Consider the following 144179-nt stretch of genomic DNA (forward strand, 5'->3'; position numbering starts at 1 on the left):
TCGCCCCTGTCCTTCCCTGAAGGACCAGAGCGATTTTCTTTATACATCCCTTTTTGGACCTTTCTCGGACTTGAACTCTTGTTCATAGCTTGTAACAGGATGATATCTTCCCTAGCAAAGAGATTTCGAGATGAAAAGCGAGAAGATTTGGCCTAGAGGGCAAAATTCGCCCCTGTCCCTCACTGAAGGACTGGAGCTTGAGTTTCAAATTTGCATTATCCTTGCAAGATTAAAGTGATTTTACGATTTGAGGAGGCCAAGGGAAGTGTGTTCTGTCCGTTAAATATAATTTGAGTAAGCCACAAAGGAGGGAATCAACCCAAAAGACAAAAGGCGCTCTTGTACCTCACCAAAGATCCAGAGCGATTTTCTAACAAGGCAAATCTCTTGAAAAGGTAAGGCAAGTTTCGTATTTGAAATGAATGAAAGAGGGCGTAATTGGTCCATTGAAGATAATTTCGAAGGCTAGCAAAGCACAGATAAGTTCATAAAGTGAAAAATCGCTCCTGTCCCTCTCTAGGGGACCAGGGTGAAAGATCTAAAGGACTACCTCTTCTCTCCAAATTGGGACGAACCTAGGCCAAGGCACAAGTTTGGAACGATACTTAAAATGTTTTAGGGTGGAATGGACTTGCCAGGACCACAAACTTCGATGACAATTGGCTAAGGCGCTCCTGTCCTTCACCAAGGGACCAGGGCGAAATCCCCACATATGCCTATTTGCCTAACCTTTTGAAATGCTATTTTTTGTTTTCAAGACTCAAGAGCGAGTGGGGAATGATGCTTTATGCTTGGAAGGCAATTGGAGGTTGATGTGATCGAGAGTTTGTGCAATCAACTAAAGGGCGCTCCTGTCCCTCTCCAAGGGACCAGGGCGATTCTTATAAAACCAATAATTTTCCTCCAGAATCATGCCAAGGCAAGGTGGTGCAAGATGAGATATACCTTTTTAAAAATGGTGAACAAGGAATTGCTTCCAAAATTGACAATCCTAGGCTCAAATGCAAAAATCGCTCCTGTCCTTCACTGGAGGACCAGGGCGAAAATCTCTAGAACATCAATTTTGCCTTGCAAAGAACGAGTTGAACATGCACTGAAGGGATGAATGGAGATCATTGCTTACCCCCCAACTTGAATTGGCAATTTAAAAGATAAAGATCAAGGACAAAAGTGAAAAATCGCTCCTGTCCTTCACCAAGGGACCAGGGCGAAACTATCCTAAGGCATGTTCCTTCTAAAAGCCAAGTGAATTAAACTCGAGACTCCTAAAAAAAAAAAAAATACCATTTTGGACACTTAGGATGAAGTTTTGAACGTGGAAACAAAAGATGCAAGGCTTAAAATACAAGAGCGCTCCTGTCCCTCTCCAAGGGACCAGAGCGAAGTTATCAACATTCATTATTTTTTGCCTTATTTTAGCAAATTGCACTAGATGCCAAGTTCGCTAAAAGACTTCGAAATATTTTAAAATTTTTAATTAAATTGGCATTTAATGAAAAGCGCATAGCATTTAATAATTGATTTTGAGCCTTGGAAAATCGTTTTTTTAAATTAATTGAGGCATTCGAAATTAATTATTATTAAATTAAAATTTAAAAGAAGAGCGCTTGAGATATCATTTCTAATTAAGTCGGCCTTCTTCTTTTTGTTTATTTTGGCCTATTTTTCACCAAGTCGGCCTATGGGAAAATGAAGTGGTGAGCGCCTATATAATAGGGGTGTGTTGAGCGATTTTAATCAATCATTCATTCATTGTATCAAGTGCGATTTGGAGAAGCTAGGGAGAAGTGTGAAATCTGGTCTAGCTGGAGCGAACTTTGTTGGAGGCTAGAAGTGGTGGAATTAATGCTCGTGAGGACTAGAAGAAGGCGCATTTTGCTAAAGGAAGGACTTCAATCTACATTTTGCCTAGCGAATTCTCCCTATTTTTGCATCGTTTTTTAGAATTAATTCTCAAGTGGAGGTATGGCGAGATCATCCTTGTCCCAATGTTAAAATTTTGAATTTTGAACTTCAAGTTTTTTTCAAAATTGCATAGTTAATTAGGAAATGATAACTCAAAGATCTATCATGAAGTTTCCTAATTAAAAGCTTAAATCTTCCTTTCCAATCTATATTCCTACGTTGCAAAATATATTGCTCATTATGAAATGTTGTGTAGGTGTTAGGATGGCGACCCCAAAGGCAGGAGCATCCACTAGTCGTCCAACTCTCATGAAGGAAGATTAGAGGAATGAAGAATTGGAGACCAAGATCGTATCAAAGTGGAGCAACATTGGAGATACCAACTTAGGAAACTTCAGTGTGAAGAAGTTTCAAGAGGTCCCTTATATTGGAAAACCTTCACCTGCCGCAAAGAGAATAATTGAAAGTGGCATCATCAAGGCGGCCGGATTCCCTCCAGCAGTCCAGTGCCATGAGCTGATGATCGAGTGTGCCCGCCATTATGATCCACAATCAAGATCAATCGTGTCCAAGGAAGGGAACACTTTGGCTTACCTTTCAGAAGAGGCTATAAGTGAGGCTCTCCATCTTCCAGAACATAAAGATATGATTTACAAAAGCCTAGAAGGAGCTAGGTCCATGTATGAAGATGATCTAGACACTTGCTTGAGCATCATCAATAAGAATTGGTTACTCAAAAGTCGTCCTCGCCTGAGCAAGATTCCCAACACACCACATAGGATCGACTTCCAGGAGGAGTACAGAGATTTGATAACTTTGCTCAATCGAGTTACAGGGGTTCCTCAGGCCTTCTATTTTGAGAAGTGGATGTTCTACTTCATCCAAGTGATAGTTCAAGGAAAAGGAACAGTTCATTGGGCTAGAATTATTAGCCATTGCTTGGACGTGCAGTTAAGGAGACTGAAGGCTACCAAGTCCTTCCACATGAGTTCATACATCATATATGCCTTGATTAGGAGTTTCGAATATGCAGGACTACCTCACAGAGGAGTGATTGGAAGAGGGCCCGGGGAAGTCAGAGTTTGTGAGTTTTATGTTCATTTGCATCACTCACCAGGAAGTGACTACAAGTTAGTCAATGATACTTTTATGATGAATATCACTAGGATATTGCAGGGCGGGATTCACAATTGGTTATCTCAAGATGCACAAGAGTTTGTAAAGAGGTATGGTGCTTGGTTCATCCGATTTCAAAAGTTTACATATATTAGAGTTCATGGGTGTCCTTCACCTCCCTATATGTTGCCAAGATATCCGACAGACAGGATAGTGCTGCTTGAGGTGACTAGGCAGTTGGCGGCTTATGCGAAGGCATTCAGACACAGGCATGGAAATGGAATTCCTGTGCCTATCATACTAGGGAATTCAGTTGAGGTATGTCCTAATGCTCTAGCCTTGGACGATGCAGAAAGGGAGTTGGCCTTATATTCATTTTCATTCTTTGCTTTGAGGGAGAATTTTGATCCTTATGGGTATATAGAAGAAACAGTTGGTAGAAAGTACAAGCACGAATGTCAGGTAGAAGACTTTTGGATGAATCTCTCAAGTGATCTAGAAGTAAAAAGAAAGATGCATTCCAGATTGCCTTTAGATTTCATCAGGAAATGCAAAGTTTATAGAGTGGCCGATCAAGCTCAAGACAGTGGCAGACATCTCCAATCATCTTATGACCGAGAAGACAAAGCAGTGAGGATAGATTGGAACGAGCCTGAGGTTTTGGACTTAAAAGCTTTGATGGCTCCAGTTTTGTCATATACTCGCAAATGGGTAGATATACAACATCAAAAGTTGAGAGATCAGAATGTACCAATAACTTTTACTTTGGAGGAAAAGCCAGGAGAAGGAGGAGCAAGCGTAAGTGAAGGCAATCCTCATCCTAGAAGTGCAAGTGAAGGCAATCCTCATCCCAGAAGCGCAAGTGAAGCAATCCTCATCCTAGAGGCGCAAAGAGGAAAGAAAGACCTGAGAAAAGGGAACCCTCCAAGAGGAAGCAAGAGGCCAATCGAGATCGCTCGTCCGGTACATCTTCTCGACATGAAAAAAGGACAAGTCAGGATGTAGGACAAGAGAAGAGGGTACCTGAAGTTGAGGAATCTATGGAATCGATGGTATAGAATGATAAACACGAAGAAGGACAGGCATCTCAACGTTCATCAAGTCAATCCCCTCAAGTTAATGAGCTACATGAAGACAGGAATAATGATGAAGTGACATCTCCTCTCCGAGAAGAAGAACCATTGCCTAAAGAGATACAAGTTAGAGAGACAAGATCCGCCATTCCAGATTGGTTGAAGGAGAGGCTAACAAGGGTGATTGTGATCGAAGATGAAGATAATGTAATTGACTTAGAGAGCCTTGTGGGAAATTCTCAGGGAGTGACAGAAAAGAGGAAGGCCACCAAGATGTCCAAGATGATCAGAGATGAGACAGGGTCCAGGAAGTTGCAGATAGCTACACCAGCAGTGGACAAATATGAAGGTGAAATCCTTGCAGAAGAGTATGATGTAGAAACATTTGAACTTGGTCCACTCACCGCTGAGCAGACACTGGATGAGGCAACCGATTCATTTGAGGCACTTAAAGACAAGCTTAAAGAAGAAATGGAAAAAAATAGAAAGCTTGAGCGAGAGGTCGGTGCTTGGAGAGGCTACTTTAGCCATCTCAATCAGCCTTTGGGACGTCAGGATCCAGCAGTGTCTCCCGTGCAAGCACTTCCCCTTGAATCGGTTGGCGAGGCAGAAAGAGTTAAGAGCTTGGTTCAGCTTATGAGCTCTTGGATTGACAAATCCCATACCGTAGCCGTTGAATTCGCAACAAGAATGATGCAGACCACCCATCGAGCTATCCAGGTCCTTGAGATCATTCACAACCTAATGATAACAATGGCCGCCTTTGCCCACACTAGAGATGTTATCATTCCTGTTCTACAAGTAATCAGGCAAACACCAAGGAAGATCCTAGCGCAAGAAAAGATAATGGATGGAGGAGCTCATAATTTACTCCAGTGGTCAACTCTACTCCAGATGAAGGAAGTTCTTTTTGAAGACATCAGCACCAAATGCAATCAAGTTGAGGAGGTCATCCATCCAATTCAGGACAAGGTGTTTGAGGTGTTATGTTCTATTCTTGGCAGAAGGATTGAAGATGAGACAGATGTGAATCTTCAAGAGTTGGAAGAAAAGGTCAAGGTCATCTTTTGCAAAGATGAGAATGTTATCACAGATGAGCAAAGGGATCAAATGTTCGCTACTATGCTCCTGATTGAGAAAATCAAGGAACTCGAACCTGGATGGGATGTAGCTCTTCTCAAGGCCTTCGATCAAGTTATCCACTTGGAAGAACGAATGAGGAATCTTCCCGAGATTCCTATTGCTGAGATTGAAGGAATTGTGTCCAGATTCATTGCATATGCTAAGAAAGAGCATTGGAAAGGGAACAAGGTTCTAGAAGAGAGGTTGTTATAGATGATGTGGCACCTTAATTATCATTGGTCTATGTTTCCTAGATTTTTGTGCCAATTAAATATTTGGCTATGCATTTAATATTGTTCAATAAAAGGAGAACTTTTTGTAATAAACCCTAATTAGGGTTTAGGTGTCAGAATCTCAGCCGTTGATCTTCTTTTGATCTGGGCCGTTCATTGTAATTGAGGATGCTATATATACCCTCACTCATTTTCATTTTTGTAATAATAGAATTAGAGATTAAGAGGAGAAATAGATATTAGAGTCAGATAGTTAGAAGTTATTTTGTAGCAAGATTGAGCATTGAAGAGAGAATTTCAAGCAATTGTTGTCTATTTTGGCTTGGAGATCAATAAAATATTGAAGTTATGGTGTTTTATTGCAATTCTTGTGGCTACTTTCATGGTTGCTTACTTTCTTGAATCATTCTTGGTTGAAGTAGTATTTAAATTTGAAGGACTAAGTGTTGAGCTTGATCTTTGGTGAGATTCACGTTCCAAACCACTAGCTTCTTGCTGATTGTAAGGACGCCTTGTGTGGTCAACTGGAGATATTTGGATTGCTTAAACCTTCAATCATTATTGAACTATTGATATGTACCTTCATGGTAGTGTCTATGATTCTTGATGAATTGAAAAATCATTAGTCACCTTAGAAGTTCGCATCAATTTCAGTAGAGTTGTTATTCCTTGGCAATACTGAAATTGGTAGAATCTTACCAAGTCTAGCCTACATTGAATCATTCTTAGGATTAGATTAGAATTCATCTCTTGCAAACCTTACTTTTTGATCTTTTGAGAACTTGTTAGTTTTAGGAAATTCTGTTCCTACAATTCGGAAACGTAAGGCCCCTTGATGAAACAGCATTCACAACGACCACTGGTGCTTATCCACACGTAGAGACCCTACATCAAAGAACCTTGGAGTCATCCTGATTGATCCTTTTTTGCGACATCTTCAGCAATCAGAGGCTTTATTCAAGAGAGGATAAGGTACCCTTGGGTATTTTATTCTGTGTTTGATTGTGTACAAAATACACGTCAACAAACTGTTGTAGGTTGTGGCGGGAATCTAGGACTATGGCATCTGGTAAAATGATGTCAAGAGTTGCTGCACAGCAGCATTTAATGTTGGTACAGCTCCCTCAAGTCTGATTGAACTCTCCTTGATGCTGGTACTTAATATAGAAAGATGACAAATGACTGGTATGGTGTTTGAAGGCTGCATGGTTGATGCAATTCGATCCACAAGTGCTGGTATTCCACTGATCTGGAATAAAGGCTAGACAAATAACAACCAATGTGCATGCAAACCCATGAAAAATGATTTTTGAATTTTTGTGTAGCTGGGGTACTACAAAAAATAGTGCCAAAACCCTCTATTGATGTTAACCACCAGTTGATAGGACTGTAACAATTCAGATCCAGCCATTTAGGATGCCTCAAAATTCATCAAAAATCTGAAACTTAATAGATAGACCCTCAAATATGTGTTGGTGATGAAAAGATGCTTTTGTTTGCTGAAAATACTGTAGCGGATTGAAAAATATCTTCAAATCCTCAACAAATCAGCACAATGTGATTCCTAGATGGAATAACTCAAAATGGGAAACAAGGATTTTTGTCCTTGATCCAATATGATGAATTCCAAGATGGTTTTCATCCTCTAGAATTTGAACATGCCAAAAGTTTTTCGTCTTTGGATACCCTAGATTAAACAATTGCTCAAATCTGAAAGTAGTATGCCAATGATAGTGATAGCTTCAATGATCCTCAAGTGAAGATAGGTGCCTCCTTGATATACCTTTTTGAATTGGGCTCATGAGTCCTAAATTTCTCTTCAAGTATTTAAAAATAATTTTAATTTTATTTTAAGTATTTAAAAATGCTTTTATTTTAATAGTATTTTTCAAAAAGACCTTTTATTTTAGTTATAATAAAAAATAAGTTGCCCTTAAAATTATATTTTTATTTGTAAAGCTGAACATTCATCATTTGATATCCTAGAACCTACTCGAGACACTTATAGTTAGAAAATTGGCTCAATGACTAACCGTGATTACATCAAAAAAAGTGTACATATTTTGCACAAGAGGCTTACCTTAGAAGTTAGAACATATAAGATGTTGACACTTGTGAGTGATATGAGGCATATTGAAGCAAATCGCTCCCAACTCATAGCACTAACTTTTCTCGCAACACAAAGCTATAGTCAAATTCAATTTCACACAATAGATGATATCCGTAGGATCAATGTATGCAAGAACAAGGGAAGAAAAACATTGCTTGAACAAAGAGACATCTTGATGCAGAGGGTCAGGGGTTTTAGGTGATTTCAAGAAAATATGTTTTCAAATGCTTCACACTCCTTGTAGTTACCTAGTGTTTCCAAGGCACCTTAATGGTTTTAAAAGGGAAAATCTCAATCCACTCTCCACAATGACTCCTAAGGTTGTTAAACACCTATTCCAACCCAATCCAACAAGATTCAACTATTTTCAAAGGTTCAAGTCTTCACCATGCTCTTAAACCCCACTATGTCTGCTACTAGCCCTAGAGCCTCAATTAGGCCACCTGAGGCTGAAATAAATTGTTTTCTCCAACTTTTCCCAAATAACTCCAAAAACAAAATATATTTTCAGACACCCTTTTCGGCTTAATACAACATATCAAAGATTGAGGGTAGGTTGTTTTGGACCGTGCCTTTGCTTTCCTAAGATTGGGACAAATTTGCTTGCCAAAAACCCAAGTTTTACAAAGCAAGTGTAAGAAATAATTCTTCCCCAATATCGAAACTCTCAACAGTGTTTAGTTATGCCTCAAAACTAAGTAATATCCAATAAAATTGGTTCTATGTTCTCTTTTAATGTGCAAACCCCAAAACCCTCACCATTAGGCTCCAAAATTGAGGATTTTCTAATTAAGACCTTTCCATTCACTTCCAGGGCTCATTCAAAGTCCCTACACCATCTCCTTGGTCATATTAACCAACTTCAATCATCAAACTACCCTCTCCAAGAGGTAGATCTTCTGCTGCTATAAGTTTGCTATGCTTCCTACTCACTTCTCCCTCATCAAACTCATGGTGTACATCTGTTAAAACACACTTCCTGCAAATGTTTTGGTTAGGATCATAATGTACATGTTAGATAGAGCCTCCTCTATGAGAAACAGGACCTTACATCCATAGAAGGGCTCCAAATTGCATTTTGGGCCTTCAATGCCAATGACACAACTCAGAAAATTTTAGGACAGTCAACACAAATGACAAAATCTGAGAAAAACCTGCTACAAAATCATTCCAAATCACTTATTACAATGTTTAATGACTGCCCAAGACTTATACCATGAAAGATCAATCACTTTCAAGCAACAAAACACAAGAAATTGCAAGAAAATGAAGGTTTTATTCACTTTTTCTGTTAAATCCGTACAAAATCCGTACTGTAGCATCCAACCACACCAAAATGGAATTCCAAGGTTTTATAATACCTTCCCCTAACTTCCCAAACCGAAATCCATCAGTTATTCATGATTAAAATGCTTAACAAACAAGTTTTTTAGCTTTTCCCCCCAAAATGACACTAGCCACTATTTTCAAATTTTTGAATTTAAAACTCTTATGAAATGGACTTCTACCCCAACCTAATGACTTCTAAAGGATCAAAATGATTTATCAAATAGGTCTAAACACCTTTGAGACCCTTCCCAATTCTATATCCATGAAACCCTATATTTGGTCCTATGGCCTTATTAGGTCCATTAGGACAATTAATCATTACATTAGGATCATTACAATAAAATGCCATAATTGGCTTCAAGACATCATAATTGAGTCTATTAGACCCATACACCTCCTTGTCATGCTTCCATGGTGTCCTCCAAGTTGTCTTCATGCCTAGTGCCCCTGCACCACATCTACAACCGTTTTTCTTCAACAAACTCTCTCACTTGCAACCAATGCAGTATTGATGCCTAAGCATGGAAGATTTGACCACTGACCAACCACTATATAACGACACTAACATCAACACAAACTTGCCAATCATTCAACAACCACCAAATGGGCAAATTGAGTGTTGCCATAAAGACAACCAATTGCACGTGACTTGCCTTAGGTTTTACTTTTTGAAATCACATAGGACTTTGAAAATGAACAAATTGTTGACAAATATGCCATGTAGGCACAAAACATAACTAACCTTGCCACATCTTGTCACCAAGAATACATGGACAAGGATAACAATGTCGAAGATTGGTTTGAAGGACTAATAGATATCGTTGAGCACCACCTTGTACCACAACTATATATCCCACATCAATGAGATAATCGATGGCTTAGATACATGTGTGGGGAGATATAGGGGTTGGTGGGCCACTAACATACTACACACCACCAGATCAAAGCAAAGTGCCATAGAATATACCAAACAAAGCAAATACCATAACACTTTTGCGAGAAACTATGTAGTACCCCTACCGTAATCGATCTCTAACCTTGGTTTAATCTTGATTAGTTATCTTAATATAATGATTATTGTCAGATGTTTGATTTAACGCATAGCTATTGATGTGGTTCTCACACTAGTTGTATGCAGATTTTCAGTGTTCCTATTTCGTGATGTTAGTATCGGACTAATGATTTCATTAAATTGTATATATGTATGCATGTATGATCTTTGGTTGCAGGAAATTTCAGGTGCAACACCGCATGAGTGCGAGGTTCGTCTTCACCTGGGTGTGCAGGTTTGAGTGTGCCTTTTTAATCCTTAGAGTTGGATTAGGTGGTCGTAAGACCCTAGTCGACCTTAGTCGTGCTCCAGTGAGCATCGCCAGTCGTCGTCGGTAATCCCCTTCTTGTTTGGGTTTGCGAGTCGTCTGTTGGTTGGCTTTCTCGATTTGCGTGCCTGGTGTGTTTGGTTAATCGATTATTTATTCCTTAGTAATTATTTTGATTATATATGCGTTTGTGCAGTGAAGATTAATGGGTTAAATTAATCGGGAATTCGTTATGCGATTTTCGTTGATATGAATTGCTTATTTTATATTGAGAGTAAATTCAATTAAATGACTGTTTTCGAATATTTAATGCATTTTATATATGCTGTTGAAAAGAAAGTTTTGTTTTTATTATCGCAATAGATTGACTGTATTCTGTTGGATTATTAAATTAGAACGGCTAAATTTGATTATTTGAGAAAATCGATTTTGGAATTGAAAAACAAGTTAAATTGTTGTTATAGTTGAAAAGTATTAAATTTGGAGAATTATTTGTAAATAAAGATTTTTATTCCAAAAATAGGAATTTTTGGGTCAACTCTTCCATATAACCCAAATTTGGGGAAAATTGGAGAGGATGGACATTTTTGGGAAATTTTTGGTTGGAGAGAAAATTGGGAATGAAATTGGAGGTGTTGGGAAGGAATGATGCTGGATCAGGCAGGTGGGCTCTCCTTCAGCCATTCCAGGATTGCGTATTAAGGTAGGATCCTGAATTTGTTATTGAAAAATCATTTGATTGTCCATTTGAATTTGGCTGGAGATTTTAAATTGAGATGTGTTTTCATCATTGCTATTTGGGGGTTTGAATCCCTTTGTTATTGGGAAGGAAGAAAATCACCCAAGAACTTGAACCGAACCAGTCCCTTTTAAACCGAATTTTTATTGAATCGAAATTGCTTATCAAATTGGGTGATGGGCGTTTGTTTTAGTTTTCGGACTGAGTGTTTTAAAGGAAATATATTTATATTAAAAAAAACCCGGGCTGTGCGTTTTGTTTTACTCCACCTGGGCGTTTTAATCAAATTTGTTTTTATTAAATTTCATACTGGGTGTGTGAGTTGGTTTTCCGAACTGTGTGTTCGAATTAAACTTAAAACGTTTTTTTTGTTGGCTTTGCGTGTTTTTTTTTATGCTTGACGAGCCGAGGGTTTGGAGTGGAGGGCGGGGAGCGGAGCTCCACCCGCTCCTCCCCTCTCCCCCGCTCGTCCCCTTGTTTCCCCTCCCTTCGCTGGCGTTGAAGGCTCGGCCGCGGCACACTGCGGTGGCCGCAGGGCCGCGGTGGCCGCAGGGCGCCGCGGACCTGCGGGCACCGCAGGGCGCCGCCGCCTAGCCGTGTTGAGCGGCGCTGCGGCTAGGGTACCGCCCTCGCCCCCTTGTTAAATGTTTTTTTTGGTTCAAAACCTAGTTTTAATTAAATGCGTTCTTCGTTTTAAACGAAGTTTTTAAAAACGTTTTTTTTATGTATTCTTTTAGTATTTAAAAAAAAAGGGGATGCATATGATTTTTATATCATTTTAAAGAGAGTTGTGTTTAATGTTAAGTTTAATTAGATGCTTAATTATGATTAAAGGGCATATCATGATAAAGGATAACTTGATTTTGATTAAGTATATAATAGAATTTACAGGGGAATTAATCATTCAATTTCATTTCATGATTTGTGCACCTTGTCTAATTAAGTTCTAATATTGATAATTTCATCATCAAATGTTAATTGGCTATACTTGGGCCCAATCTTGGATTAATAAGTTTACATCATGTGCGTTTGGAAATGAGTATCTACAACTGAATTTCCTTTATTTTTATATTCCGTGATCCGTATTATGCATCTGGGATTGAAAATTATGAATCTGTAGAGATTGAATTTAGACCAGTATGTTAATGACGTCTTGTTGGAGATTTAATATCTTATTTAATTGCTTAATGGTTGTTTAAGTTTTATTAATATGAATTGGTTTAAAAACTCGTTATGGCTTGATTTGCCTGTTCAATGCCTTGAACCTTAGGAGTTAGAAAACCAAGAACAACTTATCCCTTGATGAGGTAGATAACTGTAACCTGTTTTTAGATCATGTAGAAAACTTGATCGCCTTGTAATGATTAAATCAATTTGAGGAATAATGTCTTTTCTGATTACTGCCTTGCGAGTTTAATTTCTGTATTCGCCTTTAATTATGAAATGGCATGTTATGCTTTGTTTAGTAGGACCCTGTCGTATGGATGTTTTGGTGTTCCTGTTTCAGTCCTCGATTCCGAGTTGACTGTTGTATTGTGGTAGTGTCGTTTTGATCATATCCTCCTTGTGTGTGAGTCGAATGATGAGTGCGGTTGACCGTTGTTGGTCGGGTCTCTAATTAGAGTACCGTTAGTAAGTGTTCATCTTTTGAGTCGTGTTTGACCTGATGATTGTTTCACTCTTATTGAACTCCGTTCGTCTGACCATGTGTATTCCTTGAGTCTGAGTTCGTTGAGTATAGTCTAGTGTCGTATGGGAAAGTGGCTTTCGATTGGGGGCCGCGCCCAAAGTGGCTGCTGGATAACCCGTCGAAAGTGAGTCTAATAAGTGATAACCTATGTAGATTAGAATGTAATTTATAAGTAAGATAATTGTGCCTCACACATGGGATGAGTGCTATCATAGACTCGACATGCTGTGAGAAGGCCTGAAATGGCAAACCATCTTCCTTGTCTTCACGAGAGGATGTGTGGGTCCACATGAGGCTTGGATGGGCCGGAAGCTCGGATTAGGTTGCCAGGGTAACCAGTGTATGGGACCGGGACCTATGAAGACTTGCCATGGTATCCATACCAGGTTGTGTGATGACACTTGTCCCTACGTTTGCTAGTGTGTTGTCGTTTTGTCCTGTTAGGAGTACCTTTGTGGGTCGTCCTTCTTGTCTCTGCCCTTGTGAGTGTCAGTATCATGATAGACCTTGGGTGGTGATGGCTCAGTCTTGAGGATGCTCTTCTGGACCTTTGTTTTGGCTGTGATTATGTTCAGCTGGATCCTGTTCTTCTCAAGGATCGTTTATGTATTTTGACCGATGTGGTCGTTTGTATATTGTTTATGTATCGCCTTGATGGCTGGATTGTAATGGTGTAACCTCTTGTATTCTTAACCTTTATTATTTATCAGAGGGGGTCTTGCAGTTGAGCAGACCCGGAGATGTAGCCCTTTAGGGGTGAACTCCGAGATCATTATGGTGTTATGTGATGTATTCTCTTATGCTTCCTTTATTCAGCTTTATCATGTATGATTAACTTATGTTAGAATGGTTAAGTGGGTAATTGGAATTAACTATAAATGCTTATATTCAGTGCTTTCTTGAATGCCATGTTGATCAAATGCATAAGTGGTTTAGATGAGATTATCGTAGATGCATGTATGTAATCGTCTTTTGAAATGCAATAAATTGGAGTATGAAAGATTGTAACTTAGAGTAATGAATTATACTCAGTTGTTGTTAAGGAATTTAAATATGCTTGGAAAGATCTCTTATGTTATGATGAAATCCTAGTGTATTAGAATGTTAGATGTATGGTTTGTAATTTTAAATGAAAAGCTTGAATGAAGATTATGAATAGATCTGAATGGATGAATCCTTGTTGTGATTTATATTTCCCTCTTTTGAAAGAAATTATTCTGAATAAGAATTGTCTCGTTACTAAGATAATTAGCTTATTGGATTAATTGTGTGAGTTAAGGAAATTGTGGTATTTAAGTAATCTCGTTGGGAAACTCTTTAGGTGTTAGTTGAAGTCTTCCGCTATGTAATCTGAATCTTTGTTATCTTGTTGCATCTTATGTATTGTAACTTTAAAAAAAATAAAATTTTGCACTCTATTCTTATTTTTGTGGCTTATCCCTTCGGGGTTTCCTGGCGGGGCATTACAAACTAATGCATACAATGGCCACCCATTGTAAGTGGTTATGTTGCAAACATTGTAAACCCACTGCAAATCACTAAGAGATGACAACACCCCAATGCCTAAGAGAAAACCAATGATTAGGGGTGAACTGTAGAAGATATACAAACATTACCATGAACAAAACATACTGGCACAAGTATAGATAGGCCTTCACAAATGTGAATTGAAGTCATCACTGCAACCACACTGCACAAGATGACAACTCTGTTGCATAAGTGGCAAATACATTGCAACCTTTCAAACAAATTACTTGACACCACATAAGCCTCTATCATTGCAACCCTAAAAACAAGTTCATTGGTAAGGAGCCGATTTAAACCCTTGAACTGTTTGTATCACTTGCACTTATGCATTCCTCTTATATGTTTCTATGCTGCTATAATAGTTAAGTCACATTATTCTCACATTTTTATCAGTTGAATATCAACATCTACTGAAAGAGATTAAGCTGTGAAAAAATTGAAGATATTAGGTTAGGAGTAGAAGCATTGATTACCAGAAGTAGCACTATTATTTCATTAAAAATTGTCTCCTACTTTAAGATATTAGCAATATATTGTGTTTTTTTAATCTGTATATTTTGTTTTTAATTTGTTGTTTTTGCAAGAAGGCTGCATCTGAATAGTTTATTCTGTCAGACAGCTAAGTTTTTGGCTTTGTAGTATATACTAAGCTTGTCTGGTTGTGTTGGCAACATTGATTGTTCAGCTGCTGAATTAATCATGTACATATTTCAGTTTTTGGGGGTATTTGTTGCCTACTGTTTTATTTATTTATTATATGATAAGGCCTTAATATTTATAATTTGTAATTTGTGTGTATAGAAGCTACATTGAATCATGCAATCAATCCATTATGCTGTCTGACAGTGTTTAGTAGGGCTTAGCACTTATGTCTTCTGGAGATGAGAATGACATCTTTATTGTGTTTTTAATTTAAATTGTCTGTTCTGCTGAGTTTAAATAACCATGTTTTACGGCTTAAAATTTCTGCAGCTTGTCAGGTTAAAACCACTTCTGAATTTCTGTTATAATTCTACCACCAAGTTATAATTCAATTGGAGCTTTTTTTTACTTGAATAATTAGATTTTCTAGTTTAAATTTATAAAGGTAATGGCAACCAGATTAGGATGTCAGCAATACTTTGGAGTTTTTGATTGGGTTATTATTAATTTTTTGTCTTTGCTTATATTTGCATTGGACAGCTGTATGGCTGATTGCGGACAGAGAGATCCGGCTGATTCCAAACCTTGTTTTACTCTTCTAAGTCACCATAAATTGACAGGTAACTCTGAGCCTTATTCTAAACAGCTTTGCACTAATACACAAGCATTCCTTAGTTTATTTTCAGAATGCTCCAAAGATTCACCTGATTTGGGCTTCTTATTCAATTCAGATAGATATAGTTGCTGTAGCAAATTTCTGATTAATTTAAGATGTTAAGGCAAGCGTTTCGCTATTCTTTTCATGCATCTGAACATGGTTTTCGACCCTCTAATAAGACCCACACCATCAAAACCATTGTGACCAGAATTTCCCAGTTCTATCATGTTCGAACCCAAACTCATGCATTTAAAGTATATATGATGTAAAGTATTTCCCCAAACTTACTCTTAGCATACTAGTTCTACCCACACATACAATATCCCCAATTCCAATTTTTCATAGTGCAAAGTCAAGAAATATTTCACTCTTAAAGACAAAAACAGGATTAAACATCTGATCCATATAATTTTAAGAATTGCAGGACTTCCACAGACTGGATAGATAGAATCAGGGAAAATGAAAACAATTTTTTAGGATTGGAAATCTATACATAATTCCCCAATCTCAGAAAATCATAGAATCAGGGAAAATGAAAACAATTTTTTAGGATTGGAAATCTATACATAATTCCCCAATTTCAGAAAATCAAAGTGCATGCTAATAGAAATTTTTTATGCATGAAGTTTCATATCCGAAATATGAAAACTCAAACAATCACATTTTTCCATAACAATTCATTAAGTGCATGTTGTTTGGTTTGTTTTTTTGGTTTGGGGTCTCTACCCACAAATTGTCATGCCCAAAATTTAGGGCAAAAACGGAAAGATTTTTTTTTTAAAATACTAAATAATTAACAAATTCGCTCACACGACAAGCGTTAAAGTATTTGCCATATCTATGTTGGAGCTAATTCTGAAACAATCCAAGCATCGATTATTGTTTAATTTTATCCGCGGAAATCCAACTGGTCTAATTTTATCTCCACGAGATACCTAGTCTTTAAATTTTATTAAATCAATCACGTTAAAGAAATAGGAGAGGAAGATTAATTCGATCTCCAATAAGACCATATAGTCTAAACATTCATTTTAAAATTTTAATGCTCTAATAAAATTAACTAGGGCATAATTAAGTATTTATCACATTAAATCCATTTAAAATTATAAGACTAGGCTTCATTCTTAAAATTATATATTTCTCTTTCTTTTACTTCCTATTAGTAATCATACGGAGGTATTTAAATATTTAAATCTCTATTAAATACTTACTCCAATTTATAACCAGAATATATATTAATCCATTTAAAAATATCTTTCCAAGATAATAGTCAATATGCCTTCCAACCCTAAATAGGGATTTATTTTTTTTATATGTATATTAAATAACTCTAAACTATCATATTATTTTTATTTCATTTACCCTAGCCCTACTCGGGCTAGGGTTTAATCTCTATTTATATTTTATTTACCACTTAATTTCCACAGGGCCGAACCCCCATGGCGGCGGCCACGATTTTTTTTTGATGCAGGTTTTGTTGAAGGGCGACGGGGCCGAAGGCGCCATTGTGTGAACGCACAGTGGCGGCGCGGCACCACTGTGTGTCCACACAGTGGGAGCCGCTGGCGGCTCTCACCACTGTGTGTCCACACAGTGGGAGCCGAAGCGGCCCACACTGTGTGTTCGCACAGTGGAAGCCGCGTGGCCCACACTGTGTGGACACACAGTGGGAGCCGAAGCGGCCCACACTGTGTGTTCGCACAGTGGAAGCCGCGCGGCCCACACTGTGTGCACACACAGTGGGTCCACGTGCAAACCAAAAGCCCTTTTTTTTTAAATTTTTTTTTTTTTAAAAAAATATATTTAATATAAATATATATATATATATTTATATTTATATAAATTTATAAATGTAAAAATTAAAAGTGTGAAAATATATAAATATATTTTTTTTTTCAAAAGTTTTTACATGCAAATTTTTAAACAAAATAACAAAGGAAAAACATTATGTAAAATCAAATTACATGCGCACATATAAATGTATATATATATATAAATATATATTTATATATATATATATATATATATATATATATATATATATATATATATATATATATATATATATATATATATATATATATATATATATATATATATATATATATATATATAAGCTTAGGCTCTATTTTTTTATTTATTTTAATTGCTGATAAAAAGAATGAAGTAAATCTATTGCTAAGCTATTTATCAACACTATTTTGAAATACAATGTAGAAATACAATTTACGAAATCTTATTTAGAAATACAATATACTTTTCTATACATTCATTGATTTCTCAATTAATAAAACAACTAATTTATTTACATGTTAACAGCAAATACAAATCCTGATTTTCTGCAATTAAAATGGAGATAGATTCTCAGCTAAAAAGAAGAACTCAGATTTAAATAAAACTGATTTTTTTTTTTTTATATTACAAAAGAAGCTTTTGCATGCAAATCAAAGCAATCCCTTTACTTTTCAAAATAGAAATAGAAACATATCTGGCTTTTTACAACTCTTTCAATATCCTGCAAATATTACAAGACGTTTCTTTATTTAACTACAATATTAAATCACATGTCCTATCTCAAAATTACAACTTGCCTCTCATTCAACGAATGAGGTAAATTTCTACTAACAAATTTAAACAAAGAACTGCAAATGGACCTAAGTATCTTCAACAATAATCTTCTGCATCTTCTCACTGTTCCTATTCTCTTCTCCTGACATTTCCTGCATAATAAAACACAATATGACCACGGAGTGCTCGCCTCCCAGCCTAGGCTAACTGGTAGCCACCCCCGAGCTCGGAGAACCAATTCCTAGACGGGTAACAAACAGCCAAACACATAGAAGACAAAATACATACAGATTTTCAGACACACTCCCAACTTGGCTTCACAGCACCACACTTTGGTGATGACTTTTTTTTAAGGGTGGTAGTGGACCAATACCCTGAGGAGAACTGCAAGTATGAAATAAACAAGTAGCCACCTCATGGCACAATAAATATATCAAAAATCTCAACCCCTTATTCCTTATGCCCCCCAAAGGCATTCTAGCCTTATATCCCTCCTTATGACCCCCATTGCACAAACAGGCCATGCAGCAAGGGTCACACAAAGATCCCTTGTGATCACTCTCAAACGAGAGTCTTTCACTCAAGGGTTGTCACTGCTACCACCCACAAGATCCTCTTCTCTCCCAAGAGTAAGAGGTCTTGAGAAAACTCCCAAAACACAACAAAGCATAATGCAAGATTTTCAAAAGAAATTCTAAAACAAGACATACAAAAACACAGATTTCTTTCACCAAATCATACACTCAAACACATGCAAGAAAATAACCATTTTAAAGAATGATCAAACCAACCTTAATCTGCCCAATGGTAGTTTTGAAATTTGAGGAAGAGCTGCCCAATCCATGAATCTTCTTTCTTCTACCTTTAGTCAATTTTTCTCTTCCAAACTATTATTTTCTTTTCAAAATTTCTCGTCTCCAAAAATGGAGAGTGGGTGATTACCCTCCAATTCTCAAAAATCTTGCTTAAGAAGCTCATTCTCTGAGTTCTCACAAGTTTCTAAAAACCAAAAAGGAAAGAAAAGCAGAATGCAAAAAGACTCTCCTTCCAAAAGGAAAAAATCTCAACTAGATTAAAACTTCCAATTTTCAATTTTCTCACAACTCAAAAAAACCAATTTTTAAAGCGTTAAAAAGATCATCAAAAAGTAGAAACTTGCCTAAAATTACCTAACCCCTAGGTATACCTTATGGGCTTTAGGAAACCCTATTAAACTACCCCTAGGTGTTCATTTAACCCATTTTAAACCCCTCTGAAGTTTATTTTCGGGTCAAACATATGTTGACCACTCCAAAGATTATATTCCCAAAGTATTTATGACAACACATTATATTATTTAAGAAAAACTAGAGTTAAACACTTTCCCACCAAGAGACAAAAATAAAATATTTAAATTTAAATCCACACATGTGTCAAGTGACACAATTAAAACACTTTTACAAAATAAAACATGAAATTGTCTCTTGTGGTTTTTACACATTAAATTTAAATAACACTTAACACTCATGCAGCATATACTGTTACGAATAAAATACAACACAAACGGGGTGTTGTCTCTCCAAATAGACAAACCCTGACTTACGAACATACATAAGTCTAGGTTTGGTTCTCCGTAATTTCCATGGTCACATGGTAAATTCCCTGCGCATCTCAATTTACACATTAGTACTTTCAAATATCCACATATAATATAATTCAAAGGAATACAATACACATCATCACTTGCATACAATTTTCATCTGCACAAATTAAATACATCTTTTATCAAGCAAAATTCTCATAAACAATTTCATCCCAATTCACATAAACTTAACCATACATCATAGTACTATATTCATAGTAAAGTCCTGCAAATTCAATAACGACATCTATCATTGCAATATCATCTTATCTAACAATCATGTAGTGTTCTATCTCATAAAGCATATAAGTAAAATCATCAAATCATAGCAATGTTATCCAAATCTTGAAATCATGTAAGTTCTAAGTCTCAAAATGCATCAAAATAAAGTATCCATAATAGTCTAAATATAAAATCCACTGAATGACAGACTGAGTCGAGGTGAGGCCTCACACAAATACTAAGCTATAAGTTTCATTCATCACCCAAAACAAAAAAAACCTGTTGTCTTTTCGCTGTTCCAAAAGCTTCTGGAAGTCTCATAAGATTGTCAGGCATAAATTTATATCAATAATATACTTGCTCTCTGTAAATTTGATCTCATTTTGTAGGAGTTCATGGTCTTCTGTTATGCATGTGCAATTTTCTCTTGAAAGTAGGAATATCTTTGTGGCTTTGTACAGACCCAGATTTAGTAGTTCTTTTTGTACCTGTTTCTCCTGCATGTCATATACACAGTGAGAATGGAAATGCTCTATTAGATTTTTGACTCACTTCCATTTTTATGACGTAATTGTGGATGTATTTTCATTGTCCAGATCTATTAGGTTGGCACATGCCCTGATAACACTTGGTAAGGTGAATTCATTACATTATATGCCTTTAAACTGCATTTGGTAAAATAATTTTAGAGGTTCCTTGCAATTACCACCATAGATGCACCCATTTATCACTACATCTTGTGATTTAACATATCTGACAAATGTGTCACTGAAAAAGTGTAATACGTCAAGTACACTACCTCATTTACTGTATACATTGATAAGGGAATTCTGTACAGTAAGGTTAGAGTAAAACCATATTCTGATTATACAGGCATAGACCATATTGTAGTGTTTTTGAGGCTGCAAGAGTGGAATGGACTAGAACAACACTAGTAAAGGCTTATTGTCTGTGTTTATGCCTGACTCCTGTTGGTGGTTCTTTTATTATTCAACCCTGATTCTAAGGTCTCACCAAGCTGTGAATTATGTGATTGAACACTGCACATGGAGGACACAGAGCTTTGACCCAGGGATTGGAAAAGGCCAATAGTGAAGGGGATTTTAGCCCCTTATACACTTTGATCCCTGCCAAGCTGGGGAGGTGATCCCAGAGATCTGTCAAAGGATAAAATAGTCAATGGTCAATGAGAAATTCATATGACTCTGTTTTAGTTATACTCGCTGATTTTCCTGGGAGATCAATCCGTAGATCTCTTTTAGGCAGTTAGGTTAAATGATGTAGATGTAGATAAGCCTTGGTCACAGGTCACTTGAGATATATTTATTAATAAAATAACTTACACATCACTTAACCTAGTTTAATACACAGTGCAACCAGTCCTGTAAGGTTTTACTAGTCATAGGATTACAATGAATGCAGTAAAATTTCACAAAAGTATACTGTGCACAATGGCTGAGAAAATAAAATAAAAAGAAATGAAACTTTACTTGTGATTTTCTTGATTTTCATAGGTGTGGTGTTGATGAATGATAGCATCGGTCAGACGTTGGAATGACGAATTAATATGAATTCTACATAAACATGTATGTATGTATGTATGTCAGTCCACCATGTGAACTGACATACATACACACATACTTCATTCTTGTGTGAATAAAACATAATCATATTTCATGTCGTCTTTCTATGCCTGAACGAATCTCCATTCTGATCTGCATGTGATCAGATCCTTGTCTTTTCTCCTGCCTTGAATCGTGGAAGGATATCCAAGGCTTAATACATCCAAAGAGTTCAAGGTTGCATGATCATATTGATTGATCAAACATTCATATTTGCATTTATTAATATCAAACTTATAAATAAATCGGCGGTTGTGTTTGTGAATTAGTTAAATGATAGTTAACAAATCTTTAGGCAAACACATCCCTTGGGACACGTGTGTGGACATGCCTCCACGTTGTGGAGACATGTCCCCACATAACATGCCCCTCTTGAAGATATAAATACAAACCGATTTCAAAGGAGAAAATAATAGAAATCGAAAATTATGCTCTCTCCATTGAATCAGCAAATACAGTGTTGGAAATTAAACTCCAGCACCATTAACATATTGTTGACTTTCATCTTGAAGGATTAGAATTGTCGATATTAAATCTGCACATTGAACAAATAATATTAGTCTGATATAAATTTAATCCTATTTTAACATGGTATCAGAGCCTTGGTAAAGGAAGATCCAAGATTAAGTTTGAGATATCAGACCATTATTTATTCAATATTACAGTCACACTTCATTCTTCAAAATGTCAAGCATGATCAGATTTGACGATCGACTTGAAAGAGCCAACAATTTCATCTCTTGGAAGCTAAGAATCATGATGCTTCTAAAGGAGAATAAATTAGACTCCTTCGTGAAAGAAAAGAAAACTGAGCCTGAAAATGAACCTGAGAAAACTCAATGGATTGAAAGCAATGAGAAAGCCATGAAACTTATAGTGGATGCAGTCAGAGATCATATTGTACCTATATTGGCAAAACATGAAACTGCATGCCTTATGTTCAAATCTCTTGAAAGTGCATTTGAAATAAACAATACAGGCAAAACCCTTGCCCTAAAAATACAAATCAACAATATAAGTATGAACAAGGGAGAATCTGTCAATGCATACTTCATAAGAATCACTGAACTAAGGGATCAACTATCAACAGTTGGTTATGACATTGATAGCAAGGAATTGACTCTAATAACCTTAGGTGGTGTTCCAAACTCACGGGAATCTTTTGTTCAAGGAATAAGCGCAAGATCCAAGCTCCCCAAGTTTGATCAATTAAAATCTGACTGCCTACAAGAAGAGTCAAGGCAAATAACAAAGGGAAAGCAGAAATCCATAGATGAGGATATCCATGTACTCAACACAAATTCTCATAAGGGAAGAGGACGAACTTTAAAAGGAAGAGAAATTATCATGGAAAAGGTTCATCCAAGCAGAAGGACCTATCACAAATTCAGTGTTTTGGGTGTGACCAATATGGACACTATGCAGTCAAGTGCCCTGACAGGACAAAACAACAAGCCTCATTTGCTAAAACAGGGAAGACAAATATAGACCATGATTCTGAGAAATTTGCCTTCTACTCAGCATTATCCAATCAAGTTTCAAACAAATTAAATACATGGGTAATTGACAGCGGATCATCTAGGCACATTACAGGATATCGAGATCACCTAGAGACCATGATGGAAGAATCTGACGAAGAAGTTACAATTGGGGACGATTCCACATCCAGTAAAAGGAATTGGAACCTGTACCATCAAATTGAAATCCAGGGTCACTATTCAACTCACTGGAGTACTATATGTGCCAGGTATTAAGAGAAATTTAATATCTATATCAGCCCTTGAAGATGACGGATACAAAATTACATTCATGGAAGGAAAAGTCCTAGCATGGGCAAAGAACTCAACCATAAAAAAGGCTCAAACTATAGGCATAAGGAAAGGACACCTTTACAAACTTTGCATTGAGTCGAATCAAGCTCTCATACATGAGACTTCTGACTCTAATGAGATCTGGCATCGAAGATTAGGCCATATTCACTTTCGTGCCCTAACTTCCATGGATAAATTTGTAACCGGACTACCTAAAATGAATCAAACTCACAATGGGGCATGTAAAGGATGTGCCTTGGGTAAAATACTAAAAGTACTTTTCCTAATAGTTTGAGTAAAACTAAAGCTGTGTTAGAATTAGTTCATTCTGACTTATGTGGACCCATGTCCGTACCCTCCATAGGGGGATTTTTGTATTATGTAATTTTCATTGATGATTTCTCTAGGAAGACTTGGATATACTTTCTAAAGTGCAAAGAATTAGAAGAGATCCTTAATAGGTTTAAAGAATTCAAAGCTATCACTGAGAATTCTTTCGGAAAGAAAGTTAAAATACTTAGAACTGACAATGGAAAAGAATACACTTCTGAAATTTTTAAAGAGTTTTGTGTACATGCAGGGATTAAGAGGGAGTTTACTGTACCCTATAATCCCCAACAAAATGGAGTTGCTGAGAGGAAAAACAGGACCATAGTAGAAGCAGTCGGAGCTATGCTTTATGATCAAAACCTAGGAACTTCATTCTGGGCCGAAGCTTCAAATGCAACCGTATACATTCAAAACAGATGTCCTCACTCACATTTGGAAAATAAAACTCCTAAAGAAGCCTTTACTGGTGTAAAATCAGATATTAGTCACTTAATATTTGGGTGCCCAGTCTACATTCATGTGCCCAAAGAGAAGAGACTGAAACTAGAACCTTCTGGGAGAAAAGGAATTTTTGTAGGCTACAGTGAAACCTCAAAAGCTTATAGAATATATATACTTGGACAAAGACAAATTGAGCTAAGGAGAGATGTCATCTTTGAAGAAGACATTGCCGTTAAGAAGGCCAGGAGATCAGATGAGGTAGAAACACCTGATTCACATAAAGGGATGGAAGAAGATATTTCCCCTGAGTTTCAGAGGGAGTATATAGATGAAACTACAAATGAAAGTCAGATTCCACCTGAGACTCAAGAAGAGGAACCAAAAAATAATCACAAGAGACCACTTTGGGCCAGAAAGATGATACAAGAAGCAGAAATCCTTGCAGCACCCAAAGGAACATTTAGAGAGAGCAAGAGGCCTCAGAAATTGACATATGATGCATTAATGAGTGAAATCATAAATTTTGAATCTACTAGTGTTACAGAGGCCCTCAAGCATCAAGTTTGGAAGGATGCTATGATAGAAGAGTACCAATCCATCCTAAAGAATAATGTTTGGGATATAGTTCCTAGACCAAAAGAGAAATCTGTTGTCTCCTCCAAATGGCTTTTCAAGATCAAACATGTTGCAGATGGCAGTATAGAGAAACATAAAGCACGTTTTGTTGCCAGAGGATTTTCACAGAAAGAAGGTATTGATTATGAAGAGACATTTGCACCTGTTGCCCGGTATACTTCTATTAGAGCAATCATAGCTATTGCAGCTGCTAAAGGATGGAAGATCCATCAGATGGACGTGAAAACTACATTCTTAAATGGGACTATCGATGAGGAAGTCTATCTAGAACAATCCGAGGGCTTTGTGATTCATAATGCAGCTTCACATGTGTGCAAATTAAAGAAAGCTTTATACCGACTTAAACAGGCTCCCCGAGCTTGGTATGAGAGGATCGATAGCTATTTGTTGGGTCTAGGGTTCACCAAAAATGATGCAGATCGAAATCTTTATTAAAGTAATTAATGGTGATATGTTGATGATCTGCTAATTACAGGAGAAGATCATCTTATTATTCAATGTAAGAAGTTATTATTCAATGTAAGAAGGACCTGGCATCATAATTTGATATGAAAGACTTGGGTAGTTTACACTACTTCCTTGGATTGGAAGTTTGGCAGAAACCAGATGGTATTTTTCTAAATCAAGGGAAATACACCATAGATATTCTGAAAAGATTTGAAATGTGGGACTGTAGACCTATGTCAACACCCATGGAAACCAACTTACTTAAACTAAGAGAAGCAGTAGCAGAATCCAGACTTGCTAACCACACTCTTTACAGACAAATAATTGGGTCATTGATGTACCTGGTTAACACTCGATCGGACATTTGCTATGCAGTGAATGCCTTGAGCTAGTTTATGTGTGAACCTCGAGAAATAAATCTTGTTGCTGCTAAGCATATATTAAGGTACCTTCAAGGTACTATTGGACTTGGACTCAAATATAAAAATGATAATCTAAATCTACATGGTTACTCTGATTCCGATTGGGCTTGAAGTGTGACAGATCGGAAAAGCACATCAGGATGTTGCTTCAGTTTGGGATCAGCTATGATTTCTTGGATATGCAGAAAACAGTCTTCAGTAGCACAAAGCTCAACAGAAGCCGAATACATTGCAGCATCTTTGGGAGCTAGAGAAGCAGTATGGCTCCAAAAACTACTTGTGGGATTATTTGGAGAGCCTCTAAAGCCTACTATCATCCACTGTGACAATCAAAGTTGCATCAAAGTGTCTGTAAATCCAGTGTTCCATGATAGATCGAAGCATATAGAGATTCATTACCACTATGTGAGAGACATGGTAGAAAGGAATGTGATCCAGATGGAGTATATTAATACAAGTGATCAAACAACTGACATTCTTACCAAACCTCTCCCCAGAGTAAAAGTTGAATACTTCAGGAAGAAACTTGGTATGATTGAAATGTAAGTTATTGAAATAATTTCTAAATTTCTATTGTATTAATATAAATAAAGATGTTTAAAGTGTAAACTCTTTTGTCATATGTGTGACTCTATGACTTATGGGCCTGCCCTGTGTACATTATTGAAAGGTGACGATCTTTCAAATAATGAACTCCTGTATTGATCATTGTAAGCTGACGACTTTACAAGGATCTATCCACTATCATGATGAATATCATGTGACTTGATATTCATGGACATGTCATGATAGTTTATATCTCTGGGGCTTCGTGATAGATATCATGAGACTTGATATCAGTTGAATATCATTACGCTTCTTATGAGATGATCATGTTGGGTATTATGTGACGTAATATCCATGGAAATGCCATGACCTGTTATGATAGACATCATGAGACGTGATGTCAGTGCACATATCATAACTAGGATGTTTGTGTGAAGAATGTCATGTGACTTGATGTTCTTAATTCATCCTTCAATATCACGAGTTAGGTGATATCTCCATACTTAATCATCTTCCTTAGCTAAGAGGGAGTGTTGATGAATGATAGCATCGGTCAGACATTGGAATGACGAATTAACATGAATCCTACATAAACATGTATGTATGTATGTATGTCAGTCCACCATGTGAACTGACATACATACACACATACTTCATTCTTGTGTGAATAAAACATAATCATATTTCATGCCATCTTTCTATGCTTGAACGAATCTCCATTCTGATCTATATGTGATCAGATCCTTGTCTTTTCTCCTGCCTTGAATCGTGGAAGGATATCCAAGGCTTAATACATCCAACAAGTTCAAGGTTGCATGATCGTATTGATTGATCAAACATTCATGTTCGCATTTATTAGTATCGAACTTATAAATAAATCGGCGGTTGTGTTTGTGAATTAGTTAAATGATAGTTAACAAATCTTTAGCCAAACGCATCCCTTGGGACATGTTGTGTGTGGTCATGTCCCCACATAACGTGCCCCTCTTGAAGATATAAATACAAACCGATTTCAAAGGAGAAAATAATAGAAATCGAAAATTATGCTCTCTCCATTGAATCAGCAAATACAGTGTTAGAAATTAAACTCCAGCACCATTAACATATTGTTGACTTTCATCTTGAAGGATTAGAATTCTCGATATTAAATCTGCATATTGAACAAATAATATTAGTCTGATATAAATTTAATCCTATTTTAACATGTGGATGGTTGGATTTCATTGTTGACTATTGCCCAATCTTGCAACAGAGTTGTTTTCAAATGAAACCTTAACAGCAGAAAACACCCTAATTCTTAGAAGAGTTCAATATGCATGTAACCCTGATGGCAAAAAACACCTTAATTCTTAGAAGAGTTCAATATGCTTGGCTTTGTCTGCCAACCTTAAACCCTTAAATGTGTTCTTTTCCCAATAGTATACTTCTACTTAGTTATCATAAATTAATTTAAGAGTTCTTTATATTAACCTAGAAAGGTTTTTTCTTTGGCATGGAACTACACCAACACGAAACAACTTTACAATGCAACTTGAGCACAAACTAACACAGATTAACACAAAAATCAGAAAATGTGAACTCAGGGGTTCTTTGAATCCCCATATACTATTAACACAAGAGACGTATTATATTGATTTTTTCAGAAAATTTTACACTACCATTTCAAAATATCAAATGAAATCAATTTTTTTGTTATATTCATTTATATAGATTACGATACAATTCGGAGCTTGACTTAGATGAGCTTTTTTCCTTCCAACAAAAAATCCAAGTCTTTTTAATGAATCACACACCCTTACATATTTCTAGAATTAGGACATCCAAACGTTGCTTGATGAGTGTGTAGGACTTAAACCCATGCGGCTATTATCATCACTTGCATCCTCTGGCCTCGAAAGAGCTTCCCCACGGTTGAAGATTGAGAATCCACTCATGAAGATTTCCGATTAACTCACTCACCAACCTACATCCAAATTCGTTTGTAATAGGCATGGAAGAATCTACGAAATGCGCTGCAAGATCGTCCTACACGTGAAAAATCAATTTTTGAAAGAATGCACATAATCAGTTTGGCATTGTTATTCTATCTCAAGTTGTCAAATTCATCCATTTTTAGTGTAAAAACTAATTAAGGGCTTCATTAGTTAGGTGTGAGGTAGGTGTGAGGTGAAATTGATCATGAAATATTACCCTAAATACCTACAACAATTTGCTGACAAAAACCACTTTAAGCACTCCCCAAAATAGTGAAAATATCGTACCGCAAGTACTTTTCCTATCATGTTAGGTCCTTTTCGATAACCACATGGCCTTTTGGGCTGTTTTGGTGAGTCATAGAGGAAACTAGTGAAAAAAAGGCATACTTTTTGGAATATAGAGTTCAAGTGGAACTCATGCCAAATACATGTGGTTGCGCCTATTAAACTTCAAAGTTGGGCTTGAGGTCATGCCGAAATTGGATGCTAGGGAAGTCCAAAGAGCAAACTTTGACAATGGAAATGCTTTTGGGATGTTGGGGTTTGGCTATCAAGATGTCCTTGTGAAGGGTATTGGGTTAGGGAAAGGCTGAAAATCTAACTTCAAAAAACTTAGAAACTTTGGGGTGTGAAAATAGTGATGTCAACACCATACAATGATGACATTAGCAAGGGTGGATTGGGTCCCAACTTTGAAAATTGGATGATGTCAGCATTGTATAGTGATGATGTTGACATTATGGGGGAGGTTTGGAGTTGGATGGAAGGATATGCTACCAAGGCCAAGTTTGGACCACCAAAATACTTAAGCAATTCTTTTGGACTAGTGGGGATTGAGGAAATGGAGCATGAGTGAAAATTGTAATCAGGGATGGAGAAATGTTAAGGTTTGACAGTAAGAAGGATTAAAGGCAAATTATTAGATCTTGGAGTTGTGTGAGAATGATGGAGATGGTATGATGGTCAAGGGATGCTTGATACTTTGGTGGTGACAGAAAAATTCAATTGCGAAAGAGCAAGTTTTTGAGGTTGGAATTGGATAGCGTGATGACCAAACTTGAAAGTCTAGTTAAAGAGACTAAACTTTGATACACTATCAGGTGTTGGAGATTAGGGGTGTAATGGGAGCATTACAAAGGAACCAAGTTTGACACTTCGGCAATAGAAAAGACTTTAAGTCATTGACAAACTTTGGGACCTAGACAAATGACATGACAACCACATCAAGTTCGACAAATTGATAGGTTCTACACTTCGACAAATTTTCAAGGGTTTACATTGGATTGTTAGGATCAAGTGGATAAAAATGTAGTGGGTATGGAACTCGATTGCCTAAAAAGTTGACAAGAGCAACACTTTGGTGAATTTTAGCAAGGGCAGCAGATGGGGTCAGGATTGGTAGGGAAAGCATGATGGTACAAGAAAATTTGATAGGTTAAAACCCTGACAATGCATACGAGGAAAAGATCCCTGCAGATTCAATACCTAGAATTTTTTAGACTTTTTCAGGATATTGAAGCATGATGAATAGGCAGGGACATCATAGCAAAATTTTGAAAAGGCAAAAAATCACTTGAAGTTTTTCAGATTGATTATCAAAGGTGAGTCACACAAAGCCAGCAGCATCACGAGGGCAAACAGAGCCAGACCTATAAAATTCTACATACACATGGTTGGGTTCCTACAAGTCCAACATTACCCAAACAAGTTTCAAGGCCTTCTAAGTTCTAACCATGTGCATTTTGAGCATATCCTGAAATCATTGCAGTTCATGCCACTACATTCTTCTTAGGGATTTTGTCAAACAATTGGCATGCATTTTGCGTTGTCTTATTTGCGATTTATGTCATCAAGAGCACTTGTAGGAGACACTTCATCTCAGATCTAAAATAAAAAAAATTCATCTGAAATACCGATTCCTGGTTTTGGTTCAAGGGCTGTAGATGCTTGGAGAAAATTAAGAAAGGTCTAATATCAGGCTGGAGCCATTATAATTCCATCCCTTGAAAGAGTTTTCTTACCCCATCACCCTTTTCATTCCATGCATATCCTTCTAACGTTGCCTTCTACTCTTTCCCTTCTTTGCATTTTTCCAAATAGATTTTAGATTTTAACCTGTATAAGATCTAACGACCAGAGATGACCCAAACATTTTCAACTTTAAAATCATTTCTACTGATTTAATAATAGAATCACAATCACTCTTCTTCTTCTGGTGTCACGTGGAAAAAGGAGTATGTAAGAAAATTGATGCTCTCTTTGGCAATTAAATAAAGCAGGATTCTTTTTACAAGGTTCTCAAACATTGGAAATTAATAAAAATAATTATGTATCTCTTGAAGTTATTTGTCAAATCACACTAAGTCATCCCTTGTGGTAGAAATGGAATAAGAAGATTGCAGCAATTTTAAATAACAGGATCACAACTACAACCCAAGTAAAACAGGTTGTCAAAGAGATATAAAGCGTTGCTCTTATTGTCCTTTCTGGGAAAATGAATAACTCTAGCATGCTTAACTGTTAGACAACACAAAAAATGAAAATTCCTTTCCATTACAAAATGCAATGGATGGTCATAAGGCCTAATGCCAATGGATCCACCCTTGGAAGGGTTGGAACACTTAACTTTTTTGGGGCAGCAAAACACAAATGTGGACAAGTGGGATCGTAAGAGATGCAAGGGTAATTTTATTCAGCTTTTTTGAAAGAAATAGGAAAATAAACAAACAATTAGGCTGAACTAATCTTGTGTTGTTATGAAGTTCATTTGGAAGCAAGTAAGGAAATTAAAAAATTCAAGTAGAATGCATTTTCCAAATTACTAACCAACAAACACAAAGATGTACAAACAACAAAGGAAGGGAAGCAAATCATTTGGAAAATCTCATCTTCATCACTCAAATTGTTCATCAATTATTCAAATTCCAATATTGTTGTTTCATGTATAGAATAAGAAATTAAATATTGTTTCAGATGGTTTATCAAATCTGGTTACATGCACATGCCACAAGAAAAAACAATACCAGTAACAACCACCTTAAAATCATAATATAAATATTTAGATGGAGAGGTGTTATACAATAGAATAAAACATCCTCATGTCGTGAGTGTGTTCAAATTACGAAAAAAAATAAAAAATACATGGCTGACATATTATTAGAAAATTAGTAGAACAAAATTAAATGAATGATATATTTAATAAAATTAAAGTAAAGCTAATAAAGCTAAAATGGTAATAAATGAAATAGAATAAAAGAAAAAATAGGGTAGAATATTGGAAAATCAATTTGAAAAACCCAAATTGTAGTAGCAGCAAAGAATTAGAGTCCATGTAAAAATGCCAAGAGATATCCTTGCCAAGACACCTATTTTATTCCACTTTCTTATGGTAAAATGATTAAAAATAGTCGCCTTGTGAAGGATATCTCTCTACATCTTTAATATATATTTATCTAAGATACATACGCTAGTTTACCCATTTCAATTTTTTTCACATGTATTTTAGTAGCAAGGTTGGCATGTAAATCAAATAACTCATGTTATTGAATACTACCATGGAGGCCCTTGTACTTGTACTAGCATGTTTTTGATATTGAAATTGCTTCAAGCACCTCCTGAGTATGTATTGGTTCTTCTATCGTTTTGAATTTTGTTCAAGTATGTCTTGGATACAACACCATTGTATTGAAAATTTGAAGACATACTTGGGCAAGACTAGGGTCCCAAGGTTGCACCCAAGTGTCCAACAATAGGCATAATAAAAACATAAGAAAAAGAGATACAAAATTAAAATTGAACACAAGTAACTAAAATCCTGCCAGTCCCGTCACATCTGTGTTGTAATGAACTAATTGCTGATTTGAATGTTCTCTACTAAGAGTGATATTATGATGTGTTTGTATAGTTCTCGAATCTGATTATGATCACTAACTATTTTCATATCTCTAATAGGGCTTTTAAACCTATGCCATATATCAGGGTCATCACTCATTTAGTATTTTAAATTATCCAATTATGAAGTGCTACTCTTTTGTTAGTTTTAAAGTTATTTTATGTACACAACATTTATAGTATGTTTAATTTCCTTTATATTTTCTATTATATTTTGTATGTATGTAACCAAGTCATAGTGAACTCAAACTCCCAAAATGACAAACTCCGTTCCCATTTTAGTAACTTAGCACAACATTGCCAAATTGTAAGATTGAGACATGAGATAAATACTTGTTTATGTAAATCCTTTTCAAAATACCAAATCCTATTCTTTGTGAAGGCACTTACTTCTTTATGGAGGTTCATTGCATGGCTAATAGATAGAAATGTAAGGTATAAGAATGCATGAATACAAGGCTTGAAAATGAAACACAATAATTGTGGATGTAGTGTATACAAAAACAACTAAATTGATTCTTTGACGATGCAATTACTTTATATGGGCATGCATCACATAGATGGAGTAGGGAAAGAAAAACATAAGAATGGTAAATAAAATGATACACAATGGTAATATGTGAGTAATATAAGAATGTCATGCAACATGATATACAATAGTAATGAATGTAAGCTCATTCCAAAAGAATAGACCAATATATTCATGGATTTAACATGTTTTCTTACGGACATGTGCCAAATATGTGAGAAATGGGTACGAAAAACACAAAAATGTTAGGGTACAAGCCCTTAGAACATGAGATTTAATGCTTGTGAGTCTAATTCTACAACAAAAAAAGTAAGAGGGGTCTTTGTCAGGTATGCACTTTTATTGCATGTAGCATACATATGAGAAATGAAATGCAAGATATTAGGACCTTTGATCACAAGAATAACACAAAATATTATCAAAGCAATGAAAACACCAATAATCAATCAACATATTCCTTCACCTCTCTTGCTTTTTTAGTTGTGTAGTGACCTAAATGTAGTTAGTTGAGTGCTAAGGATTGGATTGCCATAAGGACGTATCTGAGGAGCAAGGAGTAATCATCTTGGATTAGTGGTGTTGCAAATTATAATACCTAGAATGCATGCCTATAACAAGACACAAGATTAGAAGATTTGGTAAGGTGCTAATATATTTAGGTAGGTAGATCGTACCAATTGAAGATGCACATGTAATGCAAAACAATGCTAGTCAATAAGATTAAAATATGCTAGAATATGAGATCACAATAGGGATTGGTACTCTTGAAAATGATTCCATTCTAAACACAAACTACAAGCCTTGACTAGACACTTTATTTTGGGAGTATAAAAAACACGAGAGATAAAGATTTAAATTGTGAAATACTAAATCTCATGATTAGAACATGAAATATGTGAAGAGCACACGGTTATACTGAGAGGGGGGGGGTGAATCAGTATAACAACAAATCTCACCAACTTAAACTTTTTCAACTTCCATTACATGTATATAACTTATCTTATAAACATATTCATTGGTGATCAACATTCACATGTAATATAACAAAATAGAACACAAGATATATACGTGGAAACCCTTATGGGAGAAAACCACGACAAAATAATGCTTTTATATAATTCTTCTATTACAATATTTGTAGGCACCAACCCACTGGAAGCACCAACTCCCAAATCTGATTTCGTGAGCACCAACCCACTGGAAGCACCAACTCCTACTTCTGAATTAGTGAGCACCAACCCACTTCATATAATTCTGAATTTCCATCTTGACAATGTTGCTATCTCAACTGATGATGGACAGTTTAATCTTTTGCATATATTCCTTCCTCACAAGCATATATTCTTCTTCATAAAACTGTTATATTATCTTTCACAAATCTGTTATGATCTTTTCATAATTCTGCTTCATTAATCTGCTCAAACTCCTCTATTCAAATCTGCATAAGTTATTACCTTTTTTTTTCACTTCATTGATATATTCTTTAATAATGAATCCCCTCAATAAATCTTCAGTTTTCTTCCTTCTCAAATCTGCGTATGAATGATGAGAAATTTACATACAATGTTCCTTCAAATATTTTTCTCAAGATCTACTTCAGAATTCTTAATGATATATCCTGTAAACCCACTTATACAGCATACTCTCCTTTAAATTATTTTTACAGTATTTCTATCACACTTCATGCACAGACTCTTTTCATAAACTGATCACAAGTATTCATATGGTTTCATTCAAATTTCTGCTGATAATTTCTTCATACATCTATCCATAAAGTCTTCATAGATTTGCCCTTATGTTCTTCATAATTCTACCCTTATACTTTCTCCAGTTTGCTTCAGATTTCTGCACTTTATTCAAGTATTATTTATTAGATTTCTTTGTAAACCTGCCCTTACGCTATTCCCTTTTCTCCTGATTACACATACATTCCACACTACTCACAATCCACTTCCTCAACACACATACCACCACATCATATATAGATTCCCATCTCCAAATAAAATGATGCATCTCTTTGAATAAAGACCTCTTTCCATAGAGACACAATCTTTGTCGTGAATGATATTTGTCTTAACTAATAATTATCAAAACCTTTATTAAGTTGCTTGCTAATATAATATTTTAATTCTTTCATATATTATCTGGGCGCTAACTAACCCAAGGCATATTGTCTCTTCATAATAGAGTCGCCGAATTACTTCAATCATGATCGCTAATTTCTTTAAACACGATCGCACCTTTTCATTTAACCACACTTTTGTTTTACCAATCGATTCATTACTAATATGTTTTAGTTACGGCCTAAGAACTTATAACTGTGAAGACTGGTAATACAGATGAGTTTTATCATATAACACGTAGTCTTTAAGTTAACATACACCCACGATCTGTCACTGTCATGTATTAATACGATCACCAATAATTTTGTCATACGTATTAATATGATGTGTCTTTCAGATCAGAAATACGATCCATCTTCAAGTCGCTGCATCTTACTTACAAATTTGTTATATATTGTAATCCGCCACTATAGTCTTTAATCACATCATCCCCTTTTTTTTTAATCGCCGCTTCAAATCTTTCTTAGCACCATAAAGTCGGCCTGGTACAAATGCATCTGCAATTCACATACTGATTACTGGTTTTTTTGTTTGTTTATCGATATCTTTATATGTTTGTTGTTCTTATTCATATTTTCATTGTCGATCATTGTATGAAGTTGGTCACCATGCTGTGTATATATCACTGTCTATATTATATATCAAACTTTTATCAACACAAATGATTCCATCATTTCACTGTCTAGATATAATGGTATTTTGGCGATGTTGTGGATTATAGTGTTGACCATTGTTTGTTTCAGTATCCCTGCTCTTAAATGAGATTTAATTTCTGCTGTAATATTGTTGCTTCCCTTGTGGAATACAAGTGTCGCTTAACGTATTTGTTATTCTCTATTCAGATCACAATCTGTACACATAAGTCACTGCCTTTATTTGTGAAGATCTACTAGCATTATATAACCACTGTATGATTATATGATCAAACTGTAAAATATCCATCAGATTTATAACAATATGTTCATCAACTATTTGTTCATCAAAATCTTCATTAACAAATTCCTTTGACATCAAAGACAACTTCTTCACAGCTTTGACATCAATGACAATATTTCCATCAATATGATACTTTTGAATTCAACTTCACAATAGAAGACCAATGTGGGGTCTCCTGTTGGGTAAGTGCACCAAGATGGTGAACAAAAAGGGGGGTATAAGTGGCCACTTTTTTTTTCTTCGTCTGAAAACAGGTAAACTGTTCCTGATTTTTTCAGAAAAACATAACATAGCTGTTTTCGTGCGCTGCACAAAATATATAGTTAGATTTAGTATTTTACAAAACCCTTTGGTAGGATGGTGGGTGAGAGTGAAATCTAGAAGTTGTGTATTTTTTTTTTGTAATTTTCCATTGAGTATTTTTTTTTATGATTTTTTGAAGTGACCTCATTCTGAAAATTTGGTACTTGTTCGTGCGCTGGGCATAACTTGCATAAAAATAATAAAAAATGCAAACTTATTTAATTAAAAGTGTACAAAATCTAGTTTAGAACAATAATATGTAATTTATTTTGAATTTGGTCAAGTATATCAAAAATTAAAAAAATGGTAGACATATGTCTGTGAGGACTGTCGAGGCACTAGTAAAGAAAATTAAAATTTACTATGCTAATGTTGTCCAAAAATAGAAAAAATTATATGGTTAGAAAACTGAGAAGACGTGTGAGATTATGGTGGTAATTTTAGAGATACCCACTTGATCATTTGTAAACCTGATGACGACAAAGTCGAGAAATCATGTTGGCAGATGAAAAAATGTGTAAAGGGACAAAACTGGGGGGAAATTTGGCTTGCAATCCTTAGGTTTGTTTTCCATCCCTCTTACCAAGCCAAAACTTGCACAGGTTTTGAAAAACAAAAAGTACTATTCACAATTTTCCATAACCCACACGGGTTTTGAAAAACAAATAGTACTATTCACAGTTCTACATAACCCGTACGGGTTATGTAGAACTAAAACCATTATTTTGTGTTTCACAAAACCCGTACGGGTTATGAAGACATAATAATGTATGTTTGTAAACTTAGCATTTACTACACATATGTATAGACATACATATATAATATGTGTCTATGTATGTATGCATATCTATAGTTATATATACATATATTTATATAGATATATGTATATATGTTTGTATACATGCATGTCTCTCTTCTTTTCCTCTCTCTCGTCTTCCTTCCCCCATCACCGTCTCTGTCTATTCTGGGCCCTAATTATTCTCCTTGAGTTCTATCTCATCTCTCTCCCCCTCAAACTTCTCTGTCTGCTGAGTCTCTCACCCTTTTCTCCTTCTCGTTCTCTCTCTACCTCATCTCTCTCTCTCTCTCTCTCTCTCTCTCTCTCTATCCTATCCTATTCTCACCCTCTCCCCCTTCTCTCTCTTTCTCTACCCCTCCCTCTCCCTCTCCGCCCTCTTCCTCCCCCTCTCGTTATCTTATATTATTATCTCTCTCCCTCTCTCTCTCTTCCCAATCTCCCTCTCTCTCCCTCCCCCCCTCTCCTTTTCCCAAACTCCCTCCCTCCCCCCCTCCTCTCTCTCTCTCTCTCCTATTCTCCCCATCTCCGCCCTCCCTCTCCCTCTCTCCCAATCTCCTCTCTCCCTCCCCCTCTCCTTTTCTATTCTCTCCCCCCCTCTCTCTCTCCCCCTCTCCTTTTTCCAATCTCCCTCTCTTTCCCTCTCCCCCTCTCCTTTTCCCAATATCCCTCCCTCCCCCTCTCCTTATCCTATTCTCTCTCTCTCTCTCTCTCTCTCTCTCTCCTCAACCTATTCTCTCCCTCTCTTCCTATCCCCTACTCTCTCTCTCTTTGTCTCTAACTCTCTCTCCCTCCCCCTCTCGTTATCTTATCCTATTCTCTCTCTCCCCAACCCCCTCTCTTGACCCTTCTCTCTCTCTCCCTCCCCCTCTCTTTATCCTATTCTCCCCATCTTCGCCCTCCCTCTCCCTCTCTCCCAATCTCCCCTCTCTCTCCCCCTCTCTCCCTCCCCCTCCACCTCTCCCTCTCCCTCTCCCTCTCCTTATCCTATTATCTCTCTCTCTCTCTCTCTCTCTCGCTCTCCCCTTATCCTATTCTCTCCCTCTCTTCCTATCCCCTATTATCTCTCCCTCTCCCCCTCTCCTTTTCCCAATCTCCCTCTCTCTCTCTCTCTCTCCCTCTCCCCCTCTCCTTTTCCCAATCTCCCTCTCCCTCTCTCTCCCTCTCCCCCTCTCCTTTTCCCAATCTCCCTCTCCCTCTCTCTCCCTCTCCCCCTCTCCACCCCCCTCTCTCTCCCTCTCCACCCCCCCTCTCTCCCTCTCTCTCTCTCTCTCTCCCTTCTCTTTCAATGAATAGATCTTAAAACTTTAAATCTCAAATCAATTGCAACTTAAAACTTATAGGGGGGCGGAAAATATGCAATGAATAACTTCCACTGACTCTATGTTTTCTTTTTTAGTTTTTGGAAGACTCTTTTGCATTGCGTAGAAGCTTAGATCCTTAAACTACTTTTGATGATTATGATTGATGAGAGAGAACTTGTCTTGAGATTACAAATCTTTAGGGGTTAGTTAGGAATCCTTGCATTGGGAAAATTTAGTTAAATTGATCATTGCTTAAGGACGAGCAATCTTGAGTGGGGCGGGCTGTAATGTCCCCACTTTGAAATACAATTTAATGATAAATGATAATAATAAGATTAAAATAAAAATATAAAAGAATACAATTAAATATAATTATATTTTAATTAAGTTAATGAATGGTCAAAGACATGAAATGAAAAGTTGTGACTCCCTGAAACATGTGATATAAAAGGGAGAAGAGGACTTCGTTTGAAGGGATAATTTGGGGAATCAGAAGTGCAGATCTGAATGTGAAAGGTTGTGTTATTTTCAAAAGGAAGAAATAATGAAGAGTTGCACTCTTTCAAAGGGTGCTAATGGTGGAAAGGGTGTGTCTCTTGCCAAAGGGGCATACATGATGAAAAGGTGTGACCTCTCCCTCACATTGGAGGATATAAAAACAAGAAAGTCTCATTTGAGGAGGACATCCAAGGGATCAATTTGAAAACAATTTATTATTTTCAAAAGGCAGCAATGAGGAGTGATGACTCATTTGTTATGAAGAGGTGTGACTTCCCACAAATGAAGATATAAAGAACAAATTAATTCAATTGAGAAGGGGTGAATTGAAGGAACCATCCATAAGATCAAAGAAGACAAGAAAGTCAATGGGTCAATATCTAATATCAGAATTAATAAGGGTGAAAATTAGCAGACTTTGATATTTAAAAGGGCAAGATTTAGGGCAATCCCAAAAGGGGACATTACAATGGAGGAGTAATCATCTTGGATTAGTGGTGTTGCAAATTACAATACCAAGAATGCATGCCTATAACAAGACACAAGATTAGAAGATTTGGTAAGGTGCTAATATTTTTAGTATGTAGATCGTACCAATTGAAGATGCACATGTAATGCAAAACAATGCTAGTCAATAAGATTAAAATATGCTAGAATATGAGATCACAATAGGATATTTGGTACTCATTAAAATAATTCTATTATAAACACAAATTACAAACCTTGACTAGACACTTTATTTTGGGAGTATAAAAAACATGAGAGTTAAAGATTTAAATTGCAAAATACTAAATCTCATGATTAGAAAATGAAATATGATACTTTTGAATTCAACTTCACAATATAAGACCAATGTGGGGTCTCCTGTTAGACACTCACATTATGGGCTTGTATTAGTGTTACAAGACTTGGACTCGCCTTGGACTTGGCAAGCTGTGTTGAATACACCCCAAGACTGAGAGGGGGGGGGTGAATTAGTCTTGGATAGATCTTAAAACTTTAAATCTCAAATCAATTGTAACTTAAAGCAATATGCAGTGAATAGCTCCCACTGACTCTATGTTTTCTTTTTTAGTTTTTGGAAGACTCTTTTGCATTGGGTAGAGGGTTAGATACTTTATCTACTTCTTCTGACTATTTCCACATCTCTGACATCTTCTTCCTTTCTTGATCTAGATCAATCTTCTTTTGTGGAGCAGAAGAACTTACATTCTTCCCTCTGTAGAACTTAGTAATGTGTTCTGGTTTATTGCAATTTCAGCAAGCAATATCGATTTTCCTTACATTAGAGCTGCACTTAGTAGCCCTATGACCAAGCATGTTGCATGTATAGCAATACGCATGGAAGGAATAGGAGGTCATATCTTTGTTATTACTCATGTAATGATTCCTCATCCTACTTCTGCAGTTATTAGCTTTGTGACCAAGCATATTACAAACATAGCACTGACCATGGAATGGTTGAGAATTCATAGTATTATACCTTGGACCTCTAATTGAATTCATCCCCATCTTGTTTCTACATTCAACAACCTTATGCCCAAACTTATTGCAAGAATAACTATTACCATTGAAAGATTGAAAGTACCTGGTTGGAACATACTGATCAAGGGTAGGTCTTCTGAGGTCCTTCTTCTGGTTCCAAACTTGTTTGAACTTATTCTTTTCTACATTTGTCTCCTCAAATTCATCATGTGTCTTCTCTTGCATCTTTTCACTTTTGCCTTTATCCATATTTGCTTTAGAGTTCTCCCCTTTTTCAAGAACAACACTATCGAGCATATTCTTATCCATCAGATTTTTGACATCTTGTTTTTCCTTAAAGTGACAATCTCTTCCTCAAGCTTCTGCCCTTTTGAATTTTAGTTTAACCGTTGTCCTTTTTGCCTTCTTGAGTTTTATCCAAAGTTACCCCGAGTTTCCGGGACGGGGACGGCAGGGGACGGCGGGACGCGTTTCCGGGACGGCAAATTTTTTTGCCAAATTTGGGGACGGCGGGGGACGGCAAAGGGGACGGCTATTAAAATATAGGAAATATTTAAAATATATAGGAAAATTTCAAAATTCTAAATGTTCATATGAAAACATGGATAAAGCATGCATACATACATTATATTCATATGAAAACAATAAAACATGGAAATGGCATGTGTATGATACTATGAAAAGTTGAAGACATTTTAGAATGTAAATTCTGAACATACAACATTGTTAATACTCAATAGACAATATGCAATTATGCATTCATAAATCAGAATTTCAATTCATTCACATTGTCAATATGCATATCATAATAGATATTAAAGAAATAACATACAAAATGTCAAAACAAAGAGGTTAAATTTTCCCTACTTCTATCGACGCGGTTTCCCCCCATATTTTTCAACGGGGGTTTGGGGGCAGCGCCCCCAAGGTGGGGTCAAGGGGCATCGCCCCTTGCGGGGTCGAGGGGCAGCGCCCCGCGAGGCCAAAAAAACTTATTCATAAAGGTGTTGGGTGTTATTTTTCTATTAACTCGCCGAGTTTGGCGATTTTTGGGCGATTTTCTAATCTCTGTGTCAAAATACCCAAAGGCTACACTGCTGCCATATAGTTTCATTGTCAAAATTATGAATTAAATTAATGTTATCTTTTAATTTTTTTATTTTTACTAACAATTTGAATTAATAAGGGGCCTATATTAGAAAAAATTTAAAAAAATTTGAAAATACAACTTTTTTTAGTTTTTTAATATTTATTAATGGCCTTAGATAAGGGGGACGTCTAGCCGTCCCCGGGACGGATTGGGGACGTCCCCCAAGGCTAGGGCAGGCGTCCCCCCGTTTCGGGGACGTCCCCTAAAAATATAGGGCAATTTGGGGACGGGGGGAAACGTCCCCTGGCCGTCCCCAAGTCCCCGAAACGGGGACGGGGGTTTTCAGGTCGGGGACGCGTCCCCGGGTAACTCTGGTTTTATCATATATTCTTCACATTCTGCCCTTGCAACATCTAGGTCATTAAGAGCATACCGGAGCTCTCCTTCAAAGTCTACTTCACAATCATCCGGATTGATATCATCCCAATCATCAACTTGGCAATCATCCTTCTGACAATTCATCACATCAGTTCATATGTGATCAAGCGTAGAATCTATCGCTGTTACATTCAGATCCATGAAAGGATTGGCCTCCTTTAGGTGATAAACATTGCTTCTTGTCCTTGTTCCTTCTGTTATGAATCATCCAGTGCCTGCTTTATAGATTTCACAACCCATGTCATGAAAAGTAAGATGACACCCTTTGGTGCACATTTGACTAACACTGAGGAAAATATGTTTCAATCCTTTGACATAAAGGACACCAAACTTAACTGATCCACCATTCCATTTCTTAAAGCTGATGAACTTTCTTCTGTCATTGGTCATCACACCGCTGTCAATTACCCAAACATTTGGTTGGTTCCTCCTTTGCATGGAAAGTTGTCCATACAATCATTGCTTCCCCATTATTCATGTTAGTCTGCATAGTTCTTGACTTCTTATATTTTCTATCATTGCTACCATCATTCAAGGCTATAAAGAGTACTCATCATTCACATCATGGTCAGGTTCCTCATTTTCTGAGGTATAGCTGTCCTCTTTCGAATAAAGACCCTTTTACTTTCTCTTTTTTTGTATCATTCTCTTCTTTTGTTATCTTCTTTAAGGGGACATTTAGAAGCAAGATAACTTATTTTTCCACAATTAAAACATTTGAAAGGTAACTTACCTTTATACTTGTCGATTCCCTTCTTCAACCTTCTTACAAAGTTTGCTTCAATTTCATCATCAAATTGATCAACATTTCCTTTTGTCTTTTTTTTTTGGCTTTGAGTGCGGGTTCTTTCTTGGGGTTATCTAATTCAAATTCTCTCATCTCAAATGTAGTGAAAGCACCATATAGTTGATCCATTGTATTTTTATCCAAATGTTTGCTTTACTCAATAGCAAAAAGTTTAGAACTATAAGATTTAGGAAGAGATCTAAGTACCTTCTTTACTATTTCATCTTCATCCAGTTTTCCACCAATACCTTTGATTCCATTTACAACTTTAGTTACCTATAGTATGTAGCTAGCAATGTCTTCATCTTTTGACATCCTCAAGTTCTCAAATTTGCATTTGAGGTTTTTCATTTCGATCTTCCTAAATTTTTCACCCCTTCATAGATGTTGCACTAAGCTTCTTCGAGACATCTTTGGTTGTTTTTCAATTCATCATATTGACAAAATATGAATTTGCTAATCCACTTATGATTGCATTCCTTGCTAATCTGTGATTGAGTTTTAGATTTCAAACCCCACAGAGTTCAATTATGATTCCATCCTTAACTTCTAAAAGGTGTAATTTGTACCATCCAACTCGGGTATCTTGTAAGATCCATCTTGTGCCATCACGAACCTCCTTCAAGTAGTTGAGCTTACTTTAGAGGAACTTGGCTTTGATACCAATTGTTGAATACACCCCAAGATTGAGAGGTGGGGGAGGGGGGGTGAATCAATCTTGGATAGATCTTAAAAATTTATAGCACAAATCAATTGCAACTTAAATCTTTAAATTGATCAACGACAATGAAAGATAAAGCAATGAACTCCCATGCACAAGAGAACACTAGATTAACATGGAAAACCCAAGAAGGGAAAATCCACGGTGAGAGTCAAGTCACACTATATGAACAAGTATTACAATATTTGTTCTATGGCTCACTCCCCAAGGAGCTCATTGCTCCCAAAAGGACTTGCAAGCTGAGGATCACTTCCTCAAGGCAAGATACAAAAGACTTGCAGGTTGAGACTCACTGCCTCAATGCAAGATACATGAAATATTGAATTACAATGCGTAGGCCTTTAACATGACAGAATTCGACAGTCTCCCTTGAGTGTAGTTGCTATTGACATACTGCCTCAAGCAACTATTGAGAATTCTCCTCTAATACTCTCACCCTATACATCTGCTGCCTTGGATTCACATCTCCCACAATCCACACTATCTACACTGATTTGATCTTCTATATATATCATCCATATCATTACAAAACATCAATTATGACGGCTAGAACATGGACAAGGAGTGATCCCAACAAGTTGGCCACCAAAACATTGTGGTGAAAGCAGCCAATCTAGGAAATAGACAGGACCTAAAACATCATAGCACAATATCCAAAGTGGTCCCAAGCATGACGCACATTGGCACACATCCTCCAAAGTTAGGAACGGGGTAGTGTGCAGATAAAACATGTAGCACATAACTAGTCGGCCCAAAAACGCACCTTAAACATGAAACTACTCAATGTGGATTCCCACACGACATGGTCGGACCTAAATACAACTTAACTCAACCTTGAATGCATGTGCAGACCATTAGGAACATGGCGCAAGCTAGAGAACAAACCCTGTTGGCCATATAACCATAAACAACCCTAAAAAACCAAATCCAGACACAATGCGTCACCAAAATAATTAATCATTGACATGTGGACCACATAGGGATGTCCTTGAACATCCAACATCATTTCCAAATACTTATTTTTGTTTGTCAAGCCAAAACAAGTTGGCAAGACCAAACTCATACAAAGCACTTCATAAGTAGACTGCCAGGAATCAGAGTCATGAAACAAAACATCATCAACATACTTTTATAGCACATCATCACTTGAAATCAGAACAAAGACATTGCACAAACATTGTAAGCCTGTCCTTCATGTTGTAAAGAAACCTTAATGCAAAGCATTCTCTGCACCAGTCTTGACAGACAACCAAACTGCCAACAAACTGAAATTACGAGAAGTATCATCTACAACATTGGGGTCATTAAAAGATGGGAGTGCAATGTCCACAGAGCATAAACACTATACCCGAAACCGAAGAGCACATCTGCAAATGTGGAGGAATGTAGAGCATTCTTTTGACCTATCTTCACCATACTTTCCTGCATCTTCAACTTCATCACTTTGCAAACAACCAAAGTACTTTGTAGCAATATTTTCTAACTTAGTACTATTTGCAACACATCCATTTTATCATCATGCTTCTAATCCCCATCTTAATACTTATAATCCTCATTTGAATACTTTTGATCCTTAACTTAATGCTTCTAATCCTCATCTTAATTCATCGTGATACCATCACTGCTGTGAATCATGAGCAACACCACCATCATTGATATGAGCATCAACATATAATAGCAATCTTTATTATAACATCATCATCTTCATTATTCATGGTAAGATATCAACACCAAACTAAGGTGGACATCTGACCAAGAACAACATATCTGATCAATATTGTCAGGCTATCCAACTAATGACTTCATCAGGAACACCTCTATACAAGTGCATCATAATGAACTTCATCAATTGTATCATCATTTGACTTACTGAGTATAGACCTCAACACCACAGGAAGTGTGCATCCATAGCAAGAACATCAAGCACCATCATAGTCATAAGCATCATTGGCATTAGAACATATTAAGTATAGATATCAAGACCAGGAAGGTGGATATCCACAACAAGAATATATTGTGAAGCACATCATCATTATATGTGAGAACAATTATCAATCATTTGAATTCTATCATATCTTCAACACATCATCTAATTCATTACAACATACTGGGTATGGATATCAACACCAAGAGTGGTAGACATCCAACCAACAACCCTTTATCATTTATTTGCACCACCTGCAACATTTACTTCCATAACTTCAAGACATCATCACAACATAGCATCAATGACAACGCACAAAGGGTTGACATCAATGACAACAAATTGCCAACAATTTCCTCGTTTGTCATTGATGACCTGGTCCCCCAGGACCATGGCGCCCAGTGCCCTGGTCCCTGGCCCTATTTTGGGCCTGGTCTCCTTTTGGGCATCGGGTCTTGAAGTTTGCAAATTGGAAAATATTGTTTCTTGGTCGGCCTAAGGTCGGGAAAATCAGTCTATCAACCCTAATTGACAAGTATATAAACTACTTTTCCTCTCCTAGAAAGAAAGGAGGAAGAAAATAAGCAAGAGCAAGACGCGGAAGCAATATTCAAACATTCAAGCATTCAAGCATTCCTTCAAGCAATTGAGCATTCTAAGTCTCCATTCAAGGCTAAGTGTTGCATTCAAGACAAGGATTCAACCATTGAAGAGGAGATCACATACAACATACAATATACTACATACATTACACCTTCGCATGTAAGAATACAAACATTCTTACAACAGGGTATCAGTACTTGTTTACATTACAAACATTTACATTTACAGCATTCTCATTTCTTGGTTAATTCCAAAACCGGGGTTTGACCTAAAGGCAAACCCCTCATCCCTAACCCCCCAATCGTCCTCTCTTTTCTGTGTGTAGGTTGCAGGTACGCGGCTGTAATTGAAGATCTGGAATCCTTGTGCAGAGATGAACAGATCCCCCTTCGTTTTGCGGATTTTTCGGAGGACCGTGTGCACGCCGGGCGCCATCGTCCCGTCAACTTTCGCTCAAATTTGCAGAACAGCACCGTCTCGACATTTTACTGCTAATTCCAGGTCCGTAGCTTCATCCCATATCCCTATCTCTATTTATAAGCGAATCTTTCCTACTTTACATGCATTCCTGGTTCAATCTTTCTATCTACATTCTTTACAAAAGAGGGTATCCTTGATGTCTTAACCCTTGAAACTCATTTAGAATCCAATCTTGCATTGCGTGGGATTGGATCTTGTGGGTTTCAACCCCTCTTTTGAATGTAAAGTCTCCCCTAAGTGAAAACCATCAACCTTAGTGACTCTCCCTTCTCCCTCCTTGGAGTTGGGGAGGGGAGAACAACTAGGGTTCGATTTTTCCGCTTTACATTTTGGTGAACCCGACGTGAACATCCTAATTCTGATTATTCATGGTTAGATCTGAAAAATTGGCTTCCTTAATTACATTTCCATGTTTGATCTTTTGGCAAGTTTTAGAGGTTAATGGCATAAAAACCCTAAATTTTCTTTTTAGTAATTGAGCTTGTGAAATGTTTAATTGTTAATTCTTGTTTCAGATCTACCCTTCTATTGCAAATTGTCAATTCATATTTGTGCTTTAATTCTGAAAATTAAGTGGTTAAATGTCAAAACCCTAATTTTTAAGACCTTCTTGATTCAACCTTTGACTGATAATTTCATTAATCAAAACACCTCCAAATCGGCTGTAACTTTGGATTCCGCAATAAAATCACAATATCTTTCATCCCTGAAAATTTGGAAAAAAGTTGCGAGGACCGTGTGCACCCCGAGCGCCATCGTCCCCGACATTTTTTTCGAAATTTCGGGAGCTAGATCTTACTGTATTTTTCTGCTAAAATCCAGAATTTTGGCTGATTTTATCAATTTTAACACTTTCAAAATTAAAGTCAAAGTTGGTCTAGTGGTTGCTTGGATTGAGGCTTCTAATCATTCAAAAATTGTTGAAATTGAAATTCATATCAAAATTGTGTTTCTTACAGTCCTAAATCTGAAAAGTGTGTTGGCATTCATTCGAAATTTCAGTGTTTTATTCAAATTTTTGCAATTTGTGACTTTTGAAATTAAGTGTTTAATTGTAACAACTTTGATTTCCACTTTCAAATTCGAATTTTGCATGAAATCGAGTCAACTTTTAAATTTCAAAGCTTGCATTGCTTTCAGTATTCCTTCTAAAATCATAAAATTCAAAATTTCAGTTTCCCCCTCTTTTCCAAAATTCAAATTTTACATTTTTCAACAATCTTGGTAGGGTTCAATTTTGAGATTGCAACTTTAATTTGGCCTATCTACAGATCGTAAAATCACTCAATTTTTTCAGATTAGCTTTAAAATCATCATAACTTTCATCCTTGAAAATTTCGAAAAAAGTTGCGAGGACCGTATGCACTCCGTTCGCCACGGTCCCGGACATTTTTTCCAAAATTTCGGGAGATTGTCCTGATTGCATTTAACAGCTTAAATCTAGGAGATTGGCTGATTTTATTGGAATTTGCTACCTCTAAAATTCAAAATCTTCTCTCTCTCTCTTTAGTGCATGAGTTTTACAACAATAAGCCCTACTTACACTATTCCTGTTAGACAAAGCCTTAGAATTAAGTCTTTCCAAGGTTTAATTACTGAGGAGATGGAACCTAATTTGAATGGCCTTTTTAACGAGGACATGGGTAATTCTTCTAATCCTCTTAATGATGAAGAAGCTCTCCATGAGGTTTCTGTAGAACAACTTTCAAAATTGGATAACCAATTTGATGATTTTCGACAATGGATGTCTCAAGAATACCCTGATAGTGAAGCTCTTTCATTAATTGAGGGTCTAAAACGTATGGTTCAAAGTGATAAGAATGGAATTGATATTTTGCGTGGTATTGCACACATTGTGGATTCGAATGTGATGCCGATGAAAAGTTGTGCCGAAACCTTAGGTTATACACAACCTCCTACTCAAGTTAATCATTCTATTCCTTTGACAACTCCTATTGCTAGTATACCTACTTTTACATCAAACATAATGACTACTTCAATACAAGACATTCCACCTATGATCACCAGTCATGGGGGCAATCCCTCTTCTTCAATCAACCCTCTTCCTTCATTCAATCCAACTTCTTCATTCATTCCTTCAATAAGTGTTCCTATTATATCTCCGCAAATGAACATGACGCATGGGGGCAATTCATTTAACCCTTCCATTCCTCCTTGTAGTGTTCCTCCTTTCCAATCATCTCCTATGACTAACTATCATAGTGTCCCACCACCTTACTCTCTACCTTCTTTCAATAACATAACACCTCCATCACAATCTAACACATCTAATATGAACTCTTCGACTAAAGCAACCATTAACAATCTTGCACAAATTGTCTCTTCTTTACAGCAACAAATTGCCTCTATGAATCAATCTAAGTTTAGTGTGCCCACATTTGATGTTGCGAGCCCACTTTCTTTTGACATTGTCCGAGCTATCCCCCCTAAACATGTTGAAATTCCGCATTTGGAGCTTTATAATGGTAAGGGTGACCCTCTAACACATGTTAAGACCTTTCAAACAATATGTACCGATTTTGCTTATGACCAAAGGTTGCTTGCAAAACTGTTTACTAGAACATTAAGAGATGAAGCCCTACAATGGTATTGCTCGTTGCCTTCTTATTCTATTACTTCTTTCGAACAACTTGCAAATGCTTTCATTCAACAATTTCAAAACAATATAAGTCCTAAAGTTACTTTGATTGATTTAATGCATTGTAAACAAGGTGTTAAAGAAAAAGTGACTGATTTCATTGGTAGATATAAGCATTTGTATGCTCAAATTTCTTTTCCAGTACCTGACAATGATATTCAAAGAATCTTTATTTCTAATTTACAAAAAGATATTAGAGAAAAACTTCTGTTTTCTAAGTTTACTTCTTTCCAACAGTTGTGCGCAACTCTTCACAATTATCAACTGACTGTGAGTCAAATGGAACAAGCAAATCCTATGGCTCCGAGTGATAAGGATGATAGTAGTCAACAACCATTTGGGAAGTTTAAACCAAACAGAGAGTCCATTAAATTCAATGAAAACATCATCAACAACAATGTGAATGCAGCATCAGGTGTGCCTCCCATTTCTAAGTTTTTCAAGAAAGAAAGAAAGTTTACTCCTTTGAATGAATCATTGCATAGTATTATGAATAAGTTATTGGAACAAAATGTGCTTACTCTTCCTCCTATAAAGCAGATAGATCCTACAAAGATTAATTCACCCTATTTTGATAACAAATCTTTTTGTCAATTTCATCGTCATCCTGGGCATGATATTGAAAAATGTTTTGCTTTAAAAGGTAAAATTCAAGATTTGATTGATAATAATACTATCTCTGTTTCTGGTGTGAATGATAAAGGCAACACATCTGTAGCTCCTCCTAACCAAAATCTTAAGATTTTTACTGATCCATTGCCTTCTCATACCTCTAATGCGATTGATACTAATGATTCCTCTGTCTCACCTGATGATCTTGTGTCTATGACTCCGAATGTGATTAACTTTGTAGAGCAGCAGAAAATCCCTAAAGAACTTTCCATCACATTTGATTCCAGTGAAACTATCAGGGCACCTGATGGTCCTTTATATATAGTTGCAAAAGTCAAGAATACACCTTGCCGTGGAGTGCTTATTGATCCTTCTTGTATGGTTAATATCATTACTGAAGAATTTCTTTTTACTTTGCAATTGAATCAAGTGATCTATGATGAAACAAATGTGGTTGTGAAACTATTTGATGCATTTTCTTCTCCTGCAATTGGTTCTATTACATTACCTATTGAGGTCCATAACAAATCCCTTGATGTGGACTTTGCTATTATTCCATCATCCGAACAATTTCGTGTGAAGCTAGGCTATCCTTGGCTATCTTCCATGAAAGCTATTGCTTCTCCTATTCACAAGTGTTTGAAATTTCCCCATAATGGTGAAGTTGTTACTGTCAATCATAGTCTCTTTAAACCAGCTGAAAGAACTTCTAGCGTTCCTATTGATTATTTTTGGCCTAAACAATTCCAATCTCTTCCCCCGCGAAGTGATCATCTTTTTAAATCTTATCAAAAGTGGAAGAAAGATATGATCCTATCTCTAAGTGAACCTAGAACACCCAAACTTGACATTCCTATCATTCTTGAGAAGGAAGTTCTTCCTTTGAAAGATAAAACTAATGTCTTTCCTCAAGAAGATTCCCAACCCATCCCTATAGATGTGACTATGCCTATATCTAATAAACTTCCTAAAAGTAGACCTATCCCTCCTCGTCATGATGGACTTGGTCTCCTTCCTAAACCAAATATTCCTCCTTTATATGGAGCAGTTCCTCCTCCTTCCTCTTATGGAGAGAAGAGACCTTCCTCTTCTCCTATTGTTCAACCTAAGAGACCACAACCTAAACACCCAAGTGATAAGGATGAGAACATTCCTCCTCCTCAATCTCCTCAACTTCCTACTAAGACTAGACGAAGTCGTTCTGCACGGGAACGCCGACGAAAGCGTCGTCTTAGAGCTCAGGCAGCTGCTTCTCAAACTTTGCAATCCCCAAAAACACCTTCAGCCAGTATTATTCCATTTTCTCCTCAGCCGACTATTGAGCCGAAATCTCCTAAACATAAGATGCATGATGGTCTTGATCCTGTGCGAGTTAAAGATCCTATTTTTATAAATCTTGATGATGATATAGATGAAAATGTTATTCATGATGAAAATGTTACTCCTATTCATTCTGATAGTGAATATGAATATGTTGCTGTTGATAACCATTTATCTAACGAATTTTCTAAAGCACTTATCCTAGCTCCTAGACAAAAACAACGTGGCTCGGAACATGAACATAGCCCTTGTTTGGATCTTGTGATAGCTCCATCTACTGTGTTGGATGTTCCTCCTCTAGCGTGTTTCCTGCCTTCCTGAAATATTGATCAGCAAGATCAGGGGGTAGATGACGTGCTAGACTAGTTCATTAGCATAGCAGACTCTCTCCTCCTCTCTTGATCTCTTTTGTTACTTCTTCTATGTGTTATTCTCATTCTTCTATTTGTTGTCCTTAGTGTTGTCTACTTGAGGACGATGCAAAGCATTGAGATCTCTTTTGGTCTCTCTCATGTTGACTCAAAAGACACATGTGTTCCCTTCTTCTAGGTGACCTTCCTTGATTGGGGAATGAAGAACAATTATGCATACATACATATGATATACATGAATTATCATACAGCATATTGACCCCGAGGAAAGCGAAGTCACCTTGTGCTTTGTGTTTTGTGTCTATTATCCTTGGGCTTATCTCACACTTGGGGGCTAAATCCTTGTGATAACGTGCTCCTTTCTCATTTCTTATATGTATCACTACCTTAAAGCAATCACCCCCGGTGAGGCGTGTGCGATCACTTTAACGTAGGGGGGCATACATCCCGTTCATATCTTTTCAAGATACTTGAAAATTTCTTGACAAATTTAGCTTTGCCTTGAAAATTTTTGATATCTTTCTTGCATGACTCATAGTGAGGGAACCTTACTACTGACAGTCATGGTTCTCCCTCGTGATCTTCCCTTTTACTTTGTCAATCGAAGTCGTAAGATCCTTAGTCCACTGGGGGCTTGGTGTATCTTGCCTCCTTGACGTGGTGAAAGTTTTTCAATGTTGTTTCCTTGTACTTTACCGGAAGTATGAGCGTACGCTTATACTCCCGCTAAAGTGGGGGCTAAATGTAGCGTCCTAAAATTGCGACACTTGCAATTTCAACTGCATTTGGGTCTTCACGATGGCGGCGCAACATTGAACCTGAATGGAGACCCCGAAACCTGTTTACGACACCAAAAACTGCATTTCTCTGCACCCTGGCCTGATCCCTCCTTGCACCCTGCTGTCCCGGGAGGTGGGACCATGGCGCCCAGCGCCCCTGGTCCCTGGCCCTATTTTGGGCCCGGTCTCCTTTTGGGCATCGGGTCTTGAAGTTTGCAAATTGGAAAATATTGTTTCTTGGTCGGCCTAAGGTCGGGAAAATCAGTCTATCAACCCTAATTGACTAGTATATAAACTACTTTTCCTCTCCTAGAAAGAAAGGAGGAAGAAAATAAGCAAGAGCAAGACGCGGAAGCAATATTCAAACATTCAAGCATTCAAGCATTCCTTCAAGCAATTGAGCATTCTAAGTCTCCATTCAAGGCTAAGTGTTGCATTCAAGACAAGGATTCAACCATTGAAGAGGAGATCACATACAACATACAATATACTACATACATTACACCTTCGCATGTAAGAATACAAACATTCTTACAACAGGGTATCAGTACTTGTTTACATTACAAACATTTACATTTACAGCATTCTCATTTCTTGGTTAATTCCAAAACCGGGGTTTGACCTAAAGGCAAACCCCTCATCCCTAACCCCCCAATCGTCCTCTCTTTTCTGTGTGTAGGTTGCAGGTACGCGGCTGTAATTGAAGATCTGGAATCCTTGTGCAGAGATGAACAGATCCCCCTTCGTTTTGCGGATTTTTCGGAGGACCGTGTGCACGCCGGGCGCCATCGTCCTGTCAACTTTCGCTCAAATTTGCAGAACAGCACCGTCTCGACATTTTACTGCTAATTCCAGGTCCGCAGCTTCATCCCATATCCCTATCTCTGTTTATAAGCGAATCTTTCCTACTTTACATGCATTCCTGGTTCAATCTTTCTATCTACATTCTTTACAAAAGAGGGTATCCTTGATGTCTTAACCCTTGAAACTCATTTAGAATCCAATCTTGCATTGCGTGGGATTGGATCTTGTGGGTTTCAACCCCTCTTTTGAATGTAAAGTCTCCCCTAAGTGAAAACCATCAACCCTAGTGACTCTCCCTTCTCCCTCCTTGGAGTTGGGGAGGGGAGAACAACTAGGGTTCGATTTTTCCGCTTTACACTTATGTCCAAACTTATTGGAAGAATAACGGTTACCACTGAAAGATTGAAAATACCTGGTTAGCGAAGACTGATTAGGGGTAGGTCTTTTGAGGTCCTTCTGGTTTTGGACTTATCTGAACTTATTCTTTTCTACATTTGTCTCCTCAGATTCATCATGTGCCTCTCTTCCTTCTTCTCACTTTTGCCTTTATCCATTTTGCTTTAGAGTTTTTCGCTTTTTTTCAAGAACAACATTATCAAGCATATTCTTATCCATTTGATTTTTGACCTCTTCTAACTTTTTCCTTAAAGTAACAATCTATTCCTCAATATTTGTGCATTTATTGTTTTTTTCATGAAGCTTGGAATTGAAACAATCAACAATCATCTTCTCTTCTTCAATTGGAATCTTTAGGTTCATAATTTCATCCCTTTTGAGTTTGTCTTCACAGTCTTTGCTATCTTCTATCTTGGCTTTCAAGTTAGTAACTTGATATGTTGCCCTTTTGAATTGAGCTTTTAGTTTGACAATTGTGTTGAACACACCACAAGATTGAGAGGAGTGTTGAATCAGTTTGGACCTTAAAACACTTTAATTATTATCCTTTACCCTTCAAGCCATAATTATCACTGCAAATATGAAACATGAAAGCACAAAGCACAACACACACAAGAACACTAGATTTACGTGGTAAACCCAAGAAAGGAAAAACCATGTTTGCCCTCTCGGGTGAATAACTTAAAACATAAAGCACGTAATGCATAATAATAATGCCATAGATATCAGACAAGTATAAGAGATATTATTCCATTCATAATTGTGTATGTTACAAGTTACATTCTGAAGTATATAAAGATGCTGAGGGGGTGCGAGCGCCAACCGTTGCATCGCAACTGCCACCCCTCGGTTGCCAACTAACCAACACAATTACAACTTAATTAACTAGTTTTATGTCCGTGTACAATATTGCCACCAACATCATCCCCCCCAAAAGAAAAGAAGTCGTCTCCGGACGACTTAACACAAAATAGGGATGACATTAAACAGAACCGTTGACGCCAGTCGAGCCCGGAACGTATACACCTACTGCGTCCTCGCCTGAAAACCCTTGGCTGCTACCATCCGATGCTCAAGTGCGGATTTCACCATTATTGCTTCTTTTGACATCAAAGTCCTCCTGTGCCTAAACCAAATTTGTCTGCAAAACACGCTTTTCAGTCTCAGCCTCCACCAACTGCTACTCAAATGATACTATCTCCCTAGCCAATTTGTCCTCGATAGCCACCCGCGCTGCCCTCCCGACATCCAACTACTGGGTACGCTGAGCTATGTCTCACGCTAGTACTGCCTCCAACCTAGTGGTCAACTCCTCCCGAGCCCTCTCTGCATCCACCAAGGCAACCTCACGTCTAGCCGAGACATACTCCAAGTTCCTCAAGTGTACCATTCCTACCTGGAGGTGGTCACAACCCTTTGGCACAAGGCTAGGAGACACCTCAAATCCTCCATCACACTCCCCAAAGGCTAAAAACTGAACTGAATAACTCCATGGTGTCATACAACTGCGCGGACCTGCAATGCCTTCCCTCAAACTCTGTTCGTTCCCAACCTCCAAATCCGTCTCCCTCTACGGCTTATGGCTTCCCCGCCAATGCTTAGTTGCAAGCTTCTTTCTCACAGTACGGACAACCACAACACTTCCCATGGTATTCTGTAGCTCAAAAATAAACTGGGGGTCTGGGGGCAGTGCCCCCGCGGGGTCTGGGGCAGCGCCACAACGGGGTCGAGGGGCAACGCCCCTCGCGAGGTCTAGGGCAGTGCCCCAGGTGCACTCCCTTCAGAACCACACAAAAGTCCATGGCGCGCATCATTTTTGTGATGTTTTATGATGTCAAAATCCTTCTTCTACACTCCAATATTTTCAGTGTCCAAGCTCCAGATGTCATCGAATAATTTTTCAATCTGGTTGTCGTCGTCGTCGTTTTTTTTTTTGTCCCGCCCATGCAACCTCCCCGTACGGTCAACAACAACACTGGCACCTCGGATCGTGCGGCCACCTTCCCAATCGTGCGGCCTACACCCCTCCACCGTACGACGGACCATGATGACGGAGTGGCTGTGCGGCTGTGCGGCTTTGTGTGCGGTTGTGCGGGGGTTTATGCTGGGTGTGCAGTTGACGACCGCACAATGGCATCCACCTTTGGTGGCATCCATCGTCGGTGGTTCCACCGCACAATGGTCCCACCGTATGGTGGTTCCACCTTTGGTGGTCCCACCTACGGTGGGTGGAGCCGGTGGCCTCATGTCTTTCTTCTAGTCGTACGGTGGTGTTTTTTTCACAAATTTTTTTTCTTCTGTTGTACAGTTAACTGTCTCGTACGACCATACCTTTTTTTTTAATTAAGTTGTCTAGAGAGTCTTCGGCTCGGGTCCCCTGTCTCTAGGATCGCCCTTCATCCTTCTTGGTTTTCCTCGCCCGAGAGTCTCCTGCTGTGGTCCTGTGCCTCTTGAATTGCCTGCCCGGCCTCTCGAGTCCCCTTCCATCCTCTCAGGCCCCCCTCCGGGCTCTCGAGTGTCCGGCCGACCTCTCGGGTCCCCTGCACGCTTTGCGTGGTAGGGTTTCAATTTGCACCCATTGGTGGCCAATCTATTTTCAATGTCCGTCCGAAGACCCGGAACCACAAATTCTACAGGGACCACGGTCTCCTTCCTGTACATAAGAAAAAGAAGAATAATAAAGATTTTGAAGGTTGCGGCCTTCCACACAGGGTTCCAATCGTTGCCAATAATCTTGGGATTATCTACGTCATCAAGGTTTGGGGCGTCTCCCTTCCAATACTCTCTGTATTCTGGCAGGTACACCTCCTTTGTTGCTTGCTCTGGTTCCTCTACTTCGAGCCTGTAGCTCTGGAACATTTCGTAATCCTCCATTTGCCAATGGAAGAGCCCGTTCAATGACCCTGTCTCATCCTCGGAGCACTCTCCTAGTTTGAGAATCCCTTTGTCGTTGGGCTCCCTACAGCCCCGTCCTTCGTCCCTCGGGTCGCCTTTTCCTTCATCCTCTGATTCCGAAGATGATGCCAATTCCTCGTCAACAACCTGGGTCCTCAGATCAATGGTGTACTTTCGCCCCCCTTTCTCCATAGAAAGGGTGTTCTTTTTCCAGTCGTCGTTCACCTTTGCTGTAACCAGCCACCCTCTGCCTAAGATGGCGTCGTACCCCTTCTTCTTGAGTGGGATTACCACAAAATCTAGTATGAAAGGTTGCGTGCCGATGGTGACCGGCTGGGCCATCAGGGTGCCGAGTGGCTTGATGCCGTGTTGGTCTGCACCTACCAAGTTGAACGTGGGTGGCCATAGTTTTGGCTTCCCCAGCTTCTTCCACGTATCCTCTGGCAGTACATTCACCCCCGAACCTCCGTCCACGATGGTGTCTTTGAGGATAGCCCCGAGAATTCCCATCTCTACTATAGCAGGATGCCGACCACTATTTAAGGCTAACAACATTGGGTCAGCCGAGGGGCTGACCGGAACTTCCACTCGTGTGGCACGCAAAGGTGCCTGCGCAGTGGTTTGTATGGAACTAAAAATGGCGGTTCTTAACTGTGGCATTGTTTCTAGAAGGTCCTTTACCCTTATAGGTACTTCCATTTGCAGTACTTGCCCAATGATGTTATTTTCCACTTCCGTATGGGATGATGTACTTGCCACCTCGTTGTCCCGTCGTTCGACCGTCATCTCACGTTCAATATTGGCCTTTGCCTCCCATAATCTCTCCTTCTCCGTACGGGGGTCGGGATAAGTGGCCTTTTTCGTTTGGGCGCGGGTGATTGCCAGTATTTATTTCTCACCAGTCTTCTCAATGTTGAGGAGATTAACCCCTGCCTGTGGGCAATTTGCGTCCTCATGGTCGCCTAGCCCACACCATCGGCAGAGGTGCTGAGGGGTGGCTTCCTTCGTGCAATCACGGGCGAAGTGCCCCCATTGATTACAGGCCCTACATTGGATAATTGGCCGGCCCTTGGCGTCATACTGGATACGGCTTCCGTTATTGTTATTGTTGCTATTCCTTCCACTGCCGCGTCTGTTGTCCCGGTAACCTCCAGATGATGTCGTTGTGTTGGTTTGCGAAGTTCCGACGGCTGGCTGCTCTTGCGTGAAGAGAACTTGTTGGCTCCTGGTTTTCATATTGTAGGGACATTCCTTTGTCAAATGTCCCGCAATCTAACAAATGTCGCAGAAAGCCTTCTTGGGGCAGGACCCCTTGGTGTGTCCGTCACTCTTACAGTCGATACACCACACGTCGTTTTCTTCAGTCTTACTTGTACTCCCCTTCATGGCTTTGAATTCTTTCAGCATTCGTTCCATGTCCTTTTGGAGAGTGTGCACCTTTTTACTCGATTCGCCACTGCTGTTGCTTTCCCCGTTAGAGTCTTCATCATCGTCAGATGAATATTTATTACTTTTCTTCTTCTTTGATGTTTTGTATTCGCTCTCTAGGTCCATCGCCCTATTATAGGCATCGTCATATGACGTCGGGGGTACAATTTTCATCTTTTTTCGTAGGGAGGATTTCAATCCTTCAACGAACCATCGTTTCTTCAATCCCTCTGCTGGTTGGCTTTCCATTTTACCCAGCAATTCCTTCAGCCTCCTGTTGTATGCCCGTACTGTCTCCTTGGTACCTTGTTTGGTACTGTATATCTTCGTTACAATTTCATTGTCATCACGGAGCAACCGAAACTCCTCCGTGAATTCCTTTTGTAGGTTGGCCCACATGGCCACGTTTTGCTTCTCCACATCGGAGTACCAATCTATGGCAACTCCACGTAACGTGGCTGGGAACTGCGTTACCCATTCGTTTTGGTCAGTAACACCGTTCGCTGACCATATGGTTTCGCACGTTCGACAATGGCGGATAGGATCTTCCTTCCCCTCGCCGTTGAACTTCGGTAACTTCTGTTTACTGGCCATCCCACCGCTCGGTCTCGCTCCTCTGGTGCCTTGTGTGCTTGTACTTGGTCCGCCTCTGCCTCTTGCACCTGACCCTCCACTCGTGGGTCCTCCGGAGAAGGTTGTTGACCCTGAGCCGAACAAATTGCCTCTCGAGCGGTACCCTTGTGTTCCCTCGGCACCGTCGGCCATACCGTCACCTTCGGTCGTCCCCCTTCGGTTGTCCTCCGAAATGGACAAATTCTTTAGTAGGTCTCTGGTAGCGTCAATCAAGTTTAGATTTCACCTTGTTTGTTCCACCAACTCTTCGCGACTTCTTACCCTACGGTGGTGGTATTCAGGCGAACTGTAGAGGTCGCCTTCGGCACCCTCCGTGACTCCTAGGTTCCCTTCGGGCAACCCTACGATAGTGTAGAGAGTGTACTTCTCTCCGTCTATCTCTACCTCCGCAACCTCCATGACACCTCCTGGGTTCCCTTTGAGCAACCCCTCGGCCGGTCGTCCCTCGGCAAGCTACCTTAGCCTACGCCTTCATTTTACTTTCTGCTCCAGAGTCAAGGCCCTTTGCGCGACCTCCCACTCGTCCATTTCTATTTTTTTTTTCTTTATCTTTATTCAATAGATTGGGCATTAATTGCCGTACATTTCCATAATTCGCAATACATTTCCTTAGATACAACTCGTCTCAATGACACTTTTATTTGAATATAGAAGATTCAAGATTCAATTCCTTCTTGGTCTGGCGCCATCCCGCACCTCCAACGTTGTCCACACGGCACTTGGTGGGATTTCCGCCTCCGTCGCCTCTCGTCGGACGTAGGTCTGGATGGCTACCTCGAGCAAAATTGAAAATTCTCTCGTTGTCGTGTCTTCTCCTGTGTAAAGTTTTGTTTGCGCGTCGTTGGCCTCTGGGTTTATTTCACCAATGGGTAGGCCCATCGTGTCTGTGCGCCGTCCGCGTCTTCCATTCCCGAGTACGTCTAGGCAACGACGCCAAATGTTTGCCCTCTCGGGTGAATAACTTAAAACATAAAGCACGTAATGCAGAATAATAACGCCATAGATATCAGACAAGTATAAGAGATATTATTCCATTCATAATTGTGTATGTTACAAGTTACATTCCGAAGTATATAAAGATGCCAAGGGGGTGCGAGCGCCAACCGTCGCATCGCAACTGCCACCCCTCGGTTGCCAACTAACCAACACAATTACAACTTAATTAACTAGTTTTATGTCACGTGAGCCTTAGTTCAGCGTACCCAGGAGTTGGATGCCGGGAGAGTAGCACGGGTGGCTATCGAGGACAAATTGGCTAGGGAGACAGTATCATTTGAGTAGCAGTTGGTGGAAGCTGAGACTGAAAAACGTGTTTTGCAGACAAGTTTGGGTTAGGCACAGGAGGACTATGATGGCAAAGGAAGCAATATTGGTGAAATCCGCACTTGAGCATAGGATGGTAGCAGAAAAGGGTTTTCAGGCGAGGACGCAGCAAGTGTATAAGATTCGGGCCCGATTGGCGTCAGTAGTTCTTGCCGTTCATCTCTATTTTGTATTAAGTCGTCAGAGTCGACTTCTTTTCTTGGGGGGGATGATGTTGCCGGGAATAATCATTATGTTATGTTGTTATATTATGTTTATGTTGTCGTCGGTAATAATGAGTTACGACGGTCAGTTAGTTAGCCGACGGGTAGGTAGTTGGAGTCGCGACGGTTGTGTCGCACCCCTTCGGGTATTATATATTGTGTACCTTTTCTTCGAAGTATGATCATGTTAGTCGTGTCAGATATAATGTTATAAGCACTTATTGTACATGGACTGTGGAATTAATACAGAGGCTGGTTATTTTATATATTTCCATTATGTTCTGTGCATTTACTTTCTGCATTTAACCATTTAGCCGAGAGGGCAAACAAACCACAGTGAGAATCACACTAACAATATGAATAATTGATTGCATTGTTTTAGATTCACGACCAAGGAGCACACTACACCTGATAGGACCTTGAAAGCTAAGGTGCACAACATTAGAGCAAGATACAAAGGACTTGTAATATTGAGACACACAATCTTAGGGCAAATGACAAAGAGCTGCATAGGCTAGCAAAGGATTCACTATCTTTCAATAGGTATAGGGAATAATGAATTGTAATGAATAAGATCTGTCGATCATGAATCTATCCTTCAATCACTATGTCAAGCAAACAATGTCATGCCAAACATCACTGACTTCATTCACTGTCTCAACTTACTGTCGCATTGAAGATATGATCATTAAAACTCATCACAAACTTAAATATCATTCACATTCAATTCACAACAATCCACATACATTCCATATCTTAACTCATACATCCGCACATCTATTCATACAAGATTATACATTGAAACCCTCAAGTAGGTCCACCATAGACAAAGCATACATGAATTACATAAAGTCAACCACCCGGACCAAAACAACACAATGCGGTCCACTCTAGGAGATAAAGGGACCCAAAAAACATCACAACACATCTTCCAAAGTCGATTCCAATGAACCGCACATGCTAGAACATCCACCAAAGTCGGTATCAATCATAATGTGTAGAACAACAATGAAACACATTAAGTAGTCAATCCAAACGCATCACCCAATGCAAGATACACAATGTAGATCTGCACACGCTACTATGAGACCCATATCAACATCCTAACTCAACCTTGAACGCATATTTGAACAAAAAGGTAATCCGAATAAAATACACCACCTGAGTCAGCTAGAGACTAACATAGCTGACAACACAAAACAACATAACTTCACTTGCTGATCGAACCAACATCTGAAAACTGAACTGGAACACTGTACGAACTATATGAAGATGTCCTCCAATCCACAATACTTGAATTACCATAGTGGAGCAATGCAAAGCATTCTCTGGACCAGTCGTAATAGACACCCTTATTGTCAGCAAACCACTAGAACCAACTACATCATCTGAGTAATTGAGAACCAGGAAACATGATAGTGCAACATCGACAGAATATAGACATTATATTGAGAGCCGCAGACGATGAACATCAAGAAATAGAGGAAAACATTAAGAAACTTCCACTACACCAGCCTTCCAAAAACACCTCATATTAACTCAACAAAACCACCAAATAGCATAGCAACATTTGAACACTTATTTTTGGACCAACTACAACCTCTACACAACACACAGTGACATCAATGACAACACAAGACAGGTTGACATTAATGACAACATAAGCAACATAACTCATGGTCCCAACAATCTTCCCCTCTGTCATTGATGGCAACACTTGTACCGCCAATCAACAATAAACAATTTCCACACTAACTTGTAACTCTCTCTCCCCCAACAATATCTCTCTCTCCCCCTTTGACATCAAGGACAATGGGTGCTTGCAAGCACTAACTTCCTCCTCGATTGAAGAACTCTCTCCTCTTTCTAGGTTAAATTTTGATAACAACACTCACTGCTCTCCTTGAGAGTAGCCATTGCATCAATCCAGGAGCAAAAAAGATAAACTTTGATGCTCCCCTTGGACAGATGCACCACTTCTATTCATCTAGTTTGAAGGAGGGGCAATAAACCCTAATTTCTTCTTAAGATACTCAAAGGTATCCTTTGCTAGTGCCTTGGTAAATATATTTGCAATTTTATCCTTTGTAGGCACATACTCCAATCTGACTTCCTTCTCTGCAACCTTCTCTCTTAAGAATTGATACCAGATAGAAATGTGTTTAATTCTTAAATGCATTACTGGATTCTTTGAAACGTTAATTGCACTCGTATTGTCACAATAGGAATTGCCTCATCATACATTATCTTGATATCTCTAAGAGTTTGTTTTATCCACATAACCTGAGTGCAACAAGATGATGCTTCATTATATTCTGCCTTTGTAGTAGATAATGATACCGAATCTTATTTTTTTTCTGAACCAAGAGACCAATCTGTCTCCCAAGAAAAATGCTCCACCACTTGTACTTCTTTTGCCATCTACACATCCAGTCCATTAGTATTTGTGTATGCCTTCAAAGTAAAATCACCATTCTTCTTTTACCACAAACCAAAATTCGGAGTCCCTCTCAAATATCTGAATATCCTCTGTACTGATTGATTATAAGATTGCTTTGGATTAGTTTGATATCTGGAAATTGTTAATTTTATATCAGACTGATAGCAACAAACACAAAATAATGCAATAAACACACAGAACACAACAAAACCCTGGGAAAACCTCCCTCTTGGAGGTGAAAAACCCAACAATTAAGATCTCTGATTATATTAAACAAATCTGAGAATCACTTTACAATTTCGCTTCACTCCTTGAAGCCATAGAAGCAGGTTAGATCATCATATATGCTATATACACAATCCAAATTCTACTAGGGCATCAGACTGCCAAAGGATGACACAATGTTGTCCAAATTGACTTACAAGTGCAGATCGAAATGCTGGAGAGGAATCTGATTTGCAGTTTGATGGTTCGTTTGGTAGAGAAAGGAATTCGCTTGCCAAGAAGTATATTCGTTGACCAAGGAGTGATGATCGCTGACTAAGAATTGAACTCGCTGATCAAGAAAATGAGTTCGTTGATCTGTATATGCTCTGCTGAAGAAGGTATTCGCTGATGCTTGAATGAATGAATGGATGTGTTGATGGTTGCTTGAACCTTGAATATATATGAGCCCTTGCCTCCTAATACATCCTAGATTGGCTCACAAGGAGAACAACTAATAATAATAATATGCTCTTAAATTGGCGCCCATTATAGGGTTGGCCCTATTTGCAATTACAAGTTACGTTTGCATATCCCAAGTTACATCACCCATTTAGGGCCAGCTCATATCACAAGTTACATATTGATTTTGCACATTAATGTGACTAAGGTTGATAGGCCTGTTGTCCTCATTTTTGTTTCCAAAAATGAAGGACCATTACATAAAAATTTTGTGAAAAAAAGAAAAAATTTACTCTATGGCACGCTTCGCGAGGGAGAATTTCGACTAATCCTTGGACTGGCTTAATCCTTAGTCCATCCTCGAACTACGTTTCGAATTTTGTCAAAGTCTGGGTTCGTTTGCTATGTCTTTCCTTCAACTTCGGGTTTTAAAATCTCGATTGCAGGTGGAGAATTTTCTTCAAACTGCAAGTTTTAATGATGTTCATTGTTTTGGTCTTTGTTGGGGAATTTTTAGCTTATTACATGTGCACTTTTATTAAAAAATGAAAACTTGTAATTTGTTTTAAATTTCCCCTTTGTTGTTTTTATTATTTTTATTGTTTTTTGGCTTGTTTAGTTAAAATAGGGATTTTTTGGCTAAATTACAAGTAAGCTTGTAGTTCTCTCCAAAAACCCCTACTTTAATAGTTTTTACATGTAATAGGGATTTTAAACCCCTATTACATATGTGCAAGTAAGTTATAACTTGTTGTGGGGGTTTTATTTCCCTTTTACAAGTGCATAAAACTTGCATCTTTGTCTCCAAAAAACTCGAATTGCAAGGAAAAACGTTTTTTTTGAGGATTTTAGGCAAATTTTTGTGGAGATTTTTTGGGAGATAGAAGGCATTTTGGATTCCTCCCTCTTTTTATGCATTTTCAAACACCTTTCATGCCACATGGAGGTTAAGATTGCTGGTTTTTAGCTTTATAACAGCAGCCACATTTTTTTGCCATTTGGAATGCCACGAATCAGCAATGTTGTGAATCATTTTGGCATGGTATGCTAAGGCGTTGAGGTTAGAAAGAGTCTTGGCCATTTTCCATGCCATTTCTCATGCATTTGCTGCCACGTTTTTCAGTTTTAGGCATTTTTTCAGAAACGTGGCTAGGGTTTTGGAATGCGGTTAATTTCTTTTTACGAGTTTGTCTTTCTTCTTCCAAAGATTAATCATCTTGTTGAAGAAGCATTTTCAGATTGGAGCAAGGTAAGATTTCTTTTCTTCTTGTTTCATTTTTCTAATTTGTAAATATGTTGGTTCTTCCCCAAAAATCAGTTTTGTGAGAGAGATTTTCCCCCTTGATAAGCAATTTTAGAATTGCATTGTTCTTCCCCATTTTCCCTCTTTACTTGTATTCGGGATTTTAAATCTCGATTACAAGTTGGATGAAAATAATTGTTCTCCCCTTACGGATAAAGGATTTAACCATCTTTTGTTTAAGTTCCAAGTTTCAAAGATGAAAATACCCATTCTTTCAAAATGGGGTTTTTAGAACCGGACTACATGTTGAAAGTTCTTCCCATTTTCTTGAAGATGATCTTCCCAAAATCTTTTCATATTCATTTCCATCATCCATACATACCATTTCATCCACTCATTTCACACTTTCATTCATTTTTCCCATTTAAAGTCTACCTGCGGTCAGCCAACCAGAACCCGAAATTGGTCCAAAATGCACTCAAAAAACACTTGAAAATGAGTTCTAAAGGTCCAATTACAAGTGCAAACTTGTAGTTACCCATTACACATATGAAGTTGCATGTTTGTTCCCCGCAATTGCAAGTTAATGCTCTTGTTTTCCCGACACATGTAATGCAACTTCCAAAACCTGAAATTCACTTGTGAGCCCATTTTTGTATCAATTTCTCTCTTCCCTTGTCAGTCCAGTTTGCACACACTGAAATATCCCTAGCCAATTTTTTTTTGAAATTTTAGATCAACTTAATTACAACAACTATATGAGTGATCAATTAGTTCTGAGAAAAAGTATTTGATTTGCTGAAGCAACCCTAACCAGAATGGCACCGTGTGGATGAGCATTGGTCAGAGGATCTTAGTTGCTTATGCAAAGAACTCTAACCAGTATGGCGCCGGGATGGCGAGCATTGGTCAGAGGGTCCCTGAAATCTAGAACTGGAAGGAACTCAACGCCAAGTATGTGCTACCCACTCCAGACGGATAGGGGCTACCATATGACGGAGTGAAACTTAAATGCTTGAATTTAATTGGTTGCAGAAACTGAAAAGACACTCGACATCCAGGATGTGCTTTCAATCCCATCAGGGAGAGGAGCTACCATAGGATGGAGGTAGATAAGATAAGTTTGGTTAGCTTGACAATTACAACCAAGATCACAGTTCAAGACTGCCAATACTACTGGTCAGATTACAGTCAAAAGAAATTCTTTCACAACTTCCCTTTTAGAAGAGAGTTTCTGATTCAACATAAATCTGCACATTCAACTGCGAACCCATGGATCACTGCCAACAGCTCATTTCTTCCTCGTACAATCTTCTTTCCTCCGGAAACTAGTTGCAAAATGCCTTGGTGACGTGGAAACCTGCGAAAGACTCAAACAACACTGCAAAACCCTCACAATGAAAAATGGCACGATTTCCAATGCATTTAAAATGGTACGGCTGGCTGCAAAATACGATTTGTCATTAAAAATAAATGCATGAACCAAACTTGCTGAAACCCTAGGAAATGCAACGCCTAGGTGAGGCAAATGCAAAGAACTAATACCCACAATGCAATTTTTTTGTATTTTCTGGTTGTGAACAAAACATGAAATTAGTCGCGGGAATTCTAGATGCAGAAAACTGAATGAACTATAAGCCTAAATGATTACAATGAAAACTCTGATGATAAACTACGGCTAAATGCAATTACATAGAGAATATAAACACCCTAGTTGCTATCTTTCAAGCAAGAAGAGATGCCTATGCTAGAAGGCTTCCATTCCTTGAAGCATGTCCAGAGCCAGACGGCTGCCCAAATACAAATTCTGCCAAAAGATCCCTTCAATCCTCCCAAGACTCCAATAAATAGCTTCACTTGCCTCCTCAAAACCCTAATTCGATTTCCAAGGCAAACCCTAATCCCCTCCTCAACATGGCGCCATCACACCTAGCCAAAAAGTCAATGAAATAATATAAAAATATCACCTTGGTAAGTTTCGCCATGTTTTGACTTTGGCCAAGGATAAAATATTAACTAAATCTTCCATGAGGGCGCCACCCATAAAGTCCCCCTTTTAAGTGATGTTTTTAAGTTGTTGGACTAGGCCAAGGGGGGATAAGCAACTTTATAATTATAATGATTATTTAATTAAAATAAAGTTACTTGACCACACAACTCCAAAATCTGAAGCTAGAACCTGACCATGCTCCTGGAGTTAACTGAACAGGATGTAGAGATTGCCCGATGCCACGCGAGCCCTGCCAAAAATAGAACTTACTAAAAATAGTAAATTCTGAAAACTGCTCCAAAAACTGAGATGAAGACATCGTTGCGAAGCCCTCTGAACCATCAGAAAAAGCCGACGATGAACCCATCCAAAAAAACCTCCTCAAAAATAGGAAACCCTAATTTTACCCTCCGACTGGCCTCCGAGCTTCCTAGAAAGAGACCAACGGTTGCAGAAAGGATCAGGTTTGAGAAGGGGACATTACAGTCCGCCCTCCCCAAGATTGCTTGCCCTCAAGCAATCGCAACCCAGGATGCTGTAATATCTCATCATTTTCCCATGTTGCATCCTCCAAGGGTAGGTTCTTCCACTTCACTAAATATTCTCTGACAGTTCTATTCCTCAAAGAACGTTCTCTGACACCAAGTATCTCCTCGGGAACTAGAATCAATAGTCCTTCTTCGTCCAACGGTGGCAACTGTGAAGAAGCAACCACATTGTGTCCAAGTGCCTTCTTGAGGTGAGACACGTGGAAGACGTTATGCACTCTGCTATCTGAAGGTAGCTCTAATTCATAAGCTACAGCCCCAATCTTCCTGATGACCCTAAATGGTCCATAGAAGCGCGGTTTCAGCTTCTCAGCTCCACTTTTCTTGAGAGTAGACTGTCTATAAGGTTGTAACCGGAGATAGACCATGTCCCCAACCTCAAAAGAACGCTCTACCCGTCTCTGATCAGCATATAACTTCTGCTGATTCTGTGCAATCTGCAAATTATCCTTTAAGGACCTCATTATGTCTTGACTCTGCTGCAATAAATCCTTGGCTAAAGGGGCTTTGCTATCCCCAAACACCAAATCTGCAAAGCTGGGTGCTTCATACCCATAAAGTGCCAAGAAGGGAGACATTTTGATTGACATATGATAGGTAGAGTTGTAGCAGTACTCGCCTATATGCAGCCACTTAACCCAAGCTTTCTGCTGCTCTGACACATAATTTCTCAAGTAGCCTTCCAGCCACTTGTTCACAACTTCAGTTTGCCCATCAGTTTGGGGGTGATAACTTGTGCTTGGAGTCAGCACAGTACCACTCATTCTAAAGACTTCCTGCCAAAATGTACTTAGGAACTTACTGTCCCTATCACTTACAATATTCTTTGGCAATCCATGAAGCCTAAACACTTCTCGAAAAAATAAATCTGCAACTTGGGCTGCAGAAAAAGTACTGGTAATGGCAAAGAAATGAGCAAACTTGGTTAATCTGTCAACCACCACGTAAATGCAATCCCTCCCTTGGGCCTTGGGCAACCCAGTGATGAAATCCATTGAAATGCTTTCCCATTTTTGATTGGGAATGGGAAGTGGTTGCAGCAATCCGGCGGGCAATGTATGCTCATTCTTATTCGCTTGACAAACAGGACATTCCTGAATGTAGCGTTGCACCTCCTTCTTCAGACCTTTCCAAGAAAACCTTTCGCGGATCTGCCTATAGGTCTTGAAAAAACCTTGATGGCCAGCAACTGGGATGTCATGAAAATTCACAAGGATCTTTCTTTTGAGCTTAGAATCAGCCACCAAAAAGATTCTTCCCTTATAGTGAATCAATCCCTCAACCACCTGATACTTCTCATCATGGAAAGTACCTTCTAAAATGCTGGTTGCAAACTGATTTTTGGCATAATCAGCAAGCAACATGTCTCTCCAATCTGCAGTAAGCTCACACAATGAGCTAAGATGAGGCCGTCTGGAGAGAGCATCGGCCACGACATTATTTTTCCCTTTGACATATTCAATGTCAAAGTCGTAAGCTTGCAGCTTACTCACCCATTTCTGTTGCCTCTCATTTAAATCCTTCTGGTGCATAAAATGCTTGAGGCTATTGTGGTCTGTTTTTACCACGAACTTGTTTCCCACCAAGTACTGCCTGAACTTGGCTAATGCATGCATAATGGCAAGCATTTCTTTGTCATAAATTGAATAGGATCTCTCCACACCCCTCAATTTTCTGCTCTCAAACACGATAGGGTGTTTGTCTTGCATCAGGACAGCGCCAACTCCTTCACCTGATGCGTCACACTGCAACTCAAATGGTTTGGAAAAGTCTGGAATGGCTAGAACTGGACACGAGCTCATGATTTTCTTAAATTTATCAAACACCTCTTGAGCTCTTTCGGACCAAACAAAGGCCCCCTTTTTGGTGAGATCAGTAAGAGGAGCTGCATTCTGGGAATACCCCTTAACAAACCTCCGATAAAAACCACATAGACCTAGAAATCCTTTTAATTGAGTCAAGTTCTCGGGAGGTGGCCAATCCATTACTGCTTTTATTTTCTCCGGATCCACCTTTACTCCCCCAGCACTGATTATGTGACCCAAGTACAATAACTCCTCCATTCCAAATTCACATTTGGAAGCTTTTGCAAACAAACTTTCTGACTCTAGGGTACTAAGCACTACCTCCAAATGTTTAAGGTGCTCATCCCAAGTCTTGCTGTAAATCAGGATGTCATCAAAAAATATCAGCACAAATTTCCTTAACTGATTCTGAAAGACACGGTTCATGCAAGACTGGAAGGTGGCTGGAGCATTAGTCAACCCAAAGGGCATGACTAGGAATTCAAAATGGCCATAGTGGCATCTGAAGGCTGTCTTTTCCACGTTAGATCCCCTCATTCGAATCTGGTGGTAGCCCGACCTCAGATCGATCTTCGAAAAGAACTTGGCCCCATGTAACTCATCAATGAGTTCATCAATTCTGGGAATGGGGTATCTATTTTTGATGGTGCTTTGATTCAAAGCACGATAGTCCACGCACATGCGCATGGTCCCATCTTTTTTCTTAACAAGCACTACTGCTGAAGCAAAGGGACTCTTGCTTGGGCGAATGAAACCCATCTCCAGGAGTTCTTGAATATTCCTTTCTATTTCATCCTTCTGCCTCTTTGGATACCGGTATCGAGTTGTGATCACTGGTTTAGCTCCTTCCTTGAGCTCTATAATGTGTTCTGAACCTCGTTCAGGGGGAGGTCCAGGAGGCAAGTCGGCAAAAACTGCACTCTTCTTTGCAAGCAGTGACTGGATATCAGGAGGTTGATCACGCTTAGCCTCAATGGGACTTGCAGGGAGGATCATACATTCGGCAACCCATTCAACTTGATCATGACGGATCAGTCTTGCCATTCTTTTGAATGACACCACTCGCGGACCTCCATTAGACATGCCTCTTAGAACTACTCTCTTCCCATCTGATTGAAACTTTAACTCCATAGTTTGCAGATTCAAGGAGATCTCTCCAAGAGATCGCAGCCATTGAATACCTAAGACAGCATCAGTATCCCCAATGTGTACTACGTAGAAGTCATCCTTGACTTCGTAGTTTCCCAACTGCATGGTCATGTTTGAAATCTTCTTGGTGCAAGAGATATGAAATCCATCTGCAACCATGACCTTGAACCCTTCAAACTCTTCAGTTTGCAGCCCCTTCTTGGCTACTACAACTTCATCAATGAAGTTATGTGTTGCTCCGGTGTCGATCAAGGCAACAATTCGCTGCCCTTTGATCATCCCACGAACCTTGAATGATTCGTTTCTTTGAAAACTAGAGAGCTGGGCCAAGACTCCACCACACTCCTTTTCATCTCCAGATTCTTCTGGGGCTCTATCACCTTCACTTTCTTCATAATCAGATTGCTGGTCGGATAAATCAGACCCACTTTCACCAGCAGAATAATATTCAATCTGATTGAACTTAACCCCCTTTTGGCAAACATGATCTTGAGACCATTTTTCTCTACACCGAAAACATAACCCTTTCCTTCTAAGTTCATTCAGGGTTTCTGGATCCAACCTGGTAACATTTGGATTGCGGTTCTTGAACTCTTGGTGTTGAGGTCTCAAGGGTGGTCTATGCTGAGGCCTTTTTCCCTTATCCCTTTTCTGAAAGGGGGAATTTGATTGAAACTTGGCCTTAGGAGCAGCCCACTCCATATTCCTTGCCTTTTTCATGGCTTCTTGCAGTGATGGAGGGTCAAAGGCTTTGATCCAACCTTTGAGAGGTTCTGTCAACCCTTCCCTAAACAAAATCACCAGTCTCCTTTCCGTGATTCCAGTCACCATGACTGAGAGCCTTTGAAACTCTGCAATGTAAGCCTCGACCGTACTATATTGTCTCAGTTGAGCAAGCTCTCTGAAATGGATTTCAGGATCCTTCTTCTCAAACCTCTCGATGAGCCTAGTGGTGAACTCATCATACGTTGTGATAGATCGATGACCAAGAGTAATGAGGCCATGGTACCACCACTCGTGCGCTACTCCGTCCAGGTGCAGCGTAGCGAACTTAATCGCTTCTTCTTCTGCCATTGGCCTAAGAGCTAGATAGTTATCCAGCTTCTGAATCCAAGCGCGGGCTGAATTAGTCTCACTCCCGTCAAAGTGTGGAAGGATGACTTTGTTGACAGCTTGGTACAAATCCCCTTGATTGAATGATCTCCTTTGGTCATAATACCTCCCTTGTCCTTTGTTTTTCCTTTTATGATCCATAAAATCATTATAGGACATATCCATTTTGATGTCATCAGGCAGAGAATCATACTTTGCTCTACCGAGTCTCAACTGCTCCACAAATGAAGCATTCTCCTCGGGATCTGGCTGGTTGATTGTAGGTGCCAGGAAAGTGGGTTTAAAGGGTCTGGAAGAAATGTTGGTATTATTAGGCACTATTCGGCCTACATGCTCATCATGCGGTTTGGAAGCACTATACTCTCCTCTATGGCCTGAGTTATTCTGAGGAGTGGTGTTCTGACCCATTTTTCCCATCATGAGGGAGACCATGTCCATCAAAGCATCCATCTTTCTTTCAAACCTCTTCCCGGGACTCAGAGATCTTTCCCTTTCCTTTCCGCTATCTTCTCTGTTGTGGGTGTGCCTCTCATTACCCCCAACTGATCTCTCACCCTCTGCCATATCAGATTCCTGAGAAGACTCCCAGTGAGCCCACAAGACTTCTGAGGCTGTTTGACCCTCAGGAGGCTGATGAAACTGAAATTGTTTCCCAACCTTCTTATCTTCTCTTGCCCAATATCGTTTTTCTCTGTCACTCATAGACAAGTTGCTCACAGGATGGCAGAATCTTGGCTCTGATACCACTGAAATATCCTTAGCCAATTTTTTTTTGAAATTTTAGATCAACTTAATTACAACAACTATATGAGTGATCAATTAGTTCTGAGAAAAAGTATTTGATTTGCTGAAGCAACCCTAACCAGAATGGCACCGTGTGGATGAGCATTGGTCAGAGGATCTTAGTTGCTTATGCAAAGAACTCTAACCAGTATGGCGCCGGGATGGCGAGCATTGGTCAGAGGGTCCCTGAAATCTTGGCTCTGATACCACTGAAATATCCCTAGCCAATTTTTTTTTGAAATTTTAGATCAACTTAATTACAACAACTATATGAGTGATCAATTAGTTCTGAGAAAAAGTATTTGATTTGCTGAAGCAACCCTAACCAGAATGGCACCGTGTGGATGAGCATTGGTCAGAGGATCTTAGTTGCTTATGCAAAGAACTCTAACCAGTATGGCGCCGGGATGGCGAGCATTGGTCAGAGGGTCCCTGAAATCTAGAACTGGAAGGAACTCAACGCCAAGTATGTGCTACCCACTCCAGACGGATAGGGGCTACCATATGACGGAGTGAAACTTAAATGCTTGAATTTAATTGGTTGCAGAAACTGAAAAGACACTCGACATCCAGGATGTGCTTTCAATCCCATCAGGGAGAGGAGCTACCATAGGATGGAGGTAGATAAGATAAGTTTGGTTAGCTTGACAATTACAACCAAGATCACAGTTCAAGACTGCCAGTACTACTGGTCAGATTACAGTCAAAAGAAATTCTTTCACAACTTCCCTTTTAGAAGAGAGTTTCTGATTCAACATAAATCTGCACATTCAACCGCGAACCCATGGATCACTGCCAACAGCTCATTTCTTCCTCGTACAATCTTCTTTCCTCCGGAAACTAGTTGCAAAATGCCTTGGTGACGTGGAAACCTGCGAAAGACTCAAACAACACTGCAAAACCCTCACAATGAAAAATGGCACGATTTCCAATGCATTTAAAATGGTACGACTGGCTGCAAAATACGATTTGTCATTAAAAATAAATGCATGAACCAAACTTGCTGAAACCCTAGGAAATGCAACGCCTAGGTGAGGCAAATGCAAAGAACTAATACCCACAATGCAATTTTTTTGTATTTTCTGGTTGTGAACAAAACATGAAATTAGTCGCAGGAATTCTAGATGCAGAAAACTGAATGAACTATAAGCCTAAATGATTACAATGAAAACTCTGATGATAAACTACGGCTAAATGCAATTACATAGAGAATATAAACACCCTAGTTGCTATCTTTCAAGCAAGAAGAGATGCCTATGCTAGAAGGCTTCCATTCCTTGAAGCATGTCCAGAGCCAGACGGCTGCCCAAATACAAATTCTGCCAAAAGATCCCTTCAATCCTCCCAAGACTCCAATAAATAGCTTCACTTGCCTCCTCAAAACCCTAATTCGATTTCCAAGGCAAACCCTAATCCCCTCCTCAACATGGCGCCATCACACCTAGCCAAAAAGTCAATGAAATAATATAAAAATATCACCTTGGTAAGTTTCGCCATGTTTTGACTTTGGCCAAGGATAAAATATTAACTAAATCTTCCATGAGGGCGCCACCCATAAAGTCCCCCTTTTAAGTGATGTTTTTAAGTTGTTGGACTAGGCCAAGGGGGGATAAGCAACTTTATAATTATAATGATTATTTAATTAAAATAAAGTTACTTGACCACACAACTCCAAAATCTGAAGCTAGAACCTGACCATGCTCCTGGAGTTAACTGAACAGGATGTAGAGATTGCCCGATGCCACGCGAGCCCTGCCAAAAATAGAACTTACTAAAAATAGTAAATTCTGAAAACTGCTCCAAAAACTGAGATGAAGACATCGTTGCGAAGCCCTCTGAACCATCAGAAAAAGCCGACGATGAACCCATCCAAAAAAACCTCCTCAAAAATAGGAAACCCTAATTTTACCCTCCGACTGGCCTCCGAGCTTCCTAGAAAGAGACCAACGGTTGCAGAAAGGATCAGGTTTGAGAAGGGGACATTACACACACGATCTACCAAATCAATGGATTAAGGCATGGGCCTTATTTTGCAAGCAATTTTCAAGAATGAAGGATGATACAAAGAAGAAATACAACAACAATTCATGGTTGAGAGCATAAAATGCTTTCAAGACAAAGATGGTCATGACATGAAAAGAGGAAGGCAACCCGTTCCCTCTTGAAAAGCTAGTACTACCCCAAGCAAAAAGACAAGGATGCAAGTTCCCGTTCCGGTTCAAGATGTTTTTACCAATCCAGAATACTTCAAGTTCTAGCATCCTGAAGCGACATGAAGATCATCATAGACAAAGGATGATGCAGTTAGAGTCGTGTCTTTAGACACATGGAATAGTTTTAGTTATGCATTTGTAATTTTGTTTTGACAAGTTACATGTAAAAGTATTTTTTGTAAAATGCAAGTTACACATTACTTGCACTTTTGTAATTACATGTAAGGCAACTACAAGTTGTGTCCAATTAGGACTGTAGTTGGAATAAGTCTTAGTTAGTTATTGAATGAGTCTTGGTGGTTGAAAGAATCTCTCAAGTTAGTTAGGATCCTCCCACCTTTTTTTCAAGGCTTCTCTTCTATAAATACTTGAGGGGTCTATTGTAATATTTATCTTTTGGAAAGCAAGCAAAAACTCTGCCAAATTTACAACAAGAAGTCTTTGAGCTTATGTATGTGAATTGAAGGTTTTGAAGAATAATAAAGAAGAATTACTCAAATTTTGAGTCTTTGAGCTACATGTTTGAGTTTGAATCTTTTTATCTCTTCTATGCAAAGTGTTTCTAAAGGAGCTTAGTCCAATCTGATTTGAGGTCTTTGAGCTGCAAGTAGAGAAGATTAATTAAAATAGGAAACTCTCTTGAAGGAGCAGCAAGTCTTTGAGCTTGCGTCTATTCTTGAGAAAAAATTACTGTTTGATAAGAAATAGCAGCCAGTCTTTGAGCTTGCATTAGTTCTTGTCTTTGTGTTGAAAAAATAGATTATTCCAATCTTTGAGCTGTTATCTTTTATTCGTTGTAAAATTTAGTATAGCAAAGGGTAGATAGGACTTCTAATAGTCAAGTCTTTGAGCTTGATATTGCTGTCCCGTCCCGAAGGAAGTGACGGAAGTCTTTGCGCTTTCAGGAAACTTCATTTCCTTTCTCTCATTTCACTTGAAAGTGGTTACTGTTGTTGATATTCAATCGCTATCCTTTTCTGTGAAGAGAAAAGGATATTGTCTTTCTTGAAAAAAAGAAGAAAGATTGCTGTCCCATTCTATTTTATTTTCCAAGTTGTAGTTAGATAGGGAGAGCCTTCCCTTAATTAGGAGAGTTTCATACTCACACATTGTGGTTGAAGCCACAATTTTGTTTGCTTTCACAAGTGTACAAAATTTTCAACCAACAAGGCCAATTAGTCACCCATAGGCTAGGCCGGCCCTAGAAGGAATCCGACCTAGCTGCAAACATCAACATGTTAATTTTATATCAGATTGATAACAACAAACACAAAATAATGCAATAAACACACAAAACACAACAATACACTGGGAAAACCTCCCTCTTGGAGGTGAAAAACCCAGCAATTAAGATCTCTGATTATATTAATCAAATTTGAGAATCACTTTACAATTTCTCTTCACTCCTTGAATCCATAGAAGCAGGTTAGATCATCATATTTGTTGGAGAGGAATCTGATCTGCAGTTTGATGGTTCGCTTGGCAGAGAAAGGAATTCGCTTGCCAAGAGGTATATTCGCTGATGAGATCGCTGACCAAGGAGTGATGATTGCTGACTAAGAATTGAACTCGCTGATCAAGAAAATGAGTTTGCTGATTTGTATATGCTCTGCTGAAGAAGGTATTTGCTGATGCTTGAATGAATGAATGGATGTGTGTTGTCGGGAATGATCATTATGTTATGTTGTTATATTATGTTTATGTTGTCGTCGGTAATAATGAGTTACGGCGGTTAGTTAGTTACCCGATGGGTAGTTGGAATCACGACGGTTGTGTCGCACCCCTTCGGGTATTATATATTGTGTACCTTTTCTTCGAAGTATGATCATGTTAGTCGTGTCAGATGTAATGTTATAAGCACTTATTGTACATGGACTGTGGAATTAATACAGAGGCTGGTTATTTAATATATTTCCATTATGTTCTGTGCATTTACTTTCTGCATTTAACCGTTTACCTGAGAGGGCAAACATTTGGTGCCGTTGCCTAGACGAACTCGGGAACGGAAGACATGGATGGCGCACAGACACAACGGGCCTACCCGTCGGTGAGATTTACCCAGAGGCCAACGACGCGCAAAGGGAACAATTGTCGTGGGACGCAGAGCATGATGGCAAGAGGCGAAGGGGAAATTAAACCTTGTAATAATCCCGACACACTGCTGATATAAATTGTGACCGAAAGGCAAAATAAAAATAAAAATAATAAAAGTTTTTTTGTGTACATGGCGTGTGTTTGTTGTGTATGGAAGTGACTTATGCCCAATAGACTAAATAAGGACAAAAATAAAAAGATACAAAGTGACGAATGGGAAGTGGCACAAACCGCGTTGAATCTCAGACAACAGATAGAATGAAGGCGTAGGCTAAGGCAGCTTGCCGAGGGACGATCGGCCGAGGGGTTGCCCGAAGGGAACCCAGGAGGTGTCACGGAGGTTGCGGAGGCAGAGATAGACGGAGAGAATTACACTGTCGTAGGGTTGCCCGAAGGGAACGAAGAAGGAGAGATTACGGGAGGCAAAGGCCAATATTGAACGTGAGATGACGACCGAACGACGGGACAACGAGGTGGCGAGTACATCATCCCGTACGGAAGCGGAAAATAACATCATTGGCCAAATCTTGCAGATAGAGGTGCCGATAAAGGTAAAAGACCTTCTAGACTCTATGCCACAATTGAGGACTGCCATCCTCACCAATGTGCAAAGCACCGCATTGTCGAGTGCACCACAGGTAGGGGTTCCCGCCACCGCATTATCGAGTGCACCACAGGTAGGGGTTCCCGCCACGGCATCGTCGAGTGCACCACAGGTAGGGGTTCCAACCACCGCTTCGAAGAGTACACCACAGGTGGAGGTTTCCGTCAGCCCTTCGACTGACCCGATGTTACTAGCCTTGAGCAGTGGTAGACACCCAGCTGTGGTAGAAATGGGTATCCGTGGGACCATTCTGAAGGACACCATTGTGGACGGGATATCTGGGGTGAATGTACTACCAGAAGAAACATGGAAGCGGCTGGGGAAGCCCACCCTGTGGCCACCCACATTCAACCTGGTGGGAGCGGACCAACACAGCATTAAGCCACTTGGCCTGTTGATGGCCCAGCAAGTGACAATTGGTATGCAACCATTCTTGTTAGATTTCATGGTTATTCCCTCGAAGAAGAAAGGCTATGACGCCATCCTGGGGAGAGCGTGGTTGATCAACGCGAGGGTAAACCACAACTGGAAGAAAAATACACTTTCCATGGAGAAGGGAGGGCGGAAATATACCATTGATCTACACACCCAAGATGTCGGCGAAGAGCTCGCCTCTTCCGACTCGGACTCAGAGGGCTCTAATAAAGGGGAAGGGGGTCCCGATGAAAGCAAGGGCAAGAACGCGATGGAGCCGAACAGTGAAGGGGTGCTCGAATTGGAGGGATGTTCTGAAGATGAGGTATGCTCACTTAACGGGCTTTTCCACTGGCAAATGGAGGATTACGAAATGTTCCAAAGCTACAGGCTCGAAGTAGAGGAACTAGAGCAACCAACAAAGGTGTACCTGCCGGAATACAAAGAATATTGGAAGGGAGACGCCCCAAACCCTGGCGACGTAGATAATTCGAAGAGTGTTGGCAACGATTGGAACCCTATGTGGAAGACCGCAGTCTTCAAAATCTTTATTATTCTTCTTCTTATGTACGGGAAGGAGACCGTGGTCCCTATAGAATTTGTGGTTCTAGGTCTTCGGATGGACATTGAAAATAGATTGGCCACCAACGGGTACAAATTGAAACCCTGCCACGTGAAGCGCGCAGGGGACTCGAGAGGCCGGATGGACACCCGAGAGCCCGAAGGGGGACCCGAGAGGATGGAAGGGGACCTGAGAGGCCGGGCAGGTGACTCGAGAGGCACGGGACAAAAGCAGGAGACTTTTGGGCGAGGAAAACCGAGAAGGATGAAGGGCGATCCCAGAGACAGGGGACCTGAGCCGAAGACTCTCTAAACAACTTTTTTTTAAAAAAAAACCGTACGGTCGTACGAGACAGTTAACTGTACGGCAGGAAAAAAATTGTGAAAAAACACCACCGCACAGGGCCGTATGGCAGATGATCGTACGGCTGGAAGAAAAAAAAAAAGACGTGAGGCCATCGGCTCCACCGTAGGAACCATCGTGCGGTGGGACCACTGACGGTGGATGCCATCGTGCGGTCGTCAACCGCACACCCAGCATAAACCCCCGCACAGCCGCACACGCCGCACAAAGCCGCGCAACCGCTCCGTCGTCATGGTCCGCCGTACGGTGGAGGGATGTAGGCCGCACGGGAAGGTGGCCGCACGATCGGAGGTGCCAGTGTTGTTGTTGACCGTACAGGGAGTGCACCTAGGGCGCTGCCCCAGGACCCCGCGAGGGGCGCTGCCCCTCGACCCCACTGGGGGCGTTGCCCCCAGACCCCTAGTTTATTTTTGAGCTACAGAATACCACGGGAAGTGTTGTGGTTGTCCGTACTGTGAGAAAGAAGCCTGCAGCTAAGCATTGGCGGGGAAGCCATAAGCCGTAGAGGGAGACGGATTTGGAGGTTGTGAACAAATAGAGTTTGAGGGAAGGCATTGTAGGTCCGCGTAGTTGTATGATACCAGGGAGTTATTCAGTTCAGTTTTTAGCCTTTGGGGAGTGTGATGGAGGATTTGAGGTGTCTCCTAGCATTTGTGCCAGCGGATTGTGGCCACCTCCAGGCATGACTGGTACGCTTTGAGGAACTCGAAGTATGTCTCGACTTGACGTGAGGTTGCCTTGGTGGATGCACAGAGGGCTCGGGAGGAGCTGACCACCAGGTTGGAGGCAATAGTCGCGTGAGCCTTAGTTTAGCGTACCCAGGAGTTGGATGCCAGGAGAGTAGCACGGGTGGCTATCGAGGACAAATTGGCTAGGGAGACAGTATCATTTGAGTAGCAGTTGGTGGAAGCTAAGACTGAAAAACGTGTTTTGCAGACAAGTTTGGGTTAGGCACAGGAGGACTGTGATGGCAAAGGAAGCAATATTGGTGAAATCCGCACTTGAGCATCGCATGGTAGCAGAAAAGGGTTTTCAGGGGAGGACGCAGCAAGTGTATAAGATCCGGGCCCGACTAGCGTCAGTAGTTCCTGCCGTTCATCTCTATTTTGTATTAAGTCGTCGGAGTTGACTTCGTTTCTTGGGGGGGATGATGTTGTCGGGAATAATCATTATGTTATGTTGTTATATTATGTTTATGTTGTCGTCGGTAATAATGAGTTACGGCAGTCAGTTAGTTAGCCGACGGGTAGGTAGTTGGAGTCGCGACGGTTGTGTCGCACCCCTTCGGGTATTATATATTGTGTACCTTTTCTTCGAAGTATGATCATGTTAGTCGTGTCAGATGTAATGTTATAAGCACTTATTGTACATGGACTGTGGAATTAATACAGAGGCTGGTTATTTAATATATTTCCATTATGTTCTATGCATTTACTTTCTGCATTTAACCGTTTACTCGAGAGGGCAAACAATGTGTTTGATGCTTGCTTGAACCTTGAATATATATGAGCCTTTGCCTCCTAATACATCCTAGGTTGGCTCACAAGGAGAACAACTAATAATAATAATATGCTCATAAATTGGCGCCCATTATAGGGTTTGCCCTATTTGCAATTACAAGTTACATTTGCATATCACAAGTTACATCGCCCATTTAGGGCCAGCTCATATCACAAGTTACATATTGATTTTGCACATTAATGTGATTAAGGCCGATACGCCAATTAGTCACCCATAGGCTAGGTCGGCCCTAGAAGGAATCCGACCTAGCTACAACTATCAACACTCCCTCTTAGATAGGGAGGAGTCCTTCTCAATATCTGGGTCACACAGTGACAACCACCATGGCTAATCCCAGAGGGTGGGTCCATCATGGCTACTCCCATGGATGGAAAACAAATAAACACAAGTGCCCATCACGGAATCGTGATGTCGTCATCTCAAAATGATGTTCACCATAGCTACTCCCAGAGAGTGTATAAACACAAGTGCTAGGTCATGGAATTTCTCCCATGACATTCACCATGGTTACTCCCAGAGGGTGGATCCACCATAGCTACTCGCATAGGGTGGAACAAGGGCTTTCACCTCAAACTTCTCTTGCAGAGAAGAATGCAATAACAAGGGCTTGCACCTCAAACTTCTATACTGATTGATTATGAGATTGCTTTGGATTAGTTTGATATCTGGCAATCAAACAAACAACATGCATAATATCCGGTCTTGAAGTAGTCAAATACAACAATCCTCCAATCATAGACCTGTATTGTTTTTGATCAACATCTAGAGATCCATCATCCTTGCTCAGCTTACAACCAATAGCCATAGGAGTTCCAACTGGTTTACAATGCTCCATACCAAAGTTCTTCAACATCTCCTTAATGTACTTGGTTTGAGAATTGAAAATACCTTCTTTTGATTGTGTCACTTGAAAACCAAGGAAAAATGATAACTCACCAATCATTGACATCTCAAATTCTTTTTGCATTTCTTCAACAAATCTTTTACAGATACTCTCATTACCTCCGAAAATGATATCATCAACATACACAACCACTATCAACAGTTTATTACTTTTCAACTTTGAAATAAAGATTACTATTTGCTGTACCTTTCTTGAAGTTCTGCTGCAACAAATATTTGTCTAACCTTGCATACCAGGCTTTGGGGGTTCGCTTGACTCCATAAAGTGCCTTCTTGAATTTGCATACAATATTCGAATCTTCTGATAACTTAAACTCATCCGGTTGTTCAATATACACTTTTTCTTCAAGTTCTCCATTCAAGAAAGCTGACTTGACATCCATCTAATATACCTTATATTTCTTATATGCAACAATTGCAAGAAACATATTTATAGCTTCCATCCTTGCTACCAAAGAAAAAGTCTCCTCAAAATATATACCTTCAACCAGCGAATAACCATTACAAACCATTCTTGCATTGTTCCTTGTAACCTTTCCATCTTCATTTAGCTTATTCCGGAACACCCACTTTGTTCCTATCACATTTTTGCCCATCAGTCTAGGTACCAGTTCCGATGTCTGATTCTTTTCAATCTGATTCAGCTCTTCTTCCATAATTTTCATCCAACTTTCATCTTTTCTAGCTTTTGCAAAAGCTTTTGGCTCCAATGATCTGATCTCTGAGTGGTTCTTTTGCACATACTTTGTAGGTGTCTTAGGTGCTTCTTCAGCTTCTTTCTCTTTTGCATTTGTCTCTTCTTTGTCTTTCGAAACTTCCTTCTCTTCCATTGTAATTGGAGTATTTTCTATCTCAACCTCAAGTTCAGGTGCAACTTGATTCCATTGTTCATTCACCTTCACATTCATACTTTCCATAATCTTCTTCAGCCTCTTATTGTAACATCGGTAAGCCTTGATTCTTGTAGAGTATCCCAAGAATATCCCTTTATTTGATCTTGCATCAAACTTTTCCAAGTCTTCTTCATCTCTTCTTATGTAAAACTTGCTTCCAAATATTCTAAAATTCTTGATAGTAGGTGCTCTTCCATGTCATAGCTCATAAGGTGTCTTTATATGATTCAATCTTACTTGTACCCTGTTAAGAATATATACAATAGTATGCACAACTTCTTTCCAATATACATTAGGTAGGTTAATATCTTTCAACATAGTTCCAAACATCTCAACAACAGTCCTATTCTTTCTCTCAAGAACTCTATTTTGTTTAGGAATCATAGGTGTAGATAATTACCTTCCAATACCATGTTCTTCACAAAATTTATCAAATTCATTTGACATAAATTCTCCTCCTCTATCAAACCTCATGCACTTGATTTTAGCATCTACTTGATTCTCTTAAGAAAGTAACCCATGTCATTCTAGAATAATAATCAATAAGCAACATAAAATACCTTTCACTATTTAGTCCTCTTGTCCTTGTAGGTCCGCATAGGTCTGCATGAATCAACTCCAAAGACCTCGTGGTAAAATATTCCCTGTTCTTGAATTTGTTCTCGGTCTGCTTTCCCACCTAACATCCCTTGCACACTATATCAGTAGGTTTACTAATCCTTGGTAAATCTCTCACAACATGAGTTGAACTGATCTTCACCATGTTGTCAAAGTTAACATGTCCCAATCTTTTGTGCCATAACCAACATTCATTGCTCTGTGCCAACAAACAACTGATTCCCCTGTCTTCCTTCACATAGTAGACATTCCCATATGTTCTTATGTCTTCTGCAACCAATCTTTCAGAGCCTCCTTTTATGATCTAACATTCAAACCTGTGAAATTTGAGCTTGTAGCCTTTGCTGCACATTGACTCACGCTCAAAAGATTGTCTCAAACCTTTAACATAATAAACATCATCAATCTTATGCTTACCATCAACAGTTATGGTTCCTTTACCACATATATGTGCTGCCTCCTCACTAACAAACTTTATTGATCCACCATCATACTTTTCAAAGTCTATGAACTTCTTTCTGTCACCTGTCATATGATTTGAACATTTAGAATCAATTATCTAGGCTTTAGGTTCCACTTTTGCATGCAGTCCAATCTTCTCAGTCATTGAACATTCATTGTTGTGCAGAGTACCAAATCTTTCACTAACTGATTCTTCATTTGAGTTATTACCATCTTCATCTTCGAAGAAGTAGGTCTCCATTGAACAATAACTCCTTTTAGACTTCTCTCTGTAATCTACTCTTTTGTTTTTGTCATCTCTCCTATAATTATCTTTTCTCTTGTTATCATCATCTGACCTCTTATAGTTATCCTTCTTGAAAGTACATCTAGAAGCATAATGACCAATTCTTCCACAATTAAAGCATTTAAAGGGTAAGTTACCTTTGTATTTCCCATATTCTTTCTTTAGTCTTCTCACAAAATTTGCTTCCACTTCATCCATGTCATTGACATTGCTTCATTCAAGTTCATCTTCATACTTCTTGGTAACTTTAAATATTGCTTCCTTCTTCTCATTGTGCTACTCGCTAAGTTTGGCAATCTCAAAGGCAGCGAGTGCCCCATATAGCTGCTCCAAGGTATACTTATCCATATCATGACTTTCTTCAATGACAACTTTCTTAGGCTTATAGCTTTTAGATAGTGTTCTTATCACTTTTCCTACAAATTCACTTTCTTCCATTGTTCCACCAATACCTCTAATTGCATTGGCAACCTCATTCACTTGTTGCATGTAGCTTTCAATGTTCTCATCTTCAGTCATCCTCAGTGTCTCAAATCTATGCTTTAGATTCTGCAATTTGACTTGCTTGTTCTTCTCATCTCCTTCATAAATATTGTTCAGTTTATCCCAAATTTGCTTTGCACTTTTGCATCCATTGAGCTTGAAAAACTCTATGTCACTCAGACTACTAACAAGTATATTGTTTGCCTTGCCATCATTTTCACGATTCTTGACTTCATCCATAGTATTAAGAACACCTTGTGGAACAGTATAACCAGTCTTGATAATTTCCCATATTCCAAGTGATAGAGAACTCAAATGATATTCCATCCACGACTTCCAAGCAAAGTAATTTGTGCTATCAAACCTTGGTGCCTTCAAATGGACTTCTTGCACCATCTTTGACCTTCCTCAAGCGGCTAGGCTTATCACAAAGGAACCTTGCTTGGATACGAATTGTTGAACACATCACAGGACTGAGAGGGGGCTTGAATCAGTCTGGACCTTAAAACGCTTTAGTTATTATCCTTTACCCTTCAAACCATAATTAATTTAACACTGCAAATACTAAAAATGAAAGCACAAATCACAACGCACACAAAAACACGAGATTTATGTGGAAAACTCAAGAATGGGAAAACCAGGGTGAGAATCACACACAATATTACAATGTTTTATGCTCAAGGCCAAGGAGCACACTACACCCGACAGGACTTGCAAAACTAAGGCTGCCAAAGGATTCACTGTCTTCCGGTAGGTACAGGGAATAAAGAATTTTAATGAAAAGATCTCCTGATGATGAAACTATCCTTGAACCATTGTCAAGCGAACGATATAATGGCAAACATCATTGACTTCATTCGTTGTTTCAATATACCGTCGCATTGAAAATATGATCATCAAAACTCTGGACAAACTGAAATTTGCATTTCAGCTACTTGCATATCATTCACATCCAATTCACAACAATCCACATACATTCCATACCTCAACTCATACATCTACACAGCTATTTATGCAAGATTATACATTGAAACCCTCAACTCATACATCTACACAACTATTTATGCAAGATTATACATTGAAACCCTCAACTAGGTTGTCCACGGACAGAGTATACATGAATTACATAAAGTTGACCACCCGAACCAAAACGACACAATGCGGTCCACTCTAGGAGATAAAGGGGACCCAAAAACATCACAACACGCCTAACAAAGTTGATTCTAATGAACTGCACACGCTAGAACATCCACCTAAGTCAATATCAACTGTAATGTGTAGAACAACAATGGAACACATTAACCTGTCAATCCAAACGCATCACCCAATGCAAGACGCACAATGTGGATCTACACACACCACTGTGAGACCCATATCAACATGGTAACTCAACCTCCAATACATATCCAAACCAAAAGGTATGATCCAAATAAAATACACCACTTGAGTCAACCAAAGACTAATATAGCTGACAACATAGAACAACATAATTTCACTTGTTAATCAAACCAACTTCTGGAAACTGAACTAGAACACTGCATCAACCATATGAACATGTCCTCCAAGCCGCAATACTTGAATCACCATAGCGGAGCAATGCAAATCATTCTATGGACTAGTCTTGATAGACAACTTTATTGTTAGCAAACCGCCAAAACCAACTACGTCATTTGAGCAACTGAGAACCTGAAAACATGATAGTGGAACATCCATAGAACATAAACATTATATCCGGAGCTGCAGGCCATGAACATCAAGAACCAGAGGAAAACATTAAATGCTCTTTCTTGCATATTGAAACTTCCACTACACCAACTTTCCATAAACACCTCATATTAACTTAACAACACCACCAAACAACATAGTAACATTTGAATACTCATTTTAAAACCAACTACAACGTTCGCACAACACACAGTGACATCAACGACAACACAAAATAGGTTGACATCAATGACAACATAAGAAACACAACTTAAGTTTTTAAAAAATTGTCCTTTTTGCCTTCCTGCGTTTTGTCATATATTCTTCACATTCTTCTCTTTTAGCATCCAAGTCATTAAGAGTAGATCAGACCTCTTCTTCCAAGTCTACTTCACAATCACCTAGATTGATATTGTCCCAATCATCAACTTGGCAATCATCCTTTTGAAAATTCATCACATTAGTTCCTATGTGATCAAGCACAAAATCTTCTACTGTTACATTTAGAGCCATGAAAGAATTGGCCTCCTTCAAGTGATAAACATTGTTTCCTGTCTGTGTTCCTTCTGCTACCAATCTTCCGATGCCTTCTTTTTGGATTTCATAACCCATGTCATGTAAAATAAGATGATTCCATTTGCTGCACATTTGACTAACATTGAGCAAATTATGTTTCTATCCTTTGACATAAAAGATATCTTTTGTCTTATCCTTTTCGTCAATTGTGATAGTAACTGTAATGTCCCCACTTTGAAATAGAATTTAATAATAAATGATAATAATAAAATTAAAACATTAAAAACTAAATTAAAATATAAAATAATATAATTAAATATGATTAATTAAAAATTAATAAAGTTAATGAAAAGTCAAAAGACATGAAAGAAAAAGTTGCGACTCCCTCAACAATGAGATATAAAAGGGAGAAGAGAACCTCATTTGAGAGGGGGGATAATTTGGAAATGAGAGGTGCAAATCTGATTTAAATAATAAGTGCACATCTGATTATGGAAGGTTGTGTCCCTTTCAAAGGGTAGAAATAATTAAGAGTTGCACTCTTTCAAAGGGTGCTAATGGTGAAAGGGTGTGTCTCTTGCCAAAGGGCATACATGATGAAGAGGTGTGACCTCTCCCTCAAATTGAGAGATATAAAGGGAAGGAATCAAAAGCATCTAGTGACATCACCATTGATCAGATCAGATCAGAATTGTTATCAAGTTACAGGCAGTAACATTTGTGTTCTTGGTGGTATGCATGGGGATAGTGCTAACAGTGATAGCCACGTTGGAAGCAAAAACCGTGGAAGGAGTAGAGTGTACCTAGCATATCCAGGATACACCACCGGCAAGTGAACGGTAAGTGGTTTGCCCTAAACCGTAGGAAATACTTCATGAATAATGTCGTAGAATTCGAATCATACCGCAAGATAAATTAAAGCAGAATAGCCGGTAAATAACAGAGATACATTCTAAATTAATATATCAGAGATGCATTTAGAATCAATGTTGCAGAGATACATTCAGAATTAGCATAATAGAGATACATTCAGAATTAGCATAATAGAGATGCACTCAGAATTGTAATGACACTTCGAGAGACAGAGATACACTCAGGATTATAATATAATAGTGATATATTAGTGATGTTAAATATCAATTACCATAAGATTGTAGAGATACACAGAATTAAAACAGAGGAAATAGAGATTGCTTCAAAGGCAATTTACAGAGCTAGGGATCATTGAGGCATTTCAGAGCAGAATTATATTTAAGTCCCTGATAATGTCTACGATGATTGCTCCCTTTAAAGGAGCCATAGAGACCAAAGGGCAAAATTGAATGCCAAGATTCCAAGAGGAATCTAGAGAGAGATTCATAGGGAATCTCTTAGAGACAATATATATATATATATTGTAGAGGTTAACCATATGCATATGTTAGAAATAGAGAAGCTTGAGCAGGGGTGGGATCTCTGCCAAGCTTTGAGAACATTAATGATTTCACTCATTAATAGAGATCCCAAATAGAGACCTTAGGAGGACGACGTCCTGGGTTGCTCCTAACTGAGAAATATTTCTCAATAGAGGGTTGGGTCAATCCAGGTAAGGTCCAACTGAGTATTGTATCCTTTTTTATAGATAACAATAAATCAATTAACATTATTTGTTAAATATGTAGAATAATGTATGGCATTCTTTCTTGTATAATTGCACAAATAAATATATATGTTTAATTATCTTTCATATTGTTTGTATACTAATGTTTGTTTGTAGGACTTGAATGCCAAATAATCCTGCAACAGTTCAGTGGTCTTCCTTGCTCAGCTTCATCCTGGTTTTGTCAATAATCAGTATTGGAGTCATAAGTGATGTAATTAAATATTATTTCCTTATCCTAAGGTTTAATATTTAATTAATTTGATTATTTTTACTACTGATTAATGACTTTGGAAATTGCGCATAATGTCTCCTAAGTGCTAGGCGAATTATTATGTCTGGAAAGGGATGCCTTTTTTAAAATGGGAGATATTATTTTATTCACCAAAAGTATTTGCGAAGTCAAATCGTGGTCTTTTGCTTGCTTGGCGTGATTTTGACTTATGGTATGGCACCATCCTTGGGTAAATGAAATGCAAATGGGAAAGTTGAATTTGGGTGCATTTGTGAGCATTTGCATTTGGATTTGATGGAGTTAGAAGTTATAAATAAGAGCCTTGGGCTCCCATATTGGTTATCTTATGAAATTGCATCGTTATGTTGCCGGATTGGCGATTGAAAAATCAGAGCTTCGAAGTGTGGCTTCCTAGCTAAGTCTCAGTTTCGTACTTGGAAGATAGTACCTAGCCGTGTCCTTGTATTTCCAATGTTGTTGGTGAGTGAGTTGCAGATTGTGGAGTGTTTTGTGTGGGATTGGAGTGTTTTATGGTTGTTGGTCACGGAGCTGCTGAAACTATATTTTGATCAAACCTCTTGGCCAGGCGATTCCATCATTCTAGGTACTGGCTCATCCATCTTTCCTGCCACTGGCGATTCATCTTGTAAGTTTTTAGTACCTTGCATTGAGTATGGAATTTTAAATGCAAATCGAAATTCCTTGGTTAGGCGTTGGGTTTAGGTAGTGCATTGGGATGCGTGCTAAATAAATTAGAGTGTTTTGATAGCTTCCTTTGGGTTTGTTTTCATTGTTGCAGGTATAGTATTGGTTTAGAATTGATTTGGGGTGAATTGGGTGAGAAATGAGAGAGTTATGAGTGTTTTAGTGAGTTCATAGGCTGTTGGTTTTACATTTTCCAGCCTGCAGATTTGATGTTAGCAGAAGTTCATGCTATTTATTTTGGATGTTCAGCATTGCTCTTCTACTCTCACTCTCTGTTATTGTAAGGTTAAGTAGTAGTACTACTAACCATTCTGGCTTGTAAACTCTCATCCCGCTGAAAAGTGGAAGAGGCTGACTTGCCGCCTATTTCAGTTAAATTGGAATTCAGTCCTCCCGCTGCATAAGCGGTTGAGTGATGATTGGTTTTAATGGTCCTCCCACTGCATAAGCGGTTGAGTTGAGTTTATTTGTAATTCAGTCCTCCTGCTGAAATATCGTGGTTGAGTGATTTGTGTCTGCTGTATGTTTCTCTTGGCTGGTTCACCGCCAAGTTTCTTGTTTTCCCGCTGGATAAGCGAAAGGGGATGGCTTGCCGCCCATCATTGTATACATTTCATCTTTTCAGCAGATTTGAGATCTAACGATCCCCTATTCACCGTATGCTCTCACCTTGCCATGTTGGGCACTTGGTGATCAGAAAGTGGAAGGGTTGCAATTTTCAGCAAACTTGAGTTTATGTTTTCTAACCTTTACGGGTTATCGGTTTGTGGATGATTATTATTGGTCTTAAAAACAAAAAAAAATATATGGGATATTACAGGCGGCAGTAGGAGGAAGATGTGAAAATATCGAATAAAGGAGGAATGAAGAGTTTTAGGGTTCCAATTACCCTATATGCATTGATCATTACATTGGCATTTTTTTTGCCTTCGTTTTATTTTATTTTCACCTCTCTTATGTGCCACGTGAAATTGTAAGGGGGTCTTTTTTCATCCCCTTGTATATCTTTTTCCTAAAGATTAAAGCATAGGTCTTGATAAATGAACTTAATGTTTACTAAATTGGTTAAAATTTACTACTTAATACTTTGGTTTAATTTTATTTTTATATTTAAAAGTAAAATTTTTTAATAAATGGAGTAAAAAACATATTTAGTAAAGTGATTTTTTTTAAATCACTTTAAAATACTGTTTTCCTAATTACATTTATGAAATTTTAATAACATAAAATTGATAAAATTACTTATTAAAGTGAATTAACCACTTTAGTAAATAAACTTTATTATTTTCATGTTATTAAATTTTGACTTCAAATATAAAAATAAAATTAAACAAATGTTTAAGTAGTAAATTTTAAAATCACTTTATGAGATTTATTTTTATTAATTAGGCAGGTCAGGGATATTTTTTTCGCATTAATGAAGGCTTGCAGGCTTGTCAGGAGATATTTTGGGGCCATTTATGGTGCATTTAGGAGCTTTTATGGCAGAGCATGGGGTGGCTTGACTTTTAGTTCAAGTCCTTTCAGTTTTACACTTGTTTTTGACCCTAAAAGTGGCCTTTTTGGGTTGAATTCGACCAAGTGGTTAGGGTTTTGCTTGGTGGAATGCAGTTGTTGGAAGCAGCATATATACTTCCTTCTTCATTGAAGAGGTTCTTCATTATTCATCTTTTGGTAGACTGTAATTTTAGAGTTCTTTCTGTGGAAGTGGATAATTTTTTGCAACAGATTTTCAGAATATACAGATTTGTAACACCTTTCAGCAATACTAAGAGTTCATACCTTCCTATTTCTTTTTGATATTGGGTGTCCTTAGTGTCAGTGCGGGTTTATTTTGTGGCATTCTTTGTCCTTGAAACTGTACTTTGATGTGGGTATCTTATGTAAAAGTATAATTATTTGCAGGTTATGAGCTGTGTGTGAAATAACAGTCCTGGGTTGTGAAAAAGAGTGTTTCCTCCTAGGATTGTAATTTTTAGCCTTCTCATGAATCACTGATGCAAGTGTTATGATTTATTGGGTTGTGTAGGAGAACTTTATTATTACTGTCATATTGTGTGTCACTCTTTCTTGCTTTTAAGTTTTTCAACATATCATTCGATGCATCACCTTAGGGTTAGATTTTAATTTTGTATGTCCTCCTCCTTACTCTTTTCTCTGAAAAAATTGTTAGTTTAGGTGAAGTACTTGGAAATAACCATCTTACTCTGGAGGTCCACTTCAGTTTTAGGTCACCCACAACCTTGAAGTGTTCCCATGTTTCAATAGACAGGTGAAGTTCACAGCTTTAGTTAGGGTGCAAGCTTTACTGTTAACAGTTTTTGGCATGCCCAGTGGGACTGAGAGTGCGATTTTTCAGTCTTTATCAAAAGTTTTATGCTACTGTTTGGTGTGTGCAACAGTAATTTTCAGTCTTTTAGAGGCATTTTTACAGCATACCTGGCGACTCTAAGCTTTGGTTTGGTAAAATCAGTGCACTTTTGCTTATGAGAAGGATACAAACGAGGAGTAGCTCTTCATCCTTTGAATATTTGTAGTTATCCCCTCCTAGGAGAAGAGGGAGAGTAGCTGAGAAACCCAAAGAAAATCGTGTTTATTCCAAGAGAGCCAAGTCTACTTACCCTGCTGTTAGGACTCATACTGTGTTACCAAGAATCCCAGTAATCATGATTCCAGCAGGTAGAAATCAGCCATTCGTGGCATTTAACCAAAGCAACCCACTTAATTTAACTCAACATGATCCAATTCAATTTGCTACGTTGAAGAGTTTGTCATACTTTAATGGCAAAGATCAGACTACTCCAGCAGAGCATATAAAAGATGTGGCAAATCTGTGTGCTATCCACCATGTGATAGAGGAGAACGTTGCAATCAAACTGTTAGCAGCTTCCCTCAAAGGGAAGGCTTTGCAGTGGTTCAGAAGCCTAGCAGTTAACTCCATAGACACATGGGATCGTTTAGGGGAGGAGCTATGCAGTTTCTTCAAGGACAAATCAAACCATTTGTCGCTAATGGAGCAATTGTCTACAATAAAGAGAGCTCCTCATGAGGTTATGTCAGATTTCAGACACCGTTTTCAAAAGACTTGGGATAGAATCCCACAAACGGCAAGACCTACTGCGGACCATGCTTTCTTGTATTATTTAAGAGCTTTGAATAGTGATATCTCGGTCATGGTGCAATCAATGGGAGGCACTTCTTTACCCCAAGCCTATGCCATAGCTATTAGAGCTGAGAACAATGTTATACAGGCTGGTAAAATTCCTCAAGACCTGCTCTACCAATTTTTCCTACTATTCAGCCACCAATAGCAATGCAAGTACCTCCTTTAGTTGTTATTCCAGTTGTACCAGCATTACCAGCACCAAGTTCTCAGTCTGTTAGACAAGAGAACACCTTTCCAGCATAGTCCAATGATTTACAAGAGATTAAGGGACTGCTGCAAACATTTGGCAGCGAGATTGTGAATCTGAAAAGGCATCAAACAAAAATTATAGGTCAAATGCAGCCCCTTATTAGGCCCCTTTCCAACCAAACGGACCTCAATACCAGCAAAATCCTCAAGGCCAAAGACCATTCATGAATCAAAGGCCATTTCAGCCTTATAATCCAAATGCTGCAAGTACCTCGAAAGAATTGGTTCCTACGCAAAACAATTTGTTGCATGAACCTGAATGGTGTTTTCCATGCAATCTACCTCACGATCAGGCCAACTGTTCTAATGGTCTTATCAACCAAGCTCTTATGGTACAAAGTGCATTTGCTGTTCAACAAGTTTCAATGGATGATAGAGCAAAACATAATGCATCCTTACACTTGGATATGCAAGGAGAAGTATCCCTTCTTAACTTTCAGAGGGAAGAATTTTGTGGAATGAACAACCCACAAGCACCAAATCAATTACATAATGCTTTTGCAACGTACACGAGGTCAAAAAGGAGAGCCGTGGATGATGGACAACAAGCAGACAGTGGTGTTTCTCGGCAAAAGCACATTCCAAACACCCACCAAGGGGCTGCTAGCTCATCTAATGGACATAATATCCCATTTTTAGCAGCAAATCAATCTGCAGCAAGTACAGAACAACCAAAAGATTCAGCGCAGCCAACACCTGTAAAAGAAAAAATGTTGTTGTTCAAAAAATTCAGAACAAGGTAAGTGTAGTTGCCTTTAATATCATTGATCATATGAAAAAGGCTAACGTTACTTTGCCTATGTGGGATTCATTGGCTATCCTTGGTCAAAAGAGTCTCCTACAATCAGCCTTGTTAGATGTCAGTTTGTCACATGAACCCACCAGTGAACAATCTAGAGTGATGCTTACCAATGTTTCCAAAACAAGTATTGAACAGCCGGGAAAGGAAGTCAAGCCAACTCCTTTTTATGTGTCTCTAATCATTGGTAAGCACCTAGTACACAATTGCATGATAGACTTAGGAGCTAGTAGCTCCATAATGCCCAAACAAATAGCTGACAAGCTAGGAGTTGAGTATGAACCTCTTGAACAGGGTGTAGTCCAGTTGGATGGTACTGCTGTTAACACAGTTGGTGCCGTCAAAAATCTGAGTTTGACATTACATGCATGCCCAGGTTTTGCTATTCCGCAAGATGTCTATGTCATTGACTTACCTCCCTACTTTGCTATATGTTTGTCTCGGGATTTCAGTGCCAAGATTGGTGGGTATTTATCATCAGATTGGTCCCACATGTTTTCAAGACAAGGTATGGCACTAAGGTCACTATTAAGTCAGAGGCTATAGCAAATGATCATATAGAACCTTATGTACCCCCTGCCATAAGTGCTAACTTGTCTATTCTTGACAAAGAGGAATATCCTATGGCAAAAGAATTGGATACATTGGTTGATGGTATTCTTGACATGATATTGGATGAATGGGCAACTGAGAACAGTCAAGATTTAGTGAACAAACAACTGCAAGAGCTTGGTTTTGGTGTTTACTTGATTCACGAACCTGATACCTTGCTTCCCAACTTGGTAAAAGATGAAGTTCAACAATCAGATTAGCGTGATAATGAGGTTTGGAAGTTATTTTTCGATGGTTCTAGGAGTTCAAATGGTTCAGGAGGAGGTTGCATGCTTGTATCTCCTCAAGGGGAAAAATATTCTTCTTCTTTCAGGTTTTCATTCAGCTGTACTAACAATACAGCAGAGTATGAATCGCTGGTTCATGGCCTATTATGGGCAAGAAAGAAGAAAATCAGATGTCTCCAAGCGTTTGGAGATAGTGAACTCATTGTGAATCAAGTGTGAGGCCTTCATATCACGAAAAATGATGTTTTGAAATGCTATAAACATAGGGTCTAGGAGCTGATAGAAGAATTTTGTGCATTCAATTTATTGTCTATTCCTAGAGGTAGGAATAAAAATGTTGATAGACTTGCTGCCATAGGAGCACAATATGATTTCCCCGATAACATGAGTAGTGACAACAAGCAGCAGTATGTGAAGATTGTTGTTAGACCTTCAATCCCAGATAATAATGTTTTTTGGCAAGTTTTTGAGAATGACCAACAGATTGTAAACTTTTTAAGGGAAGATGTTGAGTTTTCATGCAGGAATTAGGACAGATTCCAACAACAATATGAAGATTAGGTCATACAGCTGAAAAGTAATAAGCTGCCTTGCATTCAAATTGATCGGGACCACTATGAAGAGGTTGAGATTTCAAAAGGTAAACTTCTTAAGCTTGACAAATTTCATATCAAAGGAAAAGAAGAAGCTTTTATATCCCTCTGTCAAGAATTTAATGATATATTTGTTGGTTGAATAATTTGTACACTTGGGGAAATATACAAAATTGTGGTTTCAACCACAGTGTGTGAGTAAAACTCTCCTAATTAAGGGAAGGCTCCCCCTATCTATCTAAAGCTTAAAAATAAAATGGGATGGGACAACAGTCTTTTTTCTTCTTTCAAGAAAGGCAATATCCTTTTCTCTTCACAGAAAAGTGATATCAATTTGATATAAAACAATAGTAACAACTTTTGAAATGAAATGAGAGAAAGGAAATGAAGTTTCCTGAAAGCTCAAAGACTTTCGTCACTTCCTTCAGGACGGGACAGCAATATCAAGCTCAAAGTCTTAATTATGTGCAGTCCTATCTACCCTTTTCTATACTAATTTTATTAAGAACAAATTAGAACAGCACAAAGACTGAAATATCTTATTCTTTCTACGCAAGACAATAAGAACAAGTGTGAGCTCAAAGACTCATAGCTATTTCTCATAAAATCTACTTACTTCTAAACTCTGTTAAGAACAAGTGTAAGCACAAAGTCTTACAACTTTTTCCCAATAGAACTTATACTTTAACTAAATTAATCTCCAATACTTGCAGCTTAGACTGCAAATTAGATTCGATTAAGTTCTCAAAGAAACACTTGCAAGAAAGGTAATATGGAACACAAACTCAAGAATGTAGCACAAAGACTCAAAGTTTGAGCAATTTTCTTTTATTCCTTTCAATTCTTCAATTTACACATAAAAGCTCAAAAACTTCTTTGCTGCAAATTTGGCAGAGTTTTTGCCTGCTTTCCAAAAAGATAAAGATTACAATAGACCCCTCAAGTATTTATAGAAGAGGAGCCTTGAGAAAAAGGTGGGAGGATCTCAACTAACTTGAGAAATTATCTCAACCACCAAGACTTATTCAATAACTAACTATGACTTATTCCAACTACAGTCCTAACTGAACACAACTTGTAGTTGCCTTACATGTAATAACAAAAGTGCAAGTAAAAACTTGATTGACAATTTATAAAAGGTTTTTACATGCAACTTGTCAAAAGAAAAACTACAACTAAAAGATTACAAATTTGGAAAAATACAACTGTGTTGAAAAACACTTAAGCTGCAACATGTGAAGACATGAATCCTTCGAACTTCTGGATGATCATTTGTAGCTCAGCGGGATTCGGTTCATGGGTGTTCTTGGCAACAACCATGGTCTTTACAATGGTATCATGGCATTGAAGAAGCATAGAGTTGTTCTTCTCCAAGATGGACTGGATTTCATGCAAAAAGGTTTGATGTTTCATCGGAGCCTGAATTGAAGCAGCTGAGAATTGTTCGCTCCTCCATTCATTATGAATCCTCATCTGTAGATCTGCAAGAACTTCTTCTTTTGGTATCAGCTCTCCATTTTGACTCATTATGTTGCAAGAAGCCTTCTCACAATGGGAAACAATACCTTGAAATACTTCACCCCGCAATCTCATTGCATCATCCATCTTGAGAACCTTCATTTTGTACGAAGATCTACCCAGATATCCTCAATATGATGCACGTGCACGAAGGACTTTTTGATCTTTTCTTTCATACCCCGGTAATCAAAATCTGCCCTGGACTTAAACCTTTTGAGTTTAATCTCTTGCATCTTAGTCTCCATAGCTTTGGCTTTGACAGATGTGATAAGAGAATACCGGCCAATTTTCAATGGGTTTGTTGTAGAAATCCCCATTCCAACCTTATGTCTGACAGACCGATGAGTGTGCACAACCATGATCTGTCTTCCCAACTCCATAAGAATGATCTTATCGGTCGGGTATCTAGGAAGCATGTATGGCTGCCCAATATAGCATCCGACTCTCATATAAGTAAAGGTCGGGAATTGAAGAAACAAACACCCATACTCATTCACTCTTTCTTATGCCTCATCTGACACTCTTCTATTCTTTAGAGTCTTGTCAAACTAACACATGAAGTAACCAAAGAATGCATCTTGAACTCTTCTGAAATGCAATTGTTGGGTCTCAAAGGGAACTGATCACAATATTCCCACACAGGTATAAGCGAGCGATCACCCTTGGAAGAAAGACCAGGGAAATGTCTGAGTGATGCTGCCAAATACACTAAGTATGAATTCATGTAAAATGTCATGGTGGTAGGGACTGCTGCAATTTGCTCGCATAAAGCATTACTAATAATCTCTCCCCATGATATATGATGGGATTGCCTTATGAACATGGTAAACTGATACATCAAGGGTTCAAAAACATTGGAGTGTTCAAGACCCATCATCCTGCTGAGGAGAGTTATGATGTCTCCAATTTCCCACTTAAAGTCACGGCGGTACAACTTAGCCCACCTTGAGAAGGCGGCTCGTGGCTCATGAATCCACCTGTTAATATGACGTTTGCAGTCCTTTTCCCTCTTGACATAGTACTCGGCTGCACTATCCTTTGAAATTTCCATATAAATAGGTGTTGGTGGTATTTTGAAGACTTTCTCAATTGTATCTACATCAAGGCGGATTATTGCTTCACCATCATCATTTTTAATGGTTCTTGTCTCTTTGTTAAAGCGATGGGCGCAAGTGAGAACAAATTCAGGTTCTAGGGCAGCCACTGGAAAAGAGGATGCATGATGGATGTGGCTGTCCAACAGCCACTGCATATTACTATCCCGCGGATCCTCCACTCTCTTGACAAATTCTGACATGTCCACATGCCCTATTTCTGTATCTTTAATGTGATCCAAAGGAGAGGAAACTTGCGAAGGTGAAACATCTTTCTGGTACTTGTCATATTTATACTTCATCTTCTTTGGAATAGGAGAGGATGGTAAATCCGATGTTGAAGGACAACCTGGTATACTGCGATGAAGATTTAAAAGTATTAAGGCAACATCATTATTTGCTGCAACTAACATTTTTCCTTCTTCAAATCGGAAGAACTCCAACCCTTGCACTTCACGATTTTGTGAGAGAAAGATGGGAAACAAATGGGAATGGTGAAAATTTGACTTTGCCAATTTCGGATCTTGGGGAAAATTTTACAAGTATACAAGTTGGGAAGAGTGCACATGCAATCGGGTTTTTAAAAGCCGAACGCAAGTATACTTGTAAAACGGAAAATGGAGAAATGAGTGAAAAATGAGAATCAGACTTGCGGGAAATGACGTGAACGGAAAGTATGGATATAAGCAATATGGATGGATAAAAATAGGAAAGTTTTGGGAATGTGATTTTCAAGAAAATGGGAAGAACTTTGGACATGCAATCCGGTTCTAAAAACCCAAATTTGGCAGGAAGGGTATTTTTCATCTTTGCAGCTTGGAATTTCAACAAAAGATGGTTAAATTCTTATAACCATAAGTGAAGAACAATGATTTTTGTCCAACTTGTAATCCAGATTTAAAATCCCGAATACAAGTAAAGAGGGAAAATGGGGAAGAACAACGCAATTCACAAATTGCCTTGGAAAGGGGAAAATCTCTCTCACCAAACCGTTTTTTGGGGCAAAATAAACATATACACTAATTTACAACTAGAAAGGAAAAACAAGAAAATGAAACAAAGAAAGAAAAGAAATCATACCTTGCTTCAAACTGAAAATGCCTCTTCAAAAAGATGATCAATCTTTGAAAGAAGAAAGGAGAACTCTTAAATAGAGATTAAACTGCATTTCAAAACCCTTGCCACGTTTTACCAAAACGCCTTGGGTAGCAAAACGTGGCACCAAAAGCAAACTTAATGGCACAAGAACTGGTCTAATCTTCCTCCAACTTCAATGCCTTAGCATAATAAGCAAAAACGACTTAGGAGATTGAAGCTTCATGGAGTTTGGATCCACCAAAACGTGGGTTTGGCAAACACTTGTTTGCTATTTTAGAAAAAAAAACCAGCAAACATAAACCCCAAATGACGTGATAGATGTTTGCAAATGCATAAAAATAGGGAAGAATCCCAAATGCCTTGCATCTCCCAAAAAATCTCCACAAAAAATGCTTCCAATTTGCAACAAAAACGCCTTCCTTTAGCTGGTTGGGTTTCTGGAAAAGGAATTTGCAAGTTTTATTTTTCATGTAAAAGAGAAAATCGGGTTTTAATTCCCATATAACAAGTTTTAAAATGTTACTTTTCCCTCAACAAGGCAAAATCGGGTTTTAGAAATGCAATTACAAGTTTAAAATTCCCCAATTTACACTTTATGAAGAAAATCGGTTTTTTTGGGCATAATAGCAAGTTTAAAATTGTCACTTTATTCCATTTCTAAGCAAAATTGGGTTTCGGAGAGAGATGTGCAAGTTACAAATTACTTGTAAAGGGAACATAAAATCCCTACAACAAGTTTTAATAACTTAACACATGTAATAGAGGAATAAAATCCCTATTACAAGCAAAAGACATTAAAATAGGGGTTTTAGAAAAGAATTACAAGTGACTTTTAAATATGCAATTTAAGATGATTATTCTGTGTTTAATAAACATACAACAAGAAATATAGATGTTATTATTAAGAACGGTGATCTGCATCAAATCGACAATAAGACTAATTAGTCGGACTAATTTAGTGATATTAACATGTTGTTGACAACGTTGGGCATACGTGTACCTTGAAAGTATGACAGCCGACTCATGTGATTAGACAACCAACGTCATCATATAATATGGCCGACTTATTAAAGAGAAGGCATGATCATATTGGTGCTGTTGTTTGCGGAGGTTCGACAATGGACTTCTTAAGAAAAGCGAGACAAAGACAGAATTAATGCATAACCATTCAAAATTAAGCGATTTAATTAACTTGTCCAAAAGATGCGATTAGAGAAACAAATGGTTTAAGATTGAAGAGTTGCGATTAACAAAAAACAAGAATATTATTACAAGTGCGATTAAGTTCAAGTTATCAATGGGCGTATCTCTCTCAAGAAAGGTACGCATCCCCTTATGAAGGCATACATGTAATATATAAAAGCTAAATCAAATTGAAAGCAGAGTGTTGGTTGTGCGTTGAGAAATATCTAAGAAAGGAAATATGAAGTGTGTTTTAGATTCATATTGAAGAACATTTGTGGCCAATTTATGAAGATAAAAGGAAGATCATGAAAGACAAGTTGGAGGCAGATTTTTTAGAAGAATTCATTACAGATTTGGAAAAAGAGTTTATGGTAGACTTAGAAGAAGACTATATGCTAATGTAAAAAAGGAGTATATGCAAATGTCAAAGATGAATTTATGCAGATATAAAGGAGATGTATATGCAGATGGAAATTAAGAAGGAAGAGTATATGGGTTTAAAATATTGTAAGAAGATTTGTTAAAGGAAGTATATAAGTTAAAGAGAGTAAATTGTCCATCATCAGTTGTAGTAGCAATATTTAGAAGGTGGAAACAAATTCAGTTGTGGGAGTTGGTGCTTTCAGTGGGTTGGTGCCTACAAATTCAGAAGTGGGAGTTGATGCTTCTAGCGGGTTGGTGCTTACAAACAAACTTAGGGGTTGGTGCCTCTAGTAGGTTGGTTCCTACAAACATTATAAAATAAGAATTATATAAAAGCATTGATTTGTCGTGGTTTTGTCCCATTTGGGTTTCCATGTAAAACATTGTGTTATTATGCTCTTATGTGTTCTAGGGTGGTTTTCTTTTTTCTTTGTATGGGCTTAGCTTTGACGGTTCATAACTCTAGTCAATGGTGTTTACCATAATATGAAACATGTACTTCCTATGTTTAGATTGAGTATTCAATTGTGTTAAAATGGCTACATTACATAGGAAGCTTGGTGCCATTATATGTCACATAGTGTTCCACAAAGTTTCCTAATAGTGGGATGTGGGGACACAAGGATGGGTTTGGGGATGGCGAACCAAGGGCCTAAGTTTGGGGATGATGGGAGGACGGCGGGGTGGGGGAGGGGGGTATATACATATAGTAGTTGAAAAAATATTTAGAGAAAGATGCAGAATAATTACATTTCGAATGAAACTTTAGCAAATTAGTAAAGTAGTAAAATTACAAATATTAAATACTAAAATACTTGAATACTACTGAATTTTGACCAATGAAAATGTCAAACTAGAGATTTCTATTAAATCTAAAATATCATAAAGATGATAACAATGAGTACAATGATATCAAAATAACAAAATTTAGTGAAGGGACGCCTCTAATCATCTCCAAACCCCTCATCATTGTAACTATTGGACTCCACATGGTCAAACTCCAGCAAACTAACCCTGACTCTGAAATTCTAGCATCCTTACCAATATATGTCGATTCCTCTAGCTTTACATCCAACATGTTGTTGGACTCTCTTTGTACATGTGTATAGTAGTGAATGAGACACAAAGCACTATGTACAACCACAAGCTTCTCTGGTCTCCTAGATGTAAGTGTGTACTTCTTAGGAGAGTGGATGAAGCTATAAATAGATGAGTTCCTCTCAACAGCTAAAGAATTGGAAACCTGAGATAGCAATTGAATGTTTAGAGTGGCAGTCAAAGAATCTGGTCCATGGCAATTCCACCACAAAATTGGGTCGTCCTCTATCATAGTTTCCATATACATCTTGGCTGCCTCAAAATAACCCCTAAGAGTGGGAAATTTGGTCCACTCAGTGCAAATTGTGTTGGCATCTATAGGATCATACATCTTCTCAATGGCCGTAAAGAACCCCGCCTTCACCTTAGCATCCTATATCGATGTAACTCTACCAAGCCTAGTCTTGTACCACTTAGGATTCAATGCATAGGCAACTATGTGCAAGGGAGTGTTGAGCTTCTCCCATCTTTGATCAATGATTGGCTGAATGTGTTCATTGTAGAATGCTTATGTAGGGCCCTCCTCTCGCACAACCCTCATTTGGTCAAGCATACAATTAATGCACTCATACACCTCTCCAAGGTTAGGCGCATCCGCATCCCATATTGAATGATGTGGACGACTGGAGCAATGATGGAGACTATATATTTTGTATCACTCCAAAACATATTACTCTTCACTATATCCTTCACCCTCCTCCCCTACTTTGTCTCGGAATCGGCCCATCAATTCCATTCTATAGTCATAACCATGACTTGCAATGACTCTTGCAACTCAATCATTCTCTCTCAAAGAATGAAAGAGGATGCATATATGGTCTCAATGGGTTTCAAGAACTTCTTAGAGAAGCTCTTGAAGAGTGCGTATGAAGTGTGTTGGCTGTAGATAAACACCTGCACATTAGTAGAATCACTAACCACTACTCTGATCCACTCAATCTTCCCTATGTCCTTGAGGGCATTATTCATGGCATGCACACAACATGGAGTCCACTAAATATGTCTGTAAGCTACCTCAACAAATTTCCCCATAACTTTGTAGACGTGTCGCAATTGTCATGGTTTAGACCATATTTTGTGGCCCAACTTCCTCAATAGCATCCTTGAGAATCTCAAGCTGAAAATTAGCACGTTTGTGATGCCTTGAACAACCAATTGCCTTAATAAAATATGGGCCCTTTGTATGTGTAACAATGATATTGGTGAGTGGACAATGCCTAATGTTTGTCCATGCATCCATGACTATACTGCATCCACTCTTCACCCAATGTTCCTTAATTTTCTCCAACACACTGATGTTGGAATGGTTATTATCCAAGATCGTGGTTCTCAATTTTTTCTCACCTGGTGGCATATATGATCGTCCAACCCTTGCTACCATTGACATCTTCTCCTTACAATAAGGAGATCGAGCTACATGAAATTGGATTCCATTGGTAGAGAAGAGCTTGCCAGTGGCATCATCTATATCATCTCTCAACTGCATATTGAACAAATCAACTATGAGATTACTTGTCAATTTGCATTTCCCGCTACCCTGTCCTACATGGGCACCTGAAGAAGAATCTGCCATCTCTCCTACTCTTGTTCGCAAAGTATGACTAGAACTCTATGGCTGGCTGTATTGAAATTGTGTCCTATGAGACAAAGTCATAGGCATAGTTGTAGCTGCACTATCATGAGCTTGTCTATCTGAGTTCTATATTTTTGGTTTGCTGCTTCTCCTAAAAAGAACATACATCCACACCTTTTCCTCAATTATGAAGAAGGTGTGCATTAATTCTAGTAATGCTGCCAAAATATTCTTGCTCACAAAATTGGCACTCCCACAACCTTGCGCACCAGATATCCCTAGCCATCCTAGTAATTTTGTTGCAAACTGTGTAAGAGGAGACTTTCGATCGAAAACCCCTAGCATACTTTACCAGTAATGCGGAGAGGCACTCTATACTTGCAATTTGACTTGCCATGGAACTAGTTTGGGCTTCAGGTTCAGGCTGAACCCCATGGTCACCCACCTCAGCCTCAGGTGCATATTCAGATTCAGTACTTTCATTTTGAACCTCTACCTTATCCTCACTCATGCAATGAGAGCTCATTGTGACACTACAACAAACAATAGAAATTCAAATTATATAAGTTTATAATTCTAAAAGTTTCTAGTTTCAGCCTAGTTTGACAAATTTGAAAATAAAATTAAAATTTCGATGTTGAATCTTGATGACAATATGAACAAGGACGATTAGCATTGCAATGACTCTATGAATATGCATTTGCAGCAATGCCTATGGAATTATTTATTAAAATTAAATTTTGAAAAAAAAACTTAAAACAAAACCAAAAAAAATTGAAAAAACTGTCATAGAATCCTACCTTGTGCTTGAAAAGTCCTTTGCAAATTTGTGTAAAATCTCTCTTCTTCTTATTTCTCCTTCTCAGTCCTCTTGCACTTGCAACACCTCATTCACACTTATTCACTCCTTCAATCACTCTATTGCTCCTCTTCAATCCAGTAGTTGAAAAACTTGAAATGCAATTGTGGGTGAAAGTGAGGATTTTTTAGTGTTAAATAGAGCTTAGAGGGCATGGGGGTATCACTTGCCATTAGGATTCAGCCCTTAGCACAAGAAATGAGAAAAAAATTAAATTAAATTTTAAATACCTTTTTGGCTACCTAGGGATGGAAACGTATGGGCATCTTTGGGACGGTCGAGGGATGCCTAGGCATCTTGCCGTCCTCGCGGCATTCCCAGTGGCAGTGGCAATTCAGTGGGGGAACGTACCCGCCCTGTCCCCATGTCCTGTACACGTCCCCATCCCCAAAACATCAGGAAAATGGAAGAGGGGGGATGCATCCACGTGTTTTATTGATGCCACATTAAACAAAAGGTTTTCTATAGAAAAGTATTGTCATAAGAAGCTATAGCTTGACATTTAGTTTGAAGTTCTATTACATACTGGCATCCTATTTCTATTTGCATTGATGAACATATTAAATAGAACACCAAATAATACTCATTATGTCATATGATCAAAGGTAATTGAGGGTCATCTAACGCATAGCTTAATGATTACTCACTAGTAATAACATCATATAGTGTAATGTATATGTCCAAGAGAGTGTTATCCATGCACACAGTGGCTGCCCTTAAATGATCACAAACCCTGACAAGAAAAAGGTTTTGCCTATCAGCAAAGACATTTTATTGGCTCTTTGGAATGTATCTTATCAATCCCTATACATTGATTGTACAGGTCATTGGATAAGAAATGGGGGAGCATTGTGCATTGTATGTACATTTACCAATGTTTATTTTTCTTTGCTTTGCTTTGAATATTTGAAATTTGAAAATGTGTGGTAGTTGAAGGTCAATTTGGAAGTAGTGCATTGTGAATGGCTAAGATAATCTATGCATGCCTGTGCCTTAAACAAATATTTTGAACTCCATACTTAGCCCTCTACAGTGCTGACTCCCAAACTTTTAAATATGTTATATGCAATTGCTGTGTCCGTATGCAAGGTTTGTGAGGATGATAGTAACTACATTTGTGGAAGATGGTATGTAGGTCTGGAATTAATTGTTGCCCGGGTTTTAGAGATCAATGTGTTGTGCTTTTGAATTCTTTAGGAACTGAAATCATAGTCTCTATATTGCTCTTTAAAAGATTCTGCAAGATATTTTAGAAGATTTCAGGGACAGCTAATTCTCTCCTCTAACAAATATCTTTTTAAAAACCTCATAATGCACAACATATATTATAATTGTGTTTTACCTAAATAAATTATCACTTATTTTGAAGTAAAACCAAACAAATCGATAATCACTAAACAAATATTATTGGAATTTTTTTAGTAATAAACATGTGTGTCATAAGTACATTAGGTTTTTGAAACCTTTCTTTTAATAAACACGTATGTAATAAGTATATCAGGTTACCAAGAAGTGAGAGGTATGTAGAGACTTGGACATTTCAGATGGATTTATCCATTGTTCACTGTATTTTCCCTAAAATATTACAGCATACTATTGTAAGTGCTGGGTATACATCTCAAATTTGTTCATCGATCTCACTTAACTCAGCACCCCCACACGAACAATGTTTTTCCTACCAGCAAAGAGATTTTATTGTCTCTTTGGAATGTGTTTTGGCAGTCACCGGACACTGATTGAACAAGTCATTGGACAAGAAATCGGGGAGCAGTGAGCGTTGTATGTACAATTTTAATGTTTATTTTTCTCTGCTTTGCTCTGAATATTTGAACTGGAAAATGTTTGGTAGTTGATGGTCAATTCGGAGTTAGTGCATTGTAAATGGGTGAGAAAATCTGGGCATACCTATGCCTTGAACAAATATTTTGAAGTCCACCGTTATCTCTTTTACAGTGGTGACTCTCAAACCTTTGTTTATGTCATATACATTTGTTGTGATTGCATGGAAGGTTTTTGAGGATGATAGCAACTACAATTGATGGTTCCTGTGTGGAAGATTGGATGTAGGTCTGGAATTAATTGTTTCTCTGGCTTTAAGGATCAGTGCATTGTATGCTCAAATTCTTTAGGAACTGAAATCATAGTCTCTATATTGCTCTTTCAAATCTTTTGAAAAACGTTTGAGGAATTCTCGTGGGCAACTAATTCTCTCCTTTTACTAATATCATTATATAAACCTCACAATGTGCAATTTTTTATTTTTCTAATTCCAGTTATAAAAGCTCCATGGATTTATGAGGAACCCCATTTTGTGCATTTCCAGCTATGATTACAGTCCATGAGACCACATTTTGTTAGGACATTTGTTTGAAAGCCTTAGAGCCTTGTTGAGAAAACAAGTTTTACATATTTGGTAATCATCACACCACATGACAACATGGATGCATTATGCATTTGTCAAATAGTTCCTAAGCCTGGTGTAAGTTTCTGCATTTTGCATACATGCCTATCAGGATGTTCATCACAAAAAACATCAAATTGAAACCCAAATCTAATGATTTTTCCATTAATCTAGATCATGTTCAACTAAAATCTTGAATCAATTTGATCTTTTCAATTTCCAGCCAAGGACAAAATGCACTAACACGTGGATTTTGGGTTTCTAATAAATGGGAAAAGACTCAAGTACTCTCTAATATATCAAAGGAAACATGAAATACTTCTTCTCAAGTTAATTGTAGGTCACTGGGAAACCTGGTACTGGCATCCTCTCAAAACATATTAATATATACAACACCAAACATTAAACATTTCAATCAGATGTAATAAGTAGCAAGCCTTACTTCCAGCTTTAATTTTTCATGCTTTCTTCAATATGATATTCATCGCTTGAATACAGTTGAAGAGTTCTTGCTACCTCCTTTATTTCTCAACCTTTCTTCAATTCAGACATCCAATACAATGTTTGGTTCTGATATGGGTCCAATTCACATTGCAGAATACAGAGTGGATTGGTCTCCTGAAAGGAAAGACTTTTTTCTCTAGAATGTTTTTTTGTGATTTGACATTTAATCAATGATGGCCAACATGAGCATACAGATTTTATTTGGTTAATTACCTCTAGGTTGCAGATGTCTGAGGTACCAACAAGCTTGTTCAAATCAGAATTCTATAGACACTCTTCACTATCAGTGTCTTGTTGCTTCCATGAGAAGCTAGTGCAGTACTTTTGTATTGATGCATCAATCATTTTAGTATTCCAGAAGTACCCTGATCACATGGCAGTGACTACGGGAACTTTTCTGGAAGAAAGGGGTTGCTGATAGATGGCGAATCATAAAGTTTAAGAATAGTTCTCTCGTACCTTAGTATCTAGAGATCATTTTTGGGTTGACTGTATATCTTTGGGAGTGAAATCAGCCTGCAAACAGAAGAAATTGAAAACATATAAATATTCGCAAGTCTTGAGGATTTCTATCGGTCATCATAATCAAGAGAACGAAGCAAGTATTTGAACCATATCTTGGGATGCTTCTCTATTTCGACTTGTTTTTAAAATTCTTGCCTTCTACTTTCTTAACATGTTATTTGCCAAGCAATTTTAATAAAGTTGGAAGAAGATGATAATTAGCATCATCTATTGAGGAACAAACTAGCTTAGACAAAGCTTTAAGTACAAATTTGGAACATAGAACTATTATGTAAAGTAACACAAAGACATTAAGTTTCTATAGAGCCAAAATACAAGTAATTGCAATTTAGTACTAGTTACTTCAACATCAAGCTTATAATAATGCCTAGCCAAAATTATTTCAATGCAGAAAGAAATCCACTTAATCATCAAATTTATTTCTATGCAATAGAGTGTGAAGCAAGACCGTCACTAACCTGATAGAAACGAGTGTATTGTCCATAAGTCCAAGAATTGTTAGGAGTTGCTTTCCATAGCCCCTCTATCTTGACCTTCTTTGAGTTTACTAAAGGTGAAAGACAATGGGCCCATTTTGGAGAAATATGGCTAAGTTGCACTTATCGTTATAAACTAGGTGAATGCAAACTCGGCTTTGAAAGTGAGTGCTGGTAAATGGTATGTAAATCATGTCTTGATCTTTTTTATCAATTTTAAAAGTTGAAGTACCGTGAATTGGCATAAACCAAAATTAATGACGACGACCAAAGATTGTAGCGAAACTATTAAGATTTCGATGCACAAAGGGGAAAATTAGGTGATACAAATGTTTAATAGTTAAGAGAAGTCCCCACCGAAAGAAAATGTTGACTACGTAATGTTGTGACATTTTCACACATCGACCTGTTGTAAATGGGGTCCCCCCTCTTTTGCTTGGTAATCTAGTCTTTTCCTATGGTTTAGTTGGTTTGGTAGTAGTTTTGAGTTCTGGTTGCGAGTTTGCTCTTAGGAATGTTACCAACTCACCAAATCTCAATCTAAAGCCTGTTAGTGAGTTCCAAGATTGTAAATTAAGGGCGAAATGTCAAAGTTGTGAAAATTGCTAAAATGTTGGCAAGGTCATCAAAAGTTGCAAAATCTTGTCAAGTTGTCGAAATTGTCAAAAGTTGTCAAGACTGCTAAAATGTTGCCAAGATTGTTGGAAGTTGTAAAATGTTGCAAAATTGTTGTTAGGAGCAAGTTTAGGATTATGAGGTGCTAAGGGTGAATGTTTGTGAAATTCAATACTTGGATAAGGAGGATTCCTTGTTAAGGTTTGATTTTTCGACCTTGATAGGAGGGAAAAATGAGAAAATTTGTAAAATTCGTGGACGAAAATGTAAAATTTAAGTGTAATCCTTGTGTGGGGAGGAATTTCAAATCAAAGTTCAAAGGCTAACTATTATTGTGTATTTGTAAAATTAAAGGTGTTTTTTTCCTTAGCAAAATCCACAAATTTCATTTGAAATCTCCTCAAGCATGTTGTCCATGACAAGGTGGGTGGGTTTAACACCTAGTTATCCTTGCTTATTTGTCTCTAGTGCTCATCACCTTGGAAATTCCTTGAGGTCATGGTTCTAGCACTCAATAGTTCTAGATCCTTGTTTCTAGCACTCCCTAGTCTTGCATTAACCTTCCCTTGCGAGTGGATAGTTTGAATCACCCCTTTGCAAATTTCACTTTGTTTAATCGATCCTAGTTCAAGTGGAGGTGCCTTAGGGATTTCTTGATTACATGATGTTTGCACATTTTCATTTGTGAAGTATAGGTCCCATGTAACCTATAATCAGTAAGTATGTATCCCATGGGACCTATATTCTGGAACCCTCATACTCTAGCACCCTTGAATCCTTCATATACATGATTTAGCATGCACCTATCCTTGGGAGGCATGCTTTAGAGTTCATCTTGTCCTTAATCCCCTCTAAATACCTCTAGGGTAGAATTTTCCCTAGGCTGGCCCTTGAAAGTAGGGCTAAAATCTTTAAGAATCAAAATAAAATAACTCTTTGTAGGTTGTCCTAATGAGGGCAATTCAAATTTCAAAAAATAAAAAATATAATGGTAAGTCGACCAGTTCAAGGGAGGGTTAAATTCAAGTGTGAGAGTGCTATAAGGAGGTCTAATTCCATTTTTTAAAAACATCATTTGCAATTCAATTCATAGTTGATTAAGAGCAGAGAAAACAGTAGGAGCAAACCTCATTTGGGTGAATTTTATTAGGCTTTTTAAGAGCAATTTTCTTCCATACTCAAGGCAAATTTTCAAAGCCTAATTTTCTTCCATACTCAAGGCAAATTTTCAAAGCCTAATTTTCTTCCATACTCAAGGCAAAATTTTCACAATTTTTCAAAGCCTAATTTGGTGTGGTTTGGGAGACATTTTCAACATTTTTAAAAGCCTGATGATGGGGACTACCCTCACTTATCTACACACGGCTTGGTCATGATGACTCACACCCAGACCATGATTCCAAACAATAATAACATTCTACAAACTTCCTGTCAAAACAGTGACAAGAACTTGCCAAACCAATCGATAGTTTTTAGATAACAACTACACAATTAGAAATTTGTCAACAAGAGTTCCTGTGAATCAAGTGAACAAATAATAACCAGGAAATTGATAACCAAGCCCACTTGAATAACAAACAATGAACATCTATTCATTTATTCAATCTTCCACAGGGATAACACCATCACATAACAGATTATTTATTCAACAAAGTAAGCCCGAGCTTAGTCTTTGGCATGCTCCCATCGCTTATGGTGCTCTTCCTTCAACATTCAACACTCTTCCTTATTCGATCTACTCGCTATCTTATCTCCTTTAGCTCGCCTAGTTCTCATTCATCCATCCCTTGATGCTATGCTTCCTTACTGCTTCTTCCCATTCCTTACTTCCATCTATCTCCGTCCTTTTCTATTGGTTCACTGTCGTTCCGCCAACCGTCTAACAATTATGTCACCTATCTTCTGTTTCCCCTCTTATCACACAACTTTGGCTTTAAGACAATTCAACATTGCCCTTACGTGCCTTGGCCTTTCTTCTACTTTGCAACCGTATTGTATTGGTTTTACTCGGTTCTCAAACTGCTCGACTCTCTCCACATTCAACTCGAGGGTTTTCTCTTTTTTTTTTCTGTTTTTTTTCATTCAAGACCTTTCCATCTATTTGGCATGTCTAGCCTCTTCCCATCGACTTCCTCCTTCCATACGGCCGCTCACGTTTCTATCCCCCTCGAACTCGGCTTGCTCCTCTTTCATTCAACTTCCTCCTTTTCAACCAATTCTAGCCTCTTCTGTTGCTCACCGGTCATTACTTTCAATCACGCCTTCTACTTTTGGTTTCCTCTCTCTTTCACAATTCGTTGTCCTCCCAAACTGCTCGACTGCTTCTGACCGTTTCATTACCATTCATAACTAATTCTTTTTTTTAAATGCTCATTAATCGTTCATCTCCATTTTGGCAAAGGCAACTAACTCATTTTGCCCAACTTCCAGCCTATGTGGCGACATGATCTGTGACTACCCAAATGAAATATTGGCTACAAAAAGCCAACCAAACACTTAACAAATAGATTAATACGATGCCCCCGCATCACCTAATTTGGTGCAATTTTGAGGATATTTTCACCATTTTTTCATACTTAATTTGGAGCAAATACGAGCAGTCCTTGGTGTGAGTTTTATAGACCTAATTCACATTACAAATGAGACCTATTTATGGTCAAATTTCTATCCAGGAGGAGCGAACTAGGTAGATTTAGTGCAAACTTTTCTAGCCTTTATGGGCAGTTTGTTAAGGTCAGGAGACAGGAACATGAAGCAATTGTAAATGTTTTTTAATTTTCAATTCAAGATGCAAGTTATATTCAGTGTTATCTTTTTCTTTCTTTCAAGTATATGTTATTTCTAAATATAATAAATCTGATTATTATCTGGTATGTTGTAGATGGAGAAAGAGCATTTATGAATTTCGATGTTCAAGTTTAACCGATACTAACCAGCGTGCATATAATTAACAAGTAAAACCGATACTAATCAGTATGTATGCAGTTATTAATAAACCCGATAACAATCGATATATATGCAGTTAACAATAAACTCGATAACAATCGGTATTCCGTGCATTAGTTAAGAACCCGATTATTAGCAAGGTTATATATAAGAATCGAGGGATACGATCACAACTAGATCGTAGGAATGATGATTGAAGTCTTATCATAGTCTATCGATGAGATAGATGATAGAATGAGAGACTTCATTTATCTCTCATTCAATCATTTATCTTACCGAGGCTATCATGTATCAACACTCCCTCTTAGCTAGGGAAGATAAATGAAAGACAACATATCTAGCATCACATTTCTCATGATGGTCAGTTTTCCTTACGTAATCTTACTCTCTAGGGAATAATATCACCTAGATATGTGGCATGAAGTATCATCAATCATTCGATACAAGAAATCACATTACCTAAACACGTGACATGAAGTATCACCTAAACGCGTTATACAAACGTTCATCACATCAACTTGTGATGACAAGATATCACCCAAGCACGTGATATCAGTATTGCCAAAACACGCAATGCTTTAAGAATAAGCACATGAGAATAGTCAAATTCTCAACTTATCCAGGTTGTGGTATGTGCACTAACATTTAATTCAAATGTTTTACCACAACACAATCATGGCACATCCATGGCATACCAGAGATCCAACATGATAACTGGTTTGAACATCATAAAATCGTCACCTTATAATGTCTACATACAAGTGTTCATTATCTGAGAGATCGTCACCTCTTAGACATGAACACAGGGGGTTAAACCCATAAAAGTCCTAACATGACAAAGAAGTTTACACATAAAACATCTTAATAAGTATAGGAGTACAAAGCAAATTAAATTTCAATCATACCAAGACCTTTTCTAAAGTGCTCAACTTTCACCCTTGAAAGTGGTTTGGTAAGAATATCTGCTGTCTGATCTCCTGTACAAATGTATTCCAACTGGATCACATTTCTATCTACCATGTCTCGTACATAATGATATGGAATCTCAATATGTTTGAATCTGTCATGAAACACTGGATTCACTTAAAGTTTTATACAACTTTGGTTGTCACAATGAATAACTGTAGGCTTCATTGGTTCACCGAATAACCCCACAAGCAGCTTCATAAACCATACTACCTCTCGAGCAGCCATGTAGGCTGCAATGTATTCGGCCTCAGTGGAACTCTGTGCTACTGATGATTGTTTTCTGCTGATCCAGGATAATATGGCTGAACCTAAATTGAAACAGCATCCTGAGGTGCTTTTCCTGTCAGTTACACTTCCAGCCCAATCTGAATTTGTGAATCCGTGTAGATCTAGTTCAACTCTCTCATATTTGAGACCAAGTTTTAGGGTACCTTGTAGATATCTCATGATATGTTTTACTACTACCAGGTGTATCTCCTTTGGTTCACACATAAACTGACTCAATGCATTAACTGCATAATAGATATCTGGTCTCGTATTTACAAGATACATAAGGGACCCAATCATTTGCCTATATAGAGTACGATCTGAGGGTTGTGATTCTGTTGCTGCTTCTTTAAGTTTATGAAGGTTTGTTTCCATTGGAGAGGTCATGGGTCTGCAGTTTAGCATTCCAAATCTCTTTAAAATGTTCAAGGTATATTTACCCTGGTTTAGTATAATGCCATCAGAATTCTGCCATACTTCCAAACCTAGGAAGTAATGAAGAAATCCCAACTCCTTTATATCAAATTCTTTAGCAAGGTCTTTCTTACACTGATCTATGAGGTGATCTTTTCCTGTGATTAACAAATCATCAACATATAAAATCAATATCAACATATCACCTTTGTCTTGCTTATAGTAGAGATTTGGATCTGCATCATTCTTTGAGAAGCCTAGCCCTGAGAGATAAGTGTCAATTCTTTCATACCAGGCCCTCAGAGCCTGTTTAAGCCCATAAAAAGCTTTCTTGAGTTTACGTACATGAGATTCTACATCATGAATCTCAAACCCTTCAGGTTGCTCTAGGTATACTTCTTATGCAATCTTTCCATTAAGAAATGTTGTCTTTACATCCATCTGATGTACTTTCCATCCTTTTGTTGCTACAATGGCTAAGACTGTTCTTACTGAGGTATATCTGGCTATAGGTGCAAAGGTTTCTTCATAGTCAATTCCTTCCTTTTGTTAGAACCCTCTGGCTACAAATCTAGCCTTGTGTTTCTCAATGCTGCCGTCTGCAGCATGTTTGATTTTGAAGAGCCATTTGGAGGTGACAACAGATTTTCCAGCTAGCCTAGGAACAATCTCCCAAACATCATTTTTCATAATGGATTGGTATTCCTCAAACATGGCATTCTTTCATACTTGTTGTTTAAGTGCATCTGATACATTAGTAGGTTCATCTTTTGAAAGATCATTCATGAGAGCAATGTAGTTGGTAAGTTTGTTAGGCCTTTTGCTTTCTCTGAAAGTTCCTGAAGGAGCAACATACTTCTGAGCTTCTTCTACAATTTTGGTGGCCCATAGTGGTCTCTTCTTGAAATTTTCTCTAGGTGGGTTTTGAGTTTCACCTTTATTTTCCTCAAGACTCTCCCTCTGAAGCTTAGGAGCAGGGTCTTCATCTATGCTAGGGGTAGGGATATAGACTTCAGGTTCTATCGAGCTTTGGGCTCTTTTGAAGGCTAAGTCTTCTTCAAAGATCACATCCTTACTCAGTTCAATATTCCGCTGACTAGGTATATAGATTTTGTAGGCCTTGGAGGTTTCACTATATCCTACAAGTATTCCCCTTTTTCCAGAAGGCTCTAATTTTAATCTTTTCTCCTTATGTACATGAATATAGACAGGACACCCAAATATTCTAAGGTGACTGATATCTGGCTTTGTTTTAGTAAAGACTTCCTCAGGGGTTTTATCTTCAAGATGGGAGTGAGGACATCTATTTTGAATATATACAGCAATGCTAGTTGTTTCTGCCCAAAGATTGGTATTTAGATTCTAATCAAGAATCATGGCTTTGACAACTTCTACAATTGTCCTATTTTTGTTGAGGATTATAAGGTATAGTAAGCTCCCTCTTAATCCCAACATTTTTACAAAAATCTTTAAACAAATCTGAGGTGTATTCCCCCCATTGTCAGTTCTTAAGGTTTTAATTTTATTTCCTCCTTAAACCTATTAAGGATCTCTTCTGATTCTTTACATTTTAGAAAGTAGATCCAAGTTTTCCTAGAGTAGTCATCAACAAATATTACATAATACAGAAATCCCCCTAAAGAAGGTACGAACATAGGTCCACATACATCATAATGAACTAACTCTAAAACTTTGCTTGTTTTCCTAGTACTATTTTGAAAAACACCCTTAGCATTTTTACCTAAGGCACATCCCTTGCATGCCCCTGAATAATATTGCTTTAACTTAGGTAGGCCTGTGGCAAGGTTTCCCATTGATGATAAAGCTCTAAAATTCAGGTGACCTAGTCTTCTATGCCAAACTTCATTAGCATCTGTAGTTTCATGGATTAGGGCTAGGTTGGGCTCTGTGCACAGCTCATACAAGTAGCCTTGTCTTTGACCAATGGTTTTAGCTTTCTTGATAGATGAATTCTTTGGCCAAGCCAACACTCTGTTGTCCATGAAGGTCACTTTGTGCCCATTATCCTCTAGTGTTGATATGGAGACTAGATTTCTCTTGATGCCTGGGACATACAGTACTCCTTTAAGTCACAATGATACACCTGACTTCAGTTTGATGGTGCAGGTTCCAACTCCTCTGAATGGATGTGTGGAGTCATCTCTGATAGTCACTTCCTCATCATTCTCCTCTATCATGGAGTCTAGCACTTCTTTAAACCCTGTAATGTGTTTGGATGAGCCATTGTTGATCACCCAGGAGTTAACCTTGTTTGATGCTTGGTTTGTAAGTGCTAAGTAGAGTACATACTTCTCGGAGTCATCTTCCCCTTTAGATTTTCCTGCTTTGGCAAATGTGGCTTGTTGGTTGGCTCTTTCCGGACATTTGGCAACATAGTGTCCGACTTTGTCACATCTGTAACATTGAATCTGTGAAAGATCCTTCTTGAAGGTGTTCTTGCCATGACGACCTTTCCTCTTCCTAAATTGTTTCTACTTGCTTTTCTTATTGGAGTTTGTATTTAGGACTTGAAGATCTTCATCTATATTCTTTTGTTTGATCCCTTTCTTATTTAACTTTGATTCTTCTTGGAGACAGTCTGCCTTTAGCCTTTCAAACTTTGGAAATTTATCCCTTGCACTGATGCCTTGGACAAATGTTTCCCATATAGTAGGCAATCCATCTAGAGCAATGAGTGTTAATTCTTTGCTTTGGATCTCATATCCAAGGGTTGCTAGCTCATCCCTTAGGACTGATATCCGCATGAAGTAGGCATTGACTGACTCCCCTTTGATCATAGCTATATGATTTATTTCTCTCTTTAAAGCCAAGGTTCTACTAGCATTGGATATCTCAAATACATCTTCAAGTGCTTTGAACATGTTGTAGGCCGTTTCATGTTTCCTTATGATGGGCATAATATTATTCCTCACCCCATCAACTATGATTTTGATGGCCTTTTCATTTCCCTCTATCCAAGTTGCTTTGTCAGGTTCAATCTCAGGTTCTGTAGTTTCAGTTTTTACAAATGATTCGACTTTATTTTCTCTTACAATCATCTTAATTCTGAACTTCCATGTTGAGAAGTCATCACCTCCTTCGAGTCTATCTTCGAATCTGATGGTGCTAGCCATTTGGAGAAATGTGATGTTGACTATATGCTTGTCTTGAATTTTCCACAAAATTGAATAGCCTCAGGTTCGATTTAACTATAGCTCTGATACCATGTAAATGTTATTCAATTTTCAATTCAAGATGCAAGTTATATTCAATTTTATCTTTTTCTTTCTTTCAAGTATATGTTATTTCTTAATATAATAAATTTGATTATTATTTGGTATGTTGCAGATGGAGAAATAGCATTTATGAATTTCGATGTTCTTCTCATAATCACTGATTGATATATATATGCCAATAAGGAGGATCAAGCAATACCTTGACCGGTCATGTCTATTAGACATGACCGATCAAGATATTACTTGATCGCACCTCTTCAATCATAATCACATTTAACCTATACCAATCGGTGTGCATATAACTAACAAGTTTAACCCATACTAACCGGTGTGCATATAATTAACAAGTAAACCCGATACTAATCAGTATGTATGCAGTTATTAATAAACCCGATAACAATCGGTATATATGCAGTTAACAATAAACCCGATAACAATCGGTATTCCGTGCATTAGTTAAGAACCCGATTATTAGCAAGGTTATATATAAGAATCGAGGGATACGATCACAACTAGATCGTAGGAATGATGACTGAAGTCTTATGATAGTCTATCGATGAGATAGATGATTGAATGAGAGACTTCATTTATCTCTCATTCAATCATTTATCTTACCGAGGCTATCATGTATCAACAACAATTAGTTCCTTTAACAACTAGTTTCATAAGTTATTCACGTGGTTACATTACCCTTATGTTGTTAATGATGCATCAACTAGGGAAATATATTGTTATGCCTTGGATCACCTCACTGCTATGTTTTTTAGGCAATCTCATCCTCCTTTGGTAGACTTAAATGCAACACATTCTTAAGTCGTTGAAGTGAGTAAGGGTTTGGGTCAAAATATAGCAAGACTGTTGCTCCATATGGGACCACCCACAACGACTAATCAAATATATGGTCTCAACTAGGCTTTAACACACAATACACCTGTCATGAATTTGATTCCACTACCTGTGTATCCAATTGCACATCCACCCAATCGGCTAGTGCTTCATCCTAGAGGTCATCTTTCTCAAGATCCCCAACACAACCAATGTACCTTCAAAATGCAACATAATCTACAAGGACACAAGAGAAAGATGAGATGAAATCGTTGATTAAGTGAAGAAGTTGTGCAGTGAGGTTACACATGTGAGAAATTAGAATAATCATATTCAAAGTATGCAAAGAAATTACCATGGACACCAAAATAATCACCAAGCATAAAAAGGAAAAAGCCAAGGATTTCGTGGTAAGAATCAAGGTTTCCAAAAGAGGACGTGGGACACATGCGCTGAGAATGGAAACGTCCCTTCACCTATGGACAATCTAATGACATCTAAAAGTTGACTTGCAGATAAGGTGTTTCTTGTTGAGGTGGCATTGTTAGGATGGTGTAGGCTACATAATACAAATCAACATTCTAAGTTGCAATATCATGATTCCATGTGGCAATTGCTATTTTCTAGAATGAGTTGAAGATTACAGAAGTCTAAGAAAACCCTCCAGTATCCAAATATATGAGGCAAATGGAAAATATCCACTAGCATCAGTGAATGGCCCAATGGAGGCACTAAACTTTACATTTTCATGAGCAACAACAAACAAACCTATTGAAGAGAAAAGTTATACTTTTCCCTCATTGAACAATAATGTCCTCGTGCAAGGAACAAAAGGGATTCATGCATTTCAACAAACACCAGGGAATACAGCTCCTGAGGTGTATCAAAGAAACCATCGACCTCATCAGTCGTTGACATCATCAATTCCTCCAAATAATTTCTAGATGCCACCACATCCTAATGCGAGCAATACTCTAGGATGTCTAAAAGACTCATCAGAATATGAGCAGAACATGAACAATATCGGTCCTAAGGATGGATTGAAGAGGTAGAGTCAACTTGTGGTGGAAGAGGTGAAAAAGGTCAAATTTAGTTTGTCCCTATTGGAATTGATGAGAGTACCAAAGATTAGGAAAACACATTTTAGCAATTTGGGAAACAACACTACTCAAAGCACTGCTAGTCTGACACAAAGTACAACAAAGTGAGGAGCATCTATAATGGTTATTAAGTATTTGGTAGTTCATTTCTAATTCTATCTTCATCTCTACTTTTATCTACTCTTTAGAAACTAACCACACTATTGGCAAGGACTTGACGCATTGCGTCTCTTGTTTGATATGTGTTTGAGATAATGTAATGCATGGAAATTCACCTGTAATGAAAATGAAATATTTGTGATGGAACCTACTTGCAAGGGTAGTTCTAGTAATTTTTTCAATTGTCGCTAGAAATATGGCATAAATACTAATATTTTGGTTGGTTATCATGCAAAGCTAGGTGTTATTCGTTTCTTTGCAAAGCTAGGTGTTAGTCATTTACTACTCTTTGCTTCTTATTGAATTGATTTCGATTTGGCTGATTTGGTGATGTCAATATGTATAGGACAACTTCGTTTTTCATCCTAGGCTAATGTGAGCTTAATCTACTAATATTAGATGGGAAGTAATGTAGTGGAGAAGAATGTTTTAGGATTATTATTTTGTCAAGGCTAAGGCCCCTTAATGGAAGATTGCATGATCAAACTTCCACAACTATTTTAAATTTATAAATTCCTAATCTAATTCTATTAACAGTCTTCCATAAAAGAACATTTACAAAGTATTTTTAGTATTCCTTGTTTTACCACATTGGCAATTTGGGGTTTTAGAATCCAACTTTATTTTTGGTCGATACCAAATACGAAAGTGAAAGTTTGTGTAAAAATATTATATAATATAAAACAAAATTGATTGTATTGATCATGATACAGTTATAAAAAAAATTGATTTTATGACTAACTAATTTCAATATTAATAATCTAATCAAATTCTATTATACATATGCATGTGTTCTCAATGATACATTTTATTGTATCAAATCTATATAACCTACCAACAACTTAAAATTGAAGAATCTAGCTTCTTCGATTGTGAGCATTAAATTATATATATATATATATATATATATATATATATATATATATATATATATTTAAAAATAATTATTTAATAAATTGTAGTGTAGAAAATTGTTATTAATTTTAAAAGAAATAAAAAATGGTATTCTTCATCGTGACTCGTTGTATAGAAAATTTTGAGTTTACATCGACAATATAATCAATCTTATCATGCATATATTTGAAAACAAGTTTTACATGATATTATTTTGACTTACATCAAAATGTTTAACATTTGACTATGTTTGTAAATGATTTTTAATCTATTAAAAATTATAACATGCCAACAACTTAAATTGAACAATAGAACTTTCATTATTGTGGCCACCAAATGAAAATGTGGAAAAACTTTTTCTTTGTATATTACTAGAAGATTCTAGCAGGGAAATTGAAATGTACAAATTTCTTATTGATTGTTTAACTTCTAAACATTTATTGTTTAAATAAATTATTCTATAAATAATTTCAAAAAAAATAAATTGTAATATAAGTTTTTCTAATTATTAAACCTCCATTTCTATCAAACAGAAAATTATTAAACCTCCATTTCTATCAACCAAAAAAATTATTAAACCTCCATTTCTAAACTATTTTTTATATTAAAATATTGTTTGCATGGGTTTTCGAGGTGGTTTTTTTAATTCTTTGATTATTTTCATTCAGAAGACATTTTGTAAAATCTAGTAGTAGTTTGACATTGTCTTCTAAATATTGGAATTCTAATTAACAATAGGTTGCATCCATAATTTGTCATTTTCCCTTTGGCCTATTTTAAAAAAATAAAATTAAGGGACAATTAAATTGTTTGTGAGCTTGAAGATTTTTGAAAGGTTAATATTTGTTATGAAGCTTTCTTCCAATGTACATAAGATTTGAATGGCTCAAGCACGTCTCTTTTTTCTAAGTAAGTTATGCTAATGGTGAAGCAAGGTGAAGCAAGTGTGAGTGTTTTCCTACATGCATGACTATCTAGAAGGTCTACCATTGTTTTTAAAATGGATATCGCTTAGTCTATTTTACCTTAAAAAATTAAAATATAGGTATTCGTATATATTTATTTACATGTGTCTGTATGCATTTATTTATTTATGTGTATTTATTTTTGTGTGTATTTATTTATAGATGTATGTATTTGATTATTTATTTATTTATATGCATGTAATTTTTGTTTTTTGGATAAATCAAGGCAACAAAAGTTGCTAGAAGTATATTGATTTCAAAAAGAAGCTACATGGTTTACATCAACACTACCACAATTGCTAATGAGTTTTAGTCACCAATCATAACCAATTCAAGACTATGTGTACAATATAATGTTACAATGACAATCGAAGCCCAAACAAAGCTCATGTCAAGGAGCTAGGGGAACTTGCGTTGATTGTAGAGGTTGATGATCAACCACACGAGCCGATAATTATCTACAAGCAAAACACCTATCACACAAAAGAGATCAAACAAAGATTATATGCTCTATAACAACTCTAGAATTTCATATTATTGCACAAAACAATATTCCATATACAATTACAATGAATGATGAATCCTTATGAAGGATGAATAAAACCCTAGGTGAAAAACCCTAATGCTAAAATTAGGAGAATTAAAGCAATGCATGAGGAGATAAATAAAGCTCAACCACACCTTGACAAACAAACTCATAAAAGCACCTAAGTTTAGCTTAAATGAAAAAGCAATTAAAGGACATGTCTAACTAATATATAATTAGAAAAATATGCTAATTACTCTAAGACATGTCCTTGAGATTCACTTAGGGATAAGCTAAAGAGCTAATAAGAATGCAAAATGCATTCATGAATGGGTTTCGACAACTAGCCTTGATTAGGTATTGACGTACAAACCAATGCAACTCTCACAAATGAAGAAAAGAAGAAAAACCCAATGGGAGAAAACTCCTCTCCAAAAGAGAGAAAAAGAAATGTAAAAGAAAGTACATGTGACAAGCATGAAGCACTCAATTTGTCCCCCCAAGTTTTGAATTGGTCACATAAGTGCAATCAATATTCCTCCCATAAGAGAGAAAAGAAGAGACAATGTATCCCTCTCATAAGAAAAGTCGAAGATGAAGGCTTGAGGACGAGTGCTAATGAAGATCCAAGAGCAAAAAAATCACATTTGCCTCCTTAGGAAGAAACAAATCAAATGGCCAAGGCTAAAACAGTTGCATGAAAGGGGATGGAAGGAAATGTGTCATGATGTGTTCCATGGAAGATTGCTCAACTATCCAATTGTTTGAATTATGTTGTGCCATAACAAATCTTAACAACTGTGAGATTACCTAATGAACAACCTCTGAAGGCACTCAACATGAGATGACAAAAATGTTGAAACTCCATGTCTGGAGTATGTGATGTATCAAACAAACCTGCAATATTTGGAAAGTACTCAACCCACTTTGCTAAAATTGGAAGGGAACAATCAACCTGTTGATTTGAATTGATCTTTGAACAAGCAAGAGATGAAGCAAAATAAAAAAAAGTCTCAAGAATCATTGTGGATGACTTAAGAACACATAGGTTAGAGTGACCAAACCTCTCCTCAGAATTCAGATCCACTCTCAATGCATGAGAGGTAGGACCAGACAATGGGAGAAAAATGTGAGAACTCGTAATCAAGATGCATGATCAATGTTGCTAATCACAACAAGCTCTCTACCATGCAGATATCTAATGTGCACTGAATCAAGGGTGAACTCAACTATCTTGCTTGTCCCATTGTGAGTAAGTTGGTAAATGCAAAGGAAATTGGAAGATAATGTAGGACACAAAGAACATTATTGAATATGCCACCATCAACCTCAATAGAATCACTCCCATTAACAATCATGTCGAGGTTGATGATCAATCGTAAGAGCCAAGAATCATTTGTAAGAAAAACACCTGTCACACAAAAAAAATCAAGCAAAGATTACGTGTTCTATAACAACTCTAGAATTTTGTACTATTGCACAAAACAATTTTGGAGATATCTTATTCATTGCAATGAATCCTTATAAAGGATGAATGAAACCCTAGGTATAAAATCCTAATGCTAAAATTAGGAGAGCTAAAGCAATGCTTTAGGAGCTAAATAAAGCTCAATTACAACTTGAAAAACAAACTCAACAAAGCACCTAGGTTTAGCTTAAAAGAAAAAGTAATTAAAGGGCCTAATTAATAAATAATTATATAAATATCCTAATAACTCCAACACTAATGAGCCCGAGCATAGCGATCATGAAAAGAAGAGAGCTACGGCCTCATCTAACCAACCCAAATAGGGCCCCCATCCAACCTTCAAGCATGGCCAACTACTTGTCTACCATAAAAGAGATCACGCTACTACGTTTTAAGAGAGAGAGAGAGATTATGTGTGTGTGAGAGAGAGAAAACGACCGAAATAGAAGATGCAATATGGCAACACATGTTTCTCTATCGGAGCCTCAAATTTAACTTAGCATTCTCCCTATGATGGCTTTGTAAATTTCATGTCTTCCCTATCTAGTGCAAGGTTTGCAAGGTTATTAGCATCTCTATTTGCCTTAGTGTATAAATGGATAGTCGTCCACAAAGGTTTGGCCTAAGTCTATTCCATAGCCATAAGTCTATTCCATAGCCATTTCTAATGGAGCTTGCAATTGTCAGCATTGAGTTTTCCCAGTTTTGAATCCGTTGATAAGAATTGTGGAGTCTTCCTCTATTTCTAGTTGCTTAATCTCCAATTCTTTGCACATATATAAGCCAATGAAAAGGACTTGCATCTCTGTTATATTATTGGTACCATCTGGAAGTGGTTTTGAGATCTTATTAATTATGACCTTTACAATCTCGAAGGATGCAACCAACTCCAGAGGCTTTGGGCTTTCCCTTGGACACTGCATCAAAGCTCAACACGAATCAACTTGAGGATGGAGCCCTTCATTCAACCTTTTCTCTATGTATCTTTGTCTTTGAGCCACCACTCACAACCACAAAAGTGTGTATTCCATACTAATTTCTCCTCTTCTTTGTGTCCCAATTAGAGAAGGTTTGAGAAGAGTTTTGCTTACCAGGTTGCCATTGACCACCTCAATAATCATTGCATCCACCTTGTTCAAGGAGGGAAAAGCTAACTCCTTATCTTGGACAACGCTCTAATTTCTTTCTTTCCAAATCTTCCATAGTAGCAATGAGGGACTAATGATCTATAAGCTAGCGAACATTGTAGATTTGTGTAATAGCGACCAAGCAATGAAAGGCTTTGAACATCACTGGGCAAGGTTCCAACCCAACCTAGCTTGGCAAAGAGCCAAAGCCAACACTCTTGTGAAAAGGGGCAACCCAATAAGAGGTGATCATCACTTTCTTCATCATCTTTGTAGAGGGAGCATCTTGTAAGATTGTTGTAGCCCAATTTAACAAATCTATCTGTAGTTGGGATCTTATTCTACAATGTTGCCTATGTGAAAGTCCTTGCTTTGGGAAGACACCATTTATTCCAAAAAAGATGTATGGGGATGGAAGTCTTTGAGAAGACACATTTCACCATTTTGTACCCATCCTGTGCATTGTATTGACCTGAATTAGAGTCATGCCAGATGAGGTAATCCTCTCATATTTTATGGTGATGACTCTAGTCTTAAGGATGTCTACCAACTGTGCTACCTCATTGTTGGGCAGACCAATAGAATTGAAGTCCTTTTAGTGCCAACTTGGGCTATCATGTTTCCCTTCTTGTTGTACATAATCCCTCAAAAGCGGAACCCACAGTTGTTATAGGACTTGTTTGGTGTGAGTAATCTTGATGATATTGTTCGATACTAGATGGTCACCCCAAGAATTCTCCCAAAAGTGACCTATCCTACCATCATGCATGTCCCAAGAAAGAATGTATAAAATGAGGGGCGTATAGCTTACCATAAAATTCCATATCCTTTAACCACAATGTAGATTGTTTGAAGTTAATATGCAAAGACTGTTCTCTACATCCAAGTACTTGTGTTGTAATATACTTTCCCACTTTAGATGTGGTTCCTTGTATAACCTCCAAATCAACTTGGCACTAAGAGATTTATTTTTGAATGATTTGATTCCTAATCCATACTCCCACTACCTCTTTGGGCTTGTTGACCTTGTCCCAAGTGATGAGAGGTGGTTTTATCCCATATATAGTACCTTGCTAGAAGAAACACCTCATGATCTGATTTAGTTTATGATTGGCTTCAATTGTGAGGGAGCAATGAGACGTGAGGTAGATAGGGACTGTTGAAATGACCACCTTCAACATGGCGATCCTCCTAGCCTACAAGAGCTAATGTCCTATCTATGAGGCAAGCCTCTTAGATACCTTTTCCTCTAAAGGGTCTTATAGTTTGTTGGTCCATTTCCCCCACATTCAACAAATTTCATCTCTGCATCGAATCCTTCTTCGGATGATGGTCCATTGGTGAACATGGTCACCATCACTCCTATTTGTTCGCTTCCTAGCCAGAAGGAGGTGTCTGATGTGTCTTTCACCCCTCTGGATGCCTCGTACTGTGGAGAGCCTGCTCCTTTGTACATCCTTGCTAAGATGAATGGTCAAACTGTCACAGGTGTGATGGTTGACCCATCCTGCAGAGTCGATTTTATCACAGAGGAGACTCTATTCGTGAACGGTTGGCATAGGTTTGTGTATGATGAATGCCAAGCGAACTTGAGGAGGCATGATGGGTTCTTTATCCCTCCTTTGGGTAGCATCACCTTGGCAGTCCTTGTAGGACCCAAGGCAGTATCTTCTACATTTGTGATCATTCCTGAGTTGGACCTATTTCGAGCTAAGCTAGGCATTTCCTGGTTGATTGCCATGGAGGCGGTCCCTTCAGTAATTCATAAATGTCTAAAGTTTCCCCATCAGGGTTCGATGCATGTCATCTAGGATATTGGATATTGACCCCTGGTAGCCCGTGGGGACTTTTCGCTAGACAATTTTTGGCCGACTCCGATGGTGCCCATACTTCCTCGTGGTGATTTGATGTATCATACGTATCATAAATATAAGACGTTGGAATGAGCCCCTAAATCTGTTTAGCCAAGTTATTCATTTCCTCTTTCTGCATCAACTTTTGCGTCGTCTATTCTCGTGTTGGAGCGAGTAGTGCCCCATGTCTCCTCATCATTGGGAACCGAGGTTAAGCTTGCTCCTCCGAATAGACCTCTGCATCCACCTAGGACTCCACAACCTCCAATGGTGTCCTTTGTTCCCACTGCTACAAACAAGGGAAAGGCACCCGCACTGTCAAAGTTTGCGGCCTGCCCTCCCTTCGAGCTCCTAATCATGGTTGATATCCCTCGGCCTTCTCGCTATGACAAAGGGAAGTGTTCCTCTCGTGTTCATTCATCTCCACTTGCTTCTGTTTCTCAACTTGCATCGGCACCTTCCATTCCTCCCACTACTCCCCGCTCAAAGCGAAGTTGAGCACCGGTTGGTATCAATGTCAATGCCCATTTTGGATGCACCTCTTGTTCCATCAGTTGGGTCTCCTCATGTCCCTGACATGATTCCGGAGGCCTCTCCCATGGAGCATGATGCTTCTGAATCCTCTCGAGCTTCAGTTGGTGGTCCTCATTTTTTGACATAATCAGCGTGCGCGTGAACGTTAGCGTTATCGATGAGCCATGGATCGAGAGCGTGATGTTGCTCTGCAAGCTTCTTCTGCATCTGCAACTCGCAGCTTTATTGCGTCAGCTCCTGCTTCATCTGGTGCTCCTGTTTTTGCATCATCTTCGATTTTTCTTCACACTGCTTCGGGGCCTGTTGATGAGCCTCCACCTAAGCTGGTGTAGGTTTTCATTGCTCCTTCATTGGAGCCACCCCTCATCACCTCCTTGCTAGACTTACCTCCATTGCCTTGGCCTATTGATATGTTGCATACACAGGTGGCGCCTAGCGCAACTTTGTCCGCTCCCCCTATTTCATAGCCCTTCCAGCATCAAAGCTTTCCTGGATTCCTTCAGCATGCTATTATTTATCGAAGACTTGCTTCTCCTGTACGATCGAAACACAAGCTTGAGAAAGGCCCCGTTCCAGAGTTTCAACGACGGAACACCTCGCAGGTATGTTCCTCATCCTCTTCTATGGTTGTTTTAGTGCCTGTTGGTTTGCCTGTTTCTATGTGCGTGGTTGAGAAGTCTCCTCTTTCTCTTGAGTTTGTCATTACTCATCTTCCGGAGGTCGATAGTCCTATTCATGTATCATCTTCTCTGAGTGAGTCACCTAGTTCCTCTACAGAGGCTTGCTTATTCAACTCGTTGGAATACATCCCGACCTTGTCTACAATTTTCATGCTATCGTTGACCCTTGCCTCCTCCAAGCCTATGGACATAGACGTTGTTGCTGCTTCGTCCCTTGCCCTCGCTGCTGGTGAGGCACTCGGTGAAGCTCTTGCGATGGTACCTCTTTGAGCTCGTCCTCCTTCTCCCTATGATCTAGATTGGGAGGATGGTGATCTCTTATGGGATGACCTTTAGGATGTTATCTCTTACCTCCATCTTTTTGTGTGTGCGTGCTAGACTGTGTTCCCTTGTGCTTGCTATTTATGTTTGTTCCCTCCCATAGGACCCAGTTTACTCTATAGGTACTTGGATTCGAGAGGTTGACTATCTTTATCTATTGTGCTCTCCTAGAGGACCCGAGTTACTCCGTAGGTATTCGGATACGGGATATTTTTTTGTCATATATCTTCTTCTATTTGTCTCTCTACTTCTTCTATCTGTCATATCTTGCTTTCTCGATATTCGGGGACGATGCAAAGCGTTGGGGGCATCTTTTCGCCTTCTTTCATGTTGACCCAAATTTTTATTTTATCTTTGTCTTCATGTGCTCTTCTTCAGATCCGAGAACTTTGGCGCTATGACAATATAACCGTCTTGTAGTCGTATTGCATATCTTTGTTGGTATTGAGTTGTCATTGATGTCAACCGGTATTGTAGGTTACCAGTAGAGTGTGTCAACTGGTATGAAGAAGATTGAATCAATATAAAGAAGAGACTTGTATGTTCTGAGTTGACAGATGATATCACCAGTATGAGGTGAGATGCAAGAGTGTGTTGGCACGTTTGAGTAATAACTGGTAAGGCATAAACCGGTATGAAGGCTGGTTGTCTGTTTGTGATGAAGAGGCAGAATGTTAGATGAATCACAACAACACCCGATGAGCTGAACAGAATGAATGACATGAAGACATACCGGAAGGCAAGATGAACTGTCAGTATGATGTGTTGCTGGTAAGAGTAATTGTTCAGTATGTTGGACATACCGTTAAGGGTTTGTACTGGTAGAAGGACTTACCCGATGTTCTAGTTTGAACCGATCCTTTGTCAATGAATGTGTGTTGATGTCTGCCTCGTGGAGCTGAGGTGGAAAACATGCAGAGGTCGGTGAAATGTTCATTGACATGGTTGTCTGTGTAGTAGGTGGTCTTTAAATGATAAAATCACAAATCATGGGTTGATGACAGACTGATGCGGCTCAAGGAAGAATGGACGACAGAGAATGATCGAACAATTGAGGAATTGTGATCGAAGCACGAAACCCGATTGCAGGTTGAACTCGAGAAAGAAACAACTGGATTATAAATGGGTCGACAAAGAACAAGGCTGAAATGCAGGGTTAAGTTTTCTATTTTTAGCAAACATGCATTGGATGAATAAAAACATGTGCAGATGCATCTCCCCAAAGCAGGTGAGCGATCCAAGGTAGATCGAATCAGATTGGATACAAATTTGATTGGAGGGAAACCCTAACCGTCCTAAGTTTGAATTAGTTTTTTGGCAAGAAGCCTCAAGTTTAACAGATGTCCACCTAAGACTAATATGTGTTGATGTTGGTGAATGAAAGTGAGTGGAAAAAGCTTTTGTTGAGTGAAAAATAAGGAAAATCTTAAGTGACTGTGTGTTGAAGGAGAAACCGATAAGGTGTGTGTGAACCGACATAGAACAAACCGACAGAGGTAGAACCTGACAAAGTGTGGTCAAGTGTTAATTGAATCCAGCATTCAGAGGAAGAGAAGTTTTAGCAAAGTAAGAATCAGTTCAAAGGCATTGTTGCAAGGTTTGTGGAGTTTTTACAGACCAGTAAGATTGAAACCGGTAGAGCAGAGTATTGAAGGGTTGCAAAACTTCATTTGTAAAAGGGAATTTACTTGTGTATTTGAATCTTCATATTGTCTTCACTAAGTAGGTGCTTAGTCCAAGGGTTGTAGCTCCTTTAGGTTGTAGCGTATAAATTGTTTAGGGGTTGGTGCTCCTTTGAGTCGGTGCTCGTTGGGTTGGTGCCCTAAAATTGTAATAAGATCATTTTTCATTGTGAGGCTGGATTGGAGCAGAAGATCTCCAACAACTATTCTCACCAAGGTTTTTCCCACATTGGGTTTTCCTCGTATATCCAGTGTTATTTGATGCATTCTTGTGTATGTGTTATATTGATGTTATAGAAAATCCTATCACACACTTAGTTTGCATTGTTTGGTTTACTGATCAACACTCTATTTGTTTTATATTGTACTGGTATATCCCTAATCAAGAAAGAAGTGTTTAAAATCACTGATTCACCACCCCCCCCCCCTCTCAGTGATCCATTGTGTCCAAAAATTGGTATCAGAGCCTAGGTGCCCTATTTTGTCAAAGCGTTCTCTAGCTTGGGTAGATCCTGTCAAGTGTGCACAATGGCAAGAAATGAATCTGCCTCCTCAAAAGCTCCTATGTTTGATGGTGTCAACTATGCCTTTTGGAGTAGAAGAATGGAAACCTATTTGTCCTCTCTAGGTTTTGATGTATGGATGTCGGTTGTGAATGGGTATACAGTCCCTAATAATGCCCCTACTAATCCAGATACTAAGAAGGAATATGAGAACAATGTTTAAGCTAAAACTGCCATTCTTAGTGGGATATTTGACAATGAGTTTGTTAAGGTCATGCATTGCTCATTTGCCAAAGAAACTTGGGATAAGTTGTAGAAAATATTTGAAGGCGATGCTAAAGTCAAGGAAGCCAAGTTACAAACATTGAGAGCACATCTTAAGGGTTTGAAGATGAGAGATGAAGAGAAGATAGCTGACTATCTCCAAAGGATTGATGAAACAACAAACACCATTAGAGGGCTTTGAGAAGAAATAAAAGATGAGGTGGTAGTGAAGAAAGTACTTAGATCTCTCACTTCTAAGTATGATACAAAGGTTTCAGCAATAGAAGAAGCAAAAGATCTGAAAACCTTTACAATGGATGAGCTATATGGTTCCCTAACTGCTTATGAGATGAGGATTGTCGGTACTTGTAGCGTCCTAAAATTGCGACACTTGCAATTTTGACTGCATTTGGGTCTTCACGATGGCGATGCAACACGGAACCTGAATGGAGACCCCGAAACTTGCTCATGACATCAAAAACTGCATTTTTCCAGCACCCTAGCCTGATCCTCCTTGCACCCTGCTGTCCCGGGAGGTGGGACCAGAGCGCCCAGTGCCCTAGTCCCTGGCCCTATTTTGGGCCCGGTCTCCTATGGGACTTCGGGCCTTTTTGTTTGCAAATTGGAAAATAACATTTCCTGGTCGGCCTAAGGTCGGGAAAATCAGTCTTTTAACCCTAATTGACAAGTATATAAACTACATTTTCCTCTCCCATTTGGGTGGATAAAAAAGAGGAAGGACATATGTGTACAAGACGTGGAAACTCTATTCAAACATTCAAGCATTCAAGCATTCAAGCATTCCTTCAAGCAATTGATCATTCTAAGTCTCCATTCAAGGCTAAGTGTTGCATTCAAGATAAGGATTCAACCATTGAAGAGGAGATCACATACTACAACATACAAACATACAACATACAACAACATCTATACCTTCGCATATAAGGATACAAACATCCTTACAACAAGGTATTAGTACTTGTTTTACATTACATTTACAGCATTTCTCATTTCTTGGTTAATTCCAAAACCGGGGTTTGACCTAAAGGCAAACCCCTCATCCCTAACCCCCCAATCGTCCTCTCTTTTCTGTGTGTAGGTTGCAGGTACGCGGCTGTAATTGGAGATCTGGAATCCTTGTGCAGAGACGAACAGATCCCCCTTCGTTTCGCGGATTTTTCGGAGGACCGTGTGCACGCCGGGCGCCATCGTCCCGTCAACTTTTGCTCAAATTTGCAGGACAGCGCCGTCTCGACATTTTACTACTAATTCCAGGTCTGCAGCTTCATATCATATCCCTATCTCTATTTATAAGTGAATCTTTCCTGCTTCTACATGCATTCCTAGTTCAATCTTTCTATCTACATTTCTTTACAAAAGAGGGTATCCTTGATGTCTTAACCCTTGAAACTCATTTAGAATCCAATCTTGCATTGCGTGGGATTGGATCTTGTGGGTTTCAACCCCTCTTTTGAATGTAAAGTCTCCCCTAAGTGAAAACCATCAACCCTAGTGACTCTCCCTTCTCTCTCCTCGGAGTTGGGGAGGGGAGAACGACTAGGGTTCGATTTTTCCACTTTACAGTACTGAGGCTGTGAAGAAAGAAGTTGCATTCAAAACATCAAGGAAAGGAAAAGAAGACTCTATTGAAGATGGAACCGGTGAAGATTCTGATGATATCATGGCAAACTTTGTCAGAAGACTCAAGACAGGTTCCGACAAATACAAAGGCAAGCTGCCCTTGAAATGTTTTAATTGTGGAAAGATTGGACATTTTGCTGCCAAATGTCCCTATGGTGATAAGAATGAAGATGATCAATCAAGTGGTAGAAGATCAAACGGTAAGGACAAGAAGAAGACTGTCTACCGACATGGTAGAAGAGGCAACCGGAAGCAGAGCAGTCTTTAGTCACATGAAAATGATACCACAAATGAGGAGAGTGCCTTAGATGAATATTGCAATGAAGATGAAGTCAGAGCAAACCTCTTTATGGCCCAAGAGGTTCCGATACAAGAAGAAGGAGAAGGAGAAGAGCAAGAAGGAGAAGTAGATCTTGAAGCAGAGCTCATTAGTGCCTTGGAAGAGCTGAAGAAAAGAAGAAGAGATTTGAAGAAGGTGAAAAAGGCTGCAACTGAAGAACAAGAGATGTTGGAGAAATCTCTTGAAGAATCCATGAAAACAATTGCAAATCTAAAACTTCAATTGGAAGAGGCCAAGAGGATCTGTGAAGTTACTAGTACCGGCTTGAGTGAAAAGGAGAAGGAGCATTAGAACCTAGAAGAATAAATTGTTATGCTTCGGAAGGAATTAGAGAAGAGCAAGAATGAATTGATGATGAGAAGCAAGTATGAAAGCAGCATAGAGGCCCTAGATAAAATGTTGAGCAAACAAAGGTCTTCAAAGGATACCGAAGGCTTAGGATTTGAAGGACAAAGTTCAAACAACAGAGACACATTCGATAAGGAGATACAGTTCACTTCTTCAAATGAAGGTGAAGAGAAGAAGACATTCACGGCAAGCAAGGATACCGGTAAGAAGACATATGCAGATGCTGTTAGAAACCGCCACACAAACCGGTATACACAATCAATGAACCGAAAGCCACACTCAATGTACCGACATGCAGATCCAAGTAGAAATGCAAGAGTTGATCATGAAGGATTCACTAGAGTCAGCAGCATGAAAGGAAGAATCTCGGTGAGACAGTCGTTTGCAGGACCAAGGCAACCTAACCGATATGTTCCAAACTTTCATGGTTATTATCATCGGTGTAATAAGTTTGGTCATAGAATGGTAGATTGTAGGAAGATGAATGTAAACCCCAATTTTAAGAGTAAAAACTCATTTGTTGTATTACAAAGTACAAATGTCACATGTTATAATTGCAATGAGTTTGGTCATAAGAGTTATGAGTGTAGGAGAAATGTGCAGATGTCCTACAAGAATGCTTTGAATACATCTTTCAATGCTAATGTGAAATGTTACAAGTGTCAAAAAAATTCACATTGTAGAGTATTGAAGGGTTGCAAAACTTCATTTGTAACAGGGAATTTACTTGTGTATTTGAATCTTCATATTGTCTTCACTAAGTAGGAGCTTAGTGCAGGGGTTGTAGCCTATAAATTGTTCAGGGGTTGGTGCTCCTTGGATTGGTGCCCTAAAATTGTAATCAGATCATTTTTCATTGTGAGGCTGGATTGGAGCAGAAGATCTCCAGCAGCTATTCTCATCGAGAGTTTTCCCACATTGGGTTTTCCTCGTATATTTGGTGTTATGTGTTGCATTCTTGTGTATGTGTTATATTGATGTTATAGAAAATTCTATCACACACTTAGTTTGCATTGTTTGGTTTACCGGTCAGCACTTTGTTTGTTTTATATTGTACCGGTATATTCCTGATCAGGAAAGAAGTGTTTAAAATCAAGTTGATTCACCCCCCCCTTCTCAATGATCCATTGTGTACAACAATCTTTTCTCACTGCTATGGGTTCTGATGCCAAACTATCAGATCCTGTTGTTCTCTTGCCTTTCATTTTTTATGTTGTGGACATTTATGTGTCACCAGCTATTTATGGTATTCGACAGAAACATCCTGCTATGTTGACATGCCACAATTGCTCTTCTCCTTAGAATAACATGCCTTTCATGCATATCATTTTAAGGGGGTCCATCATATCTACATTTCTATAACATTTGCATTTTGTCTTTTAGATTCTTGCATTTATTTTTCTTGTTGATCATTTTTTTCATGTTTTCCTAGGTGGGGGCCAAACCCCTTAATCTTTTCCTTATCATGTTTGTCTACGTGGGGCCAAACCACTTAATCTTTCCTTTATTATGTTTGCCTAGGTGGAGGCCAAACCACTTGATATTTTTTCCCTCCATGGGGGCCAAACCATTTTTGATCTATCTCTTTCGTTCGCCTTCGTAGGGGCCAATCTACTATTTATCAAATTTATCTTTAATTGCGCCCAATCGCATTGCTATCTAGTGTATCGCTACCCATGTTGGCAAAATGTTGCCCTATTGTATGGTTAATCGTATTGGCATATATCATCGCCCTATTGTATGGCTATCTAGCATAACACACTTTGCTATCCATACTGACGCATCTCATCACGACGTGCGCTGATCTTGTATCTTTTTTTCGTAATAAGAGACTTTCCTCCAAAGCGAGGTTTGTTTTTATTATGCTATCTTATCATCCATCTAAATCTATCATTTATCTTACCATCTAACATGTTAGTGTGCAGATAGCATGTTTGCGATGTAGCAGTTAACAATATCTATTTCAAAATCTCAACTTCATTTCATTGGGGGCAACCTCGTTTGATGAACACAATTTTTCTTCTTGTCATAACTCTTTATCTTCCTCTACTTTAGCTTCACATCTCTTAGCAAAGACATGCTCGCTAAAGTGGGGGCAAAATGTAATATAAAAAATTGCATCTTGTTTAATTCAACACGACAAATGGTGCCTTCCTCCATGTCATCAGAGGTCCTGTACCACTATCTTTGTCCTTTTGTCCATCATGATCACTTTATTAGCTTCAAATTGGAATTTTACCAACGTTGTCGACCTGTAATCATTGGGACTATAGCGCAAAGCGAAGATGTCTGTGCAGCGTGCTAGCGTCCCGCGAATCTGATAGTTCATAGGTGGCCATTTGAATGTTACGCCTGCACCTGGAAGGAATCATAACGCCTTTGCATGCATCCATCGACATCGATTTTTGGTCTAGAGCCTATATCTTTCCCGTTTGATGGCATTTTTGGGATCTTTTGGCATTCTGACATCACTTCTTGCAGGTTGGAGCTTTTGGCAATCTCTTTGGACAACGTTCATAGCTTCTCTCACAAAGACCACTATTATTGCAATCTCTTGGACAACTCATAGTGCAATCTCCATGATTGTAAACGGGAGTTCACTCATCCTTATTCAATTTGTTTCATATTTGTACTTTTTTTTGAATTAAATATAAAGCATGAATAGTACATGATCAGTATAACAAAATTGAGAGCTCAAAATCCGAGACAAACAAGTATCCCAGCCACAGTTTCCGTCGCCATAGGAGGAAAGTAAAAAAGACTGAGCATAGTTCAGTAGCAATTTACATATCAGGATATATCAAAATATGATTCTAGGTACTAAAATCTATTACAACTTAATCATAGATAATTTCTCCTTCAAGTAGCTTGTTGTTCCCTAAAGGAGGAACCCATGCGGTCCATCCATAAGCACCTTCTTTCCAGACCTCCACAAGCCCATTTACAATCTACCCTTTGAAAGGGCGTACAATTTGAGCTCGGATCTGTTCTTCTTTCATGTGAGCCACACCCATCTTGATTTGCCTCTACTCTAGGTGGCACATGAACCTCATAAGGGCCTGCTCAAAGGTGGAATTGTTGTTGTCAACCCAATCCCATGTAAAACAATGTGAGATCTCCTTTATAAACATCGTGGTTGATCCATCATTGATCCATTGATCAAATTTGTGTTCATCCAACCTGAGGACCACCGTAACCTGCAAGGAAATCAAAAGGAAAATGAGCCTACTCAGAGACTCAGTAAGGTTCCTAGATCTGCCATCAAAGATATCATCATTGCGGAATTTCCACATCAGCCATAAAATCTCTAAAGAAAAACAAGACTAGAATAGATTAGCCATTTCTTGCAACCCTTAATGAATCCAAGGCAAGCATAAACAAAAGTGATGGACATTGCATCAAAATTAAAACCATACAACTTTCAAACTTCCTTAGCAAAGCAACAATCACAAAAAATGTGTTGCACAGTCTCAGGAAGGCGGAAGATTTTGTAGAGATAAAAGTTGCCCTCATGATCTTTCAATGGGAGTATGTAACAAGAGCCGCCAACCAAAGAATTTCTTCTTGGGCTCTGATGGACTCGCCCACAATTTGTCCAAGGACCTGTTCCATAGTTTCAAGTTCCAATCAAGATTCCAAATGCAATACAGATGGTTGATTATACTATCTGAGTCCACCATTGTGTTATAAATAGTCTTGGTGTTAAGGAGAGAAAGGGGGGTATTATCAGCCCAGTAGAAGAACAAGGGGGGGGACCAAGGGAGGTTGCACCAAATAGGGTGAGAGAGCATCCTTCGACACCTTATAGGTCTTGGATTGAGAGAGAGGAACACCATATCTGTGAGATAACTCTCCCCAAGTGATCAATAAGTCATCATGAATAATGTCATCAAAGTTCCTAATGCCTCTGTTATACCATTTCAATTCAGAGCAACCTTGTAGTGTGGCAAGAGGCTTTTATCATTATGAAGGATATTCTACCATATTGACCTATCACCAGTGATATGCCCCTTAACAGCAAAGAATTCATTATTTCTGAAGTACTGACTCACAGCCTCCCATGCTCTCCATAAGGACTTAAATATTTGTACTTCTTTATTCTAAATCTATTATCATATTTATCAATTTATTTATCATTTTTATCTTTCACGTGGCTTTATTTGGGTTGTTCGTGGAGGTGGAAACACTAAAACAGGGATTTGACTTAGACAGGCTCCAAAACACAACCCGCAACAGTTTCTCTCTTGTTTGTGTGTAGGCGCATAATCATAGAAAAATAATCACTTTGCGGGAGGCTCCAAATCATGGACTAGTTGTGAGTTGCTCTAGACTTGCACGCTCGTCCTTTGGACAGAGGCTGGGCAGAGTCGTTTGAGAGCCTTAGATTGCAGGCAATTTACTTAGTTTGTTGTTTTCATCTCCTAGCTCACCCTTAGTGTTAGTTCGAGTGAGGTATCAGAGGGTCGATTTGTTCTCTAGGATTCATCATCCTTGAGGTAACAAATATCCTTCGTTACAAGAGGTTATGAAGTTATGTTCACAGAGACTAGATGTATGATCAAAGAAGGTAGAATCGAAAAGTTGGTAGTAGAAGGAATTAGGACGGGTGGAAATGTTTATTATATAAAGGACATAAGTGGAAACAAATGTTATTTGAGTTCTAGCAATGAATGATGGCTATGGCATAAGAGGATGAGACATTTTAACTTTGATGACATGATAAAAATCAATAACTTTAAGGTAGTAAGAGATTTACCGAGGATTATCAAGCCTATTGACACTATGTGCAGGAAATGTCAGTTGTGGAAGCAAACAAGGAGTATTCTACATCATATTCGTTGGAGATAATTCAAACAGACTTGTGTGGCCCTACAAGAACAAGCAGACTTAATGGTGAAAGGTATTTTTTGTTACTCATTGATGATTATTCTAGAATGACATGGGTTACATTTTTTAGAGATAAATCTAAAGCTTTTGAAAGATTTAAAGTTTTCATGTCAATGGTAGATATGCTATGAACAACAAAGTCTACCGATGTTACAATAAGATATTAAACAAGATAGTGGAGTGTACAAATGTGAAAGTATCTGAGGTATGGGATCAAATTTCCCTTGAACCTGTTCAAGAGACTGAATTTGAGATCATTCTTGTTGTAAAAGAAAAGACAACTTTGGAAGGAAACAATAAAGAAAAATCAGATGAAGTAGAATAAGAATATAAAGAATAACTTAAGCAAGCAATCAAGACCCCAAAATATGTGCAAAGGAATTATTAAGATCATAAAATCAGAGACGAACAAATGAATTCAGACAAGAAGAAGTGTGATAGAGGTAAATGAGCAAACTAATTGTTGTTTTCTTTCACTCATTCAACCTAAATCATATGAAGAAGCAGACAAATAAGAAAGTTGGGTTAAAGCAATGAAAGAAGAATCGAATCAGATACAAAAGAATCAAACTTGGGAGCTAGTATCCAGATCGGTGGATAAATATGTGATAGGAACTAAGTGGGTGTTCCAGAACAAACTGAATGAACAAGGACAAGTCATAGGAAAGAAAGCAAGATTGGTATGTAAAGGCTATTTTTAGGTAGAAGGTATTGATATTGAAGAAACATTTGCCCCAGTTGCTAGGATCGAAGCTATTGAAACGTTTCTTTATTTTTCTACCTACAAGAAATTTAGAGTATATCAAATGCATGTTAAGTCAACATTTTTGAATGAAGAACATGAATAAAAAGTATACATTAACAACTAGATGGATTCAAACTGTCAGATGATCTGGGCATGGTTTACAGATTAAAGAAGGAATTGTATGGACTCAAACAAGCATCTAGAGCGTGGTATGCAAGACTGGATATATATTTGTGACAACAAAATTTCAGGAAAGGTACTGCCGACAACAATCTTTATTTCAAGGTTGAAGCCATTAAGTTGTTGATTTTTGTAGTTTATGTTGATGATATTATCATTAGAGGAAGTGATGGTTTGTGCAAGGAATTGGCATAAGAGATGCAAAAAGAAATTGAGATGTCTATGTTTGGAGAGATGTCATGTTTTCTTGGTCTTCAAGTTACTCAGTTGAATGATGAAATCTTTATTTCTCAAGCTAAGAATGCTAAAGAGATGTTAAAGAAGTTTGATATGGAGAATTGTAAACCTATTACTACCCCTTTAGCTGTTGGATGCAAGTTAGGCAAAAATGACACATCTCTGGATGTTGACCAAAAGAAGTACAAATCTATGATTGGAGGATTGATATATCTTATTGCTTCTAGACTAGATAGTATGCAAGCTATGTGTTTGGTTGCAAGATTTCAAGCTAGTCCAAAGAAAACTCATGATAAAGTAGTGAAAGAGATTTTTAGATATTTGAAAGGAACTCGGGATTTTGATTTATGGTACAAGAAGGATGGAGATTTCACGTTGAAAGCATATACATATGTTGATTTTGTTGGAAGTGTTGATGATAAGAAAAGTACCAGTGGTGGTGTATTCTTTTTGGGAGACAAATTGGTCTCATGGATGAGTAAGAAACAAGAATCAATATCATTATCCACTACAGAAGTTGAATATATTAACACAACAGCTTGTTGTACTCAAGTTTTGTGGATGGAGTAGACTCTTAAGGATATCAGAGTAGTGTATGATGAAACTATTCCTATTGTGTGTGACAATACTAGTGCTATAAATATTTCAAAAAATCCAGTTATGCATTCAAGTTTTAAACATATTTCAATCCATTATCATTTATTGAGAGAGAAGGTTGCAGAGAAAGAAGTCAAACTGGAATACATTTCTACATCAGAGCAGATAGTAGACATTTTTACTAGGGCTTTAACAAAGGATACTTTTGAGTATCTCGGATAGAAGTTACGGGTTATTGCCACTCTCTTTTCTAACTAGATGCATTTTCAATGGTGCATCTTTCCAAGGGAAGACTTAGTGATTATCCTTGTCTCCTGGATTGATGTTGTTGTTGTTATCAAGGGGAGTAGTGGCATGACTTGATTAGTATGGTTTTTAGCGCCCTTTGTCATTATTGTCAAAGAGAGAGAGAGTTGTTTTGAGATTGGAGATAGAGTTGTGAGATTGAAGAGACAATTGTTGTGAGATTATTCTAGGGAGAGAGAGTTGTTGCGAGATTATTAGTTTTCATTGGTGTTGCCATCAATGAGAAAGTGGGAGATTGTTGCACATATGGATGTCTTAGTTGTCATTGATGTCAAACCTGGTTTTCCGGATGGATGTTGGTCTAGATATGCTTTGTTAGACCTTGGTTATCTGGATGGATGTTGGTCTGGATATGCTTTTGGTGTTGGTTGTGTCATCCTGTATTCGGGGTGGTTCGTAATGTTTTTGGTGCCCTTTGGATAGGTTGCAAATTGTATCATGGTTTAGTGGATCATATTAGTTTGGTTTGGATGTCTTGGAAGATGTGTCGAGATGTTAATTTGGATCTCACCTTGGCATATGGAGATCCGCATGGAGTATTTTGCATCGAATTGGTTATGTGGCTGACTAGTTGATTATGTCTACATGTTACGCTTTGTAACATCCTTTGAAGTATGTGTTAGCATTTGTGGATTGTTGTATCAATCATGGAAGGGTGTATTGTTATATATTTTGGTTCCCTCTTTCTCCTAGAGTGGACCGATCTAAATATTTTAGTTCAGGTGGCTTATTTTGTGTAATATTGTTTATTTTGTTTTGGTCGACCCTTAATTAAGTTTTCAATGTTGTATCTCATATTTAAGATGTGTGGATGAGAAGCTAGTTGTGTGAGAAGTGTATGTGAATGATTTGGAAGCAAATTTGAGTTTGTGGAGATGCGAAAGTCAGTTTGAGAAGATCTTTGAAGGTGATATATTCTACAAGACAGTGTCTTGTGACAATGGAGATTATCAGAGATGTTTTCTATGATGTTAGTCACTTGATTCAGGTGTTTAAGGACAATTTCATGATCAGGATAATCCTTCTCAATTTCAATTCAGCTATTTCATTCGTTGTTGATTGACAGTGAATTCTTCGGCAACAGTTTGTATCTTGTCCCGAAGGAGTGTTCTTCAGCTATGCAAGTCCTTTTAGTATCTTGACTAAGGTTTTGCGCCTTAGTTTTGCAAGTCCTTCAGGTGTTGGTGCTCCTTGGTTGTATGCCTAAAATGTTGTAAACATTGTTATTCATATTGTGAGTTAGATTCTTGTAGTGGTATTTCCATGTTTGGGTTTTCCACGTAAATCTGGTGTTCATGTGTTGATGTTTGATGTTTATGGTTAATGTGCTATTGCTAAATAAGTTAATTAATAATTGTTTTTGAAGTTTCGAACTGATTCACCCCCTCCGTCCCCCCTTGAGTCTTTTTGGGTGTTCAACACATTGCTCAATGTTTTGCTGCCATCATTATGCACAATAAAGCAGTTTCCAAGTTGACCTGTGAGGACATTTATTGATAATTATCTTTGCTAGAGAACATGATGGTGTTCATGGAGTTGGTCTATAATGCCAAGAGTAGTGGCATACTTCTAGGCAATAAAATATTTCTTTTCTAATATTAGACTTGCATCTACAACATAATTTACTTCCGTTAAACAAATATCTTACTGTATATTGACCAATAGACATATCTTTATAAATAAGTTATAGTCTTACCAAGACCATTACCAAGACCAAAATTGTCTATAATTTGAATGTATATGCTTCTATTGTCAAATATAAGTCTTTTTCCTATTAGCACTCATAGTTTATGTTGATTTTAATTTGCATGATCCCATTCTATCCGCAATGAATAATCCCTAAACTTTTTTAAGATGATGCAAATAATCAATTATGACATTTTAAATGCAAGTTTTATTCGTATTATTTTTACATAATTATTTTTTTATTAACTTTTTAAAGAATTTTTTGGTTAATTTTAATAAGTTGTTTGATATATTTATAAATATTTCTATGTAGTAATAATGAATTTCAATAGTATAATTTGAACTAATGTTTGTCCTATTTGTTTTAAAAAGCTCCTTTTTAAACGTGGATTTGACTAGGGTATTTCAACAATGCCATTTTATGATATGTATTTTTTTAATTTTTTTTTTAAATTTCTACTGTTTGGAATGTCTCAAGCACATCATATTATTTTCTATAACACTTGTATTAATTAAAAAAATGAAATTCTTTATAGTCTAGCAAGAATTGGGAAAAACATGTGTAATCTTTCTTTCCTAATCTTATGCTTTTATTCTATCACAAAACTTTAGGTCTTTGTAATGGACTTTGCTACGTCTTATTACATATTGATGAGTACACATATCTTTGCAAATTAGTCATGGTCTTACTGGTTGGAATCAATGAACACTGAGAAGGGGGTGAATCAATGTTATGGAATTTACTAATTTATTAAACTCATTCTTAAACCATTAGATGCATAAGAAGGAAAGTAGGATGCAAAAACTCAAAGCATACAACCAAACAACCATAACATCGAAATTTTTACGTGGACACCCAGAAAGGGAAAAACCACGGTGGGATTTGAACCCACAATATTATTATACTATGGCCAGTAGTCACTAACTCATTTGGGTGCATTTTCCGATGAACATTTCCAACAAACTATGGGATTTCTTTCGTTTTGTCGGACCTTAGGAGGCAATTTGTGTCAAAAAATAATAATAATAATTTTGCTCGACATTCGTCAAAATTCCAACGAAACCAACTGTCGTCGGATCTTAGGAGGCAATTTGTGTCAAATTTGTTTTTTGTTTCATTTTTAATCTTGCCTGACGTTTATCGGAATTCTGACGAAAAACCAAAAACTGAAAAAGTAAAAAAAAATCGTGCGGATAGTGTTTTTCGTACTTGCGACATCGTTTTGCTTGGTTTGTGAAGGTTATAGACCGACTTTTCCATAGCCCAATTTTTTTGCCTGTGAAAAAAAATCATGTCAGATAATTTGAGCGAAGAACAAAATAAGGAGACAATTGCTAAATAGTGGTCTAGCTTGAAAAGGAAAGCTGATGGGAAATGTTATTGTCCCTGCAAAAATTGTAAGGGCTTAAATACTAGAAGACTTTTAATCACAACAACTGAGAAACATTGTAGGCAGCATGGTCACATTGACGAGGGCATGATTATCGTCCATTGGTAAGTTGTTCATTATATGTGTTTATATTGATTGCATTTGTAAATGTTTATATCTTTTTAACAATTTATATACATAAAAAATCACTTGTTAATGAGATCATGATCATGGTTTATTTATGTTGATCATTTTTATATAGTTGGGGCGCCCTAAGGCACATGATATGGACTACCACGACCCGGAGAATGTGGTTTTCCAAGTGGAGGAACATGGACGTGTAAATATTGAAGCTGAAGATAATGATTCTATGGAAGAAGATGATCATGCACCAGAAAACACAGTTGAAGATGATGGTACAAATACATTGATCCATGACACATTTAGTACTGGCGTAGCTGATCATGATGATCAAGATGACTTTGATGTTGTTCATGATTTCCCTGTACTTGAGAAGGCATACGAGCCCCTTTACGAATACTCCCAAACAACTCTTCTCTCTGTTGTATTATTGTTGGTGAACTTAAAGGTTATGAATGGTTTATCCAACATAACAATCTCACGTATGTTAAAGTATGTCATATATGTTATCTTTTTTCATCTATTTTTGTTGTTATTTCATCACTAGTAAATAAAAGGTGAAATATGTACCATTAATATTCTTTATATTAACAAATTATTTTTTTTGTTCTAGATTGATAGGTGATTTTTTGTTACCACCATCAAATATTCTACCTCACTCATATCGAGAATCATCTTTCATTATGAAAGATATTGGAATGGAGTATCAAGCAATAGATGCATGTCCCAATGATCATATTATATATCATAAACAACATGAATTTGCAACAAAATGCCTTGAATGTCATATCAGTAGATATCGAACATATCAACTAACAAAAAAGGTGCCTCACAAGGTTATTCGTTATATTCCCATTATTCCACACGTGCAACGATTATTTAGGTACGAAAGCTTGGCACAATTTATGGATTACCATGCACGCAATAGAAGTCGAGATGACATTCTTTGAATGCCTATGGATGGTTCTACATTTATGGATAGAGGAAAAATGGCCACACTTTAAAGAAGAACCTCATAATTTCAGGTTTTCATTGGCAACAGACGGTGATCCATTTGGAGAGTTGAATCTATTTACTCGATGTGGCCTGTTTTTCTTATCAATAATAACATTCCTCCATGGATGTCAATAGAGAGGGAGCACATAATGTTAGCAATGATTGTTCCATGTATTTTTTTCATTTAATAGTCATGTACATTAAATTATATATATATATTGCAGTAAAATGGTTATAATAATTATGTAATGTTTTTGTTCATTCAACTAGGTAATAACCAAGTTAAAGATATGAATGTATATATCGAACCTCTTATCGATGAGTTGCTGGAGTTATGAAATGGTATCACTATGTATGACGTCTCTAGACCAATAAGACAAAGACAATTTCAATTTCATGCAATGCTTGTATGGACAATTCATGATGCCCTAGGGCTAACACATTTTTGTGGTATGTTATAATGTTCAACTTGCGCACTTTAATAATGTTTAATTTTTTAAAATATAAATCATGCATTTTTAAAAATAATTCATTCAATATATATAATTATAAAAATTAACATATTTAATCCAATTTTACATGATCTTGCAGGTCTCCAAACAAAGGGAAAATTTGCATGTCCAGTTTGTGGTCCAAAGATGAAATCTCGTCATTCAACAATATTAGGAAAGCAGATGTTTGATGAGTATAGGCATTTCCTCCACAAAAATCATAAGTATCGAACTATTGAAAAACATATTTTCAATAGGAAAGAAGAAATTACATCAAAACCACGAAGAATGACACCTCGTTAATGGAAGTTGGAATATAATAGAATTAATCGTCAAGGTAATGTCATTCAATATAATTGTTTATCTATCATATATGATATGTTTGGAATTTATATTTTTATATTGTGTTTTGTTTAGTCATGTTGTAATTGACGATGATTGTCATTGATAATTTTTCAAACTTATATTCTTCATGAAGGTTGTCAATTTAGTAGTGCCCTACTATGAGCAACTACAAATTGTGTATTTGTTTGATACTATGCATATTGGAAATAATGTAATAGAGATGTTATGGAAAATATTGGATGGAAGGCGTGACAAAGAAAAAATTATCAAAATTTGTAGTGACATTTAGGGATCCAATTATGCAATGAAAAATGTCATTCAATTAAATAGCGATGGAGACCAAATTAATATAAGTGTCTTTCCTTGGTGTTAGAATATTTAATCTTTACTTGGCTTAGTTTTATTTGTATTTAGTTTGGGATATTCCTTTGGAATCCCTACATGTAATTTGTCCTTTAATACATATGTGAGGGCAAGTCATTTATTTTATTTTCCTTTATTAAGGAATTATAGATTTCTTCTTTAAGAGGATGTAGACACATAGAAAACACATTTTATGAATGGTGGCATTTATAGATTTAAGAGTTACTTTGTAACTCCTCTCTTCATCTCTATTTAAGAGACGTCTCCTCTATCATTTCTTCTTAATGACATTATTGTAAAGAGTCTCTCTCTCTCTCTCTCATTTTAGGCATTTTAGGGTTTTTTTTTTTATTTTCCCCTTTCAAAAGTTTTTGTGCCTCCTTCACATTTGGGTGATTGCTCCAAGGTTTCTACATTTCTCTTGGTAACATTTACTTCATCAATAAACTTACTTAGATTTTTTTTCTTTCCTTGTTCTTGTATTTCCTTTCATGGTATCAGAGCAGGTTATAATCCTTGTTTCAAGTTGAGATTGATGAAGTTTAACATTATGTGGAGTTCACCTTCTTGGAGGCATTTTTGAAAGGAGAAGTAGTTTTTTCTCTAATATTTTCTATTGTGCAGGTTTTGATTTCAGTTAAAAAAAGTTTTTGCAAACTTGCTAACAAGTTTGCATGCATATTTAATCCTCTTTTGATTCTAGTTTTCAAGTTTGAGTTTTAGTTTTGAAAAGCTTGCCACCAAAACTTCATTTCTAACCTCTTTAACTCGCTTTGGAAGGCTTGTAGCCGAAGTTTTTTTTTTTTTTTGGTTTAAGTTTTGGTTTTGGAAGACTTGCCGCCAAAACGATTTTATTATTGAGTTACATTCTCTGTTTATTTGCAGGTTCTAATATTTTATTTCACTTGCAAATTATTATTGATTTATTTTTCTAACTATTTTTATTGTTTCTCTGCTTTAATCCTTTTGTTTTTCAATATTGTTTCAATCTTTTGTTAAATCTTGAATCTTTCTGTTTAAATCTATTTAAAATATTTTTTTCTAAATCTAAATGAAATTTATTACAGTTTAATTTGAAACTGTCTATTTTAGCTTCTAGTCAAGAAGAAATCAGTTTGAAGATTAAGCTCTTCCATTCACATTTTTTCCAGTGAATTATGTGCTTTTCGTTGCTTTCACCTTTTCCAGAATCTTTGCCTCCTTGCTTTGAATTAGCTTCTTCCAGCTCTGTTTTGTGTAGTTGGTAAGTTCGATTTGATTAAATACAACATTTTTTTATCACTAATCGTTCCCTGTGCATCTTGCATGTTACGATTTCGCTCTAACCGTCTCTTCTTGCACCCTTGGTAATTCATTGGTCCCGTTTTTTTTAAAATGCCTCTTTGAAAACTCATAATCGTATTCTCCTTTTTTCCTTCCATGTATTAGGTAGGGCCATTAAGCCTACTTTATTTAAAAATAAGAGTATGGTTACTTTATTTTAAAGTTTTAAATTTAAAAGTAATTATGTTCCTTGGTTATTTTAAAACAATAACTAAAGTTCTAAGTTTATTTAAAAGTTTTATATGTATTTAAAAAGTTTATGAAATTCTTTTAAAAGTTTTCATTATATAAAGTTTTTTATAAAAAAAAAAAATTAATATAAAGAGTTATAATTTATTATTATTAAAGATTTTAAAATTTTAATATAAATTTATTATTAAAGATTTAAAAGTTTTTTTTAATTTAAAAAAATTGTTATTTTTTATAAATTATTATTGACATTTTAAATTGAGGTTAATTTTTTGTTTTTTAATCAAAGAGAATTTTTTTTTACTAATCATTATTTTGCTATCATGACTACTTTAATTCCGAAAATCAAATTAAATAGTTCTAATTATCATTCATGGAAAACACATATTTCTTTTATTTTTTGTTTCAAGCATCTTTTGGATGTTGATACTGATAAAAGTTCAGAACCCGTTACAACTGCTCCTCAAGCCGACCAAGACAGGTGGAAGGCTCAAAATGAGGAAGCACTTGGTTTGATTGGAATTTCAATGGTTCTTGATTTGTATGGTCTAATTGGAAATTGTACAAAAGCGTATGAAACTTGAGAAATTTTAAAAACAACTTATGATAGTTCAAATGAATCTCGAAAAATTCAGCTTCAAGATCAACTCAGAGATCTCAGGTATACAAATTTAAAAACCATGGATGAGTTCTTATTAAAGTTTGATTCAATTAATGGTCAATTAACTGGTTCAGGAGTTACACTAGTTGATTTATGTTTAATTCATCTTATTTTTAAAAATATCTTCCTTGTCAATTTCAACAATTTATTACGAATAGTCATGCTCAACTTGCTATTCCTAGTTTAGCTACTCAACT

At 37.9% G+C, this 144179-nt stretch overlaps 1 protein-coding gene across 1 annotated transcript; it reads right to left on the minus strand.

Annotated features, from left to right (window-relative positions):
• Positions 1 to 27211: 27211 nt before the first annotated feature.
• Positions 27212 to 82985, minus strand: LOC131876507 (uncharacterized). Its single transcript, XM_059221927.1, has 6 exons — positions 82387 to 82985; positions 81992 to 82188; positions 81776 to 81883; positions 68808 to 71136; positions 66286 to 68762; positions 27212 to 27279 (listed from the first exon to the last, which is right to left on the minus strand). Exons 1-6 carry the CDS (start codon positions 82983 to 82985, stop codon positions 27212 to 27214), a joined length of 5778 nt encoding a protein of 1925 aa, XP_059077910.1.
• Positions 82986 to 144179: the final 61194 nt, after the last annotated feature.

The sequence above is a fragment of the Cryptomeria japonica genome, chromosome 6 (genome assembly GCF_030272615.1).
Source record: "Cryptomeria japonica chromosome 6, Sugi_1.0, whole genome shotgun sequence".
NCBI classification, from domain to species: Eukaryota; Viridiplantae; Streptophyta; class Pinopsida; order Cupressales; family Cupressaceae; genus Cryptomeria; species Cryptomeria japonica.

Coding starts and splice junctions, on each gene's coding strand:
- LOC131876507 (XM_059221927.1), bottom strand. CDS start 82,985: ATGGTGCAAGAAGTCCATTTGAAGGCACCAAGGTTTGATAGCACAAAT. Junction 82,189..82,386: donor GAGATTGCCAAACTTAGCGA/GTAGCACAATGA, acceptor TTATGCTTCTAG/ATGTACTTTCAAGAAGGATA. Junction 81,884..81,991: donor ATCAGTTAGTGAAAGATTTG/GTACTCTGCACA, acceptor ATCATATGACAG/GTGACAGAAAGAAGTTCATA.